We start from the raw sequence: 144,179 nt of genomic DNA, 5'->3' as shown, positions 1-144,179 counted from the left end.
CTTTTTCATATGTTTAAGAATGATTTGAAATTGCGTTGTGATTCTGAACCTGTTGTTATCTTATTTCAGATTTTTTTGAGGAGTTTTCACCTAAAATTACAAATTTATAATGTAAAATCACACATTTGCATCATAAATTAGATTACGTTGAATGTTCTCATAAAAAGCAGTTAATGTAAATAATAATTTATACCCCAATGTGGTTATATTTCAGGAAAAACTACACATTTAACAACTGATTTGCGTTTATGAATATCGCCGTAATTTAATTTATTGACATTTTAAATATAAGTAGTTAGCGTTGATAAATAATGAATTGAACAATGTACATATGTTACACTTATGTCGAAACTTAAAAGTGTGTATAAATTATGGAATAGATTTACTTTGACCTTTTTAACTGAAAACTGTCATATCTGTAAAATGAATCGTTACTCAATTCGCAAACCGCTTTCATTTGTATAATGATCAATTTTTAATTTGAATAAATGAAATATGAGAAAAAAAACTAAATATTTTATAAATTTTCAATTCAAAAAATCAATTCTGTAAACACTTTTGAACTGGCAACGCTGAGGTTTGATGGGAAAAATAATCAAGTTAAATCAAGATGGCAGAAGGGAACAGTCGCGCGCTTCCTGCATAGACGAATTAAATAGGTGAATTAATTGAATTATGAGCTATAAAATGATTTCAGTTTTGTTAACATAATTTTCATTACTTTATTTCTAGGGATTCGGTGCCGAAATTTTAATTCCAGCAGGATTATTGCAGCCAAACATACAAATGGGAAGGAGTCCGACTGGAAAAACGGCGGTAGAAGAGGCGACGCGTCCTGTTTGGCCATCGTTCGTTTCCCAACACCCGTGGCCGCTGGCATACAGATTAATGGCGAAGACATGCAAGGTTCCGGTAATCTTCGTGCTCTGAGGAACCAGTAAGTGGATAAGTGACCCCTGGCTCGAACACTTATGAAATGTCCTCGACTCGAAAAAGAAGGAGATTTTGTTTTCGAATCATGCTGGGTGTAGAAGTGAAAAAGTTTAGTGATTGAGTTGAAAAATAATTGAATAGAAATAAAAAGATGTGTGTTGAGCGTGTAATAACTGCGCGACTCGGCATCCCTGTCGGAAAAGGAGAACCGGAGTTCTGTCGACGTAAACGGTAACAACAAAAGTAAAAAGAGAAGAAGAAAAAGCTTATCTTTAAAGTGCGGTGTACGAGTGAAGATATTATTACATGCGGCTACATAAAATTATAAAGAGTTCTACATAGTTGAGCTTAGTTTGTGATCAAATTCGGAAAATTATTTGGATTCTAACAATACAGACATCACAACACTTGTATAACCTACAAAATCGGTTCGAGCTACACAGTCGTCTCAAAATTATCGATGAGGCTATCGACAAAAGATTTGTTTATCGTTTAAAAGGAATCGCATTGTAGATATTCTTCGAACATCTAAATTGAACTCACCGCAAACCGTAAGTGTAAATCTAACATTACTTAGTGAATATAATATACTATCAGGAAATATGTTCATAAAACAGGCTAGCAGAAGGAAGGTAAACTGACCGCAAATCCTAATCTTAGGGCTGTCCCAACGGTAGATGCAAAACACGGTTTTCGACCACGCTAAAACATTTCGGCTGGCACCGGTGGCGTAAATTGCTGTTTTAGCACAGTTATCGATTTCAAAATTCCCAACAGTTATACGCCTTTGTTCCAAATTCATGCAAATTTGGAACAGGATTTCAAAATATACGACAGACCGATTTAGTTCACGGTGAGAAAATTTTAGCCAACAATGATTTCTTTCACACATGTTTGGGTAACATTGGGTGTGATAATATAGTTTCTTTTTGAGATATCATTTGAATGTTTTTTTTCGCTTCAACCAGCCTATACGTAACATAAATTGAGAATAGATGTTAATAAAAACCATACCAAGTATAAATAATAGATGTCACATTATTCTCGATTTAATATAATTAAATAAAAAGCTTTTCATTTGGGCTCGACGAATTAGTGAATCCAGTCAGCGTTCTAAAATTTGAAAAAAAAACGAAAAGAAAATTTCAATACTTTTTCGATGAGGTAAATTAAATATTTAATTGTTTATGTTTATTGTTTGTTCTATAATTTTTGTTTTATTTGAGTTATTGAGAGATTTTTAGTTTCGTATAGATTGCTCGGAGTTTTCGTCAATAGCAGCATATTTTTCTGTATCCATACATAAATTTACAAAGTGAAACAAGTTTTTGTCAAACAAAAATGTCGACAAATCAAAGGAAAATTTCCTTTGACTTTGGGATAAACATTTCTCATTTCCTTTATCAATGTCAGCAATAACTTGAAAAAAAAATTGCTTTTTCATTTCATTTTAACAAAACCTTATTTCATTGATTCAAAGCAATTCGATTGAATTAATTGAAGAATTGTTTCAATTGAGCTTTTTTCCTCGTTGTGTAGTCATTTTTGCTTTTGAATTAATGTAATCCTGGTAGAATAGTTGAAATCATTGTTCTGTCAAAAAGAATATTCGTAGAATTTTTTTTTTGTCTTTATTTAAGAGGTTTTCAGCCGCAGGCTGGTTCGCCTCTGTATTTGTAGAATTAATTTTAAGACAATTAACCGTGAAACTCAAAACTTATGCAATTTTTCTAATAAAATGGGTTTTTTCTTCTCAATTATTGAGTGTCTGCAATGAAAGTGTTTCCGTTTTAAATTTGCTCCTACACCGGTGGGGAGTGGGTGTTTTAGCCGATTCTAAAATTTCAAATTGTGCTTAAACTGGTATACTTAAAACCAATATTTACGCCTGAACCGTTGGGAGGGCCCTTAAACAGCAAATACTTCGATAGTCCGAGGAAAACCAAATGTAAGAATTTATAAAATATAATGAAAACAAAGTTTATAAATAAATTGTATTCCGTTTTAGCTTTAAGCTGCTACTACAAAGGCTGCTGTAAAGATTCATTTTTTATCCGGACATTCTTAAAGATTTGTATTTCTCAGTGGACATAACAATCGCGATGTCGGATAGTGCAAATGAAACGCTGAAGAACGTAGGTGAAGCGGCGGAAAAGCGTAACTGCGTTTACTGTGAAGATTCAGATGGCGCGGACGACATGGTCTAGTGCGATATATGCGATGCTTGGAGCCACTATCGATGCGCCGGTGTCACAGAGGAGGTTAAGAATGTACCCTGGCACTGCAATAAATGCAGTAACCTGCTGAACATCCCGAAGATCAGGAAGCCTGTTAAACGAAACGTTTCCAAACGAACGGGCAGCGCAAAAGGCGATGTCGCATCGGATTCCGGAAAATTGCCTGAAGGTCGACTATCCCTGCAAGAGTCGATAAATCTTCTGGAGCATGAATCGGCTGTGATCGAGCAGCAATTATTGGAGGAGAAGATACTACATGATAAACGCTTAGAGCTAGAACGTGCCATCAACGAAAAAAGGCGCGCTCTGCAGCAGAAGCAACAGGAAGATAAACTTCACCAGGAGAAACAACAGCTGGAACAACAATTAGCTGACCACAAAGAGTTTTTGATCCGCCAGAAAGAAATGCGGGATCAATTTCGAAAAATGAAAGCAGATTTAAACCAGGAGTTCGAAGAGGAAAGTGAAGAGGACTCGTTTGGTCCAGAAGCTGGATCCGACAAAACAAAGCGTTGGGTGGAGATGCAAGAAGATCTCCGCGGCGCTTATCCCAAGAAAACCACAGGAACGGATAGCTTATCCACCTCTGTGCGTAAGTTGTGCAACGAACCGAATCGGGTCAAAGAACTAGAACCGGAGAAGCACGTAAGTTTAACACAACAACAAAAATTAGAAGTGTTAGGAGAAGCGATGAAAAGCGATGCCCGAGGAAATTGGGAACCGCAGGAAAAGGTTGAATCGGAGTGTCGTGTAAAGCGTCTTTTGGAACAGTGTTTAGAAGAAACAGGAAGCCAAGGAGCTAACGAACCGACAGAAGAATCGGATTTGAACAATTTGGAGCAAGCATTGATGCGGAGTTTATTGGAGCGTAGGCAACGGAAAGAGCTGGAGACACAAACTCGCAGTTTTAATACTGGACCTACGAAAGAGCAGTTAGCGGCCCGCCAAGCTGGTTCAAAACATCTCCCTACATTTCGAGGGGAGCCAGAAATCTGGCCCCAATTTATCAGCTGCTTTGAATATACTACAGCGGCTTGTGGGTTTACAAATGTGGACAACTTGAAGAGACTCCAAGATAGTCTGCAAGGTTTGGCGAAAGAAGCAGTTCAGAGCAGGTTGCTCATGCCTGCGTCGGTACCGGAAGTGATTGAGGATCTGCGACAACTCTTTGGGAATCCGGAAAAGCTGTTAAAGTCGCTTGTGACCAAGGTGCGGAAGGTGCCAGCACCTCGAGTAGACAAACTGGAAAGTTTTCTATATTTTGGAATTACTGTCAAACAGTTGTGTGACCATTTGGTGGCGGCCAAGCTGCAGGACCATCTAAGCAATCCCATGCTTGTATCGGAACTAGTAAACAAGCTGCCGTCCGAGTATCAGCTAGAATGGATTCGCTTCAAGAGAGGAAAAAATGGTCTTCCTCTTTGTATGTTTGCGGATTTCATGAATGGAATCGTGTCGGAGGTTGCTGAGTTAGCTGACTTCAAAGGAGAGCAGAAGAATGTTCTGGATGAAGGAAGAAACAAGTACCGAAGGAAAGAGCGTGTGAATACACACGATACAAGAGTATTTCCGGCTACCCAGAATACGATGCCTGCGAGATCCAGAAGACCCTGCCCGATGTGCAATCGTACAGACCACAAATTGAGGTTCTGTGACGATTTCGCATCAATCTCGTTGGTCGATCGCCGAAAATTGGTGGACAGGCTTAAGTTGTGCAACCTTTGCTTAAGTGACCATGGGAAAATTAAGTGTACCTTCAAGGTCCGGTGCGAGATTCGAAGCTGCAGAGGAGCTCACCACACCCTGTTGCATTGCAATGAAGAAGCCGTCAACATCACCGTAGCTGAGTGCAATCCACACCATCAGAGAGATCGGCAAGTAATCTTTCGAATGATACCGATTACTTTGTACCATGGAGGAAATACTGTCGAAACGTTGGCGTTCTTGGACGAGGGAGCTTCAACAACACTTGTTGAGAGCTCGTTAGCTGATTCGTTGGGCGTCAAGGGAATCCCAGAGCCCCTTGTAATCGTGTGGACAGGAAATGTCAAGCGAAACGAAGATACTTCACGGAAAATCGACCTACTGATATCTTCGATAGATTCTCGACGCAAGTTCATGCTGTCATCTGCCCATACCGTGGGAGAATTGAAGCTGCCGCTGCAGAAGACGTGTTACGGAAACATCGTCAAAAAGTATCGACACTTGAGTGGAGTTCCTTTGTCGAGCACCAAGATGGAGGTTCCCAGAGTTCTCATCGGACTTGACAACCTACACTTATTCGCCCCTCTGGAGTCCATAGTTGGTGCCCCGGGAGAACCAATCGCCGTGCGCTCAACGCTGGGATGGGCTATTTACGGTCCCGATTTGAGATCGGAACAATCACATCGCTACGTAAATCATCACATGGTTCAAAGTTTAAATAATCGGGAACTTCACGATCTGATGACGGCGCAGTACGCTCAGGAAGATTTGCCTTCAGCACATGTACAGTCTATCGAATCGGATGAAATTCGCAGAGCCCGGAACATCCTGGAATCGACAACCATCCGGGTAGGCGACCGCTTCGAAACGGGGCTTATCTGGAAACAGGAACCCGCGTTTCCTGATAGTTATCCGATGGCGTTAAATAGGCTGAGAAGCCTTGATCGAAGACTCAACCGAGAGCCACACCTGCAACAAAATGTCAACCAACAAATTGAATATTACCTGACCAAAGGCTACTGCCATAAGGCCACGAAAGAAGAACTTTTGAACACCAATCCGTCTTCAGTATGGTATCTTCCGCTAAATGTAGTACTGAATCCGAAGAAACCACATAAAGTGCGCCTGGTGTGGGATGCGGCAGCTAAAGCACATGGTGTTTCCCTTAATTCCTTTCTCCTTAAAGGCCCCGATCTACTGGCATCACTTCCGGCAGTCATCAGCAAGTTTCGAGAGCGACGAGTAGCCGTGGGAGGTGACATCAAAGAGATGTACCATCAGCTCAGGATCAGAGATGCAGACCAGCAGGCGCAACCCAAGTAACAATTTTAGCTTTATTATGGTCAGCAAAATATCGTTTGGACTATCGCATTAATCTTCATAAAAAGCTAAAGCGCATTCTATAACATCACCTAGACTCTAATAAAGCCAAAATCAGGCTATTTGGCCCTACCCTAGAAACGTCATCAAGACATATAATTGTTGGTCATCAATGTTGGTCACCAAAGCTTTTAAAAAGCTATTATAAAACATGTTAGAATTTTTTGTTTTTTTTCGGTTCTGTCAGTTCTCGGAGTTTTTTTTTTATTTTTTCCAGCAACCATAATGGTTGATGAATGATGATTGCATTATTCAGATATGATTTGGTAAAATTAATAGCTATAAATCCAATGTTTTAACCATATATTGAGCTTCTTTTCTACTGCCAGTCAAGATTTTAGGTAAAATGTATATGAAATAGTATCTTAAAATAAATGCGCCTCGTCAAATCTGATGGTCAATCATGATGGAATTCATGGAAAAAGGCCTGAAAAAATATTTTTCAATGCTTGCATTGTGAATCCATCAACATGGCGTCATTTTGTGCCCTTCGATTTTGCAACCAACATGGCGTGAGTCAATTCATAGTTTTATTATGGTTTAATGATGACCCCAAAAAAAGCTACGATTTGACGTTTCTCTCGCAAGCCAACCAATTACACGCTTAGGATGAGTTCCTCATTTCTGAGTTGTTAATCATTAGTACAGTAAATGAGGACAGACTTTTTTAATAAAGAGGGATTGGTTGTGAATGACCCGTGGAATAAATCATGAGTTGAAGTCAAATTTCGTTGTCTGACGCCATCTTGAAATCCAAGATGGCGGCTTCTGCTGAACTTTAAAATGTTGTAAATGACTTTAAATCGCATGAAACCCCAACAATATGGGTATTGAGTGAAAGGGCTCAACGAGTAGAAGTCGAATTTCGCTTTGAAACGCCATCTTGAAATTCAAGATGGCGGCATCCGCTCATCTTTTAATGCTGTAAATGACAAAAAGTCGCATTAAACCACCTCTATACGGGTATTAGGTGAACGGGCTAAACTAGAAGAAGTCGATTTTTTTTCTTTCCGACGCCATCTTGAAATCCAAGATGGTGGGTTCCGATAAACTTTGAAATGCTGGTAATCACTAGAAATCGCATGAAAGACCCACCATATTGGTATTTGGAGAAAGGGCTAAACTAGAAGTCGTATTTTGCTATCGGACGTCATCTTGAAATCCAAGATGGCGGCTTCCACTGAACTTTAAAATGCTGTTAATCACTGAAAATCACATGAAACTCCCACACTATGGATATAAATTGAAAAGGATCAACGAGTAGAATACAAATTTCGATATCAGGCGTCATCTTGAAATCCAAGATGGCGGCTTCCACTGAACATTAAAATGATTGAAATCACTGAAAGTCACTTGAAATTCCCACAATATGGCCATTGGCTAAAATGGATTAACCAGTTTAAGAGGAATTTCTCTATCAGACGCCATCTTGAAATCCAAGATGGTGACTTTCGCTGAACCTTAAAATGCAGGATTAACTAAAAATTGCATGAAACTCCCACAATATGGGTATTGGCTAAAGGGCTTAACTAGAAAAGTAAAATTTCGCAATCAAGTGCATCTCGAAATCCAAGATGGCGGCTTCCACTGAATTTGAAAATGTTGTTAATTACTAAAAATAGCATGAAGCTCCTACAATATGGGTATTGGGTTAAAGGGCCAAACGAGTAGAAGTCGAAGTTTGCTATCAAACGCCATCTTGAATTGGGGTATTGGGTGAAAGGGCAACACTTAAAGCATTTCAGAGAAACGCGAAATAAGATATTCGACTTCTATCGTTTAGCCTTATTATCGAATACAATATATTTTGGGGGTTTCATACCTTTTTCATTCATTTACAGTATTTTTGAGTTCTGCTGAAGCCACCATCTTGGATTTCAATATAGCGCCAAAAAGCAAAAATTAACTTCTTATAGCTTATCCCAATTCAAAAATATCCATATTTTGAAGGTTTCATGCGATATTCAATGATTTATAGCATTTTAAAAGTTTATCGTAAGCCGCCATCTTGGATTTCAAGATGGCGTCAGATAGCGAAATTCGACTTCTACTCGTATAGCCCTTTTACCCAATACCAATATTGTTTGGGTTTCATATCATTTTTAGTCATTTTCTACATTTCAAAGTGCAGTGGAAGCCGCCATCTTGGATTTTAAGATGGCGTCAGACAACGAAATTTGACTTCTACCGGTTGGTCTCTTTCAACTTATACCCATATTGTAAGGGTTTTATGCAATTTCCAGTCATATACAGCATTTTCAAGTTGAGTGGTAGCCGCCATCTTGGAATTTAAGATGGCGACGGACAACGAAATTCGACTTCTACTCGTTTATTACTTTCTCCGAATAACAATATTAAAAAGGTTTCATGATATTTTTAGTTATTTACAACTTGAAAATAAAAGCGGAAGCCGCCATCTTGTATTAATGATGGCGTCAAGCAACAAATTTTGTTCCTCCTATTTGAACCCTTTCACTCAATACTCATATTGTAGAGTTTCATTCCACTTCCGGTAATTCGAAGTTTTCATAGATATTTATAATTTTTTATTATTTCAACTCAAAATCAACACACAGAACTTATCAAAAATGTGTAAAAATGGGAATTCCTATTCAAATATGTGCTATCCAATCTGAGCGTGTCCTGTTTTGACGTCTTGATCAAGAACTGTCACTAAGTTTTATGGCGGTTTAATAATCAGGCACTGAGTGCTATTATAGAACATGCAAAAAAAAGCTTGGAGCAAACTTCTATGTTTGTGTTTTATTATAGTTTAAACGTAGCATTCCTAACTCTTTCTAAATAACTAAAACAGTATGTTTAATGGAAGATTTATGAGAGTTTTCAAAACTATCTGAAAACAGATGATCGATTCAAGAATATAAGCATTTTGCATGACCATAATAAAACCGTCATAAAACGAGCTGCACAAAAAAAGCCATAATAAAACCATAATAAAACATCGAAATGCTAGTTGGCTGAATCTGTGTTACTTGGGAAAGGTTTCTCTTTCGGTTCCCGCAAGACGATCGTCCTACCGTTTTCGTGATGGACGTAGCCACCTTCGGCGCTGCCAGTTCTCCATGCTCGGCACAATACGTGAAGAACCTGAATGCCCAGCAGTTTTCCACTCGGTATCCGGCAGCAGCACAAGCCATCGTTCACCGCCATTATGTCGATGACTACTACGACAGCTTCGACACCGAAGAGGAAGCTATCGAGCGCACCAGAGAGGTACGTTGGATCCACTCGAAAGGTGGATTCGAGATCACCAACTGGACATCTAATTCTACAGCTGTTCTTCGAAGTTTGGGAGTGGTTGGTGGCTCCAGAGAGTCAATCCATTTGAATCAAGACAAGGTGACGGAGTACGAACGAGTTCTCGGTATCATGTGGGACACACAGAACGACGTGTTTTCATTTGCGGTACCTACAAAAGCTGCGGCTTCTCAGACGGCACCACCGAAGAAGCGTGAAGTCCTAAGCACGATCATGTCTTTGTTTGATCCGATAGGGCTGTTGGCTCCTTTTACGGTGCTAGGAAAAATGCTTATGCAGGATCTGTGGCGAGCAGGTTGCGAATGGGACCAGCAAATTAGTGGAGAATGTTTAGAAAAGTGGCGACAGTGGGTCGCAATGTTTTCTCTGGTCGAGGGTGTTCGCATTCCTAGATGCAACTTTGGGTCGACATCTTCTGATCGATTTGGCCAAATTCAGCTGCATATCTTTACAGACGCCGGGGAAAATGCTTTTGGATGCGTTGCGTACCTGAGGATTTGCGTTGATGACACTGTTAAATGTTCGTTGGTGCTGGCTCGATCGAAAGTGGCACCGATTAAACAACTTTCCATACCACGGCTCGAATTGAAGGCAGCAGTTTTGGGTGCGAACCTAAGTCACGCGGTCAGGAATAACCATTCCCTTCCTATAGGCCGAACATACTTCTGGTGCGATTCTCAAACCGTTCTTTCCTGGATCCAAACCGATCAACGTCGTTATCAACCCTTCGTCGGCTTTAGAATCGGAGAAATTCTAAGTCTCTCTAAGTTGACGGACTGGCGCTACGTCCCGACCAAGTTGAATGTAGCAGATTCGCTCACCAAGTGGGGTCGTCTTCCAAGTCTTTCAGGTGAGGGTTCTTGGTTTCGTGGCCCGGAGTTTCTGTACCAGCATCCGTCGAAATGGCCCCAACAAAATCTTCCCGAAGCAAATACAAAAACGGAAATCAAAGCAATACACCTTTTCCACAGTGTTGAGCTTCCGAGTTCCCTAATCGACGTGACTAGATTTTCGAAATGGAATGTTGCAGTTCGCACAATGGCGTGCGTCTTCCGGTTTATATCCAACTGTCGGCGTAAGATTGCTGGCAAACCCATCGAAACTGTCCTGTCGACTCCAAAGTTTAAACGGTTCATCAAGATCGAAATTCCATTTGTAGTGGTTCCGTTGCGGCAAGATGAGCATCGACGTGCTGAAAATGTTCTCTTCAGGTTGGCTCAAAGCGAGACCTACAGTGACGAGATCAGAATACTGAAGCGCAACTCAGAGTTACATTTCCAAAAATGGTTGCCTTTGGAGAAATCAAGTCCTCTCTTCAAGCTAGTTCCTTTGATCGACGCAGATGGTGTGTTGAGAATGGAAGGGCGTTCCGAAAAAGCGGAGTTCCTCCCCTTTGACCTTCGATTCCCGATAATTTTACCAAGAACTCACTGTGTCACAAAACTTTTGGTTCAACAATACCACGAGAGGTTTGGACACGGATATCGAGAAACGGTGAAGAACGAAATTAAGCAACGTTTCGTGGTAAGCGGTCTCAGCAATTTGATAAGACGAACCGAAGGAAGCTGCGTATGGTGTAAGGTCCGAAAATGTCTGCCGAAGAATCCCAAAATGGCTGCACTGTCCGTGCAAAGATTAACCCCTTTCAAACGGCCATTTACGTTCGTTGGGCTTGACTATATGGGTCCAGTTGAAGTCGTCGTTGGTCGCCGCAAGGAAAAACGCTGGATCGTGGTATTCACGTGTATGGTTGTAAGGGCGGTGCATTTAGAAGTTGCCCACAGTCTTACCGCGCAATCATGCATAATGGCGATCCGCCGTTTCATCAGTCGCCGAGGTCCAGCTTCTGAATACTTCTCGGATAACGGGACGAACTTGCGAGGGGCGAGTAAGGAGATAATCAAACAAGTACGGGAAATCGATAATGTTTGCGCCGACGAATTCACGACTGCTATCACGAGTTGGCACTTCATCCCACCTGGAACACCCCACATGGGAGGAGCGTGGGAGAGGATGGTGCGCTCGGTGAAGCAGGTCATGACAGCCTTAGACGACGGGCGTCGATTGAACGATGAAATCCTCCTGACTACGCTAGCTGAAACTGAGGACATGATCAACAGCCGGCCACTTACTCTTGTATCTTCGGATCCAGTGGTAAATGCACTTTGTCCCAATGTCTTTCTGCGTGGTTCAGATCCCAACGAGCCACATGAAGTCATCAAACCTACCAACCCTGCAGAGGCACTTCGGGATGCTTACAAGAGATCCCAGCAGCTGGCCGACGACTTATGGAAGCGGTGGATAAAAGAGTACGTGCCGACAGTCAACCAGCGATCCAAGTGGTTCTCCGAGGCAGATCCTCTTAAGAAAGGAGATCTCGTGTACGTTGTAGACGGAAATCGACGCAAGGCCTGGGTTCGAGGAATTATCGAAGAACCGATCTTCTCTAGTGACGGACGGGTACGCCAAGCTTTAGTGCGTACAACTAGGGGTGTTTTTCGACGTGGGACGGCTAATCTGGCTGTGCTGGAGATTACTGGAGCTGCTGACGAAGTCCAAATGGTGGGTCCAGAGAGTGTCGCTCATCATACAACGTTTTAACATCGATGGTAACGCTGATCCGGTGGCTCCAGAGAGTGGATCCGGACCAGGTTTACGGGTGGGGGACTGTTGAGCGTGTAATAACTGCGCGACTCGGCATCCCTGTCGGAAAAGGAGAACCGGAGTTCTGTCGACGTAAACGGTAACAACAAAAGTAAAAAGAGAAGAAGAAAAAGCTTATCTTTAAAGTGCGGTGTACGAGTGAAGATATTATTACATGCGGCTACATAAAATTATAAAGAGTTCTACATAGTTGAGCTTAGTTTGTGATCAAATTCGGAAAATTATTTGGATTCTAACAATACAGACATCACAACACTTGTATAACCTACAAAATCGGTTCGAGCTACACAGTCGTCTCAAAATTATCGATGAGGCTATCGACAAAAGATTTGTTTATCGTTTAAAAGGAATCGCATTGTAGATATTCTTCGAACATCTAAATTGAACTCACCGCAAACCGTAAGTGTAAATCTAACATTACTTAGTGAATATAATATACTATCAGGAAATATGTTCATAAAACAGGCTAGCAGAAGGAAGGTAAACTGACCGCAAATCCTAATCTTAAACAGCAAATACTTCGATAGTCCGAGGAAAACCAAATGTAAGAATTTATAAAATATAATGAAAACAAAGTTTATAAATAAATTGTATTCCGTTTTAGCTTTAAGCTGCTACTACAAACCCGCATACTAAAAAACTGAATCTCAAACAGTCTCTACGATTCGTCTACTGCTGTATAAATAGTGATTGTCACTGTAAACGTAGCTATTATATTGAACTTTACTTCGACAACGATAAGAATCTTTTATGAACATTAATGTGAAAATGTGATGGTTTCTGAAAAGGTGAAACATATCATTCAACGATTTAATTCAGTTTTATCAATAATCGTACAAAAGATCTCGAACCGTTATCTGTAGCGTTCATGCCTTCTGTCAAATGTTACAGACCTGTTCTATGTACATTCAAATTTGATCTAGAAAAAAAACGGTAACATAAATCGTTTAGTTTCCATTATTAATAATTAAACATTTATTGTAATTCATCATTGAACAGAGCTAAGCAAATATTGACAGCTGCTAGCACATGGTCAAGTCAGCCATTTTTGTTAAAAAAAATTCTTATTGCGGCGAAAATCAATTGGGCTCTTTTTAAAAGATGCAATTTACTGGAAAACAGCTAATGAAGGTAAGCTTTAAACATAATGTCGTGTGTTGATAAATTTTTAATAATCGATTTGTATTTTTCAGCATCCTGGGAGTGCTCCTGAGGCACTTATTCACATTCAGAGGAAAGGCCGATCGCGACATGGAATTGAACAGGAGGGACATGAAACCCGATATATTTCTTTATTTCGAAGGTGGGTTACAGTGCAAGTGCCACATGAGAGTGCAAGTGTTAAAATGTGAAATAAATAAATACAATGAATAAAGAAATTATCAAAAATATTTGTATCGTTTTATTTCATTGAAACCGTACTGACTAGCGTTTTTTATTCTTAAACTGACTGTAAGTATTACAGTATTTTTGTAAAGTTTCTTATCAGTTTAATGATATAATCTAAAAGTTTTTTCAATGGTTACGTTATATGAGGTACCATCAAAAAAACAGTAATCTTAGTACAAACGGTTCGTACAATGATCATTTCGATTTCCGTAACAGTTCGATTGACGGTTTGACAAATCGTTAAAAATATGCCTACACATGTTCATTCTAGAAACAGTTCAATGCCCTGAATACGTTATCCATAAGCGTTTTATAAACCATTCCCTAACTGTTGCTAAAACAGTGTCTCCATATAGAAGTTTTAACAGTTTTAAACAGTAACATAACTTAACGCCATATTCAACAGACCGTCGTTTTGGAATTCAAGATAAGTGCAATGTTTTTTATGGTTTCAGATATAATTTGATAAACGTTTTTTTACACTGTTTCTAATCGTTTTATTACTACTACAGGAACTGTTATGTTACAATATTTTCGTATTCGGGAAGGCTGCTGTAAAGATTCATTTTTTATCCGGACAATGTGCTTAAAAATTATGTAGTTTCAATAGTTTGAGAAATTTCCTCTTTTTCTTCTACTTTTTTTTACATTTCAGCATGCCCGGAAATTTGCATAGGTAGTAGTGCATTCAGGTTTCGCTTCCACACACATACATAAATACAGGATCGGTGTCATTTTAACTGCCAATTGAACCGGGAAATTCATTCCAAGTAGAATCGGGTGGGCCATTTTCTACTTGACCGCCTATAAAATTCTACTAGAATTCTACTAGAACTGCAACTAGAATTCTAGTAGCCCTAGTAGAATAATTATTAAGCGGGTGGACTTGGGCAGAACAATAGAAAAAAAGGGTGTTTCGGATTTGCGTGCAAAATAGGGTTAGGTTTACATTTTACATTGTATTAGGACGGTTTTTATGAGATTTGGACAGGACTAGCATTATGAGATCCGAATTGTTAGGCTTGTGGATGTGACGAGGACAACGAGCGTCTCATACCTGGTACCAGCGGTAAACTCCGGAAGTGGTTGTGCACGTGGTTCCTGCGGCGACCTTCGACACGGTAATTGGCGTTCCGTGTGGCGGAAGATCCCGATTGCTGTCGAGAGTGATGACGTAGACAGCAACCCCTTGACTTGCCTGGCAGGATGGACAGCTTCGGAAGGGCCGGAAATAGCGTGTGTGGACTCCTTCCAGACGGTGCGTGACTTGCCTCGAAGATACCCGGTCACGATTTGCAAGATCCGGATTAATCGGGAACCTCGAGCTCCGACGAATCCTGTGCAGCCCCGGTGACGATACCTCACGACCGAATTTATTCGGGACAACGGCGGATTGCTGGAGACTACACCGGAAGTGATAACACGTGGTGTGTTGTGGTATCACAATTACGGGAAGCTGTTCCTAATTTTTTGCGACCGTTCACTCGGACGGTCCGATACTCAATGTCCGTCCTCTCGTTGATTGTCAGTTTTCCCTCCTCCGCCTACAGTGATGCCGGTTTTGCTTTTCGACATCATGTTCTCGAAAGACCCATGCAGCATAATGGAAGGAATGAGGGATAGGACAATGGAAAGGGAGATTGGATATACACTGAGGAAAAACTTAACAAAACACGCAAACCTATCTGCCGTTTGTTACTTTGTTCGGTAACAGATGATAGTGGTAATAAATTCTTATTCGAAAAGGGACTTTTTGTCAGTCAGCTTACTTGTTTTTTTTTGCTATCGTCGGAAGTCGACCAGTAGACCACACTTGTCATCCTGCGGGGCCCTAGCACAAGCAATGCAAATCCGAGCGTCAGCAGCGTGGAGGTAAGTGTATATGGATTTTCCGGTCGGAAATTAATTCATTCTAAGCTGAGATTTGTGTTTGTTTCCAGCTTCGGAGAAAGCTTCTGGAAGCTCCGCCGAGTAGAAAAGGAAGGACCGTGAGAAGGAGCCGTCGGCACCGAGGAGACGATTCCAGTCAAGAAGGTGTTGGAGGTATATTTCAAGTGGCAATGGAATGGCGCACAAAGGTACATTATTCACATGGTTGAAATAAATTATGTTTGCGATAAAATAAAATTTATTTTTATTTTATATTACCGAAAGCAGAGACGAAAAAATATTAATAGAAAAGATTCAAACATCATTTCAATACTAAACACATTTCACGTAGCTTCCATCATCACATCGCGTTGAACTCACTTGAAATTCACTTAAGTTGTACGCGATATTCACCAAGCAAAAATTCCTATTGGGGGAGCGTTTACTTATTTTTTTCGTACAATTTACGTGAAAATCAATTGGATAAAAATTATGTAGTTTTTCACGTAGCCACGACGTGCGGATTATTTTGGGTGTAATTGTTCTTTCAAACAAAGCAGACACGATCGTGCTGAATTTAGTTCTCGCCCAGCAGCAAACCCAATGCAATGTGCAACAACAAACAGTATGATTGGAAGATGTTTTAATTGCCGTTCCCCCGGTCATATTTGGAAAGCTTGTCCGAGTCCGAAGACTGTTTTTTGCCATCGCTGCGGATTACATGGTGCGACTGTACAAACTTGTTCGAATTGTCGGGGAAACAGACAGTCGGAGCTAAGACAGTGAGGGAAAGTGTTAGTTCCGCGATACAAATTTTAACAAATTCGTCTAAAGTTTTTGAAATTGTTTATCTCCCTCAAGATAACAGACCTTATGCTGAAATTGAAATTAGTGGAAAGAAAATTATCGGTTTGCTAGATTCAGGTGCTTCGATCTCTATCCTCGGAGCAGGCTGCTACGATCTGGCTAAGCAATTAGAAATCACCTTAATTAACATAAATTCTTCTATTTCTACCGCCGACGGCACTGATCATCAGATCACCCATTGTGCATACATTCCGTACACTTTTGATGGAAAAACTAAAATTATTTTGACAGTTTTATCTGAAAATGTTTCGAATCCACTCATACTTGGGATTGATTTTTGGCACTGCTTTTCGATTTCGCCAAAAACAGTTAACAGCATAGCTTTATAAAATTTTGAAAAATCAACCATCGATTCGAAGAAGATGGATGCGGAAGCTGATCCTTGTACCGAACATAAGCGATCTTTAATTAACATTGCCATTTCAGAATTTTTACCTTACGTGGAAGGAAAACTTACAAGAACAAGTGTTTGTGAACATGTTATTGATACCGGTAATAGTGCACCAATTAAACAAAGATTTCATCCAGTTTCGCCTTATGTGCAAAAGGAAATTGACAAAGAGTTAGACCGAATGTTGAGCTTGGATGTGATCCAACCATCGGTCAGTCCTTGGTCCAATCCGTTAGTTGCCGTTAAAAAGCCTGATGGCAGAACTCGTTTGTGTCTTGACTCGAGAAAATTAAATCAAGTTACTAAAAAGGATGCTTATCCATTACCTCACATTTCGGGTATTCTGGGTCGATTTAAAGGAACAAACTTCATTTCAAAAATTGATCTTAAAGATGCCTTTTGGCAAATTCCGTTAGACATCTCGAAAGAAAACTGCTTTTACTGTACCTGGCAGAGGATTGTACGAATTCGTTGTAATGCCTTTTGGTTTGCATAATGCAAGTCAAACGTTGTCTAGATGCATGCAACTAGTGTTGGGGGTGGATCTCGAGCCGTATGCATTTGTTTACTTGGATGATGTCGTTACGACAGACACTTTCGAACATCATCTTGAAATTCTTCGAGAAATAGTAAATCGACTCAAGAAAGCAAATTTATCAATTAACATTAATACATCTGAATTTTGTGCTCCTTCCGTGAAATATTTGGGATACGTGATTGATAAAGGCGGCATTAGAACTGATCCTGAAAAAATCAAAGCGATTGTTGATTTCCCGCCCCCTTCCAGTGTCAAAGAAGTCCGTCGGTTGATTGGGCTGGTAAATTGGTACCGCCGATTTATTCAGGACTTTTCGACAATTATCTCTCCTATTACCGAGTTACTCAAACAGCCTGCACGAAAGTTTCAATGGACTGATTCGGCCAATTTGGCATTTTTAAATTTGAAAAACGCACTTTGTTCAAAACCTTTGTTATCGTGTCCTAATTATGATTTACCCTTTTATGTTCAATGCGATGCCTCTGACGTTGGAATTGGTGCCGTTCTTTGGCAAAAACATGAAGAGGGCGAAAAGGTCATCGCATATATGAGCCAAAAGTTGACGTCAGTAGAAAGAAAGTACAGTAGCACGGAGCGCGAATGTTTTGCTGTTTTGGTGGCAATTCAGAAGTTTCGACTTTATATTGATGGAGTTCGTTTCACTGTTATAACTGATCATGAATCGTTAAAGTGGTTAATGAATTTGCGGGATAATTCTGGGCGTTTAGGAAGATGGTCTTTGAAATTGCAGGGTTCTGACTTCGATATTGTTCATCGGAAAGGCATCCATAATATTGTTCCAGATGCTCTTTCCAGGGCAATAAATTGCGTTATGGCTGTTACGGTAAAAGATAAATACGAAACTTGGTACAATGAACTTTTCAAACTGATTCAAGAAGATCCTACTCAGTCACGAGAATATAATAGCGCCAGCACTAAATTTTACTTCGGAAGTCCGGACTTCCGACTTCCGACAAAGAAGAGTGAAGTACCTACTAGATTGTCGAAAGTCTGTGTTTTGTTGCCAGTCCACCAGCGACGTTTCTAAAATTTTTATTTAAATTCACAATATCAGATACGAGATGGTCAACTTTTTCGTTATGAAAAATGTAATCGTGGTCTTCTGCATAATTGGAAATTAGTGGTTCCTCCTGAGGAAAAAATGGAAATTTTGAGGCAGAACCATGATGAAGCTGCTCATTTGGGCGTTACCAAAACTGTTAATCGGATAGTTGAGAATTACTTCTGGAAAAATATGCGACAAGAAATTAAAGAATATGTGAATGATTGTGATGTTTGTAAAGCAAGTAAACCCGTGAGTTCTAATACCAGGGCGAAGATGGGTGCTGCTAAGATAGCAAATTTTCCATTTCAAATAATTTCGATGGATTTCATTGGGGTTTTGCCTCGATCGAAGTCTGGTAATACAGTTTTATTTGTGGTATCTGATTGGTATTCAAAATTTGTCTTTCTATTGCCTATGAGGAGTGCCGACACTATTAAGATGTGTCAATTTTTGTAAAAAGATATTTTTCTTAAATTTGGGGTTCCTCAGACTGTCATCTCAGACAACGGAAGTCAATTTACGAGTAATCATTTCAGAAAATTTCTTGAGGACTTTGGAATAAACCATTTTCGAAATTCAGCTTACCACCCACAAAACAACCCTGCTGAACGGGTCAATAAAGTTATTATGTCATCCATTCGTTCTTATTTAGGGGAAGATGCATCCCACAAAGATTGGGATAAAGATATTGCTAAAATTGAGTACGCTATTAACACTAGTGTTCACGAATCAACTAAGCTTTCGCCCTATTTTGTCGTCTTCGGTAGAAACCACGTCCGATGTGGCAAATTGTATCAACGCGCGGAAATCGACGAAAATCTGCTAGAAAAGTCGGAATTAGAGGAAAGATTCCAAACGTTTGAGAAAATCAAATCAATAGTTTCCGGAGAGAAGAAAGCATACGAACGTCAATCTCATTATTATAATACGAGAAGCAAAAATTTGTCAAATTTTCAAGTTGGAGACATAGTTTGGAAAAGAAACTTTGTCTTGTCGAAAGCTGCGGACAATTTTTGTGCTAAGCTTGCTCCTTTATTCGTTCAATGTTGCGTAATCCGTAAAACCGGTAGTAACACTTATGACCTTGCTGACATGCAAGGCAAATTTTTTGGGAATTTTTCCGTTCAAGATATTAGGCCTTTATGAAAAAAGTCTTTGCTTTAAAGTGGAGCGCCGTTCATATTTAAAAGTCTTTTTTATTGGAAAAAAAGCAAATTGAATTAATCAATCGCGATCGGGTCGGGATTAAATTTTAGTAATGCGCTGAATAAAGCGGTTCATTACAACAGTTGGTTCCCTAGCAAAAGTCTCTGATCAGTGTAATTGGAGCACATATTTTGGTTTGTAAATTCAAGTCTCCCGGCGGAGCATCCCGATCAGGAGGGAAAAACTAAATTATATCAAGATGAGATATTTTGATACTAATATTTTTCCTATCTATATGAGTTATTATTCGGTACTCGTAGGATGTTAAAATATCTCAAATTATATTAAAAAATCTATGCGATCATAGCTAAATTATATCAATTTTAGATATGCTCCTTAAAAGATTATATCTCGTTCAGATAGCATAGTTTGATATTGGGCAGAACAAATCCTATCACAATTATAACTTATCAAGATATGAGTGCTTTGAGAAGATTTTCTAGTGGAATGTCAATAAATCACATTATTTGCTAAAACCATGCCCCATTTTTGGTTTCCCAAAACTTGGATTCAATTTTATGAATCTTTTGAGCGAAACTCATAAACGTACGGTTTGGGCCGTTGACTTCGATGTCCGTGTTTCAGAAAAAGTTGTACATATATCAAAATAAGATATAATCATTTTATTTTAAGACTATCCGAAAAAAAAATTTGATAATTGAAAATGAGCTCAACCCCATTCAAGTCTGTCAATCAGAATAAGATATAATTCAGATAGGAGAAACTTAAAATCGAAAATTTAGAGTACTTAATTATAACTGAATCAGATGTAAATATCTTGATGAGATACGCTTGAGTTATTATTTTGATATGCTCTCCTGATCGGGATTCCATTAATTATAGTTAATAGTTGTAAAGTTAAAAAAAAAAATTCTTAAGCTTTAGAGTCAATCATTCAATTTTTTTTAGTTGGGAAAGACGGTAGTGTAGCATTTCAATCAATGGTTCAGGTGGGATTGCGCACTCTTGCTTTTCGAAGTAACAAAACTTAAAATTAACCCCGAGCGCACGCCTTGTGAGGTACGGAACGACAAAGCAGAACACCGAAAACACGGACCGACGGCAGAGGAAAACTTTTCGCACGCCAACAGATGCGAATCAATATAAGGCGCACCACCGACGGCGGCCGACTCACTTAGTTGTTGGGCGTTATCCCGTTCGGTCAGCTGCGAGTGCTGCAGTGGCGTAAAAGTCAAGTGCCAAGTGACCAGTTGTGATACATTTTTTTTGCTGTGCGGTTCCTGGTAATCGTCTTGGACGCTTTCGGAGGCCGACTGTCAACCTGGACGCTGGGACGCACGGAACACGGGACGGACCGTGAGAGCGATCGGGGCCTGCTGGTTCCGCTAGAAACCGCATTGCGCGGAATCGGTTGTTTTCCTGACCATAAATAAAGTCTTGAAAGAGTACCTGAAAGAAGATCGCTCTCACACGCCTGAGTACGCGCAAGCAGAAAGGCCGAGTAAATTATTAACCAAAATCGAAACCTACAAGTGAAAAGTTCCTAAATACCGTTGGTTTTCGCCAGAATCACCATCGGCCTTTCTTTTGACCTCTGGTTTTTCGTCGGAAGTATCCGGATTCAGCCGAGGGAAGCTGCCCTGCTGGTCCGTGAGAGCTCTCACGTTTGCGAAGAATTGTTTTATTGGCCAATTAGTGTTGTTAGCTTTTCTTTGAATTCAAAATTGTTAACAAAAGAGTGTTAAAATCTTTTTTGAACCATTTTCCTCACAACAAGCTGCGGATCCACGACTTCCCGCTAGCCGCCGGGCAAAGTAACGAATTGCTGGCAAATTCCTTCGGGAATTTGGCGCGTAAGCCAGTAGTTTTATTTCGGATTTTGTTGTTCAACACAGTAAACGAAAACTACCGAGTTCGGTAATTTTTTTTACAGAACCTGATCTGTAATTCGAAAATTTTCGGTAATTGATGGATCTGACGTCTTGTTTTTACCGAGTTCGGTAGATCGATTCTTTATTTAACGAGGCTCGTTTAATTTTATGTAAACAAATCGCTTTGCCGTACATTTTCGGTGAAAAAACACCGAAAACTGTAAATTAGTGTTGCTGTCAACACAAACGTCAAATTTCGAGCGCACATTTTTTGCAGCTTTGAGCGCAATCGTCTCTTTTTGATAACCGCGATGTGTTAGTGGCGTCCCGCAAAACGCCAACCGTCTCGGGTTTGTTTGCGAGCGGGATGTTTTTCATCGAGAAGCCATGTTGAGCAGTTGTGAGTAAAAGTGCATTTTTTCGCCAACGGTAACCTAGACACATACAATATGAAAAAAATAATTCCAAATTCGGAAAGTCAATCTTTTTGGAATGGTTCCGCTGTTGCCGGCTACGATGGAAAACTCTGAGCTGGTACGATTGGCCCCGGTAAAAGTAAGTACTCATTCATTTTCCCTTTGCAAGAAATTGGTGGTGGTGTCCCTCTTGTTGATTTTTTTTTCTTTGACCCTAACTATGATTTTATATCGATGGGCTGTTTAATCAAAGAAGAACCATTAAGTACTAATTTCAATTCTATTCAATCGAATTCAATTCCGATAGTAATTTGTTTTATTTTCCGTTTGTCTAGAAAAACTAGCTTTCAAGTGTCCGGAAGTACTGGAGAACCTGACTGTGGAATAGCTGGAGGTGGAGGTGACGAATCAGACTCAAACAGAGGTTTTCCGTCGTTTTTTTAAATATAATGTAGTAATTGAATTGACGTTTGTATTCAACAAAATGTCTTAAATAAATGCAAGTGTCTATTCATATCACTAGTTCAGTTGTTTCACATTAACCCACAATTATCTTCATTTTAGGCCTATAATTGCAAATTTGATATTATAATGCCGTTGCTGACGGCGCTTCAGGCAACAAATGTTAACTTGACATATACTCTCTAAAAGTCAACTGTGCTCTTAAGAATCGTCTTCTGGAAATGCTGGTAGTTATCGAAAACTGTGAATTTTCGGTTCTTTATTTACCGAAAACTGTAAAATGTTCGATAATTTAAGCTTATGGCGCACAGCGTTTTGCGCGAAATGATTTGAGCCTCGAACCATCTCGCATAATACGTTGGGCATCATTAGCTTGAATTACCGAACGTTTCACCATTTCCGGTAAACGTGAACCAAAAAATTAACAGTTTTCGGTAAATTTTACCGGCATTTCGGCATTACAGATACTTCAGTTAAAATACATATTTTCGGTAAAAATAACTAGAGTTTCGGTAATGATTACAGATATTTCGGTAGAAACCACCGGTTATTCGGTAAATGTTACCGAACTTTTTCAAATTTCTTGGAAAGTCTTACCGGTGTTTCGGTGAGTTTTACCGGAAATTCGGAATTTTTTTCGGTATTTTGGTTATAACTACAGGTATTTCTGTATTATCTACCGGCATTTCGGTAATTATTACAAGTATTTCGGCAATTTCTACCGGTGGTTCGGTAAATATTACCGAACTTTTGAAGCTTTTCGGTAAAAAAATTACAAAATTTCGGTAATATTTATAAATATTTTGGTATTAATTACAGGTATTTCGGTAATAATTTTAGGTATTTCGGTAAACATTACCGTCTTTCGGTAATAAGTACAGGCAGTTCGGTGGCAATCTACCGATTGTTCGGTAATATAACGTTAACAACTGTCAAAATTTTGACAGATGAAAAGATTTGATTAGCCGAGTTTCGGTTATTTTTACAGAAATAGGTCCGTAATATTTGACAGCTGTCACTTCTCGGCCATGAAAAAATTACCGAACAGTTTAACGAACTCCACATGTTAGGATTTCGGTAAAAAAATTACCGAACTCGGTAATTTTCGTTTACTGTGAAGATTTTCACTTTTTTCAATAGCCACAAAACGTTACAAATGTTACCGCTGCATTGATTTGATATGTACTTAACGATTGAATTGGGAAAACACTGGAAAAGTGATTGGCAAAGAGGTTACATTTCTCGGCAGAAGATTCGGCGGTTCTGTCGTTCAAATGAAGCACCGCAGGTAGACCAGACTCCTTCCTTTTGGCAGGGCTGGTAGCGAGTCACTTTTTAGTGACTTGGTCACTTTTTTTGGGTCAGTCACTAAAAAGTCACTTTTTCATCATTTGGTCACTAAAGTCACTATTTTTCGAAAAATGGTCACTTTTATCACCAAAAGTCACTTTTTTCACCGAAAATATACCAATGAAAGAGTAATTTGAATTGCGCGTGTTAATATTGACGGTAGTAACGGTAAATTACTTGATCAGTCATTTAGAATTTGTTTTTCGCCTCCGGCGGAATTTCGGCATACATCACCCTTGGCTTGAGACATTTCAATCTACGACATTATTTGACGTTCATGAATTGAAACTAACTTTGATTGTAGATTTTAATTTTTAGTTCAATCAATTTTTTGTATTGGAACTCAAAACTTGATATACAAAAACCCTATCTCGTCTTTAGAATAGGTTTTTATTAAGAAGTATAACTAAGATTGAGATTGAAACGAACCATTTTTTTTATTAAAAAAATCTTTTAATGTCATAACAAATGTTATGTTGATATGAAATATTCTTTAAAAAAACAATTTCATACTCAATTTTATTTCGTGTTTTTTGTTCTTCTAAATACTTAAAAAAAGGGTTTTAAAAATTTACACAAGGCCACAAAATTTACATTTTTCTTAGGTGCAATGAATTTAAACGGTAATATCAACTAATTTGGGTTCCCCGAATCTAAATATGTATGCAATATTTCTATCAGCTTTTGTTATTGAAATGACTTTTGAAAATAATTATTCAAACGCCACAAAAAAAGACTTTTGAAAATAATTAAAAATCTTTAGAGAAGTTTCTGCACTTTTTTTTAACAAAAACTCAAATCAAAATCATTGAATCAATTGATGAGTTTTAAATAGAATCAGGTTTTTTTACACTTTCTGCTGTGATGTCAAAAATACTTGTAATGACATTTTTCCATAATCAGTTATCTATCAATGTTTGATTTTACTAGTAATAAATTCTTTATCACCAAAACTAAATGTGTACGGCCGAATTTGACAAAATTTCTAGTTTAGGACACTATTTACCAAATCAATAATTTAAAAAATAAGCACCAAAATGGTTATAGTGAAACATGTTTATTGAAAAAACTCTTCCTGAAATGTTTTTAAAAACTAATCTTTTTTATTTCCATATTGTTTTTTCAATCTTCAAATAAATTTACCGAATTTTACTGTACAGTTTTTTTTAATTTTCTAATCTTCTTTTTTAATTTTCTAATCTCTAATAAAACATAATTTCAACCTGTGTGGACCACGAATGTATGGGTGACCTCAAGTACTCTCTTGCTCTCCCAAGACTCGCCTTCAGCGGTCGGCAGTCAGCCAGCACTCAGCAGTCAGTCAGCACGCGGCAGTCAGACAAGCAGAGTCAGGACCGGTCCAGCAAGCGTACCCATGTGTAGCCGCGGGTGGTTCCTTGTTCAAGGCCATTTCTGCACATTGGCGACCTACAGGACCAGGTTTTTTTTTCCAGAATCTTGGTTTAGTTTCAGTTTTGGTGTTTCTTCAAAGTGATATAACTGCGAAAGAATCTGCAAGAGAAATCACCCGCCCGAAAGAAAAGTGAAAAAACAGAGTCTTGCGAAGAAAGCGAAGTGACCAGTGTTGCTAAGTTTCCAGTTTTTTTTATTCAATTGTGCGTTATAATAAGAGTTCGGAAAAATGTGAAGATAAGGAGTGGCAGAGGCAAGTCAAACATTTTGCGAGTTAAGAGGACCGCATATTTGGTAGAACAGCGCTTTGAGAGGACAGCTGGAATTGCGTTAAGTGTGTTGGGAGGACCACTTAGTTTACACAAGAATAGCGAGTCGGGAGGAAAGCAAATGATTTGCGAGTTGGGAGGACCGCATTTGAGAAAGTACAGCGAGTCGGGAGGACAGCTGGAATAAGTCAATAAAAGCTTATTTATTAAAGTGAGTTAGGAGGACCACTTTGATTTAGCACATAACAAAAGCGAGTCGGGAGGACAGCTAATGATTTGCGAGTTGGTAGGAATAAAAAAATATAAGTCACATAATAGTTTTAATTGGCAATCATATTAGGGAGATTCTTATCATCCTAAGGATGAGGAACTAGAAATGGACAATGATGTTTATTGATAGTTTTGAACATTTTTAAACAGAAAGTTCTTTTACATTTGCTAAGACATTATTCACGTTTTAATCGTTTCTGAAAAGGTATGGATGAGAAACTGTAGATCACAAAAAACCGGCATTAATTATTGTAAAGGGAACATTACTGGTATCGACACTGGATAATGTAAAAATGTTCAATTTTCTCATAACTGAAGAAACTACCAATAATTCATAAATACAATCCTTTGGCAACACGGTATTTTATGAAACAGAGGAGCTTGAAACTGAACGCATACTTAGATAAGGTTCGGCTGGTTTAGTAAGTGACAGAGCTGAACGAGTAGAACTGATGCTATTCGAATTCTGCGGGAAATGTGTGTGTAGGGAGAAAGAGAAGCAATCGAATGGATAAAACGGTTAGGCTGATGTCATGCTGAAGCAACTAGCAACGCGACCTACAACGCAACGTTCACACGACTAACCAGCTCTCATTTGATCTCCATGGAAATCGCGCAGACCTGTCATACTGGTTGCTTTGAGTAGCGCGACCAATCTGATGCCAATGTGTTTAGTAGCGCGTTAGTTTTTGGCGCAACGCAGACATCTAAATACGAGTTTAAAACGAGCAGCAGAATACATTTCTCAGAGAGCGTATCAGAATGTGGCAGAGATTGAGAATCAGTTGGCGCAAGAGAGGTAAATTCATAAGATAGGATTGTAGGAGAAAGTGTTCGTGTAGCAGGCTGATTATAAGCTGGAGTTGTTTCGCATGGCAGCGAGTTCACCCATTGCACCGTGCGAAATGCGAGATTGTATGCGTCAAGGATTGCTCCCAACCCAACGACTTGACGTTGACAATGGAAAGTTCAGAGCGAAGCTAGCTTCGGAATATGTTGCCATATGTTTGATTTTTAAACATTAGGCAAGGTTGACAAAGATTGTGAAGTTCTTCTTTCGTTAATTTTTTACCACAATTTAAAACATGAGCTTGTAGAAAGATTCAGCGGAACAGTCTTGGCCGTCCGGCCATATTGTATGCCTAACATGTATGTGGGGAGAATCATGTGAAGTCTCCAATATTTTAAAATAGATTTTGATAAACAAAGGAATGTTTTTCGCAACTAATGCTCCCAGCAGCAACGAACGATTCCTAACAGTCGACGCCGCTGCCCGGCAACGACGCCATGGGCATCCATGAGAAAGGAGCGCCGAATCGTACGATCGTTTGGCGCGAAAAGAGCAAAAGGTTGTTCTCTCAACAACGACGGCATCCATCGAGATGTTTCTAGGCGTAAAAGGAACATCTAGGCGTTTCCATTCTGGTAGAAGCACATTGGTTCTTTTCAGAGCCACTAATAAAGAGTTGCTTGGATCCTTTTCTGCGCCCACCATACACCAGGCAACCGTGCCAACCAAAGAGATGTTTCACTTCTGGTATGCGTTCCGCTGCTTGCTGTGCACTTTTCCGGCGCTTCGCTTGCCAGTTCGGTCACCCCATAGTTCTTTTGCAGAATCAACCCGTGTGAATCCACCTGTTAAAAAAGACAAACTTCAATACGTAAGTACGAAAACGAAGCCATTCTGTCTGGACAAAGTTTGGAGTGCATAATTTGTGGAGAAAACATCTAAAATACATATTAAGGATATTTCGAGATTTTTTTTTTATCAATTAAACTGAGTACGGTTTCAAATTTATTTAATTTTTTGTTTTCATTTTGAGTAGAAGGGACATGTGTGGAGCACGAATGTATGGGTGACCTCAAGTACTCTCTTGCTCTCCCAAGACTCGCCTTCAGCGGTCGGCAGTCTGACAGCACTCAGCAATCAGTCAGCACGCGGCAGTCAGACAAGCAGAGTCAGGACCGGTCCAGCAAGCGTACCCATGTGTAGCCGCGGGTGGTTCCTTGTTCAAGGCCATTTCTGCACACAACCTTCTGTTCTTTCAGGACCCAATATTTTAATCAAAAGAGACAAAATACTCAGAGCTTGTAATTTAAAGCTTAAAAACCTGCGATTGAAAATTTAAAAACTTTTTATTAATATTTTTTATATGAAATCATGTTTTTTGGATCGATCATGATTTTTTAAGTTATTCTAAAAAGTTTGAAAAATTGTTCTAAGTAGCAACTTTAAAAACAAATTTTAATACGCAATGTTAACTAAATTTGTACTTGATTTTTGCTTTCAATATTAATAACAAAAGTTTTGAACTCATTATTTTGAATTTTTCATCAGTTTTAATCATTCACGTAATTACTCATTTTCTAACATTTCTGTGTCAGTGTAGTTGAACATGAAGTTATTATTTAAGCTTCAAAAATGACATTTTGATAACTGGAGGATTTTTCTTCATTAAAGGTTTTATGTCTGGCTTATATAACTGGCACTTTTAAAATAATCATAAATATATTCTTCTTTTTATCAAATTAAATTAAACCATCGAACATTGAATAAATTCTGTTCAAAATTCATTTCTTATTCAGTAATCGGTAATTCACATTTTAAATCGTGATTAAATATTTTTTGTTCAAATTAAAAAATTACAGCGGAATTTCTCACTAAACTTCCAGTTGAAAATGAGGAAAAGAATTCCAAATTTAGATGAATAAAAATTAACAATTATTATCATTTTCCTAACATCTATTCATGGTAAGTTTTGTACAAGATTGGACATTTATGTTAGAATTCAGATTTTTTTAATTTTAAATTTGCTAAGAAATTCTTTTGAAACTAATTTATTTCTTACTTTCTTGACTTATCGAAAATTTGAAACATTTATTGTAATATGTTTCCAAAATTTAGTTTATCAGTCCCCCCTGGACGGGTCCTTCGCACGGGCCTGTTTTGGTCACATTTTTTGTACTTCAAAGTTACTTTTTTCGTTCTACATGGTCACTATTTGGTCACTTTTTTCGGTCCTCAAAGTCACTATTTGGTCACTTTTTTTCAAATTTTGTTCACTAAAGTCCCTACTTTTTCATTGTCAAACCGCTACCAGCCCTGTTTTGGTGTTTACGAACTTCCAGAACGTTTTTGGATTACGGCGAAGGTCAGATTGTGTGCGATCTAAATAGCGACGATAGCAGAGGCGATTGTAGATCCGATATCTTCTGGTGGCATCATTCAATTTTGTTTTAAAAAACGGGCAGCGGGAGCTACTAAACAGTCGTAGCCATTTCTATCGAATCTGTTTTAGCTATTTTAGGCGACTATTTGTCCAAGGAGGTCGGAGAGGAGGTCTTACCAGTGGTACAGAATTATCGAAAACTTCACTCAAAATGGAGCAGAATGTACTCACAGTCATATGGGGATGTATAACCGATATAACCAAGTACAATCATTTCAGAAAAGAAATTTATCCAGACAATCTAGTTTTATAAATTGATTTTTATAAATCAAATAGGAGTTATTGATAAGTCGCCATTTTTTAAGGAACTTACAAAGTTTAATGTAGATTTAAGGCGAGGTTTTATAGATCTCTTGTAGGTTCTTTTAAAACTAAAGTTGTTAATTGGGTAAGTGTTATCACAAAATGTCATCAAAAAAAAAAATCCAATAATTTTATGTTTTTGAACGATGTAATTCGTCAGTTAGTATCAAAATACTATAACTAGTTCTTGTTGTAAAAATTAGTCTTTTTTAAATTTCGTTTCTGGATAGTTATTCCGCCAGTCTTACTGGCGACTAAGCTTTTTCATTGGCTCCCATTTGAGCAGTTCTTATAAATGCGTGATACAGCGTCATGGAATAGGATATTGAAAACGTTGGTGAAAATGCTTTCCTATCTGATTTAAGCATACGAAAAAATATGAGTGCAACACGAAAACCATTTCACAATACGATACATAGTAAGTAATACTGAATTTTTCAGCTTTGATTTTTTTATATCCATCCTGAAACAAATTGAATGCACAAGTATAAAACAAACCGAAATTCTCTAGCATATTTGCGTCAAATTATGTAAAAGAAATTGATTGACATAACAGATATCAAATGAGTTACTGGTAACTTCAAATTGAGTTATTTTAAATTGAAAGTCATCGAAGACATCTACCAGAGAATAAACACTTATTATAGTGTTACAAATTTAACTGCCCAAATAAAAATTGTATTCATTTGAAATCGTCGGAATGTTCCAAGATGGATGCTATCCTAAACATAAAATTATTACATTTTTGCGATTGAGACTTATATCGTATGATTACTTAGATTTTAACTGAAATGGACTCGTTGATATCACTCGTTATACGTTAAAATTAAGCTTTCTTCTCCTCCTCGATAATTTCTTTGGTCGGCAATGGATTTTTTTCACATGTTTCGGTATGCTTAAGTTTTGATGTATCAAATGACTCTATGGAGGAAACCAAATTTTGCTGGCCCTTTTCTTGCTGTATAGCTGCAAAGATAAAATTCGAATTATTCATTAAGAAGTTCTAGGCATTTTACACCTTCATTGAACTTACCTTCCTTATCCGGAAGTGGATTCTTTTCGCATGTTTCAGCGTGTCGTAATTTAGATGAATCAAACGCTTCAATTCCAGCGAACAAATTCTTCTGAGATTTTTCAGTTTGCACGTCTGTAAAGAAAGTTGCACAATAAATTTTGTGAATGTACGTCAAAAACATAAATAGGTATTACCTTCTGCTGTTGGAAGGATAATTTTCTCTTGGGTATCGGCCTTTGACAAATTTTGAGTGTTGAAGCTTTCCAATTGAGTCTTCAGATCGGTGTCAACTTTCTTGTAGTCTTTAACGGAAGTGACTGTAGTGGCGTCCATTTTTCGATGATTTGGAGCTGAAAACAGACGGTTATACAGATTGTAACAGTTAATATATTTGTTGTATTTCATTTGATTTAATTTCAAGTTAAATTGAAAATTTAGGCAACAGAAGTTGTCAAAAAATCATCAAAAGACGCTAAAAAAAATATATATATATATATTTTATTCTTACTCTACACTGAACCCAAATTCACTCTTAAAATACACATGATTTTTCACTTAAAAACAAGGATCCAGTGATTGGCAGTCACTTAAATTTCAAGTGAATTCATCCATATTCACTTCAGTCGTCACTTGAATTTGAAGTGAGAAAAAATATTCACTTCCCCATCACTTGAATTTCAAGTTAATGTCAGGTTGCAATTGTGTTTATTTTCAGAGTTCAAAATGGCAAATTCTAAAGAGCAGCGTTTAAAGCTTATGCTGGATTTGGATTTTCCCAATTCTTTAATAGACGATTTTGGCGGTAGTTTGTGTTAAACGTGATGTAAGAAAAAGTTATTTAAAGGTGTTATCATGTTTCAGCTTGTGGGTTGGACTGGACAAATTTTCTGGTTTGCAGCAGGGAAGATTTAGAAGTCGCACTATCCGCAGTAACCGATCTGCCTTGGGATTACGATGGAATTTTCCTTTTGCCATATATTTATGGCGAAAGCGTAATGTAAGTATTTGAAATCGTAGTGCTGTTCTACACACTAAGATTGCTTTTATCCCGCTCGGGACCATGATTTTCCGTATCACAGGAAAGCTGCTCAATTCAAACGAAATTCGAAGGAGAAATCATCCGAATCTCGGGACGCTTCATCTCTTCTGAAATCCGAGACTACAACTTGCTACGAGAGCACAGGAGCTTAAAGTGTCCTGGTGAGTTCAGGACAGTGTTCGCCTGGATCACGGGAGACCCTATTCTTGTCAAATTTTCTCGCGCTTGCTCTTCTGTATAGAAAAAACAACAGTTTTTTCTCTCTTTTTCACTTAAGCACAAAATTTATAACCGCCAAACGAAACAATTTGGCGTCATTTTTTTCAATCAAAGTGTTAAGTGTTGGGACAAGGAAGCAAATCAACGATTTTCACCTCCAAAGCCGCAGATCGTCGAAAAGCATTTGGGAAAAATGCTAAACGCCCCTCCATTCTTCCGTTGCTTGAAACTCTCCAGGCCGGCAAAATTGATACCGGTACGTTTGGTTGACGGAGCTATCTCATTTCAAATACATAAGATGTATTATCCATACGGAAAACGGTAAACGTAATTAATTTCAACACCGCTCCTTCATGCAAGTGCCCTTTATTCCGCAGCGGCATCTTCAACGGATCAACAATGCCCGCACACAGCCGGTCGGCCCGGAAGCAAGAAAAAAACGAGTGTAGTGTTTTTAAAATAATATAGTGTTGTGTGTCAAAATATTCACATGTATGTAAATTTGAAATAAATCAATTGGTTTATGTTTAAAGACAATGTATGTTATTTCATTTTAAAAGAAAGTCTTGAAAATTGATATGTAAGCAGAAAAAGGAAACCACTACAGATCTCCTGCAAATCTCGTAATAAGCTTGTCATGAGCTCACAGGAGAATTACAAAACTCCCTGCAATTCACAGGAGAAAATCGTTTCGACGAAACAGGTTAATTTGACAGATAATTTCCTGAGCTGTTTTTCTGTCCTGAGATTGTCCTGTAATTTCAGCTGTTGAAAATACAGGACAAAATCGTCCCGACCACAGGAGAAAAGATTAAGTGTGTATAAATGTTCTTTTATTTAAAAACGCGGGAGATAATTAACTAGAAACTTACTTAGAAACTCAGATAAATTTCACTCGAACGTCCTAGTGTAATTCACTTGACCGGTCACTTAAGTGAATTCACTTGACCCATCACTTAAAATTCAAATGAAATTACGTATGGCGAGAATTTACTACAGATGTCACTTATTTTTTAAGTGAAAATTATTTTGGGTGTACTGTTATAAATAAACAAACAAACAAACAAATAGTCCTATTTGCCGCTGGTAGTGTTCGTGAAATTATGCTGTTTGTTTCACCAACACTTTTCAGTTTTGGGACAATTAACCTAAAAAACGACCATGTGCGTCGACTGGCTGCCCGTTTTTTGTATCGAGAGTTTTTGAGGTTAATTGTCCCGTCTAATCTGTACACGCTCAACAAGTGTGCGTAAGAAACGTCAAAAACAACTCTATACTGTTAGAGTTTTCGCCGAGACATTGTAAAGTCAATGGTTTCGCAGTGTTGATTGTAAGAGGCCATCATGCGATTTATTGGCCCGTTTTTCGCGTAGTTTGTGCGATAGTGATTAATGAAAAATAAATTTCGATTTCGGAGTTGCCGAGAGGGTGCATAAAAGTTTAATTCTGATAGAATTTCTTTTGAGTCTATACGCTGCGAAACGATATCGTTTACAAATGAAACCATTGCATATTCGCGACGTTCTTTTAGTGTTTGTATATCAATGAGCATGCAGCGCGCTTCATATGATGGAAGTGGAAATGATGTCCAACCTAATTTACGAAGGGCATATAGTAGAAATTGCTTTTTAACTGATTCTATTCTTTCTTCGTGTGAAATTGAATATGGGGACCAAACAACGCTGCAATATTTCAGTAAAGACCTTACACAGGCAATATATAGTGTTTTTATTGTGTATGGGTCTTGAAAATTAAAGCAAAAGCAGTTAATGAAGCCCAGCATGTTGTTTGCCCTATGAATGATAGTATTGTAATGGTCTGTGAAAGTAAGTTTGGAGTCTAAGATAATTTCTAAATACCTGACTCGTTCACATTTTTCTACATTCTGATCTCCTAATGTAATTGTTATGTTTGGTGTTGTTCTTTTTCTGCTAAATGATATTAAGTTGCATTTTTTTACATTGAGCTTCAGAACGCCTTTTTTGCACCACAGGTAGAAAATGTGAATTTCATTTTGGAATATGCTGATGTCTTCTTCATTTCTTATTTCCAAATAGAGCTTCATGTCATCGGTATAAATGAGTATTTTGAGATTTTTGAGAAAAAAGGAAATGTCATTTACATATAGTATGAAAAGTAGGGGTCCTAAATGAGATCCTTGCGGAACTCCTGAAGTGACTTTAATAGGGAGCGATTTCTTTCCTTTGAAATTTATTATTTGTTGGCAATTCCTTAGGTATGATTCAAGCCATTTCAAGAGTTGAGATTTTATGCCAATTTTTTGTAATTTGAAAAGAAGCATTGGTATGTCTATGCGATCAAATGCCTTACTAAAGTCTGTATAAAGAGCTTCCACATGGTTGCCATTATCCATACACCCATAGAAGAGGTTGCAAAAATCCAATGCCTATTTAGCAAATCTCTGTGCCGATAATGCCATGAAACGTGCACTGTGCCGATGACGGTATGTTTGAAAACCCGTAACTGGCATAAGGACTCGGCTCCCAACCAAAATGATGCATGACCACTACATTCAAGCGAAACAAGAACAAAATTTTATGGCATTCCCTTCCTATTGGATAATTCATCCCAGAAACAAGAAAATAAAAAATAAAAAACAGGGCACCGAAGGGAGAGTCGAACTCAAATCACACTTAATATCGTCTTGCCAGTCCGACATCTTAACCAGTGTACTATTTGAGCTTCATGCATGACGAGGGATATTTGTCATAGGCTTTCTGCCACCGATCAAGCAAAAAAAAAAAGGCACAACGGTAGCTTCCCGGTTATTGACCGATCGAACAGATCAGCTCAAACGATGGACTGAGCACTTCGAACAACTCTTCCGAGTCACGAATAGCGATGGCCAACAGAATCTGCAGCTCGAAGCGCCAACAGTAAGTCGCATAAATGGCGTCAACTCGGAAGCGCCTTCGCTGGCTGAAATAGAAGCGGCAATCAAAAACATGAAATCCAACAAAGCACCTGGGATCGATTGCATCCCTGCTGAAATGCTGAAAGCCGACCCTGCCCTATCAGCACAAATGTTGCACCGTCTTTTCGCTGACATCTGGGATACTGCAACATTCCCGGCCGACTGGATGCAGGGTATCCTCGTAAAGGTCCCGAAGAAAGGAGACCTGACAGAGTGCGGTAACTGGCGAGGCATAACGTTGATCTGTACAACCCTCAAAGTACTCTGCAAAGTGATTCTGAACAGGATCCAGGAGAAAATAGACGCTACACTCCGACGGCAACAAGCTGGATTCCGATCTCGACGATCATGTGTGGACCACATCACAACGCTACGAATCATACTGGAACAAATCAACGAATTCCAGGACTCTCTTCTGCTGGTGTTCGTTGATTTCGAAAAAGCATTCGACCGACTTAACCATGAAAACATCTGGGCGGCTTTAAGGCGACGAGGGGTCCCAGAGAAACTAGTCCATCTCATCGAAGCACAGTATGAGGCATTTTCGTGCAAGGTCTTGCACGACGGTGTCTTGTCCGAACCAATCCCGGTAACTGCTGGAGTGAGACAAGGATGTATTCTATCACCGCTACTTTTTTTAATCGTAATGGATGAGATTCTGATTGGATCGATTGACTGTGCACCGAACCGAGGATTGCCGTGGAATCCTTCAACAATGGAGCAACTGAACGACCTTGACCTGGCTGACGATATTGTTTTGCTCGCCCAAACACAACCAGATATGCAGAGCAAACTCGACGACCTCACCGAAAGTTCCAAGGCAGCAGGTCTCAAAGTCAATGTCGGAAAGACCAAGTCGATGGAGATCAACACAGGAAATCCCTCCAGTTTCATGGTAGCTGGGCAACAAGTTGAGAAAGTGGAGTGCCTCCAGTATCTTGGTAGCCAGATTACGCCTGATGGTGGTACCAGAAAAGACATCGAAACACGGATCAGAAAGGCCCGATTTGCGTTTGCGAGTCTCCGAAACATCTGGCGGTCACGCCAGATCTCTCTACGAACAAAAATCCGAATCTTCAACTCAAACGTCAAATCCGTATTGCTGTACGGGTGCGAAACTTGGTGCACATATGCGGTAACGACGCGAAAACTGCAAGTATTTGTAAACCGCTGCCTGCGGAATATCATCCGCGCTTGGTGGCCTGGCAACTGGATCTCGAATGAGGAACTACATCGCCGGTGTCATCAAAAGGCGCTAGAAATCGAGATTCGGGAACGTAAGTGGAGATGGATTGGGCACACGCTGCGAAGAGATGAAAACGAGATTTGCAGAGAGGCGCTAGATTGGAATCCAGAAGGTCATCGAAGAAGAGGCAGACCCAGAAATTCGTGGCGGCGAAGCCTAGCCGCTGAAATCCGAACTGTCGACGAGAATCTTGACTGGGACCAGGTGAAGACGCTGGCTCCGGATCGTCAACAGTGGAGGTCTTTTACCACGGCCCTATGCACCGTAGGATCGGCGCGGGATCATTAAGTAAGTAAGTAAGTAGCTTCCCGGCGTTTGGTCTCCTTCCAAGGCATTCCTTTGTCTTGCGATGGAAACGGGAAAGGGTACGGGAGTGAAGGAATGGGAAACCCATTTAATGAGAGCTGTGCTTTGCTTACTGCCTGCTATTACATACACACGCTACATATACACAGCTGCCAAAGCCGGGCAGCTTTGCCGGTGGTTGTTTGCCGATGGAAGAAATTTTTTTTTTGTTGCTTTTGCTACACACGCACAGCTTAGCCGGTGGGTTGAATTGAAGCAATGTTTTTTTGTTGCTTTTACTACATACACACGCACAGCTTGGCCGTGGTTGTTTGCCGGCGAATTGAATTGAAGGGATATTGTTGTTGTTGCTTTTGCTACACACGCACAGTGCTCGGTTCGCTGGCTGTCTGGTGTTGCCCGGTATTTATTTCTATCCTTCTTCGTCTTGTGATGCGATAAGGAGGGACGTGAAATCGTTTTCATTTTGTTTCTTTCAGACATACGCAATTCGGTTAACTTGGGAGGTTAATGCCGGTGGGAGCAAATGGAATCAGCACCGGTCGCGTTATCTTCTTGTACCAATGATGCCTTGTATCAATGATGCCGCCATTGGCACAGAGGCTGAATTGTGGGTGTAGCATTCAATGAAAAGTCTATAAATCCAATTAAATTAGTTGAGGTTGAACGGCCTTTGAAAAAGCCATGTTGCCTGTCAGTTATTCGGTTCTTAATTTGGGCAAATAATTTTTCGTTTATAATAGCTTCAAAAAGCTTTGGAATGCAAGAGATAATGGCTATTCCGCGATAATTTCGAATGTCAGACTTTCGACCAGATTTGAATATAGGCACTAAAAATGAACTTTTCCAAATTTTAGGAAAATTTCCTGATTCCAATTTTGAAAAGCCAAAACAATGGAGCTGTCAGTTCCATTGCCAAACTTCCCGTTTTTCAACTTTGTTTTCACGTAGTTGAAAAAATTCTTTGGACAATTCTTTATTTCAAGTTCAGTTTTAGCATTGTATTTTTCAAGTGCATTGCTGATGGCCAAGTTCAGTTGATCACATAGGTTCAAATACGATGCTAAATTTTCATCAGTATTGTGCTTTTTGTAAAATTTATGTGCTTTCTGTTTCCGATTCTTTAAGTTCATGATTTTTCTGTTGAACCAGACCGGGTACTTAGAGTTTCGGTGGTTCTTCTTCATAAATGTTTGTTAGTAAAAGGTCCAAATAACAATTTTGCTGGTTTTTTTTATGTGATTTATTTGATTCAATCCCAAATTAGCAATTTTGTCAAAAATGAACTGCACAGTTTCATTATCCCCAACGACTGGGAGTAATATGCTTTCATTTTCAGAGTCCTCGATGAAGTCAGCGTGGCGTTTATTGGAATCCCCATAGATATGAATTTTGACCTCAGGAGATAGATGGGATATTACCTCTTCTGCAGTGATGAGGAATTTTTCATAAGTGTTTTTATGAGCAAACACTGAGGCAAACACGTGTGTTTCACCTGCTATGTGTGCCTTCACCCAAACCTGCTCAAATTCATTGAATTTTTGGGTTGGAATTATTTCAGAAATAAAGCTATTAGAAATGGCTATAAGAACTCCGCCACCTGACTTCTTCTGTGACATTTGAAAATATCTGTCTTCTCTGAATACGTTATATGCACTTCCAAAAACTTCTTCACCGCGAACCAGGAAGATGGCATCCCTATCCTTTGTCATTGAATTTGACAACCATCAAAATTACGGGCCCACGATTTTGTGGGCCCATAACAAACCTGACATTTTGCTGTCAAGGACCCGAACTAAATGTCAAATGCTAGAGAAGTATGGTTGATAGCACACTAACACATCAATCATTCTGATGATTCCTCATTGGTTGAAATTTTGACTTTTGAGACATCGTACTGCTTTGAGAGGAAAACACCACCCGAATAGCAAAGACCGTGGTATTAATTATAACCGAACAATGATATTCAATATAACAATATAATTCATCGTTATTTCTCAATATTTATCAACCGCTTTTTATTTTGAAATCACCATAATATTTAAAGTCACCGTGAAGTTTATCGTTAATTTAAAATATTTCATAGTTGTCGAAAATACCAGAAGCACGGTATCACAATAATTTTCCTGTGATTCTTTATTGTTACTTTGTACTTGAGAGCACCTGCAACGGTTCAGGCGTAAATATTGGTTTTAAGTATACCAGTTTTAGCACAATTTGAAATTTTAGGATCGGCTAAAACACCCACTCCCCACCGGTGTAGGAGCAAATTTAAAACGGAAACACTTTCATTGCAGACACTCAATAATTGAGAAGAAAAAACCCATTTTATTAGAAAAATTGCATAAGTTTAGAGTTTCACGGTTAATTGTCTTAAAATTAATTCTACGAATATTCTTTTTGACAGAACAATGATTTCAACTATTCTACCAGGATTTCATTAATTTAAAAGCAAAAATGACTACACAACGAGGAAAAAAGGTCAATTGTAACAATTCTTTAATTAATTCATTCAAATTGCTTTGAATCAATGGAATAAGGCTTTGTTAAAATGAAATGAAAAGCAATATTTTTTCAAGTTATTGCTGACATTGATAAAGGAAATGAGAAATGTTTATCCCAAAATCAAAGGAAATTTTCCTTTGATTTGTCGACATTTTTGTTTGACAAAAACTTGATTCACTTTGGGGCCGTTCACATACCACGTGGACAACTTAGGGGGAGGAGGGGGGGGGGGGGTATGGAAATGTCCACGCTTGTCTACGGAGAGGGGGGTAGGGGTTTGGGTCATGTCCACGTGGACAAATTTACTTTCAAAATATTTTCTAAAGGTGAATTAATATTCAAATGTTTAAATCAAAATCTTAAAATGGCATACCTTTCCAGTTTAAGTTTAAACAAAAAGTAGCTACTTAAAAGCAAGTGATAAATATGATAACTAACAAGTTTAAATTTTTTTTATATCAGTAAATTCTTTTTCGGTTTTACAAAATCAGCCATTTTTATAACAAAAAAGGTAAAAAGTGGTGTTTTCTAACTGTCAAATTATAGGTATCTAAAATAAAAACTTTTCCAAATCTGTCCACGTGGACATCCGGGGAGAAGGGTAGGGGTGTGCCAAATGTCCACGCTTGTCCACGGAGGGGGAGAAGGGGGTCAAAAATCTAATTTTTCTGTCCACGTGGTATCTGAACGGCCCCTTTGTAAATTTATGTATGGATACAGAAAAATATGCTGATATTGACGAAAACTCCGAGCAATCCATACGAAACTAAAAATCTCTCAATATCTCAAATAAAACAAAAATTATAGAACAAACAATAAACATTTATTTTACCTAATCGAAAAAGTATTAAAATTTTCTTTTCGTTTATTTTTTTTTCAAATTTTAGAACGCTGACTGGATTCACTAATACGTCGAACCCAAATGAAAAGCTTTTTATTCAATTATATTAAATCGAGAATAATGTGACATCTATTATTTATACTTGATATGGTTTTTATTAACATCTATTCTCAATTTATGTTACGTATAGGGTGATTGAATCGAAAAAAAACATTCAAATAATATCTCAAAAAGAAACTATTATCACACCCAATGCTACCCAAACATGTGTGAAAGAAATCATTGTTGGCTAAAATTTTCTCACCGTGAACTAAATCGGTCTGTCGTATATTTTGAAATCCTGTTCCAAATTTGCATGAATTTGGAACAAAGGCGTATAACTGTTGGGAATTCTGAAATCGATAACTGTGCTAAAACAGCAATATACGCCACCGGTGCCAGCCGAAATGTTTTAGCGTGGTCGAAAACCGTGTTTTGCATCTACCGTTGGGACAGCCCTGAGAGCACCTGCAACGGTTCAGGTCTAAATATTGGTTTTAGGTATACCAGTTTTAGCAAAATTTTAAATTTTGGAATCGGCTAAAACACGCGCTCCCCACCGGTGTGATGGCAAATTTAAAACGGGTACACTTTTATTGCAGACACTCAATAATTGAAAAGAAAAAACTCATTTTAAGTGAAAAATTGCTAAGTTTTGAGTTTTACACCGTCTTAATTGTACCAGGATTTCATTAACTTAAAGTCTTTTTAATAAAGTTTGTTCGAAACAAGTAGAAATGGATTGACGATTGAATACCTTTCTTTTTCCAATTGACTTCGACCGATTTCTTCCAGGCCGTAACGAACCCCCATGTCGAGCTTTGTCTATTTTGACTATTTTGACTAGTTTCAGCTTGCTTCATTGACAACGACCTGACTAGTTTCGACCAAAACTTTGGCTCATTGAACAACTACCAGTTGGCAGAAACCAGTTGAAACCGATTTTTATCTATGATTGAACGAAGCTTAAAAAGCCAAAATGCCTATACGCAGCGAGAAAAAAAGCTTAATTGAAACAAAAAAAAAAACCTTTTTCTTTTAAAAATTGACTCATTTTGGGGTGTTGATTCCAAATATTAATTTAGTTTACCAGTTCTTGTTTATAGGTAAAAATTCATTAAACATATTTGTGCTTTTGGCTGGGCAAACTAAACAGATTGACAAACATGCTCCTTTTATGTATTCTTAAGTAGAATTTTCATGATTATCACTAATTATCAGTAGTTTGTAATGTAGCAGACGGCTTTTAGCCAGAAATTGAAAGGAATTTTTTCTAAGAATCATGTCAGTTTAGTCAATGTTATCGAACAATATATCATATTTCATGGTTTTTATATTAAAATTGTGAAATATGATGGATTATAAATATTGTTAACAACTTTGTACAAAAACCGGTCATTACACGGATATTCAAATTTTTTAATTTTTTTTTAAAGTTTATTGTTGTTTTGCATTAATTTCATTAGAATGTTTCTGTTATTGAAAATGAAAGTTCATATAACGTTTGAACTCGAGAAACGCTGACTGGGCTCACTAATTCGTTGAGGCCAAAAGCTATTTATTGAAATATGAAGTCAAGAATAGTTTGACATAAATTATTTATAAATGATACATGGTTTTTGTTAACATGTTTTCTCAATTTGTGTTACGTATTGACCGGTTTTGGCGAGAAAAAACATTCAAATAACTTCTCAAAAAGAAACAATTATTACACCCAATGCTACCCAAACATGTGTGAAAATAATCATCATTGGCTAAAATTTTCTCAGCGTGAGCCCCAAACGTCTAAATCGGTCTGTCGTATATTTTGAAATCCTGTTCCAAATTTGCTTGAATTTGGAACAAAGGCGTATAACTGTTGGGAATTTTGAAATCGATAACTGTGCTAAAACAGCAATTTACGCCACCGGTGCCAGCCGAAATGTTTTAGCGTGGTCGAAAACCGTGTTTTGCACCTACCGTTGGGACAGCCCTGATGGTAAAATTAAGATCCAAACCAAAACGAACGTTGGTAAACTTTTGCTTTTTCTACCTATTCTCAGTTTTTCGTGTAGATTTTGTTTTTAATTCGCTTCATTTTTGAATTTTGCAGTCGATTTTCTCTGCAGGCGAGAGGGCATTATCTGGGATGGTAGGTAATCAAAATAATTATGTTCTTTTCGAAACTGTATTTGGTAGATACGTATATATTAGATTTGTTTTTATAGGTGCTCTTCCACGGTTCCGGCTGCAAGTAAGCTATTGATAAAGCTTAAGATTCCCCCGATCGCGGAGACGGCAGTGGAAAAAAAGCCGTCGGAAATTTGCAGCCGATTGGATAAAATTGGAATTTGGCCGATCTGATAAAATTGCTACAACAGGCGCAGACCGGATTCCAATCGAGAAGTAAAGCTTTCCTTAAATTTAAAAAATAGTGAAATTGTAAAGATTGTGATAATAAAAGTGCTTAAAAACATCAATAAAATGTATTATTTTGAATAGTTTCTTTTCCATTTTTAAACAAGTGACTCGCAATCAAAATTAATCAGTTTGTTAAAGTTATTCTTTGTTTTAAGGATTACTATTCTAGCGGTTCATCATGCCTTGTCAAGTTTATGAAGAGCACGACTAAACATGAATAATATTCCTTAGAACAATGAATAACAATGAATAAAAAAAAAATCTCATTGCATAAAGAAAACAAAAATTCCCCTCTCATTCCAATCAAGCCGCCATCATGTACACTCAGAAAAATACTATTATGTATGCCATAAGATTCTCTTATGAAGTGGCGCCATAAGAAAAATTAATGAAATTCATAAGATTGTCTTATGACGCGAATGAATTCTGAAGATGAACGCCTACTGCAATGAGAGGTTGTTGCTTTTCATAAAAGATTCTTATGGAAACAGTAAATCACTTTCTAATAAGAATTATTCTAGATATTTCATGCTGAAAACATTCACTTTATTGTTTGCCAAATTTGTTTAAAATTTAATCATTCATGGTCACCATCAGCAGCGCATCAACAGACGGCTCCATCAATGTTTTTTTGCTGCATCTTGATCTTCGACCTTGCGTTTTTCGCCGACCAGCTTGCTGAAAAGTAAACAAATATTTTTTTTAGTTTACTAATATATATCAAACGTTCACACCAAAAACACCAAATCGAACTTACCATTCCGGAGATAACAATTACATTTAACATAGAAGCGAAACTATAATCACTATGAACTGGCGATTGCTTTGTACTGTTAGATGATGAAAAAAACTGATGCAATGAATGAATGTGTTCATTATTTTTTCAAAATGCCGTTTCTTCTATTTTTCATAAGAACATCGTATGACAATTGAAAGAATTTCATAAGACTCTTATGAAACATTATTTTACACTCTAAAAAGTGGTTCATATGATGCATCTTATGAAAATTATAATAAGAATTTGCCTGAGTGTAGGGCAATTTTACCACAATTCACAGTCTGTCAAATTCCAATGGTAGCGAATGGTTGAACAAAGGCTGAAATAGTGTTATGGAAGCAATTCTTCAACTCCTCCTATTGGCTGCACTGAGACTTCTTTAAACGCTGAAATATGGTTATAGTTTGTCTTTATTCAACCATTAAGCTGAAGCAGCAATTAAGCTTTAGCTCAGCTTTTGTTCAGCGAATTGCCTTTCTTAAGAGCAAGTCCAATGGTGTTGGGAAAAAGTGGTAGGAATTTTGACGTCTGTAGCACAGATGGGAATTTTTCTATCGTGAAATATAGACCAAAAAAGTTGGCCGTCCACCGGTGTGATAGAATACGAAGGTATAAAATTGAAAGCAACCAGCGATGCCAAGAGAATTAGCTTTTCAGTTATTTTACTGACGTTTTGTATTTTGAATTCACCGTTTGAAATTTGAAATCAAATTCATTTTACTTGATCATTAACTTGAAATAGTAGCCCGCATAAATGAGGATTGTAACCAAACGATTTCTTAAATAGTCAAACGACGATTTGATAAAGCGTAAAAAAACTTTTAGTAAACGATTATTTTAACCGTGAAATAAATTGGCTGAATCGTGAATTCCAAATTCACAGTATTTCTAATATGTCGTTAGGTTATGTAATTGTTAAAAACCGTTAAAACATTTGTATGGGAGAACTTTTCTACAAACCGTTTGGTAAAAGTTGAAGAACCGATTGTGCGTAGCATATTTAGAACATCGAACTGTAACTGTTGAAGTTATTTTACAGAGCCTTCATACCTAACACGTTTACGTTAATAGTTCTGTTACGGTTTGACTTTTACTTTAATCAAACGTTATGCCAACAGTTTTAGGAACCGTTCGTGAAAAGAGCACGCACACAAACGCAAATATTTTTCGTAATATATATTAAGAGATTTTCGGATAAGAATTTGAAATTTTGAATTTGATTATTTTATTGATAATTTATTAACATAACCAATTCACTTGCTTCACCTGGCCATTTTTGTTCTTCCTCCTGTTGACGTTTCAACTACCACACCCTGTAGTAAGTTACGGCACTGGTTCCGGTATCAGCGCCATTCCCGTGCGTAGGTGATCGGTACAGATTTTCGTCTGCATCGATGGAGTTGCCGGAATGAACAGCAAACTATAGTTTCCACCATGTAGAAAGGGTCCGAAAAAGTCTGATATGTAGCTGAAGTAATCCATAGGTTTTCGTAGTACGGAGTATTGGGGGGTTCCAGTAGCATAACCTGAAACATAAGTATCCGGATAATCGGATGTTTTTTTCAACGAATTTCAATTTAACATACCTGCAATTTGAATGCCCTGGCGTGCTAATTTCACCTGCTCCAGCATATTCAGTTCAGAATATCTGCGACGCGACAATCGATACAAATTAAATATTTAGCAAAAAAAAACATCAGCCCACACGCGCAGCAAAACAACCACTTGCGTCAGTGGTGCCAGGTTCAGTGTTTTATCAATATTTGTACAGATATAAATTAGAATGCAAAATAAAAATGTATTTTTTTTTTTGGTGAGCAGGATTATGGGATTATTTTATATTTGTAAGTAATAATTCATAATGCTATGGACATATAATAAGCTATAAATTCAATTATGAATGAATCAATTCAAATCAAAATTGAGAAACGATCGATTCTCGAGAATCGTTTATACGCAGTGCAAACGCAAATTCAATGTGTCTATGTCGCCTGCATCTATGCTAAACGACATAGGATACAAAGTTCTCGTAAATATCTTTTAAAAACGCTTGCTGTCGAAAACAGCAATCAGAATAACAAACAACATTTATATTCCGAGCTGTACCCTCAACTGGAGAGAAAAATCAGATTTTATGTAATGACTGGAATTGGCAACTAGACTATTAAAATGCTTGCTCAAATCATTTTCATGATTAATGTTTGATTCTTTTTGACTCGTTGGTTTGTACTAATTAAATAAAATGTTGAATAACGCGCATTTTCTAGGAAGGATATTTTCATAAATGTGTACGGATTTTGTGCAAAATCATCTGGCATCTCTGATCGGTGTTTCGTTCATTTTTGACGTAAATATGGCAGAAGAAATGGACGATATGGGCAACGATTAGAGATCATTTTGACGATTATAGAAATATTGAAGGAAATCGTTCTTACCATTCTTTCACCTTTCTCGATACCATCACTTTTTCACGTGAACGTTCATGTTTCGTTTTTATCGTTCTCGAGGTAAAGTTTTATAAACCTTTACGTTTACAGATATAATCACTATTTCTAAAGCCGTGGATGTATCGTAAGGACCGTTTGAGATATAGTTTTTTAGTATGCGGGAGTGCCAATATGAAAATTTTATAATTTAGATGTATGAATAAGTATTGTTTAAGTTATAATGCATCCCAATATTAAACTGTATTCTGCAGAATTAGGAGTTTTGTATTGGAAGGCATTTGATTACACGAGTTGATAAAGTTTTTGAACTCTTTCTAAAACTTTCATTTTCAAACACGCAGAAAAAGAACGGGGAGTCGTTTCAACAAAACGTTTTGTTAATTTATTTTATATTCTAAATGCAGATTTCTTCATAGCTATCACAAAATAATGGAATAGAAATAATGATAAAAAATAGTTATTTGCACACACATATTTTTTATTACCTTGAATTGAAATTTGAGTTATTTTTAAGCGAAACAGGCTTTATTACAATAATCGTGTGAATTGAAAACGATCAGTTGAAAAAAGAAAAAAAAAATATCCGAAAATTGGTCCGTCGGCTCATGGAACCGATTCCTTTTTAAAGTTTTCCAGTTAAAGTAAGGTTTAATGGTAAACTGTATTATTGATTTTTTTTAATTACGTCTTTGTTTTCAGGAATATTAATGGTTTGCGGATTCGAAGGCCGAAATGAAGTCTGGAAGTTATCATCACTGCTGCAGAGATGGATGAAATGTCAAAAACATCCAAGTCCGTTTCCCGTAGACCCCGGTGACGGCAAGAATGTTCAACAGCAGTCGGCTTAATTTGCAGCTGATGTCCGGTACGCTAAACTGGCCCGGGCCATAGGTAAATATAGCTACTGATTTAGATTTGAAAATGCCTCCTAATTGCTTTTTTTTAGCTGGTTTGTGAATGTCCTGAACTTATGCCGGCCGGCTATTCGGATTTCGGCAAATGGGCGCTTTGCCCCGACCTTCGGCCGACATCAGCACCTTCTTGCTCTCCCGAAGGTAGCCGGTTATGAAGGTGGAACTGCCGCCTGCCGCTGCTGCAAGATGGGCAGCATTATCGGGAATCAGCACTGGTGGACAACAAAACGCATATGCAGCTTTAGTGATAGTATCATGTTTTAATTTCATTAAACGTATTTGAAAAATTGAAATAAATTTTTGTTCAATTATTTATCATTCATCGAAATCCAATAAATAACATGCATCCAAATAGAAACCAATCAAATTTCTGCTTTCATATCGAATAACAATTTTGTTTTGTCTCGATTCGAATTTGTTTTAATTTCGTACCAAAGTTTTATTATTTTGATAGAAATTATGTATCACTTTTAAAAAGGGTGTATTTTATTTTCAATCAAACGATAAGTTTAAATCAAATCGATATTTTTATTCAGTGTGGCCAAAAATATATTTGTGCCTTTTCCCAACCAAAAATTTTATTATTTTTGGCCGAAATCTTATTATTTTTAAAATATATTTTTCTGCGTGAAGTGATAATTAAGTAAGTGACAAATAAAAAGTATAGATATTTCAGACACAAGCTGAATTTTACTCCCGATACGACGCCCTACGCTTGATATGATTGACACTTGTCGAATTCTTCTCCGTTTTCTAAAGATGATGGATCCATTAAAGACGGCGTTCCGAACTTGTTACCGGACATTCCGACGGAATATCTTTTTCAAATAAAAAAGCGAAACAATTTCCTACTCCCGAAAACCGTTCAAATAAAACATACAAACAGAATTTATTTATTCACCCAGCTATCTGGCATCTTTGCGCCTCAAAATGTATTCGATTGGCAAGGGCATGAAAAAAATTGGCTGTAAGTTTTAAAGAGTTGATTAACTTCATTGCAATTCGTATCAGTTTAAGTGATGAATGCATTGTTTAAAAGTAAAACAATATTTTCTATTAAAATCCTTAGATTGCTTAATTTCCTCTTTTTTCCCTTAACCGAGGTTTCAAACATAAGAAAGATGGCAGCACCGAAGCGTTTTACGCACAAATACTAATTGCAACGCCGGCTCTATCACTCGGTTCGGTGTTGTAAATTATCGTGTTTTTCTATCACCCTCAGCCAAAAAGTGTTATACGATGCAAATTTTGCAGCACGAAACTGTTCGAATATCAGATTTTCCCAACACCGGTGGACGGCAAATGTGTTGTGATGTGATGTAAACCTTCAAAATTTCCAACTCCATCTCAACCAGTGAACTTGCTCTAAGAGCAAGTCAGTTTTTTTTATTTTTCTAATTATTGATCTGTTGAATGTTCCGATATCAACATATTTCCCGTTTGTATTTGAACCGAGGCCTCAGATCAGTTGAATCAGCGGAATCCACCCGAGGGACAAATGATGTTTTCCAGGCGCAAGGAGCTTGCTGAAGATTGACCGGAGAAGTTCGTTTATAGACCCAGCTCCCAGCACAAATTTTGGGGGTTTGCCTCCATGGCCTGAATTATGCTCGAAAATTATCAGCATTCAATAAGCATTATGCGAGTTCCGGCAACACAATCTGAAATTTGCAAATAGGGCTTTTTGATTTTCAAAATAATTTACTAATATTATTGACAAAATTACATAAACTGGCTTTTAAAGAATTTTTACTTTCACCTACCTGATACAAATATCTCATATCAGCCCGACAATTCCTCCTCGGAATATGATGCACTGTCCGGGTATTGCCTGGGGACCGGCAATTTGAATAGAAGCTGAATTTGCCTCTCGATGCGATGGCTGCGTTTGTGGCACTTGTCGAATCAACAGCGGGGCTCCGCATACTTACAATGATGGAGCAATTAACAACGGCGATCTGAAGTCATTAAATACCGTACCGGATATTTCGACGGATTTTTTCAACTAATGAAAAACCCAAATCACTTTTACTTTCGAAAACCGAGCCAAAATAAACAAACTGATTATATTTACTTCTGGCACCTCTGCGGCCTAGGTTGTCAACGCGAAAACGATGCCGAAAGCAATTCGGAATGTCGTAAGAAAATTTGGTCGTAAGTGTGGAATGCTGATAAACCGTTCTGTTAGAATCTATGTTAAAAACAAGCATTTGCCGAAAGCACCCTCTGATAGCCCCTCGGCCGTCGATAAATCGTGAATGTCTCTTTCCATTGATGATGACAGGATATAGCTCTTCAATCATCTCTTTAAGAAGAATTCAATGATGATCTGTCATTATGTATGTAAAGCATCTTGAAGCATTACATGCATCCCACTCACGCGCATGAAAGGCCCATATACTCAATCCATGCCTGACGTCATCAAGTGCCTCGTCGTTGTATTCATACGCGCATTCGACCTCACTTGCTCAGTCAACTTTCAGCAACTGAACGCGCATCGTGATGTCGCGCCCGTCGGCGGGTAGAACGCAGAAAGGAAACGTGAATCCTAGCCGTGAAAGTGAGCTTATGCTATGTGCGCCCTAGAGCATATTCTCTAGAGCATTCCTTGAGGCGACCAGAACCCACAATTGGCGATCCTGCCAGGTTGTTCCTTTTATTTGGAACAATAATGTAAGTATGAACCAAAGTCTTTTATTCAATTAAGATTGTCGCCATTTTGATGACGCTAAGTGAATACTTTAATTTGCTTCCTGTCAAAAAGATATTTTAGTTGATCGAATTTTAATTAGCAAAGGTTGAAACAGGAGCTTCTATTAATTGAAAAAATTATAACTTTGTGGACAGAGTAGTCGAACCTTATGTAAGCCTCCGGCAAAATGTTTAAATTTTTAGCAGCAGCCATTTTTTTTTAAAGAGGTTGATTGGTGAATCGATGTTGCGGCGCGGATTTCCGCTGAATGAAACACTTTTATCTGTTCTGAGTTTTTATCCTCCCTGATGATTATAATTAGTATTCTGGCGCGATGGGGACTTTCTTCAGTGAGAATTCGTGATTGATAAGCAGCAATTAGGCGCCGAACAGACTTCCGCCTAGCATGATAAGAATGATCTGAGGCGATGCAGACTTTCGTCAGTGAAAGTTCTTCTTTGGCGCGATGCAGACTTCCGCCTAGTTTAATTGCAAAGGTTTTTGTTTAATAACCAGTGATTTGGCGCGATGCAGACTTCCGCCTGTCTTAATCCGAATGTTGATTAAAATTTCTGACGCGATGCAGACTTCCGTCAGTAAAAGTTCCCGTTTGGCGCGATGCAGACTTCCGCCTAGCCTGATTTGAGTATTGACTCGAATTTCTGACGCGATGCAGACTTCCGTCACTGAATGTCGATGAACAGTAACTTAGCGAGATGCAGACTTCCGCCTAGCATGATTGAATGTAGCTTCAAATCTCTGACGCGATGCAGACTTCCGTCAGTTGAAGTTTTTCTTTGGCGCGATGCAGACTTCCGCCTAGCATGATTTGAATGTAGCCTGAAATCTCTGACGCGATGCAGACTTCCGTCAGTAAATGTTCTCTTTCGGCGCGATGCCAAAGGTTCTAGTTGGATAACTAGTTGTTTGGCGCGATGAAGACTTCCGCCTAGCTTGATTTGAGTGTTGTCTCAAATCTTTGACGAGATGCAGACTTCCGTCACTAAAAGTTTTTGGATTATGAACAGTGATCTGGCGCGATGCAGACTTCCGCCTGTCTTGATCTGAATGTTGCTTAAAATATCTGACGCGATGCAGACTTCCGTCAGTAAGAAAAGAGCTCTTGGTTGGTTGCCTGATACTTGGTACGATACGTGCTTCCGTTCGAGAATGGTCTGAACAATATCTGACGCAATGCTGAGTGATTCCACTTATTGTTTTATTCGCTTATGATTATTTTTCATGTAAATTTCGCCAGCAACCACTGGTTGATTGCTGTATATCTTGCCTGAATAAAGTTGGATCCTGCTTTCGTGTTACATTTTATATTGGTTCAAAATCTGAAAGTTACATTTGTTCCGGAAAAAGTAAATTATCGAATCAACTCAAAATGTAGAAAATAAAAAATAAATGAATTTGTGTCGACTCCAGCAATAGGGAACAGCTCATCAAACAATATCAAATTTTGCTTACACGTGCTAACATTAACTTTGGTTGAAAGCAAATGGGTTCCTTCAAGAAGCGGTTCCTATGTATAAGGCAGTTGCCATGGGACTGAAATGTACATCTATGGATGTGGGTTTTATGAAAGCGATTTCATTCATGAGGTGTTGTGGTAATCGTAATTGCATTCACATTTGCCTTTAGTATGATCAAGCCTGAGTAGAGTACTTTGATATGATAAACATAACATGCACTATAGGAGAGAAAATTCGTTAGACGTTAGCTAGATTTATGAGGCATCTGAATCATGACAGCGAATGACTTGCTTCTGGTCTGAGAAGTACCTCATGAGAGCATGGCCTAATTTGCATCTTTCAAGGAGACCTCCATAGACGGGAATCTGAATTGGTCACGTTTTTTGTGAAAAATATACATTTGCACACTGCATTATGTCAAACAAAAAAAGTTAAATCAACGATAATTGCGCTCAGCGGATATTTGAAATATGTTTGACGATTCAGAGATTTATTTAGTCAAAAAGTTAAATAAGCAGTACTGGCCGCTAAGCGACACAAACACATTCTAAGTAAGAGAATCTAAATGCATGGTTAAAACACAGGTTAACTTTTCTACCTAACAACCCATATGAATAATCCTTCGAAAACTGATGAGTGTTCCGAATATAATATCTAGTCTTCACGCAATGAGCTACTTGTCAAACCTTAGAAAATTATTACATCATAGTAATGTGATGATGAACGTTTACGGTTGGTTTGGTGGGAACTTTGAAGGTTTAACTTGTTATATTTGAAGCTGTTTTCCTTCGCATATTGTTTAAGATGGTTTGATTTAGCTGATAATCTTCTCAAACGCCCAAGGAGCAGGTCAACAGTAGAAACTCTTTGATAACCTGGGAAAAAAACCGTTAATCGAGGGTGTGCAGCCTCATGTCCCCAGCTTTTAAGTCACACACGTGTCCTAGTAGATAGACCAGTAGGTTACTAACTAATTGTTGCTGCTGCTAAGTTGTCTCGCGCGATTCACTACCGTGGACTTTGTCACTTGTTTGGAGCTCAGCGCGACGTAGCGCGCCAAGTAGACCAGCTAAGCCGCCGCAGTGCCGGCTAATAACAGCTGTATTTAGAAGACTTCGCTGACTGACTGCTGATTCTAGTAACAGATCCTTTGCTGAATAAAGTGATGAGCTCTGGCCCGGCAGCATAGGCGCCTATATAGAGATCCCAGTACAAACAAGTAAACAATTTAATGAAGGGAAATCTTCCAATTCAAAAATTCGTAAAAATATACTCGTCACCAACACAGATTTTCGCTAAACGCCTAAATTTAGTGCTACTGTAATTAGTGTTTAGAAATGTCTCGATTCCTTCAAAAAGGGAGTGCCTCAAGCTTTCGTCAGCACTGCCGTCAGCTGATTATCAATAAGAACAATGTGATTTCTCTATTCCTAAAGGTATACCATGGGGTAAAGCGATATTTTTCTGTTGGGTTTTTAATGACAGACACGCTGCCGTTTAATTCCTCGTTACTGCCCTCAGTTCCCTGCTAACAGAACTATTGAGACCATAATCTTCTGTAATTCCAAATCCAAGCAGGAAGATTCCATTCGTCATACTTGTATTTTTTTTTGCAGTTCACTCAGCTCTCAATTGATCATGTGCCTATCGATTTTGTTGTGTCAGCAAATCACTTCACGTAGTTACTAATTTTCGAGGCAAGAATCCAAAATATTAAAAAAAATGGCACATCCTAGGCGAGAGCCACAGGAGTCTTTAAATGAGTCTAAATTGTGGTGCAGAAATCACTCTTTGGTATCCAGAATGTGACATGGTTCCCTTTCACGTTTGACCTCAATGCTGTGACCGGGGAACGCAAATTTATGTTTCTGTGTAACGAAGGGATGCCCACTGGTCCTTTTCGTTTTTATTTGTAGACCGGCAAGATAAATGATGTTTCGGGTAGATTTGTGTAGGTCGCTTTGGGACAGGAGTTGCTTTACCGGCCTGAAGAGGTTTCCGCATCATGGTACTTGGCCACGTGCCTTGGCCTCCGTGTTAAAAAAAAAACTTAGTACTGGGACGATGGTGGGCTGTAACCTGACGGGAAGTCTTCAATTTCGACACGTTCGTATTGTTAGGCGACGTACTTAACTTCGGTGTGCGTATCAATTTTACAACAAACCGCTCCACTCGATTGTATTTTTGGATGGAGAATGAATCATTTAACACAATCGTTAGAGACCGCAGTTTGTTTGCTTTATTCGGGAGTACAGCTGCGGCGCACCGTGTTGAAGGACAAACGGCGAACGGTCCCTGAAGAACGGCCCGCTTGTGCATTCTGTAAAAGAGTCGGTTTTAGCGACAAAAGTTTTGTATAGAAGGATCATAATCATTTACCTGGTTGACTTTCTACGGTTTGTTAAATGAAGGCGATCATCGGCCACGAAGTGGAACGCTTAGTAATGGAATTCGAGTTTATTTTTTCCGGTTGATTTTTTTTTTAATATCAATGCCGATTGCTAAACTTTGTTGTTTACATTTGTACCATTTTCCTGCACGCTTAAAGCTATTCAATCAGGTAAAGATAATTATAACGCATAAAGTCAAAAAGTGTCAACGGGGCTGAATCAGCATAGACATTAAAATGAAGACTCATATTTGAAAGCGTTATACAATCAATATTAAATTTTATATGATGTTTAAAACATTTGTTTGCCGTCACGTTTTTTATTATGATCTATGCTTTTGATTGAACAGAACAAGAACGCAAAAATCATCTTGAAGGATAAATAACTCAAAATTTTCACTAGGAAATCTGTTATTATGAATGTGACTTCGATGCATGAATGTTCTTTTGAAGGGGGAGAATCATAAGGAACACCGAACAAATTTCCATTTTTGTTTTTTTTTTTAGAGTAGAAGGAGGATGTGGAATGCTGATAAACCGTTCTGTTAGAATCTATGTTAAAAACAAGCATTTGCCGAAAGCACCCTCTGATAGCCCCTCGGCCGTCGATAAATCGTGAATGTCTCTTTCCATTGATGATGACAGGATATAGCTCTTCAATCATCTCTTTAAGAAGAATTCAATGATGATCTGTCATTATGTATGTAAAGCATCTTGAAGCATTACATGCATCCCACTCACGCGCATGAAAGGCCCATATACTCAATCCATGCCTGACGTCATCAAGTGCCTCGTCGTTGTATTCATACGCGCATTCGACCTCACTTGCTCAGTCAACTTTCAGCAACTGAACGCGCATCGTGATGTCGCGCCCGTCGGCGGGTAGAACGCAGAAAGGAAACGTGAATCCTAGCCGTGAAAGTGAGCTTATGCTATGTGCGCCCTAGAGCATATTCTCTAGAGCATTCCTTGAGGCGACCAGAACCCACAGTAAGTTTAGAGAAGTTTTTTTGGTTTTTTAAATACCATATCAAATTAACCAATATAGTTAATTTTTTAAGCAAGACAATAACATATTGTGTAAAAGTTCCAAATTTAATAATATTTTAATTTTTTGCACTATCGAGGTTTTGAACATATGGAAGGTGGCAGCACTATACCGCTTTATTCCCGAATATTGCTTTGCAACGCCGCTTCCATCACTTTGCTCGGTGATGTAAAATATCATGATTTTCTATCACCATCAGCCAAAAAGTGTTATACGATATAAATTTTGCAGCGCGAAACTGTTCGAATATCAGATTTTCCCAACACCGGTGGACGGCAAATGTGTTGTGATATGATGTAAACCATCGAAATTTCCAACTCCATCTCAACCAGTGAACTTGCTCTAAGCAGTCAAAATGTTTATTGGGTATTGCACCGCCAATTTCGTTACTATTCGGCCATTGAACATGCGTAGTGTTGTTGTTATTTTTACCCTACCACCAGCTGCCGAAAATTGTAAACATGAGAAATCAGCTGGTCGTTTGACAAGTGGGGAAATGCCTTAAGCCTAGTCCACACCTGGGGGAGGAAGACTGAAATTCGCTGTATCGTTTTCTGTATCGTTTTTTTACTGTTCGGCAAAAAACCAGCAATTGTTGAAAAGATTTGTAATCGTTCAAATTTTAACTTTAGATGATCAGTTTTGTGTAGCGAGTCATGTAACTCAGTTATTTAGGTGCCACATTTAAGTCTTCTGAGTTAATTGCTGAAGATTCAAAAGTAAACATCGAAATCGAATACACCAGCTAGATTATCCAATACCAGTCTGTCAACTTAGTCGTAAATATAAACTTTGAACTATACAAAAATGTTGTTCGGTCCATGGGAACTACCCAAAATCTAAACTGTTATTTAAGCTATTTTTAAGAACAACCATTGATCAAACAATTTTTATTTATCAGCTTCAAAAACTTCCACGAAATTTTAGCAACTTAATACACCTGAAAATGCAAGAATTTGCCAGAGTGAAACAAAACCTAATTAAATAATTGTTTAATGCAAAAAAAGTGCTTTTCAGCATCAAATAAGTATAATTGAAAATCTTTAAATAAGAAAGTAAAATTTTGAACCTTCGCACTGGTCGGTAGATTGATGAGAGAAATTTGACGTTTGAAAGATTTTTTTCTTTTTTTATTCAGTCTTCCTCCCCCAGGTCCACACTAGGAGACGGTTCGTCTCGAGACTGTCTCAGCGTCTCCCATTTTCTTCGGGAGACACTGAGACCGTCTCAGGTTTCCAACAACAACAACAACAGACAACAAAGTTCGTCTCATAACAAAAATCGCAGTTCATGTTGCCTAGTGTGGACTAGGCTTTATACTTCGCTAGGCACCCAGCAGTGGTGTCAATTGAATTTCTCGTTTATCAATGCCAAAAGACATACAACTGTTAAAAAGCTAATAACTTTTTTGTCTAAAAAGATACGAAGTTATGATATTCGACAAAGTTATTCAACGGAAAATTTCCTGTAAGAAATTTATAAATTGGCACAAAAACCATTAGCGGGCTCGGTTCCACAAAAGAAACACAAATGATGTTGATTTTTCAGTACAAAATATTCAATTTTCCCATACAAACCTAAAAGTTCAAATTTACTCATGTAAACGTTACTTAAAAATTCTGTAAAAAATCATTGATGAATTTTGGACCAAAACGAAGCTTTTAAGACCCCAGGGTTTGAGAAATTCAAAAATTACCTTAAATTGACTCAGTCTAGTGAGCATACTGTTTTGACATTCTACATTCGGAATTTTGCACGGAAGGACTGGTGTTTTGTGACGAGATTGAGAATGGCTTGCGGAATCGTCGATCTGGCAGAAAAGATGGTGATCTTGACAAACTGGCGGTCCGGCGGAAGTATGTTTACCACACAGAGAACCAGAAAAAACTGGCACACGCGATTTGTATGGGAAACGTTAAGTTGCCAGGGGGTTGGAAATAGCCAAATCCGCCATATTAGCGATGAGCAGATGAGAAATCTTAGATAGCCAAAACAACTTTACAGCAACGCTGGTTTCTTCGTAGATATGGATGTTGATCAAGTAAAACGGTACGTTGAATTGAAAATCATTGGCATGGAAGAGGCAACCTTACGAATTTGTATAACAACTAGTAGACTTTTTTATCCGTGTATGATCCTTAATTACCCAAGTAACCATTAAGCCGTAAAAAATGGCACTTATTCGGCCCTATAGTCGGCTATAGAAAATACCTTACAGAGCCTAATAGTCGTGTGTTGTACTCAAGGGCCATTCAAATGCCACTTTTGGCCTGCAAATCGGCCGATATAAAGCCTGCCCCCACTTTTCGAACCACGCCCATGAGAAGATGTCAAAAAAATGACAGGTCAAAAAATTGAAAAAAAAATATTGTCTCGCTTTTTTTTGTCCTTTTCCTCCAGAAGGAATTTTTGTTTTCTATCTTTCTTAAACCCCTTATTTTCACGCTATTGAGATGATAGTGGAATTGAACTCAGAACCCTCAGAACCTGTTGGACCACTAGGAATTTACGAGCATTTGACGGCGCCTTTCACCCATGACCTATCGACTTATTGCTTCAATGTTGGAAAATGTGGCATTCTTAAAAGAAAAACTTTGTTGTAGTTCAAAGTGAGAGAAAGACATTGAAATGATGAAACTTGTAAAATTTCAATCAACACTTTATTTATTGGTCTAGTAAAAAAAAGGATTCAGGCAAAATATAGAAATTTTGTTCTTCAGCGATAAAATTTTTAAACCTTCGGTATACACTCTATCGACATTTCACTGCTTGTAGAACTGCATCCGGATGACTCCTCGACGAACCACCAGCAAGCTGAAATAAAGGCTCCTCCATCCTCTCGCCGAGTTCGATTTCTAGGACCAATTTTGATTGTTTTTTGAATCCACACAATCGTAGCATTTACCTCCCCTACCGGCTGCCGATAAAACACACAGGGTTTTGAAATTTCATTGATTGATCCAGCTGATACACCGGAATCCGCTGCTCCTGTATCACCTGCGCCTCGCTATCCGGAAACTTTCTTCCGAAGAAAATCTAGCGACACTCAAATATACAATTAAAATTTCAATCCGATCCCGGAATCTTATGTTTGTTTATCAAATTGTTCTTTTATTCCTCATTTTCTTTTTTTTTTTTTCATCGCTTTCAACTTGACATTTTGAAAGCCGCAAGGAGGCTTTGACATTTCCTTAGAATATCAACAGGGCTTCAAAGCCATAAAGCAGCAGAAGAAACTTATATACGGCTAATTTCACTGCTTTATTCTCACAATGCTAACTAGCATTTAAAAACATACTTTACGGCTATTAGACACTCAAGTGCTGCTATATATCCATATTTCGGCTTATAAAAGTGCTTAATGGTTTGTTGGGTAGTATAAACAACAAAAATGTTTACCATGTTGATGTAGATGTTGATGTTTTGTTGATAGGAATTGGTGCCACAATGTTTTAATAACTATGCAGACGGTAGATGTAATAGAAATTATGATGATATTATCATGACCACAAACATAGAGAGTTATCGAAAATTATCAGGTTCATAGTAAATGCAATAATGTTTTTTTTACCAAATCGATGTTATACTTTACGTGGTTTAAAATACTATAACGCAGAAATGGTAATATTATCATGACAACGTCTTTGGAACAGTCACACATTTTTTCCGTGTACTAAATTACCGTAACGATGGTCGGAAAAAAATAATGTTTAAAATTAAGTGTAGGGTTTTCTTTATCCTTTAAATTGTTCATTGAAAGTAGAACTGAATTTAAATATATTCATGCAGCGAAAAAGATTTTTAGGACAAAGGAATTTTCCTTTGTTTAGTGGCCAAACAAAGGAAAATTACTTTGATTCTGGGACAAATAAAGAAATCCTTTATTTCTAATCTGTTTTCCTTAATTTCAAATAATTTTTCATTATTTTTACAAAGTATTTTTTAATTCAAAGAATAAATCCTTTGTTTCAAAAACTTTTCGTTAGAATCAAACTCATAATACATTGTATCAAAAAAATTGTTTCAATGGAATATTTTTTTGAATTAAAATCAATTTTTTTTGGTTCAAACATCAAGACTTCTCAGAGTGTTGTAAAAGAAAGTTTATTAAAATCTTTCAACGTTTTTTTAAAGTTTATGTTGAAAGTAAAATTAAAACCTACGTTAGGTTAAACACGTAGATAATGAACAACTTAACTTTTTTATCAGCAGATGTGTAGTTTTCTTTCCTTGTTTTTTTATTTATTTATTTATTTGATCATTGGGATTTTAGCATCTAGGGGTCATTCATCCCTCGGTTTTCTTCCCTAGCTCAGGTGACCTTTTACAATATACCTACCTGTACGGTTCTACATTAGAATCATATCTCGTACTACATAATTTATCATATCGAATGAAACTGACTTACCTGTTTATTTTACAGACCTTGCGCATTGTGGTAGGAAAAGGAAAAGGGAACTGGCAACACGGGAGATGGATCGAGGGAGAGAAAGGGAGAAGAACGGGATTCGGAAAAGTGTCTGTGCGTGTTCGGAACGGCCGGAACATCTTCGAGCGGAAATCGGATTCAAACGGGAAAGCAGGACCTTACAACTGGCGACGAGGTGAAAAGGAACCACAGGAATCCAAGGTAAGCTAGTTTTCTAGCCCACAGGAGATTAATTGGGATAATTGAAAGATAGTTTTTGGTGAGAAGCTAGTTCTCTAAAGAAAAACAAAATGGCGATCTCTGGCTATGAAATTGTAGTTTTTAACTTGGCAAAGGAAAAATTGAAAAGGAATGGATCAGTTTGAGAACACCAGTGAGTAGAAATGATTGAATTTTAGAATTACGTAGGAATTTAATAGCTAGAGAAAGGTTCTGTCATTGTATATTCGGGTGAAAAATCGGTGTTTATTTGCTTGGCCACCGAAAGACTCGTTCATGTGTGCAATGTATCAGAGCCGGTTCAAGGGATGATGTGTAAATAAAGTGCAGTAAATGAGAACAGTGTTTAATAATGTGAACGGGGAGGATCGCGAAAAGTTTTTTCTGTTTCTGGATTTAAATAACGACTGGCTAAGAGTGGTGTAAAGCCTAGTCCACACTAGGAGACGGTTCGTCTCGAGACGGTCTCAGCGTCTTCCATTTTCTTCGGGAGACACTGAGACCGTCTCAGGTTTCCAACAACAACAACAGACAACAAAGTTCGTCTCATAACAAAAATCGCAGTTCATGTTGCCTAGTGTGGACTAGGCTTAATTTGCTTAATCGGGGGAAAAGTTACACTGTTGATTCATTTTTGATTGTACAGTATTGTGATGTTCAACTATTTGAAATTTCATGGAGTTCAATAAAATTCGGTAAGTAAAAAAAAAAAAAAGATATTAAGTGAACTTAATTGGCATGATGGATTGAGCAGTGGACGATGTTTTCTGTGAAATAAAAAGTAACCGAAATTTTTTTTCTTTTTAGGTGAGATGACAATCAAAATTCACGTCCTGTTCTATTTCATTTATAAGCGGAATATCAGAATTAATTATCGATTGCAGGAAAGTTAGTCGTATACCCATTACGTGATGATTATTTACATTGTGACTTACTTGTTATTATTTTTGAATCAAACATCCGTTCTTGATTGAAGTTCATACAGATGGAAGAATGACTTCAAATTTGAGGTTAGGTGTAATGTTCAAATTCTGAAATCAAATGTATCCATAGAAAAGAGCAAACCACTACTTCAACAAAAAGTATCTTGGTCAACGTCACATCACATTGGAACAATCTTCACTTCAATCCAGATCGGCGGTTCACCGGCTGTGACCCACCACAGTTTTTCTTGCACCGGGGGTGTGACGGAACCATCTCAGCTAAAAGGGGGATGAGTGTTGTTATTCGTTTTTAATGGGCTCAAACAAATAGAAAAAACCTTTTATTTTCACGAAATATTTTGAAGTGCAAACATTGACTCGTATTAAGAAAGAAAATTCTCGGAAACTTATAAGGAAATCAAATGTAGTGAAAACTTATGAAATATAAAGGATAACAGTTTAAGGGAAAAGTTTCCTTTTTATTTTTTTATATTACCGATGAATTCTCAAGTTGTAAAGCTCTCCTCGACATTTTCTAGGCGCATTAGGAAATGTATTATCGAATGGTGTTTCTATTGGGGAAAGCAAACGTATTAATCATTGTTCAGTAAGAGCTACTATGTTTAGTGAGAATAATCGCATGAGTTCTCCTCACTTGATGAGTGGATCAAAACATATCAGATGTTCAAAATATGAACTTTAACAGTACAACACTGAGCTCGTTTCACAAATATTGGTTATTGAGGAGCAAAATGAGTGATATATTCATTTCGCGTGATACGCAGAGTTGAAGATGATAAGAAAAGCAGCCACAATCACTATTTGCCAACAAATCAGACGTGTTTTCTGTTTGAGAGCACACCTCAAAAAATGAAATTTTGTTGAATTCAGTGTAAGGACACTTGCAGAGTTTCTGAATGAGTTTATTCCTTTTAGTAAGAGTACAGGAAGTACCAAGGTTTGTATATATATAGAAGGTGTAACAATATGAGAAACTCCCGATTTAGCCATTTTGATTTGGCTACTATGGATTTCGTGGAGTTTGTTTACTAACAAAGCCCTCAGCTCGAACAAATTCCCCAAATGTTTACGGTTCAGATGGACGAAAGTCGACCATTACCTATGTTCAGATGTGAACAAATCGAGAACAGCAAATTGGCGAAGGAATGGCGTGAGTGGAAGGATTCGCTGGAGTTTTATTTTGACTCGTACCAAATAACTGACCAGAAAATCAAACGTTCTAAAATGTTGCACTTTGGTGGCCCTCAATTGCAGAAGGTTTACAAAAGTTTGGAAGGCACCGAGGATTTCCCTTTTGTCATGTTGGAAAAACCTTGGTATGATACAGCAATCAGTCGTTTGGATGCTTATTTCAAACCGCGCCGCCAAGATGTGCTGGAGAGGCACAAGTTGAGAACAATAGGTGGTATGAAAAACCCCTAGCAATTGCTTTTGCTAAACTAAATCGAGCATTCGAGCAGTCGCAGAAAGCAATTGCTTCGGTTGATATGAATAAAGTTTTTTCTGACAGCTGTTTTCTCAGTCAGGAGCTTTTACTTTTAGAACAAGCTAGTTCGGTATGAATAAAGCCCAAATCTGAAGCAATCGCTCGAGAAATCTCCTAGCAATTACTTTATTTTCTAAGCATGCTTGGTAGCAGACTTTTCCAATAAACAAATTCTTCAACAACGTCATGAATTTATAAAATTAGCAATATTACACTTCAATACAATTTAAAAAGGCATTTTCAACATAGATAAAGAACAGTCGAAGTGATAACCCAACTTTTTTCATATTCCTGTTGTTGTATGAAATGATTCGTCTAAGATGCAACAAAACAAATCAATTAGTAAATATTTCAAATTAAAAAAAATCCGGCTACAGTGGAAGAAGTCCCAATCGGCTTGAAGTTGGAAGAAAGTTGTAATAATTTTAAACATAATTCAGATCTCCCAAATTTATTTGATTTTTGTATAATTCAATGATTTAAAAAAAAACATCTAAGTTAAGATGCGCGCCTATTGCCTATTTTTTTTATATATCGGATTATCCCGATCCGAAAACGTGTGTGAGAGCTTATGATAAATGTTAAAAAGTTAGGCCAATTTTTGTTTGACAATATTCAATTTTCTTTAAACATCAACATGCGAGCATGTATTGACTTAAATTTTTCCGATCGTGCTTACACCCACCACCCGCACCGTCGATTTCATGGCTATTTTAGCCGTACTTTTCAATTTTTTGATCGTCTTCTTTCATTTTACTTTAGAAAATTTCAGATTCTGCTGGTTGGATAGTTTTTTTTTTTCGAAGCAAAAGCTATGTTCTAAGACTTTAGTACACATCTGCTAAGCAAACGTTTATTCATACCAAACTAAGCAAATGCTTTGGGCTTTTGCTTTGCTTGATTTCGAGCAAAGTAAAAGCTACCGAAGCAATTGCCAAACCTTATTCATACCACTAAATGAGACAAGGTGACAATGAGAGCTTTGCTCATTACGTTTTGCGTGCCAACAACTGATGGACTGTGGGTTCGAAAAATATTCGAAGGAGGTTCGCATTGTATTGGAGGAGATAATGCTCATCGATGTAATTGTAGGAGGATGCAACTTACCGGAGCTCCGAAGAAAGATTCTCGAGAAGGATCAGTCGTTGACAGATATTGAGGCCATGGGAACATCGTTGGAGAGCGTTCGACATCAAGAAAAGGAGTTCAAAGTCGGAACCAACAATGGTGAAATTGGACAGCCATCGGTCTGTAAAGTTGGAACATGGAATCCAAAAGTGGAACGCCAGCAAGGGCGGATTATGAAAAAAATTGCTCTTGGCACTCGTAGAGCTACCGGAAATGAACCCGAAGTTATCTGTTATAGCTGTGGACGCCATGGGCATATTTCAACAGCACCATCCTGCCCTGCAAGAGATCAACCTTGTCGAAGATGTCAGAAAGTTGGTCATTTTGAGAAGGTCTGCCGAAAACGTGTTTTTAATTCTCGAAAACCTGACTTTCCAAAGAAAGTTGACGCAATAGCGGTGGATGAAAACATGTCGAGATATTGAACCATTCAAAACATCATCGGAATCTGAAAAAAGGGTGTGTTATACGTTTTACACGGGAAGTGATACTAACGTATTTCAGTGCAAAATTGGAGGTGTTGCCACGGAAGTGTTCATTGATTCCGGTTCAGAGGTAAACCTGTTAACGTCCGAGACATGGGAAAAGCTGAAAGCTCAACAAGTTAACGTAGTGAAATGTGAAAAAGGTAGCGATAAAATCCTCAAGGCCTACGCTAACAATGAACCACTCCATATCCTGGGAACGTTCGAAGCCGTCATTGAAATACGGGAAGCGCTCAAATCAATGCAAATTCTTTGTTGTCGCAGGTGGACAACGAAATCTGTTGGGGGACGAGACCTCAAAGAACTAAGGGATATTGAGAATCGGCTTGGAAGTAAACCAGGTAACCGACGGATCGGATTTTAAGAGTTCCCCGTTTCCTAAGATATCGGGTGTTCAAGTTCGTGTTCTTATGGATCCCAAGGTGATTCCAATCTTTCAACCGTTGAGGCGAGTGCCTATTCACCTTGAAGCAGCAGTGACAGAGAAGCTAGACGAGCTTCTTAGACAAGACATAATCGAAACCAAGAAAGGACCGGCGACATGGGTTTCGCAGCTTGTAGTCGCGAATAAGGCGAACGGATCGATAAGGTAGTTGGGGTTATTTTCGGCTATTGTGGCTTATTAAAATAAAATCATCTGACAAAGATGTCTAAAGATTAACTTTTTACTAGGTTGTGCGTGGATCTACGTCGTGTCAACCAGGCGGTCATCCGTGATCGGCATCCGATGCCTGTTATTGAAGACGTTTTAGCCAGGATTGGAAGAGGAAAGATTTGGAGTGTGTTGGATGTTATGGATGCGTTTTTTCTGTTAGAGCTGGACGAAGAAACAAGAAATGTTATGACGTTTATCACTCATCGTGGACTTTACCGCTTCAAACGTCTTCCTTTCGGTCTTGTGTCTGCTCCGGAGATTTTTCAACGGACTATGGACGAAATATTAGCGGACTGTGAGGGCGCCTATTGCTACCTTGACGATGTAGGTGTCGAAGGAAGTACGGTTGAAGAACACGATATTCGTTTGAATAAGGTAGGCTGCTAATGTTGAACCATTGTTCAGAAATCCTAAATAAAAATAAATAAATAAACAGATTTATTATAAAAAAAACTTTTTTCTTTTGTGTTTGTTGTGACCTTGTTTATTAATTCCATCTACTTGATCACTATGTTTTCAGGTACTTCGAAAATTCAAAGAAAGGGGAGTTGTTCTCAATTGGGAAAAATGCAAAATAAGGGTGAGAGAGTTCGAGTTTCTGGGGTACAAAATTAATTCTCAAGGCATAATGCCATCAGATGCTAAACGAGATGCTGTTATGGATTTCCGTCGTCCTATCAGTGAGAGCGAGGTCAGGAGTTTTTTAGGACTAGCTAACTATATGGGAAAATTCATTCCGAAACTATCGGAAATGGATGAACCACTCAGACGACTCATACAGAAAGGACACCAGTTTAGATGGAGCGACGCAGAAGAGAAGGCATTCGATGACATTAAAAGGACATTATCGAAGGCCTTGCTTAGGATTTTTTAGAACAGATGATCAAACTTCGTTGTTTGCGGATGCCAGTCCTGTTGCTTTGGGCGCAGTTCTGATTCAAACTACTAAGAAAGGAGAGTCAAGGGTTGTTTGTTACGCTTCTAAATCTCTAACTGACACAGAGGGAAGATATTGTCAAACCGAAAAAGAAGCTTTATCCTTAGTATGGAGCGTAGAAAAATTTCAAGTCTACCTGATTGGTAGGGAGTTCAACCTACTCACCGATTGCAAAGCTCTTACTTTCCTGTTCGCTCCAGCATCTCGTCCCTGTGCCCGAATTGAGAGATGGGTGTTGCGGCTTCAAAGCTTTACATACAATATAACCCATATTCCGGGTCAGTGTAATATCGCCGATGTGATGTCACGACTGTCCACTGCATCTCCGATGCCCTTTGACAAAGCAGAAGAGTTTGTGGTTCGAGAGATTGTTTCAGCTGCTGCTCAAACAATCGCCCTGACATGGCAAGAAATCGAAATAGCTAGTAAGGAAGATGATGAGATTCAACAAGTTATCGAAGCACTTATTTCGGAAACCACAGATGATTTGCCGTTAAGTTATAAGACGATATTCACAGAGCTGTGTAGCGTGAATAATGTGTTGGTAAGGGGAGATCGGATTGTTATTCCACAAAGGCTTCAACAACGCGTCTTGCACCTGGCTCACGAAGGTCATCCGGGCATGCGCATGATGAAGGGACATTTACGCGCTAACGTGTGGTGGCCAAAAATGGATCAACATATTGAACAATTTGTCAAAGCCTGTCGAGGATGCACGTTGGTTTCCGCTCCTGGTCCACCAGAACCAATGGTCCGAAAGGAACTCCCGTCGTGACCCTGGGAGCAAATCGTTGTTGACTTCCTTGGACCGTTGCCGGACGGAGAGAATTTATTTGTATGTGTTGATTACTACAGTAGATACCTCGAAGTAGTAGAGATGCAAGAAATCACCACAGCATCTACAATTGAACAATTACTAATAATATTTTCTCGATATGGACTACCAGTTTCGGTAAGGGCTGATAATGGGCCTCAGTTTTCATCCGAGGAATTTCGTTTGTTTTGTGAGGAACAGGGAATTCGTCTGGACAGTACTATTCCTTACTGGCCCCAAATGAATGGGGAGGTAGAGCGTCAGAACCGCTCTATTCTCAAACGATTGCGTATTGCACAAGAGCTTGGGAAGAATTGGCGGAAGGAGCTTCGTCACTACTTACTTACGTACCACTCCGCAATACATCCGACAACAGGAAAGTCTCCATCGGAACTGTTGTTCGGACGACGTTTACGTACGAAGCTACCCTGTATTCCTGTTGAAAGAACCGTAGACGAAGACGTTCGAGATCATGACAGAATTCAGAAAGAAAAGGGTAGGGTGTATGCTGATCGTTGTAGAAAGGCAAGATCCAGTAGCATTGATATTGGTGACCTAGTTCTGGCGAAGCGTTCAAAGAAGGACAATAAGCTTAGTTCTGATTTTTCCCCTGAAGAGTTTACCGTTACAAAAAAGCAGGGTACGGATTTTACGATTAGATCGACCTCTTCTGGTAAAGAGTTCAGAAGGAGCGTAGCGCATCTTAAACGTATAGAGCATCAATCTGAAAACAGCGACGTCTCCACTGAAATCATGCCAGCAATCCAGGATGACCCAGATCCCATAAGTGCGGCAGACTCAGAAGAAACTCCTGCGAACGAACGATCCAGAAGGACGAAAATCGAATCAAGCCGATTGAAGGATTTCGTGACATACTGACACCTCTAATTCGATTTTAATTTCTTTTTAATGAAAGGTAGGGATGTACGGTTCTACATTAGAATCATATCTCGTACTACATAATTTATCATATCGAATGAAACTGACTTACCTGTTTATTTTACAGACCTTGCGCATTGTGGTAGGAAAAGGAAAAGGGAACTGGCAACACGGGAGATGGATCGAGGGAGAGAAAGGGAGAAGAACGGGATTCGGAAAAGTCTCTGTGCGTGTTCGGAACGGCCGGAACATCTTCGAGCGGAAATCGGATTCAAACGGGAAAGCAGGACCTTACACTACCTACCTTTTTAGAAAAAATAAAGAATAAAACTAATCCTGACAGACTTTATAAAACTTAGCCGATACTTGACCAACTGTAGTAAAAATTGGGGTTTCTATCACCGAAAGTTGGATAAATACATCGTTATGTATATTTATGAAAAACCCCAAAACGTGCTTGCACGTGTTCAAACACCGTCGTTCATCAATCATCAGCAGAGCATGAGTTATATTGGCCACTAGGTTATAACACAGCTCTGATACTCAGCAGCAAAAATCAAACCTCGTCGCATTGAAACTGCAAAAAAAAAAAAATTTAAACTATAAGGAGAATTCGTCAAGTACCTATATACTTTATCCGATTGTCTCTCCTTCATTTTGCTGTTTATTTCATGACCCCAATACCGAGTACGACTTTCTGATTCTGCAGCGCTCAGTTCATCAAGCGCGCTATTAAAGTGCTTGATTTCCACAAGGCAATGGCGGAAACTGCTACAAGTCCACCCAGTTCGTTGTAGTCGTCGATTACTTCTCAGCGCATGTGAGGTTGAACGAAACATGCCCATATAAGTATGAAGAAGCTATATTTGGGAATAGCATTCAACTGGCACTGGCACTGAAACTGCTCGATCAGCGAAGGAGACTTTTTTTTTCATCGATCGTATAAGGTGTTGAATTTATAAGTTACCTTGCAATCACGTTCCAATATTCAAAAACGTGAGTTTATGATTCGTATTTTTGTTAGAAAAGAAATATTTGAAAACTTCTTCAATTTAAAAAAAAAACCTACCAATTAAAAACTGACAAAAACATGTAGGTAATAAATAGAATTTGGTCCAGGTGAACAAGTTTAACTTAGAAACATTCGCGTTAATATCGTTGAATTATGTGATTGTATGAGTTAAGAACTTTAGAATGAATTTTATGAGTTCAAGACTTTTTTTGTAATTTCTTTATTTGAATCGAGAGTTGAAGACTTTTTAGGCAACTTTTTTACTTTCTCCTGTAAATACTTATTACATATTTAGTTCCACCATCTCAATGATGCAATAAGTAAGCAATGTAAAATTTTTATGTTTTTTTTTCTTTTATTGAATCGAATGGAATTTAATTTATTTTAAATTTACTTTTCATTAATCACTATCGCACAAACTACGCGAAAAACGTGCCAATAAATCACATGATGGCCTCTTAGGACGATGACATAGTGAGTGCGATGCGAATTGACGGAAAATTTACGGACGCAGCCTATGCGAACTCGAGCGGCGGAACAAATTGACATCTCCTTCGTCGCGTTGAGTATATCAGGTTTAAGCGATTCACATACATTTTCATCAAATGTGGTTCGCCGCATTGAATCGCATTCGCCGGTTCGCATCGCATCGCACTCACTATGTCATCGGCCTAAGGCCGATGACATAGTGAATACGATGCGATGCGATGACATAATCAACGCGGCGAAGCAGATGTCAATTTGTTCCGCCGCTCGAGTTCGCATTGACCGCGTTCGCATTGACCGCGTTCGCCAATTCGCATCGCATCGCTCTCACTATGTCATCGGCCTTACAATCAACACTGCGAAACCATTGACTTTACAATGTCTCGGCAAAAACTCAAACAATATTTTCATCGAAGAAATCTAAACTCTTAAGAAAAATTGTAAAGCATACACTGCTTAAACCTATTCTTAAGGGGGGGGGGGGGGTGGTGTAGGGTCTAACACTTTCAAGAAATCGATTTTTTTATTTTCTTATTGTAAAACATTTCAAGAATGTTGTGTCAAATTTTCAAGTCAATTGAAGCAAAACTGTAGAAATTATAGGCTTTTATCTCCTCCTATCTAATATTGCAAGAAAGCAAGAGCAGAAACTTCAAACGCGTTTTTCTCGAAAGCACATTTTTAAAGTACGTGGACATCGTCATTTGAAAACTACTAATCCGATTCTTTTCAAATTTGGAACATATTTTCTACATACAAAATACCAGACCCCAACGTTTTTTTTTTACTTTGGGGAGATTTTACAGATAAAAAATGACGGATTTTTTTCGTAAAAAATCGTAGTTTTTACTTCAAACAGCCACAAATATTTCATAGAAAAATTTTAGGTTAAATAAAAACGTTGGGGTCCAGAAAAACATCTATTAAAAATATTTTGCTCTGATTTTTTTTACTACAGATGATTCTGTGCTGAGATACAGTGTCCACCGCAAATCCTGTTTTCTAAAAGGCATCCTTGAAAGTGCTCCGTCACCGGCTCATTTTTTAATATTTTTCTACAAAAAAAATACTAAATATTCTTTTAACAATGCTTTGTATAATGCAAAAAATTTGAATACATTTGTTTGAACGATAGCTCTAGAAAAAAATCGTGAAAATGGTGTTTTTTTTCCCCCGTTAGACCCCCTCTCCCCCACCCCCCTTAAGGAAATACACATGTATCAAACTAGTCTACGTTACGGTTGACGAAACAAATAAATAAATCAAGATGGAACATTAGACTGAGTCGATTTGGGGTCATTTTTTAATTTCTCATACCCTGGGGCCTAAAAAGCTTCGTTTTGGTTCAAAATTCATCCATGATTTTTTACGGAATTTTTAAGTAACGTTAACATGAGTGAATTTTAACTTTTAGGTTTGTAAGGGAAAATTGAATATTTTGTACTGAAAAATCAAGATCATTTTTGTTTTTTCCTGTGGAACCGATAAAATTATCATACCACCTTTATGTTTTTGAGTCAAATATGTTTTGTTCTCAAAAGTACCATGTGCGTAGTATTTTGTTGATATGAATTGGTGCCACAATGTCTAAATTACTATGCGGATGCTAGTAGTAATAGAAATTATGATGAAATTATCATGACCATAGTATTTTCGACAACAAACATTGAGAGTTATCGAATATTATTAGGTGACTTAAGTGACCGATCAAGTGAATTACACTATGACGTTCGAGTTTTTTGTTATTAAATAAAAGAACATTTAAAGAACACCACTTCAATTTCAAATACTTACATTACGCTTTTGCCATAAATTTATTGATTGGAAAATTCCATCGTAATTCCAAGGCAGATCGGTTACTTCTAAATCTTCCCTGCTGTAAACCAGAAAATCTGTCCAGTCCAACCCACAAGCTGAAGCATGATAACACCTTTAAATAACTTTTTCTTACATCACGTTTAACACAAACTATCGCCAAAATCGCCTAGTAAAGAATTGGAAAAATCCAAATCCAGCATAAGCTTTAAACTCTGCTCTTTAGAATTTGCCATTTTGAACTCTGAAAATAAACACAATTACAACCCGACATTCACCTGAAATTCAAGTGATGGGGAAGTGAATATTTTTTCTCACTTCAAATTCAAGTTACGACTGCGGAGTGAATGTGGATGAATTCACTTGAAATTTAAGTGACTGCCGAGTGAAATGTATATGTCGCACTTGGATGGAAGAAAATCACTGGGTCCTTCTTTTTAAGTGAAAAATCAAGAGTGAATTTGGGTTCAGTGTGCAATATCTCGCTACACGGAAAAAAAATGTGTGGCCATTTCAAAGACGTTGTCATGATAATTTTACCATTTCTGCGTTATAGTATTTTCAACCACGCAAAATATAACATCAATTTTGTAAAAGTGCATTTACTATTTACTTGGTAATTTTCGATTACTCTCAATGTTTGTTGTCGAAAATACTATGGTCATGATAATTTCATCATAATTTCTATTACTACTAGTGTCCGCAATTCATATCAACAAAATACTACGCACTTGGTACTTTTAAGAACAAAACATCAGTGCGTATGATAATTTTGCCATGGTAAACATTCTTGTTGTTTATACTTATTAATGATCATTAATTATCAAAGCCGTGAGTAAACAAACAAATTTTGAGCTACTGTCAAGTTTCATAAATTTGTTACAATTGATTATTCCTTATATTTTGACTATACGATAAGAGCGCATTTTGCAAACGATTTGGAGAGTTCCATTCGGACTATCATTGAGTGCGATCGTGAATTTGCATATTTGCTTGCGCATGCTAAGCTTTCCATTGTGATAATTGTACATGAGTTTGAAGAAAAACGAAAAGGAACTTCTAGTCAGTGTTCCGAATATCACTCATTTTCAATGAATGTTTCTTTTTTTTTTTTTTTTTTTGCAAGGATTTTCATCCGTTTGGATGATTCATCCCGACAATGAATGTTTCTGATTGCACTTCGCACCTGAACGTACAACGGTCAGGTTTCGTTATTGATTGCTACTGGACCTACCCGATCATCGATCGTTCAATTCATCGCTAAAATACAGATCACCTCGTACGATGCTTGCTGTCAAAACAGTGCAGCACCATCATCAAATTGGAATCTCACCAATGCGCAATGCATATGGCGAATCTTGTTGGTCTTCGATCAGGAGTGCATGGATCAGGCAGTGAGTGAGTGATACATGAAGCCGATCATTAGCGTATTTTGTTTGATTTGATATATAGCAAATTAATAAATTTATTTGTTGTTATAACGTTTTTTAACATCAGTATGATCAAAATCAAATTGAAGTTGTGTTTGTGAGGGAAAGATGTTCACTTTCAGGTTTTTCAAATTTTACAAGTTCTCTTATTAAACTGTCGTCCGTCACGTTAAAACTACTGAGAATTTATGGTGTCCCGCACAACTGTTTGATTTTTCTCGTCCTGCAAAAAATAATTTTGAATTTCATATAATTCAGGCAGATACTGAGTGAGCTACATTCAGAATGGATCAGTTTGTATCTCACTCATCTCCGATATGCGATGTTTGCTAAACCGATTATTCTGAATGATGCGACTCGGTTTGCATAGCTGATAGGAGCGCTGATCGAGATTGCATACCAGCCAGGCGAAGCAGTTGCGAGAGGCGCTATCCCATTATACAATCTGAATGTTTCCAACAGGAAACGCATCCTGAGTGTTTGTTTTGATTGATTTTCGGAAGACTGCTTCTAGTTAATGTGAAAGTGTACTGACCAGATTCGATTTCAGTGGTTTGTGGCTTTTAAAATATCAGATTTTCATTCCATCAAGCGAAGGACGCCAATCCTTGGACGAAGGAGCAAACCGGTGAGCGCGTTCCTTTTCTCATATCATAGCCTTTTCAATTCCTTTGATCTGTACACAAAGGGGCCGTTCACTAATTACGTAAACACGATTTTGGAAATTTTCAACCCTCCCCCCCCCCCCCTGGTAAGACAAAGTAAAATTTTTCAAAACCCCCCCCTCCCCCTATAGTATAAGATCTTACGTTTTTTATACTTTGAGAAATTGACACGTTTTTTCAAGAATAGCTTGAAAATATTGAAAATGTGACATACATGCTTCAAAGCCAAGCACTTTTTAACCTTCCAAAGCCGTTCGCAAAATTTCCGTACAAATCTTTTTTAGATAAATTTGACCTGTAGTTTACGTACGTTCTCCTGGCCGCAAATATTGATCGATTTCGATGAATTTTAATTCATTGTACAGATAATTTATTCTAGTTTCTCAATATTGAAAAAATAAGTCGAAATATTTTAAGAGATCACCAGTAGCTGATTCCGAATGGAAAAAGTCCCGAAAAAGAGCTCTTTTTAGAATGCTTATAACTTGTGACAGATTTCAAATATTTCGCTGATTTTATAATATTTGGAATTGTCAAGAATAAATCTATCCATGGATGTATAAGTTTTTGGTGGTCCAATGGAAGTTTTGGCCACTATCCCGGAACTTCCGGTAGAAAAAATTCTTACTTCAAAAAAGTCACCCAATTTTGGCTTTGCATTGCTGTATCTCGCTTACCAATGGAGCGATTCTCTGAATTCAAATTTTAGTTTTTTTTCGTTAACTTTATTATTATTTTCGTAGAACATCTCCGTTCTCAAAAATCTCCGTTGTTGAGTATATTGTAATGAAAATCACATCTTTTTTGTCATTTTTCAAACTCCCCCTCATGTCGGTGGGTTTACGGGATTTTGTTAGCGTGATTTCTCTAAAATTTGAACTCAAATTGGTCACTTTTTATATACCTAGAGATTCATTAGAATCTCCTCTTTCGATTGACATACTTTTTGTGTGGTGTTTTGAAAATTTGTAGCAACGCTTTTCGAATTTACTGGAAGCTGTCAGTTTCAACCAGTTTGGCCCACATTTTCAGCAGGTTGGTGTACAAATCTCGCACCCCTCACATAGCCGCGGGAGAAACAAATCCTTAAGCTCTCTTTTTGTCGCTCACCAGATGCAAATCTACCACCCAACCCAGCAGCAGGAGGAACTGCCGTCTCGTCGCGTGTTTTTTTCTTCGGGTTTTGATGGCTAGGCAGATTTGCCCAACTCGTCAGCCGCGTGGTTTTTTGATTGATTGTGCTCATGCTGATATTTCTTTGCGTAGTAGGGTCAAGTGGGGTAATTATGAACACGGGGTAATTCCGAACAAGTGCCATACGCGCTGCTGTGGGGGATGAATTAACTCAAAAAGTTCCAAAAGTGGTAGTTTAACATCCGATTGATAGCTGTAAGGTGTTTCCGATCTGTTTTCAAATCATAATGATATCATTTCAGATGTTTTAAAAAATCATTACCTCGTGAAACGGAAATCGTTTCGGACAGTGTTCAATGTTTTGAATATCAGATCATAGGAAATCCTGCTAGAATATTGTTATCAACTGTTTTACATGCAGTTTATGATGCTTTGTCTGGATTTTGAAGAAATTTTGAAAAATTTTATTCGCACTGATTCACAGATGAGTGTTCATATTTACCCCATAGTTTCCGTCCTATGGAGTAATTATGAACACATCTTCTTATGCATTTCCTGACATTTCTAATGCTTTTTAATGGTCAAATGATTTATTCATCAACTTAGGGAGCCATTCACTAATTACCCAAGCATTTCCAGACCCCTTTCCCCCTCCTCCCCTTGTAAGTAATATCTTAAAAAACTACTCCCCCCCCCTCTTTTCTATAACATCTTAACACATTAACGACCGTGAACAAATCTTAGCCGGGAAACATCAACACTCGGCATTTATATCCCAGAATCCACTGGACCAAATTCAATAAATTTCATAATTAAATTATGTCTACAATGTGTTAAGTTTTGAATTTTTGAGAAATTGATTTTTTTTCCCAAAATTGAGATTCGGATTTGGAAAAAAGCTCTACCAGTTCTTTTCAGTCTTTGCAAAAAACTTTGGAACCCCATTTTTTTTAAACTGAAAATAAAATTTCAAAAGTGGAAAAAAGTGAATAAAACAGAAATTTTGAAAAAAGTTCAATTTGTAACCAAATTTAAACAATTCTTAATTTTGTTTAAATAAATAGTGATAAAAGCTTGATTTTCGTTGATAAAAAAAGGCAGTCAAAAGTTTTACCGGTAATACCAAATCCGAAAACCTGTATCCCAGGAATAGTTCTCTAATACCGAGTACAGGTTTTACGTGCTTCCAAAACCAGGTTATTTGGTAATTGATAAACGATAAGGTTATAAACCAGACTTGAAGAAATGTTTAATTTGACTAAAAATTAAATTCCCCTTTGTTTACAAAAGGTTTGCTGATCGAGCTTTTATTCATAACTGTGTGAAATTTAACATTATTATGAACCTTAAATCTCTGTGGTCAACAGTAAAATATATGAAAAACTTTGATAAATTCAATTGGTGAAAAAGTCCACAAAGCAAAGATCAATTTTCCTGAATGCTTGGACAACGTGCTGCAATTCAGAACATTAGAATTACAGCAAATAATAATTGTTTAGGTGTTAAAACCGGATCCAAAATCTATTTTCTTACAGTCTAATTTTTTACTTAGATACTTTTTTCAATATTAATTTAAGCCTACCCCTTTTTTGATACCTGATAGATACTTTTTTCAATGTTAATTTGTTCGAATTTTTTTTAAAATTTGGTGCAAAATGAACATCTTTTGGTTGAAGATTTTCTCTTTCAGTTTGTTGAGGAAAACTTCGGTAGTACTTCAATTTTTTTTGCAAGAATATAACTACTTATGTGAACTTTCAGACAGGTGATAAAAAAATTTATAAGTGTAAATATTTTTCAAAACTGTCGATCATATAGAACTGACAAGAATTGTAAAAATGACTGTTAACTGATCCAAGAAGATTTTAATGAGTGTTTTTGTGAAACAACCCTTTTAAAATATTTTCGAATTTCCTGTATAGACCCCGTTCGATTTTGGCAACATGCCCGTACATTTTGTGTTACCAAAATCGAACGGTTTTTTTTTCTCATCTTGTTTTTTAGTTATTTTTATAAAATAACAATGGCTATTATCAAAAACGTTGTTTTAGTAAATTTTCGACCTTTTGTAGTATTTTTTTTATTTTTTCATCATGTTTTTGATGCATTTTGCACTTTTCTTGTTTTGTTTATAATATTTGTTTTCTTCTATCATACTTGGTGTTTTTGTCATTTTTCATTTGTTTTTTGTCATATTCAGTCTTTTATTTGAATTTGTTTTTTAACTTTTTGAATTTTTCATCTTTTTGTCATTTTTGAGTACTTCATAAAAATTTTAAAAATATTTGGTTTGTATTGTTGCATTTTATAACCATTTCAGAGCATAAAAACGTATCTATGATGTTTGCCTGAATTAAATTGGTCCTGTTATAACGAAAACTAAAAGGTAATGTTGTTTCTAAAAACCGTTCGATTTTGGCACATGTGCCAAAATCGGATGTTGCCAAAATTGAATGTTGCCAAAATCGAATATTGCCAAAAAAGAACGGGGTCTGTATATGTATAGAATTCAATTTCATGATACCGCGCACGTACGTGAAAAGCCTATCCCACGACATTTTGGTGAAGATTTGATGTTTGCTGCGCAGGACATTTTAAACGATTGTAAAAACTATCGAGTAGCCTAACTCGTCTAAAATTTCACACGTATGGAGAGGTCCTATCAAGTAAAAATGTTCTGTAAAGACGTAAAGAAACGGAAAAAAGAAACCAACCAAAACGTAAAAGATGTAACAAAGAAATTAAACTCTCGAAACAAAAGATAGAAAAATATCAATTAAAATGAACACTAAATAGCTATTTTTCTATTGTTTTACATCTTAATTTTGATTACATTTGTTTATTTTGCAAGTTTTATACATGAATTCGATTGAGTTTTTATGAAACAACCCATTTTCTTGTTTCTGCTAATTATTTTCATTACTTGGTGTTGAATTGAGATTTTCTGACACCATATAACTCATATTGGACAAGTCTCGGGGTAAATATGAACAGAGTTTGGGGTAATTATGAACATAATTTTTTAAGTAAAAAATCACCATACACTGCTTACTATGAATAAATGTAACGTATAACTACTGTTACTTTTCAAAAATTTTATACCAAGTTTGTAATCCGTGTTCATAATTACCCCCTAGAGAGAGGGGTAAATATGAACAGACGGGGTAATTATGAACAGACGTCCCAAGGACAGAGGTTGCGACCAAAAAACAAAAGTTGTTCTACAGAATGATAACGAGCACGGAAACATTCATTGATGATAGCTTTTCAAAGTTTGTGATAAGAAATTAACATATGGTGGCTGTAAGTGTGCCAAATGAAGAAATTTTGTTCATAATTACCCCACCTAGCCCTAAATGTTATGATTTTAAATAAGAGAAAGATTGTTTCTCCAAATTGAAATAAGCCTCTTGAATCTTTTTAGATATTTTATCATTAGAATTCTTCAGTGATACCTACATTTGTTTTGAATGTTATCATGGTTCTTTTCTTTTATTTCAAGCAGTGTCTACTGCAAGAGAAACAAAATCTATGATTTAAGTAACAAATATTCTGAAATTTTATTCAGAAACTTTAATAAGAAATAAAAATCTGAAATCTGAAATCTGAAATCTGAATTTGAATCTGAATCTGAAATCTGAAATCTGAAATCTGAAATCTGAAATCAGAATCTGAATCTGAAATCTGAATCTGAAATCTGAATCTGAAATCTGAATCTGAAATCTGAATCTGAAATCTGAATATGAAATCTGAAATCTGAATCTGAAATCTGAATCTGAAATCTGAATCTGAAATCTGAATCTGAAATCTGAATCTGAAATCTGAATCTGAAATCTGAATTTGAAATCTGAATCTGAAATCTGAATCTGAAATCTGAAATCTGAATCTGAAATCTGAATCTGAAATCTGAATCTGAAATCTGAATCTGAAATCTGAAATCTGAATCTGAAATCTGAATCTGAAATCTGAATCTGAAATCTGAATCTGAAATCTGAATCTGAAATCTGAAATCTGAAATCTGAATCTGAAATCTGAATCTGAAGTCTGATTCTGAAATCTGAATCTGAAATCTGAATCTGAAATCTGAATCTGAAATCTAAATCTGATATCTGAATCTGAAATCTGAATCTGAATCTGAAATCTGAATCTGAAATCTGAATCTGAAATCTGAATCTGAAATCTGAATCTGAAATCTGAATCTGAATCTGAAATCTGAATCTGAAATCTGAATCTGAAATCTGAATCTGAAATCTGAATCTGAAATCTGAATCTGAAATCTGAATCTGAAATCTGAATCTGAAATCTGAATCTGAAATCTGAAATCTGAATCTGAAATCTGAATCTGATATCTGAATCTGAAATCTGAATATGAACTCTGAAATCTGAATCTGAAATCTGAATGCTGAATCTGAATTCTGAATCTGAAATCTGAATCTGAAATCTGAATCTGAAATCTGAATCTGAATCTGAATCTGAAATCTGGATCTAGAAACTGAAATCTAAAATCTTAAATCTGAAATCTGAAATCTGAAATCTGAAATCTGAAATCTGAATCTGAAATCTGAAATCTGAAATCTGAAATTCGAAATCTGAATCTGAATCTGGAATCATGGACGTGAACTTAAGAAATGTTGCCCATTCATTAAAATATTTATTATATAAAATATCAAAAAAGATTCAAGCAAAAGGTACCTACATAAAAAAACATTCATTTCGTTATCAGCATCAGCACAATCAATCAACAAACCACGCGACGAGACGGCAGTTCCTCCTGCTGCTGGGTTGGGTGGTAGATTTGCATCTGGTGAGCGACAAAAAGAGAGCTTAAGGATTTGTTTCTCCCGCGGCTATGTGAGGGGTGCGAGATTTGTACACCAACCTGCTGAAAATGTGGGCCAAACTGGTTGAAATCTGACAGCTTCCAGTAAATTCGAAAAACGTTGCTACAAATTTTCAAAACACCACACAAAAAGTATGTCAATCGAAAGAGGAGATTCTAATGAATCTCTAGGTATATAAAAAGTGACCAATTTGAGTTCAAATTTTAGAGAAATCACGCTAACAAAATCCCGTAAACCCACCGACATGAGGGGGAGTTTGAAAAATGACAAAAAAGATGTGATTTTCATTACAATATACTCAACAACGGAGATTTTTGAGGAACCAACTATGTTCTACGAAAATAATAATAAAGTTAACGAAAAAAAACTAAAATTTGAATTCAGAGAATCGCTCCATTGGTAAGCGAGATACAGCAATGCAAAGCCAAAATTGGGTGACTTTTTTGAAGTAAGAATTTTTTCTACCGGAAGTTCCGGGATAGTGGCCAAAACTTCCATTGGACCACCAAAAACTTATACATCCATGGATAGATTTATTCTTGACAATTCCAAATATTATAAAATCAGCGAAATATTTGAAATCTGTCTCAAGTTATAAGCATTCTAAAAAGAGCTCTTTTTCGGGACTTTTTCCATTCGGAATCAGCTACTGGTGATCTCTTAAAATATTTCGACTTATTTTTTCAATATTGAGAAACTAGAATAAATTATCTATACAATGAATTAAAATTCATCGAAATCGATCAATATTTGCGGCCAGGGGAACTTACGCAAACTCTCGGGTCATATAGACCCGAACAGCCTAATTACGGATTTTTTTGAGCGAGCACTTCCGGTGGTCACAGGAAGTTGCCTGGTACTACAGATTGTGTATTTCGTGATTCCCCAGGGAGGTTTTTAAAATCAAATTTTTGCGATTTTTTCTCGAAGAGTTATGATGATTTCAATGTGCGCTTCGGGTCATATTGACCCGAACGACTTTAAATTAAATTAAAATAAAATTAAAAACCTGTATTTGAAAAGCACAATTCATACAAAACAACCGATGAAATATTCCAAGCAACCAAAAGTCTCGTTAAAAAGGTCGAACACAGCTTAATCAGCATAATCAATGTGCTGAAGTACGTTATATTCAGCCCAAAATTTAAGTTCTTATTGAAACTTTGAAGTTCCATTACAGATTTGAACGGCCTTCTATTCAGGCCACAAGTAAACGTTTAATCAGCGAAAACAAAAAAAAAGAATTCTCTTCTCCTCTCTTGCTTTGGTCACCACCAGCCCATGTGGTGCTGCCGGTTTCTCGGCATCCATCTTTATTTCTCCCATCACCTCCCTCAATTGTTCTCACTTAATTGCTTTGTTTTTAACATTGTTCGACACATGCCAGCACGCATGCAAATTCTGCTACACAATTATTTGATTCGCTTACTCAAGCAATCAAACAACCTAATGGAAAAAAATTAGTCCTGGTACCAGATTTGAACCCGATCCTCCGAGATGATAGCCAAACACGCTGCCACGACGCCACGCCTAGATGTTGCCTTACCGGCAGCTAAAATTCGAAGTGGTTATAAGCTTCCTAGAATACCCGCAAGGGCAGTCAGCAGCAAAGACGCATGTTGATTATGCACACTAAGATTGCATTTATCCCGCTCGGGACTATGATTTTCCGTATCACAGGAAAACTGCTCAATTCAAACGAAGTTGGAATGGGAACTCGCCCGAATCTCGGGACGCTTCATCTCTCCTGAAATCTAAGACAAACTTGCTACGAGAGCACAGGAACTCAAAGTATCCCCGTGAATTCAGGACATCTTTCTCCGAAATCATGGGAGACCCAATTCTTGTCAAATTTTCTTTCTCTTGCTCTCCTGTATAAAAAAAAACAACATGTTTGTTTTCTCTCGCTTTAACCAGTGCATGGAAAAGAAAACCGAGGAACAATTCGACTCGTCATTTTTTGCAGTTTTTGTTTGTTGGTCTTTCGGTACTCGTTTCTTTGGTTAGAAAATATTATTTACAGTATCGTTTTCTCTCGATGATTATCTGTCGTATAAGAAAAAGGTAGTGCTGGATTAGCGGTTTGTATACGCAAGCTTCGATGCCGGGTTCAGCGTCGAAGCTGTTGATGTCGATGAACCAGCTACTGGCTGCTGAAGCTAAAAAAAATGCCACACTTTGGAGCCTGACGGAAACGAACGGACGGATAGAACCACTGGAAACAGCAGCGTAATTGTTTTTGGAAGCAGGTAAATGTTTTAAATCAATTTATTACTGACGGAAGAACTGATATGTGACCGTTTGTTTTTTGTTTCAGGTCAAAATATGTGCAAAATTACCAGATATAACCAGGATAAGCAGTGATGAACGAATTAAGTGCAATTTTATGTGAAGTTAAAAGAAAAATTATTTGTTGAAAATATAAAAGTGTTTGGAAAAATGATTGTTTTATTTCTGATTATGACTAAGAAACATTACGAAAAGGCGTATAAATCAATCATCCGTTAAAATAATATCGGTTTTTAAAAAAAATGGAAATCCATGTTTATAACTGTTAAGCTAAAAATTATACAAATTCTTGAGTTTAGCTTGATTAATTAATGAATTGCTTCAACTGCCTTTCAATGTGTGATAAATTTGTGGTAAATAAATACAGTTGGACAAAATTTTATAAAGTCAACATATTAACTCTTATCAAAAACAATCATTTGCGAGTTACCTTTAAGTTGTTCTGAGTTGAAGTTTCAATATAAATTATTCATTTTAACAATTTCCAAGCTCCAAAAAATGATTTATTTATTATATGCCCTTTTGTGATGTTCGTTCACATTTCATATTCATGAAATGGCGGACATGTCTCAAAAAGGCTGTTTGAGGAACTTTTTGGAACTTCAAGTCCATAGAAGGCTATTTGAGACCCAATTTGTAACTTTTATTCTGATTAATGCGATTGACATGTCACAAAAAAGGCTATTTGAGGAACTTCTTGGAACTTGAAGTTCACAGAAGGCTATTTGAGGATCTTCTTGGAACTTGAAGTTCACAGAATGCTATTTGAGACCTAATTTGTAACTTTTATACTGTGTGGGTGCGATTGACATGTCACAAAAAGGTTATTTGAGAAACTTCTTGGAACCTGAAGTCTACAGAAGGCTAATGAGACCTCATTAGTAACTTTTATACTGTGTGGATACGATTGACATGTCACATAAAAAGCTATTTGCGGAACCTTTTTGGAACTTCAAGTCTATTAGAGGCTTTTTGAGGAACCTTTTGTAACTTTTGTGCTCACATTCGAGAAAACTCGGCACCAAATCCCTTTGGAACCTTTGTTCAGCGAAATTCGAACTTTGGAGGCAAGAGTTTAAGTAGCTATGAGACTTTTGGTTGCTTGGGATGTCATAAACAATCAAAGAAAACATTATTCAAGACGTAGCATGTTTGGGATAACAATAATTATCAATAAATTTCCACAATCGAATAAACAATATAAAATATAAATTCCGATTTAAAAAAGAGAGATCAGGTTAGCACAAGGTACCATAAAAAATTGTAATGTTTTTTACCTAAAAATCATAAAAATCTTAAAAAAAATATCATTCTATACACGCAGAAAAAGAAAGGGGGTTGGTTTCAACAAAACGTTTTGTTATTTTATTTTACAATATCGATGCAAATTTTTCGATACGTTTCACTAAAAAATCGATCGGAATAACAATAAAATTTTGTAATTTTTACACACTAATTTTTTATTACTTACTTATAAAATTTGATTTAATTCGAAATATAAAATCGGTTCATTTCAATAAACGTGTAGTTGGCCGAAAAATTAAAAACAAAAGAAAAAAAGAAAATCAGCGGAAAAAATGGACAAATTTTCCCATCCGAACGGCTTATTCGTCGGTGCGGCTGGACCCCTCCGGATTTGTTCCACAACTCACAGGTTTGTATCATAAATTCAAGAATGGGTGAGGTACTTATTTTTATTTTTTTATGTTTAGGGACTGATCGAAGTCGAACCAATATTCGAATCTGGTTCAGGAAGGAAATGGGACCCTGCATTGAGCGAAGTAAGGCTTTCCATTATTTTCATCAGCAGCTACAACCTACAACGGGTTAATTATCCCCCAAGGCAAGCTATTAGTGGGAATATAGATTGACCATGATGTGCAATAAGGGAAACGAAGACTTTCCCAATGATGCCCAATCAAGCATTTTGTATATCAAATAAATGAGGCATAAAACAATTAATTGTAACCGAATTCAATTAATCCGAAAATTAATAACAATTTTGCTTTCTTTTGAATTTAAACAAAAATGAATTCAAATCATAAAATATGATTAAATTTTAAACCCACTTATTTTTTAATGTTAAGCTAAAAAGTTTTTGTGTGTTTTACCCAAAATTTTTTTATTATTTTCCCAAGTATGATGGATTATTTTCAAAGAGGGGGTATTTCGTTTTCAATTAAACGATAAGTTTAAATCAAATCGATACTTTTATTCAATGTGGCCAAAAATATATTTGTGCTTTTTCCCAACCAAAAATTTTATTATTTTCGTTCGAAATCTTTTTTTTTGTAATTTCTTTATTTGAAACGGCTCATACCTTTAGGCTTTAATGAGCCAAACTCGTTTTGTTTGATAACAATTGTGTGCTTATATCTAGTTCACTTTTTGAAGAAAAGATAGAAGATAGATAGGGAAATGTGAAAATAAAAAGAATTATAGACGAAGATCAATAGCTTTTAGGAAAAGATATATTTCGAACATGTAGTCCATCACAGCCAGCACATCTCTCACTGGAACATAGGGTGGTTTCCCTCGGGCCCTAAGGGAGTCTATAAAATTCGTTCTGGCGACAAGATGGACCTCGCACGACCAAACAATATGCTCGATGTCATGGTAACCTTGGCCACAACCACATAGATTGCTGCCAGCAATATCAAAACGATAGAGTACCGCGTCTAAGGAACAATGATTGGACATGAGACGGAAAAATATACGAATAAAATCCCGACTCAAGTTCAATCTATTAAACCATGGTTTAAGGCTTACCTTTGGGATAATCGAGTGGAACCACCGACCCTGCTCATCCTCGTCCCATTTGCGCTGCCAGTTGACAAGAGAGTTTCTTCGAGCCAAATAGTAAAATTCATTGAAGACGATTTCAACGTTCGAAATCTTATTGTTTCTAAAATAAATTTTTCTGCGTGTACTACTAGAATTGGGGCAAAAATGTTTAACGACAATCACGTTGTCAACTAACCTAAAAGCTCAGACCCATTCAGCGGTAAGCGATAAAGTTTTAGGATTTTTGTGGTAAATCGTTTGTAAAATTTAGAGTTGGTAGCGTCTATCACTGAAAAAACTGTCCAGAAATTCATTATTTAAAGCGCCTTATATTGATTTTTAAAGATTTTTTCTGGATTAAGTCATTTTCGGTACAGTCCCCCCACAATCATGGGTCACACACAATTATTAGTCACCAAACATTTTAACTGCTGATATCTACTGAACTGAATGAAATGTAATCATTTTATTATTTTTAGATTATCGATAACTGCATCAAAATGCATCGAAAATATTATGTGTGCGCTTGGTAACAGTAAAACTGCTATTTGAATTGTTTTTATCATACGTTAACTATTATGAGTTGAACTATCGCATAAAATTTCAATGTTATAAGGTTGACATCTTAAACCGTTAAGCCCTTTGTTACAATTTAAATTTCATTAGATGTTTCTAGTCCTAAATAATATGATACGATAATTTGGCAACTAAAAAACCCATCCTCATGTTGATAATTCATAGCGTGTCGTTAAAATTTACCCAAACACACGACAAAATACACGAGTATTTCACGTTTAGCGTGAGGTGGAAAACCCGAGAAACGTCTTTCGCATTTCCGGGTGGAAAGAAAAAACAAAAAGTTCGCCAAGAGGATAAGTGCCAGTGAGTAAGTGCGCCGGACGGGAAAGAAACCGGAGAAAACCGGGAAGGAAAAAAAACGGGGTTCCTCAGCACGCAAAAATTAACAAAAGGTATGTGGAATTACTCCGCGGTGCCGGCTGGGGTGCGAGTAACCTAAGCTGAGATCGGGTACCCAACCCCGGTGGATGCTTTGGTCGCATGCAGACTGAGAAGGTGGCCGCACGCGTCTGTTCCCCAGGTCAGGGGCGGCGTGCAACAACAACCGAGCGTCTGTTCTCCAGGTCAGGGGCGGCTCAAACAGCGTCTGTCTTGCAGCAAGCGGCTGCACTTATGAAATGCGGCTCCCGCCAGCTAAGTCCGAGATGGCAGCCCCATCGCGGGATAGGGACTTTAGGCTAACAACCTACTGCTCCGATTCATAAACTTGTTACGGAATCCGAAAGAAATGATCGATCTGGAACTTTGGCGACGACTTTTAGCATGAAAACACGGACACGAATTGGAACTTGGAATGTTTTAACCCTTGCTCAACAAGGCAAGCTGGCTCAACTTGCTAGAGAAGCTAGCCGCCTCAAGCTTGAAATTCTGGGACTGAGCGAAGTCCGTTGGCCTAACACTGGAGAACACAAGACACAGTCCGGGCAAGTCCTGCTCTACTCTGGCATACGAGGAGAACATGCTACTCGGGAACGAGAAGTTGGTTTCCTGTTAAGCCCGCAGGCCTACGCGGCCCCCATAAGATGGGAACCGATAAACGAAAGAATAATCGTAGCCATAGAAGCATCATATATGACGGAATTTTGAGTGCTAGTTGGAAATTACACGCCAGTAAAATTTTGCAACGTGTAAAATAAAAGTGATGTAAAATTTTGCAACGTGTAAAATCAAAATGATGTAAATTATAAAATCACTGAATACTGGAATAAAAACTTTCCAATTGGAATTTGTTTTATTTAATTTATCGTTAATATGATTCAATAATGGCATTTTCTCATTTCCTAATAAAAAATAAAATCTTTCTATAATTAACATAATTCATTTTATTAAACGGCAAAATTTTTTATCTCACAAACATTGTTTGTCTTTAGGAGTTACATCCATACTTTTCTTTTCTTCCCCGAAGTACCGGATCCTAAATTTAATAACGTGGAGCCACTTCCAGATCCGCATCAAAGATTTCCAGCAACCAGCAAGATCGATAAACTCACTCGCGGGAAAACTGCTTCAATAAAATATTATATATGGTGCACGACTTGACTTAACACTTTGTTGACATTTGTGTGTGCCTGTTTTTGACAGTCTGTATTTTTACATGACATTAACGCGTTCAGTGTTTTAAAATATTCATTGAATATTAATTCAATGTCCTATAACATTCCATGTCGTGTAATTTTAAGAAATTTCTATCTCAGTGCTGTTAAGAATTCTGTGAGACCAGAAAAAAGTTGTAAAATTACATCACATATGATGTAAATAAAAAAAAACATCACATATGACGGAATTTTCAGTGCGAGTTGAATATTACACGCCTGTAAACATCTACAGGCGTGTGGAATTTGAAAGACATGTAAAATATCAAAGACGTGTAATATTCAATTCGCACTGAAAATTCCATCATATGTGATGCTTCTTTTTATTTACATCATATGTGATGTAAATTTCAATCAAATAATCGCGTTCCGTGTCAAGTAATATTTATGCCATTAGAATTCAGTACTGTTAAGGAATCAATCTAGATTGAGTCTGTAAATTTACATTAATAAATCGCGTTCTATGTAATGTAACATTAAAGATTTCCAATTTCAGTGTTGTTAAGGATTCAGATTTTTTTTTCTGTGTAGTACTAGAAGAGGTGTCCCATGTTTAATCGTCGGAGATATCAACATCCCAGCCAACAAAACTCATATCGACTCTACTAGAGACTATTGCTCCATGTTAGACAGTTACAATTTCGCTATAACCAATACGTTTGTAACAAGACCAATAAGTGGTAATATATTGGACCATGTCGTATGCTCGTAAGCCATTAATTTCTCAAAAAGAAACAATTATTACACCCAATGCTACCCAAACATGTGTGAAAATAATCATCATTTGCTAAAATTTTCTCACCGTGAACCCCAAACGTCTAAATCGGTTTGTCGTATATTTTGAAATTCTGTTCCAAATTTGCATGAATTTGAAACAAAGGCGTATAACTGTTGGGAATTTTGAAATCAATAACTGTGCTAAAACAGCAATTTACGTCACCGGTGCCGGACGGACTGTTTTAGCGTGGTCGAAAACCGTGTTTTGCATACACCGTTGGGACAGCCCTAACGAATTATTTTTGAAAGATTCAATAAATGGTCTAAAGAACAAATTGAGTATTTTTGCAACACGCCATCAATTTTGCTGCTGTCATGTCAAAACACGTGTCTGAGTTTGCCTGGGTTGTGAAAAAAGCTTCCGGCTTAATTCGGGACAATTTTCAAGGAGTCGGAACGTTCAGAGATGGCAGCTACTCTGATGGTAATGGTGACTCAACATTGGTGAGTACCTTACTTGAAGTAATTTTAACCGAAAAACGATGCCTATTTAAAAAAATATTTTTCCTTTCAGGAGCTGTAAGGCAATTTAGGCAGCTTCAGACGAGGGCGCAAAATCGCAAACGAATCCGACGGGAGCGCAGAAGCGTAATGAGATGGAAACGGTTTCAATATTGTGGTCACTACACCCGATCAGGAGGGAAAAACAAAATTATATCAAGATGAGATATTTTGATACTAATTTTTTTTCTATCTAAATGAGTTATAGTTCAGTACACGTAGGATGTTAAAACATCTCAAATTATATCAACAAATCTATACGATCATAGCTAAATTATATCAGTTTTTGATATGCTCCTATCGAGATTATATCTGGTTCAGATAGCATAGTTTGATATTAGGCAGAACAAATCCTATCAAAATTATAACTTATCAAGATATGAATGCTTCGGAAGAATTTTCTAGTGGAATGCCAGTTACCCACACTATTTGCTAAAATCATGCTCCATTTTAGGTATCCCAAAAATTTGATTCAATTTTATGAATCTGCTGAGCGAAACTTATTAAAGTACGGTTTGGGCCGTTGACTTCGATGTCCGTGTTTCATGGAAAGTTATATGCATATCAAAATAAGATACGGTTATAATATAGGGGAGAGTGGGGTAACGTGAGCCATGGGGAAACGTGGGCCACTTTTAATATCTCAGATGTGTGTTGAGATAAAAATCTCAAACCAACTGTCATCGTCGTCGCTTTGTGTGAGCATATATTCCTATATGTTGTTTACTGAAATACGTATTATATGCTTCTTTAATTTATCAAGCTAAAAAAAGTTAGAAAAATTGACTTACATAATTAAAAAAACACCCGCTTATTTCATTGATGGGGAACCTAAAGTGCATAACAAAAATATGCTCATACGCTTATGATTTTAGTTTTGTCATGATCTTTCACGTGAAAAAGGAATTTTTGATGAAACATCAATAAGTCACACAAACGCAACCAATTTGTAAATCATAGCTTGTGGGGAATCGTGGGCCACACATCTTGAACCACCTATATTTTTATGTTTTTATACACATTCAGAACTTAAAATACGTTTTTCCTATCTGTAAAGTTTTCTTATGCCAAATGAAGAGTTATGAAAAATATTTTGTCCATTCTACATAAGAAATTTTGCCAAAACGTTAGCGAGCCAGGTTTTGGAATCTATGCGCTCTCTTGTTTATTTCATCATCTGAAATTGCTTTAAAATAACAAAATTAATTAGGAAATCCCAGTTTTGGGTCAACTCATAAACTTTGCATATTATTTGGTCAATTTGGATTTGGTGACCTACGATTCCCCACCATTTTTCAAAATCCAAAAAAATATTGCTTTTTTTAAAAACAGTCAGAATTTGGAGAAAATAACTTATTAAAAATTAAAAAAAAATACCGTATGATACCTTGAAAATGTAGAAAACCATACCATTTTTTATTTTTATTTTATCTTTCATAGTAAAGAAGTTATGGAACAACGAAAAAAAGTGGCCCATGATTTCCCACTCTCCCATATTATAATAATTTGAAACAAATTCATTATCCTTGAAAGTGAGTTCAATCCTATTCAAGAATGCCAATCAAAATAAGATATAACCAAGATTCAAGAAACTAAAGTCGAAAATTATGAGAACAATATTCAAACTGAAAAAGATATAAATATCTCGTTGAGATATGTTTAAGTTCTTATTTTGATATGCTCTCCTGATCGGGCAGGTAACACCAACCCTCCCGGTCTACATCCTCGGCACCATCTCAGCATCTCGGGAATATACTGCCTCAATGGAACCGTCTATGAAGTGTTCGTTTTTGGTGTAGTGTGATTGTGTATAAGTTCATTAATCTTATGTGTTTGAAAGAATTTTTTTTAAATGTGTTGTAATTAAATTTTGAATTAACAAACTTTAGTAACTCTAACCGGACGACTGTCCTGCAAAACAGGTGTTCGCTACGAATCCGGTAGGAACAAGACGAGCGGGGGCGCAACGAGCGAGGTGGTTAGACCAAGTGGAGCGTGATCTGGCGAACGTGGGGTGCCCGAGAAATTGGAGAACGGTTGCTATGAACCGAGTGATTTTTAGGAATTATGTTCGTCAAGTTATGTCGTAAGACGGAATACTATGTAAATAAATAAAATAGTAACTCTAACTTATATTTAATTTTTATTAATCTTTTTATTAATAATTGAAGATACATCGTATCATCCTCATTTTATGGGTAGATCATTAAAAAAAGATAACATGTATGATCCAACCGGTTCGCTGCATTTGAATCATTGTTGAATCGTAACTCTATAACAACCCGTTCACTGTATCGTAAAGTGTGTCCAAACGATACCCAAAACGATTCATATAATCTTCCTTGAATAATCTGATGACTATTAGGGTAATCTTTGGGTAATCTAAAAAAACCTTATCAGGTTACAAGGTTACAGTACATGAAAAATAACAGGTAGGCCATTGCGCTTAACCTCACTTGAAAGTTATGAAAATTTGACAGTTTTATATAGAATGACATTCAAAAATATTAATTTCTCCATCGATAGCCATTCGATTCTTTTGAAAAGGGCTTCAGAATGAAGATTGATTCGTCAGGCTCATCGGAAACTATTTGTTGCATTGAATTTTTGGATCTGAACTATAAATAATGAGCATTCAAAAGAAACTTTCATCGTCATCCCTCTTTTTTAGAAGTAGGCAATGTAATATTTTCTTCTGTCTATGTTAAACATCTGGTAGATGATCTAAAATACTTAATATTTCTGAGATAAAAGTCAACTTGTTTGGATTTTTATTCAAATCACGCAAGAAAAAGGCAAACATATCACCAAATTTTAGTTTTAAATCGACAAAAAGCTTATTGCATGTTACTTTTAGAGGTGTTGAAAAGCCAAATATTCATCGTTGCATAAGAATGCATCAGTGCATATTTTTCTTATAATTTTATCGCTTGTCAATTTTAAGAAAAATGTGTTTTTTTGATAAATTCCATACGTTTGCCGGTTTTTTCCATAACTATTTTTCGGGGCCTCTTACCAATACGTGTCAAAACGTCGAAAGAGAGCGGAATGGCCTACCTTGTTTATTTCAAAGTTCTATGATCCGCGATGCCAGGTAAATTTTTGACGTTTTGTAGTTAGGAAAAAAGGTAAACAAAAGGATGTAAAGCCTAGTCCACACTAGGCAACATGAACTGCGATTTTTGGTATGAGACGAACTTTGTTGTCTGTTGTTGTTGTTGGAAACCTGAGACGGTCTCAGTGTCTCCCGAAGAAAATGGGAGACGCTGAGACCGTCTCGAGACGAACCGTCTCCTAGTGTGGACTAGGCTTAAATTTTCGATGAATTTACAACTCTACGGCTTTTTAGTTCAGAGATCTCTTAAAAAGTAAGTAGAATCAATTTTTAGGTCTTCTTCTAGTGTTTTAAATATTTTTCGAAAAAATATTAATAGCTACTAAGCGATAAATTAAGTTTCAAAAACTGATGTTTTTCTTGCGGTTGAAAACACACATAAATATTTTAAAAGTTTTTGAATGAAAAAGTGATATTTTCACAGAAACATTTAATCAAAAAAATTGTTGAAGATATTTGTAAGCTAAATTTACGAAAGTTGTGTTTTGGAAAGCATTATAACAAGGAAAAAACCTGGTTGAAAAAACTGGAATTTTATCCTGTTTTCTGTTTAACCAAAGTAAAAAATTTGATGGTTTTTTCTGGAATCAATGGAGTGTTTGAGTTGTTTTTTTGTGCTGGAAGAAGATATTGTAAGCGCCAGATGACACTTCCAATGAGGTTTCATAGATTGTTCGCGTTAAATGTAAATTTTGTTTATTTGTAGTATATCGCAGTGAGTGTCATTTGTATGTAAAGTTTTCTCTCCCAAAAGCAGTCCCCAGATGATTAAGCCCCCTGCTGTCAGACACATACACCGACCAAGCTTAGGAACTTGACCACCAGATGGCCGTCAGCTGAACCCGTTGGTAGCAGATAGCTAACGATGGTAACGATGTCGACAAAACTCTACTCGAAAAGCAAGAGCGCCGAGGCGAGGGCAACGACCTGAATGATAGGTGAAGGTCGGTCAAAGAACACTGGCTGATCCTCGTGCACTCTTCCAAAACCCACCAAAGCGCGAACATTACCTTGTGACTAAAAACCAAGAAAAAAGTCAACCATAGTCGAAACTGTGAGAAGAGTATTGGAAAAGGTGTGAGTAAGGACATCAGGTAAGCCAGTGGACCGCCAAAGACCCTTGCCGAAATACCCGCTCATCCTTGTTTGTCCTCACATTAGGACCCCTTTGGTTTAGGCTAAAAGCCTTTGTTTCCGGCGTCGTCGTTAGACCAGCCATTGTTTTTGGTACCCATCGCTAGGCCGCATTGGTGCACCGACGGAAGCCATCTTGTTCCGAGGAGAAGGTAGCCTGGAACGTCCTGTCGGGGTTCCCACGACGGAAGCCCCCTTGTGCTGGAACGCAACCCCTCCAGGAACAACTATCGAGGTCGCCATCAGTCCTCGAGGTTTCGTCAGCAGCAGTAAGGGCAAGGTCCCTAACAGGTTAGCTTTAGTTAAGGAAGTGGGGGGCAAGCAGTGTAAAGTCTGACAATATACGTGTACACCTAGAGAAGCATAAATTTTGGGAGTTTTCTTTCATTCGACTGATATTCCCTGCGATTTGTTTTTGTGGATAAGCGTGCCGCCCTGAGGCCCAAAAAATAGGAGTCTTTGAGACGCCGGCGGAAGTGGTAAGACGGTTCTTACATATTTGGCGCCCAACGTTCTTTAGTCTTACCGTAACATATTGCAGAGGGTAACTAGCATCTTGCGTACGTCTCTGGGAAAACATCCAAGCCTTCTCAAGTTAATTTTTGCTATTATTTCTGGCAATTTACCTCATACTTACACTGCTTTTGAAATATTCATTTTTCGATAGAGGGGTTCTGGTGTCTGAAGAAGTTTGGAGCACAAGATTGCTTGAAAGTATTTGACATCCATAAACACATTCTCTCATCTCAAAATCGGTCATTCCTAAAATCTTATTTGTTTTGTGTGAAGTTGTGAAATTTTAAATCAAAAGGCCCGCCAAAATAACCTGATATTTATTAGTGCTGTTCTCATTACTTAATCATTCTAAATGCTTATTTATTAACTTTGATTCATGTGTTGATTGGAGAAATTTTCTTGTGCGATTTTATTACCAGCTGTACACCAAAAAAAAAAACAATTCTCAGTTATTTTTATCGTGTTTATATAATATTAATTTGTATCGTTATATTCAGCGTTGATTAGCTACACATTTTCATTTGGCCTTGTTAGTTTAGTTATTTAGTATTTATTTAAAAAACAGTTTTTTTTCCTAGTGTACTTAGAGCGTTGCTGGCGAGTTTTTTTTTTAATCAAATAAGTTTAATATTTTGCAAACTATATTTAGAATTATTAGTTGCTATTTTCTTTTCTAGTTCGCGTTTATATTCGGTAAATATTAAAAAAAAAAATGGATTTACCTCAATTAAAAAGATTATATTCTTGCATAAACACCGGTCATCTAACGGATGAAGAACTGCATCATGAGTTGCATGTTAGAAATGCGTTCATACCTAATGAATCGCGTTCTAGGCGGGAACGATTTTTGCGAGGGCTACTCAAATCTGAAATGGAAAAAAATGAAACACATTATTCGCCATGTTGGGAATCAGAAACTGATGAACTTAATTGGTGTAATGATAATTTAAAACAAATAAAAGATTTTCTGGAAGGGACTAAAGCAAAAAAAGTCCCAGACCAAATTTTTAAAACACGTCTGATACATATTTTTTTCCGTATGGAACGCCTGAAACCTCACATTAGAAGCGGCGAAAACTTGAATCTGCTGACGATGATCGCAGTTGAGTGCATGAGGCTGCTAGTGAAATTTTACTCAATTGTTTCACCAATCGCAGAAATCCGGCAAACTGAACTTAGTCTAGTAAATGAAAGTTTTCAGAAGGAGTTAGAAAAAGAAATTGATAGAGAAATTGAAAATATACCAGATGTACAAAATTACCAGGAAACGGAACAAAATGATAAGGGCGGAGAAAATGAAGGAGAGGAGATTGAACACGAATTAGAAGATGAGCTAGAACAGAATGAATACTTCACTACGAATGAACCAAGGGATGAAACAATGATTCGGTTGGCATCTGAAAACGAAAGGCTTAAAGTAGTGGTTAGCCAACTGTTACAGCGGATAGAAGCGTTAGAAATGTCGAACGCACCTAGACCCATCGAGAAAAATTTACATATCAAAGAAACGAACAGTACGCGAGTTAATACAAAGGAAACGCCAAACATAAAATTGCAACCGGTAAAAAGTCCGATAAATCAAGATTTTTGCGATTGGCTCAAAGAAAGGTGCAGTTCTTTGGAGAGCTTTGAGAATAACTTCAGACCGAAATCCACCCACGTAGACGCAGTGCATGCGGGGGAGGAAGTTGACGTTCACGTAAAACGTGAAAGTCATCTACCTATCCACAAGTGGACTTTGCGCTACGACGGGATGGATAACGGTCGGAAATTAAACGAATTCCTTAAGGAAGTAGAATTCAACGCAAGATCTGAAGGCTATTCCAAAGCCGAACTTTTTGCCTCCGCGCACTATTTATTCACACGAAAAGCACGCTCGTGGTTTATGGAGGTCAACGAAAACAACGAGTTGCGAACGTGGGAAAATCTTGTGCGTGAACTTAAGAATGAATTTTTGCCCGTTGACATAGATTTTCAATATGAAAGAATGTTGCATGCACGGAGACAAGGTACTCGCGAAACTTTTCAAGATTATTACCTGGATATGGTGCGAATTTTCCGGAGCATGTCGTATCAGTGGGATGACGGCCGGAAATTTGACGCTCTCTTCCGTAACACCCGAGATGATTGTAAGATCGCCATGTTAGCTGCCAATATAGACACCATACCTAAAATGAGAGAGTTTGGTAAGAAATTTGACGCCATCAATGGACAGGGTTACGTTCAAAAGAATGATCGATTTCAAGGAAGACCTCCGGCTCGTGTCGAAGAACTCCAAGAAAACGACCGATGGCGGGATAACCGTCAACAGAATCGTCAGAAGGAATATCAAAACCGCTCGTTCAAGCCAAAGTATAAAAACGAACAAAATAATAGATCATCGGATCAAAAGAATGATTCACAAAGAGTAGGAGGTGGTAATAATTATTACCAGAAACCACAACAGCAGGTCTTTACGAATCTTTGTAACAGAAATGAAGATACCAATCCCAAACCTGGTCCTTCGGGGACAAGCGCGTTACAGAGAATTGTAAGGGCATACATCCCTATAAAACCGGGGGTTTGCTTCAATTGCCATGAACATGGGCACAATTTCCACAACTGTCTCAAGGATAGGAATTTTTTCTGCTGGTCTTGTGGCTTCCCAGGGTTTGCTACCTCTGAATGTCCTTTCTGCGAGTCAAAAAACTTACAGAAGACTACCCAGTGAGGCAGGGTAGTCCGCTGAAGAATCTCGAAAGGCCTCAGGCTCATTCGGTTTCTGGTCTAACTGCAGTTTTACATCAGTTGGGTTACTCTCAAATGGAGGCTGCTACGGAAGTTGACGAGATTTCACCTTTGCTTGTTCAGCTTAGTGGAGATGCCAGACCATTTGTGAAAATCCAGCTGATGGGGATTGAGTTGATCGGATTATTGGACAGCGGAGCAGCCAGAACTGTGTTGGGATTTGGTGCGAAAAAATTAATAAAATCTTTGGATCTCAATTTGTTACCGACGTCTGTTAATTTGCAGACGGCATCTGGTGATAGTTTGGAAGTAGTTGGATGTGCTGATGTACCTATTACATTTAACGGCTCTACTAGAATTTTATCTGTTTTATTTGCACCAAAACTGCAACGTAGGTGTGTGCTGGGGTATGACTTTTGGTTGAAATTCGGAATAAGTCCAAATATTCCGAACCAACCATTGGACATACTTGATGACGAGATTCCCAGTGAAACGGACCAGGAGGAGAAGTTGACCTCGGAGCAAATACAGCAGCTTGAAGAGGTCAAGAAACTCTTCATAGTTGCGGCGCCTGGGAAGCTTACAAAAACCCACGTCATTGAACATGTCATTGATCTAAAAGATGAATGCAAAAATCTAGACCCAGTTAGAAAAAATCCTTACCCCTGGAGCCCACATATCCACGCAAAGGTTCAGCGAGCTCTAGACAACTTGATTCGAGATGATATTGTGGAACCATCGGAATCCGATTGGGCATTGCCTATCATTCCGGTGGCGAAACGAGATACATCTGAAGTCCGGTTGTGCCTAGATGCTCGCAAATTGAACGAACGTTCCAAACGTGATGCGTATCCTTTACCACACCAAGACCGGATCTTAAGTCATCTGGGACCGGTGAGGTTTCTAACCACCATCGATCTATCACAAGCGTTTCTGCAAATTCCCTTGAATCCTAAGTCACGGAAGTATACTGCATTCTCGGTTCCCGGCCGGGGGTTATTTCAATACAAATCCTGTCCTATGGGGCTGGTTGGGAGTCCGGCTACGCTTAGCAAATGTATGGACCGTGTGCTAGGTCATGGTGCGTTAGAACCAGCAATATTTGTCTACTTAGACGATATTGTCGTAGCCACACTGACGTTCGAGGATCACATCGCGAAACTGAAGGAATTGGCGAAGCGTTTGGGGGAAGCCAACCTTTCAATTAACCTTCAAAAGTCGAAATTCTGCTGCCAAGAGTTACCGTATCTCGGATACATTCTTTCAAAGGACGGTTTGAGACCTAATCCTGATCGCATTCAGGCGATCATCGGATATCAGGTACCCAAATCAGTCAGACAGCTAAGACGATTCCTCGGTATGGTGAATTACTACCGTAGGTTCATCGAAAACTTTAGCAGTATAGTTGCACCCCTCACTGACTTGCTCAAAAACAAGCCAAAGAGGGTGCAGTGGAACCAGGCAGCAGAATTATCCTTCCAAGCCATAAAGGAACGGCTTATTTCGGCTCCGGTTATGGCTAACCCCAACTTCGCCTTTCCTTTTGTGATCCAAACGGACGCCAGTGATAACGCGATAGCCGGTGTCCTCACTCAAACGCATGATGGAGAGGAGAAGGTCATAGCGTTCTTCTCTGAGAAGTTGAAAGGGGCTGAATTGCGATACCACGCTGCTGAGAAGGAAGGTTTGGCTGCACTTCGCAGCATAGAAAAGTTTAGGGGATACGTAGAGGGATCTAAATTCACCTTAGTGACTGATTCGGCTGCTCTAACTTTTATTATGCGAGCAAAGTGGCGATCATCCTCCCGTCTTAGTAGATGGAGCATCACTTTACAGCAATTCGACATGGACATCCGGCATCGGAAGGGGAAAGACAATATAGTACCCGATGCGTTATCCCGTTCAATCGAGACTCTGGACGCTAAGTCTGAGGACGGGTGGTTCAGTAAACTCTTATCGGCCGTTAAGGCCGATCCGGAGAAGTATGTGGACTTCAGAATCGTGGATGGGAATTTGTTCAAATTTGTGGCATCTAAGGCGGACACAATGGACTACAGGTTCGAATGGAAACATTGTGTTCCGGCTTCCGCGCGAAGTGAAATCTTACATCAAGAACACAATCAGAATTTACACATCGGGTTCGACAAGTGCATTGAAAAAATAAAACGGCGATATTACTGGCCTCGCATGAGTAGCGATATAAAAAAATATATCGCGAAGTGCGAAATTTGTAAGGAAATTAAGCACTCCACTATCTCGAGCGTACCTGAAATGGGGAAGCAAAGAATTGCTACCCGACCCTTTCAGTTGATTTGCATGGACTATATTCAATCCCTGCCACGGAGCAAGCATGGCAATGCTCATTTGTTAGTTATCATGGATATCTTTTCAAAGTATTGCCTGCTTGTTCCTGTGAGAAAGATTTCGAGTACGAGTTTATGTAAAACTCTGGAAGAGTTGTGGTTTAGACGCTTCGCGACTCCCCAAATCATTATCTCGGATAATGCGAGTTCTTTTCTTTCCAAAGAATTCCAAGCCTTGTTGACCCGATACGAAGTTCAGCATTGGGCGAACTCGCGACACCGGAGTCAGGCTAATCCTGCAGAAAGGCTAAACCGTACGATCAATAGTATGATACGATCGTACGTTAGACAGGACCAAAAACTGTGGGATTCCAAAATATCGGAGATGGAATTCGTGTTAAACAATACGATCCATGCTTCAACTAAATTCACTCCACACTCTGTTATTTTTGGCCACAACATAGTATCGAAAGGCTCGGATCATAAATTAGAACCCAATGTGGACGAATCAGAAGCAGAACGAATGGAAAGGTGGAGAGGTGTAAGCAAAAAGATAGGGGAGATAGTATGCGAGCATCTTAAAAAGTCTTATGACGATAATAAAAAACGCTACGATCTCCGCCACAAAAGGTATTCACCTTCCTTCAATATCGGTCAGCGAGTATATAAAAAAAATTTCCGATTATCATCGGCCGGTAATAATTTTAACGCCAAAATAGGCCCACAATATGTCCCCTGTGTCATCATTGGGAAAAAGGGCACTAGTTCCTATGAAGTTGCGGATCTAAGAGGAAAATCGCTTGGCATATTTTCAGCCGCCGACCTCAAAGCATAGAAAGAACAAAAGAAAACTAAAAAAAAAAAACATTAAATTTGGCTTAACGCAACCACGTAAAGCACCGAGATCAATTTCTGGCTTGGCCGGTATCGTAAAAAAAAAAGAATAATAAAAAAAAATTCATTTAATAAGAATTTAAAAAAAGTTGTATTGCAGCGATTAATTGCAGGGATGACAAGGTAGTAAAATTTTCATGTGCTTCTTTTAACTTGTAAACATATCAGGCCTATTAAATTGCCTGAAACAGCAAAGCAACGGAAAAGCAGAAGGTCAAGAATAAATCGAAGTATTAACTCAAATTTCAACAAATACATTTAAATAAAACCAACTGAGCAAATCTAGGTCAGGTCCGTAAGGACAAATTATATATAAAACAATTTGCATTACCTTTTAGTCAGGGAAGCATTCCAGCTCGTGGGTGAAAAGGGCCACGACAAATAAGGCAGGATTCCAGATTAGCTTAGCTTGAAATCCTTTTTGCAATTGAGCTCAGTTATCCAACTACAGTTACTACTGGTCCTCCTTAGAGTTGTTAGTAGTGTTTGGCATGGAAACTGGGATCCAAAGCCGACGGGACAGCATCTGGCCGACAAACATGCATCAAGCTTCATCATCCAAGTCAATTCAGGGTACTGCATCATAAACATACTATCATTAGCCGTTCCTTTCATAATTGTCCGTTGTTCTGTAATAAAAATAGTTAAGTTAAGTAGAATGTAGGTAGAAACAAATCAATTTTAATTTTAATTTGTTATATAATAGTTTGCAAATAGATCAATAAGTAGATAAGTCATAAACATTCAGGCAAGAAAGAAAAATTAAGTCCAAAACTTGCATGCAATTAAAAAAAAAAGCTCTAGGTCAAGGTCAAATGGAAATTATGGTAGGTCAGGAAAGAAAATTTCATCATCAAAATATCTCTGGAATTGGAAGAAATTCTACAGTCCAAATTGGCAAATACCTCCATAGACACTTCTAAGCCTCAGATCACAACTCAATTCAATTCCTGGTTCCTTAAATCCGTTCCGTTCCTTTAAACTAAACCACGTTGCACATTAAAACTCGGATGGAAAAGGAGGAAATTAGAAAGTGTACAAAAACGGAAAATTATCACCCATGCAAAAAAAGGAATTTATAGGCCAATAGACTCCTCAGAACTACGATTCGCGATTTTCTATAGCCGGCGCACTTAATAATTTTCAAAAACTTACCTCCGAACCAGTCCGCCACATGTAGCCTGTTCTCCATTGATACTTTTTCTCGTTTAGCACTGGTCTGAATTTTCTTTCCAACACGCACACAAACAAAAACTGACAGCTCACAATTTCGCCCGGGTTCGCCCGCATGTTCGAAAATCCTACTTGAAATATTTCACGAGCACTGTTCAATGATTACTCCCGACCGTACTTAAATGTAAATAGTTTTGCAATTTTTTCTGATACAGTTAAAAAAAAAAAGTTCTTTAGAATTTGGAATGTTATTTATTTATTTTAAATACGTTTAAAAGGCGAAATTGTTCAAAATTTTGTAAAAAAAAAATAAAAACTTGGAATGTGTATTTTTTTTTAGTTAGTTTAAGTTTATACGCCTTTGCACTTTTAAAGCTTTTCTAGTGGGTATAGCGGTATTGTGGGAGGTTTCCCTTTGTGGAATTTAATCGCTGGAGGCCGGAGTTCGAGTAACGTTGATGGCCAGTAAAACCTAGTTTTAAACAGAGCGGAGTCGTTTTACGACGCTGAAGCCTTATGACCCCGATACTCCAAAATCAATATTAAGCGTATTCACGCGGGCTTCACTCCTATTCAGACACCTTAACCTAGTACATCGTTAGTGAATGTTCCAAGAGCTACCGTAAATATGTCGTAAATTGACCGAGCGGATTTTAAATGGGGAAGGAAAGGTTCAGCATGGTATTCGTTGTTAGCGTATTCTCAGACGTAATATGTTGCGGTTTGCGAAAAAAAATATTTTCTTCGTAGTTATTCGTAGTTACTTAGCAAATATTTTTTTTCCCCTAGCCGGGGGAGAGTGTAAGCGCCAGATGACACTTCCAATGAGGTTTCATAGATTGTTCGCGTTAAATGTAAATTTTGTTTATTTGTAGTATATCGCAGTGAGTGTCATTTGTATGTAAAGTTTTCTCTCCCAAAAGCAGTCCCCAGATGATTAAGCCCCCTGCTGTCAGACACATACACCGACCAAGCTTAGGAACTTGACCACCAGATGGCCGTCAGCTGAACCCGTTGGTAGCAGATAGCTAACGATGGTAACGATGTCGACAAAACTCTACTCGAAAAGCAAGAGCGCCGAGGCGAGGGCAACGACCTGAATGATAGGTGAAGGTCGGTCAAAGAACACTGGCTGATCCTCGTGCACTCTTCCAAAACCCACCAAAGCGCGAACATTACCTTGTGACTAAAAACCAAGAAAAAAGTCAACCATAGTCGAAACTGTGAGAAGAGTATTGGAAAAGGTGTGAGTAAGGACATCAGGTAAGCCAGTGGACCGCCAAAGACCCTTGCCGAAATACCCGCTCATCCTTGTTTGTCCTCACATTAGGACCCCTTTGGTTTAGGCTAAAAGCCTTTGTTTCCGGCGTCGTCGTTAGACCAGCCATTGTTTTTGGTACCCATCGCTAGGCCGCATTGGTGCACCGACGGAAGCCATCTTGTTCCGAGGAGAAGGTAGCCTGGAACGTCCTGTCGGGGTTCCCACGACGGAAGCCCCCTTGTGCTGGAACGCAACCCCTCCAGGAACAACTATCGAGGTCGCCATCAGTCCTCGAGGTTTCGTCAGCAGCAGTAAGGGCAAGGTCCCTAACAGGTTAGCTTTAGTTAAGGAAGTGGGGGGCAAGCAGTGTAAAGTCTGACAATATACGTGTACACCTAGAGAAGCATAAATTTTGGGAGTTTTCTTTCATTCGACTGATATTCCCTGCGATTTGTTTTTGTGGATAAGCGTGCCGCCCTGAGGCCCAAAAAATAGGAGTCTTTGAGACGCCGGCGGAAGTGGTAAGACGGTTCTTACAATATAAAATGATTTAGGTTTTTTAAAGATCTATTCAAGAGTGGTATTTCATTTATGAAAAATGCACTTCTGGAATGTTTGCTCTTATGTGAGAGCTGTTTGCACATTTTATGAAAACTTTTGTTAAAAAAAATCGAATGTATTTCTGTCGGCGTGTCTTGTAAGTACCTTTCCATGACAAAATTTTGCCCAATAATTTAAAAAAAAATAGCATTAGGAGCTAATTTCCTTTTAATTATATGCCTGTTCCTAAACACTTCCCAAATTCTCTAAACTCTTGTATGGAGCACTTTGTAGCACTACTGTTTGGTTAATATCTCGGATCAGGTTTGAAGTATAGAGGTGAAGTTTTTGGGCAATTTTCACACCCTAAGTCCATTTGCGAATGATTGGGTTAATAAAAAAATCTTATAAAAGATGGTGTGATTTTTCTTTCGCTGTGAATTTTCAGCATACCAATAGGATTGGAGCTTAATCGCTTTATTTTTTGTTTATTTTTTTTTCTTTGTCTTAAACAAAATTGTTCTTTTACATTCTCATATGAGTTGTGAGCCTTCTTGGTTGAAAAATTCTACCAATCCCAGCAATCGAAAGATTCTCTTTAATTCAATTTTTTTTACGAAACAAGTTTGTTAGCACTAACCCGATTTTTGTACTTGTCTGATAAAAACGCATAATTTTTCATGGAAATATGTCGATTTATCAAAACAATGCAAACATAGTTTACTAAACTTTCTTGGAAAAAAAATCCAAATCAATAAGCTTAAAATTTGATTCACACGTGAATCCCTGGTCCCTGTTTTATTTTGCAGCGCTCCCACCTTTCACGGGTGACGCTTGAGAAGCTTTACCTTCTTAAGAGTACAGATATATTTACAGGAATAAGAAAACACGTGTGTGTTCAGTGAATCGTGTTCAGAGTGTTTGCCCATGCCAGAGTTAACTATATTTTTCCTAACCTTTTCATACAATTGCATTAGTATGCTCGGGCTCCTGTAGGCTTTGGTTGGAAAAGCTGCATTAATTAAGTATAAATTATTATTTCTTATTGCTTCTTCCGGTTCGTTCAGCCTGAATGCAATTGAAACACTTGCCATATGATAAGTGCTGACGTGCCGAAAGAAATTACTATCCACTAGTATGCCGAAATTGATATTAATAATTCCGGTGGTCATGGGTGTTGGCATCGCATATAATGTAACTTTTGAGGTCATCGAAGACCCGCATGGGTGCACTTTATGGTTTCAGGTACATAAACTTTACTTCATTTATCTACACTGAAGCTGTTTTCTTTAAATCATAATGAATTTGTTCCGTTACCTATTGCTTATCGATTGAACGAATGCCCTCTCGAATAAAAAAAGATGTAAAGAATTCAAAACATTGAAGGATCAATAGAGGAATATAAGCTTTTTGAAAAAAAAACTTTGAAAGCCACCCGTCGTTCAGGTGACGTGTAGAATAGTGACTAATTAACCATTTATTTCAACCATTATTTCAGTCACAAATGAAAGACATTTTTTTTTCTTTTCTATTCATTCTTTTGAAATTTGTTAGTTGTTCTTAAACTGACATTACCAGTAAAGATCGTACCAGTAAAAAAATCATAAGTTCATTTTTAAACCGGGTATTACAAACATGAAAGGGTGCCATTTTCCCTCACTCGCTGACGCTTTTATGGAAGTTCGTGCTTTTTAATTTGAAAATTCCTTTTTTGTACATAAGCTTTAAGTAGAGCGGAACACAGTATTCATTGTTCCAGAAATCTAAGTTAAAATCTTTATTTAATTAAATTATTGTACTTGTAAGCGTTCATGAATACAATTACATTACTCATGTCGAACCGTGATACAAACACTGCCTTGCACTGTGCTGGGCTTAAGGTGTGGCTCTGGCTTCCAACTTTCATTTCCGATCATTCACCCTCTATTAAAAAAAACACACACAAAAATTTGAAACATAAGCTTATAAAAAATCCTTTTAATGTGCATACTCTACGAAAAGTTTTAACGACCGGGATCAACTACGTTTTTAAAGATTTTAAACATTTATTGGTTTTATTGGTATCTTTATGACTCATTCCAAGCTTTCTGTCATTGGATTGTCCAGCAGACAAAGAAAATTGTCTGAAAATTTTGAACAAACTGTACACCAATGATTTGTTTGCTGGAAAAGTACCTACTTTGCTGTACAATTTCGAGCAAGCAGATTGCTCAATTTATGCGGCTAATGTTAGTTATTTTTAAACAGGATGGTACTTACAATTTCAGTACAACTCTTGGAGTTTTATTAGCAGCAGTCAAGCACTACACTCTGTTCTATGACTTTCACTCACGGCGTTTCAAAAGCAACTAACTTATGATGGATCTTCACCGCCATAGAGTTGAATCGGGTCTGGCTGGAATTATTAATCTACCGTCTACCCGTCTGCAGTCATGACACCAATACTAATAAGGAACCACCAGAGTTGCCGGTACTCCATTATTTGCGCCATTCACAGAGTGCTTACCACCTATGTCAGGCAAATAGAAATTCGCTGCAGCGTTGTAATCGTTCATGATAAAAACTCGTGACGGAACCAATCAAAATCAACAGAACTTTTGAGATGAGACATACTCGTTTAAATGAAACTTGTTAACCTGTCCAATGCAAAACTCTCTCGAAGGCTTAAAAAACATTCAATAATGTTCATGATCAAACATTCTAATTAAACAAAATTTGATACCTGCTTACTCGACAATGGTTAAACCAAACCAATTGAACGCTTTTTTATTTTTTCTGTTTTCCAGCCCTGGCTTACCACCTCTGTTTATTTATGTTTTGTAGCTGAAAGAATGAAAACATTGCTCCTGAATTGTTCTGATTGGTGAACATCGAGCATGGGTTTTTTTTTCAAAATTCACAAAAATCAGCAAATGTCGGTTAGCCCTCAACTCAAAGCTTTTTATCAATAATTGAAAATCAACTTCCCGAATAGAAAAACATTATGAAAAGACCATAAATTTCATTTTCACGCAACCATGGATTTTATGGTTTATACTATGCGAATCATGGTTTATGAAACCTTGAATATACTGTGAAATTCATATTTTTGGACAGTGAAATTTATGGTTTTGCCAAAATTTACCATGAAAAAAGGGGGTTGTTAAGCAACTTAACAATGAAAAAATAAACTTTTTTCCATACATTTTAGAACACAAAAATATGAAGTTCATGGTTATTACATCTTCCAGTTCTTTTCGAGGAAACTGTAACATTCATCTTTTTTCATAGAATTTTTATGGTTTTAACGATGATGAAGCACAATGAACTTCGATGTTTATTCATAATATGTAAAAAGCTCTCGTGACCGTGAAATTTCATGGTTCGAATTAGATTTTTTAGATTTCTTTCCCAAAATATTTAAAAAAAGAAATTTTTGTATTCGATTTCAACATTTTTATTTAAAAAAAAAAGTTTCTTAGTTCACTATGATGTACACTCACTTAAACACTTTATTTGTTTTTAATTTTGTACGGCATACTGGCGGGGCTCCTTCTGCGCAACCACGACTCCGGCACATCTCCATCTGGTCCATCTTCTCCAGCCCCGGGATGGTTTCGTCCAGAAACAGTCGCGGAGAACCACCTGGTTGCAGACCTTGCTCAAAACTAGTCCCCATTTGCCGGAAGCGCACGTAATCGGGGCCGTTGTTGTTCTTCGTGAAGCCTTTGCCGTTCTTTCTTTCCTTTGCCGTTCTCTTGCATCTGCCTCTGGAAAAAAAAAAATCAAATTAATTTCTTATCATTAAAGTCGTATACTCAAAATAACCATACTCACCGTTACCACAGGAATTTCGGTCACCTTAATTTTATAAGTCTGCTGCAAGTAACGCGAAATCATATGACAAAATGGCGCGCGGTTATGAAAATTTTTCTCTACACAGAAAATTATGAAAGTGTGAAAAGAGCTAAAGTTTACCATCATCCGGATCTTCATTTTACCATGAAAAATACTGTAACATTAAAATTCACAAGAATAATACTGTCATACAGTGATACCACTTTATTTGGATACGATAAAATATCATGAACTAACTTTATATTTCACGGTTACCTTAAAGACTATAGTGATTTCAATGTATTAAGTGCTCGACTTGGATTTTGAAATAAGGATGATGTTAATCGTTAAGTTGAAAATCATTGTTCGTTTATATTAATACCATGGTCTTGGCTATTCGGGTTGAAATTGCAGTGAAAGTTCTATAATCACTCTTTTGCTGACCACGCGGTATGCCAATTAGTTTGAAAAATGTATATATCTCTAAGGACCTATACCTTATTTTAGTGAAGAAATTGGGTCAGCCTCGCATGCTTTGTACGAAGGCACTTATTATTCGATTCTTATGTACACTGTATCAAAAAATTGTCCGTACAGCACGTACCTTGAAATCCAAACAATAAAAAAGTGCACTTTTTCGGTCAATAAAAATACTACAATTACATCATTCGCTGCAGAAACTAGTCCTTTTTGTAGATCAGTATTAAAAATGTTTATGAATTAAACCTTAAAAATAATCCAATCCATTTAGTGTAGAAAGTCCCAAAAACTACGTCAAAAAATTGTCCGTACACTAAGGCCTTTGTCAAATATTAGTCAAGTAAACATTTATGTGTCAGTCTGTCAAACGCAGAAACGTGGATTGAATCTCAGCAAAGACAATTTCCAGTGGTCTGAGCGATAAATACGGTAAATAAACTTTATTTCGCATAAATCAGCAGATTTCAACAATTTGTGGATTAAATTAACAGGAAAATGTCTGCTCCTCACAAAAAAAAAAATACCCGTTGACATCCGGAAACTGATTGTTGACCTTATGACGGTTAAAGCTTGTCAGAAATTTATTTATTTACTTGTCTTCGAATAACGCATAGAAAAGTAAAACGGCCATGATCATCGGTTCAGTATGTCCTTCAGAACTTTAAGAAGACTAACTCCCTGGAGACTAATCGTATAAGCTGATGGTTGGTTTGATCGTATTTTCGGGTCAGAACCAAACAATCATATTTATATTCTTGTAGACGCGACTGATAAATCTATTTATTTTTCTCCGTGAATGAATGTCAAGTTTCCGGTGCCATTTGCGCTGAAAGCATACCACACCATTACATGGCCACCACCGTGCTTAACTGTCGGTCACAAATTCTTCGGATCCAATTCAGTATTTGGATTACGCCATACTCTTACATGTCCGTCAGGCCCAAAAATATTAAATTAGCTTGCTTCAGTGAATATGACGATCTGCAAGAACTCTTCCGGTTCCAGGACATACTTTTGAGCGTATTCCAGCCGCTTTTTCTTATTTTTAGCAGATATAAACTGCTTCTTCGGGCAACACGACCTCGGTATTTTTTCTTATGAAGTATGTTCCGTACCGTTTGAGGATTAACCTGTATGTTTTCAAAATTCTTCAGGCTGTCTGCTAGTTTCGGGGCACTGATTTTAGGATTCTGACTGATTTCAGGGCTGGTAGCGAGTCACTTTTTAGTGACTTGGTCACTTTTTTTGGGTCAGTCACTAAAAAGTCACTTTTTTCATCATTTGGTCACTAAAGTCACTATTTTCCGAAAAATGGTCACTTTTATCACCAAAAGTCACTTTTTTCACCGAAAATAAACCAATGAAAGAGTAATTTGAATTGCGCGTGTTAAAATTGACGGTAGTAACGGTAAATTACTTGATCAGTCAGTGAGAATTTTTTTTCGCCTCCGGCGGAATTTTGGCATGAATCACCCTTGGCTTGAGACATTTCGATCTACGAGATTATTTGACGTTCGTGAATTGAAACTAACTTTGATTGTAGATTCTAGTTTTTAGTTCAATCAACCTTTTGTATTGGAACTCAAAACTTGATATACAAAAACCCTATCTCGTCTTTAGTTAGAATGGGTTTTTATTAAGAAGTGTAATTAAGATTGAGATTGAAACGAACCATTTTTTTTATGAAAAAAAATCTTTTATGTCATAACAAATGTTATGATGATATGAAATATTCTTTAAAAAACAATTTCAGACTCAATTTTATTTCGTGTTTTTGTTATTCTAAATACTTAAAAAAAGGGTTGTTAAAATTTACACAAGGCCACAAAAATTACATTTTTTTTAGGTGCAACGAATTTAAACGGTAATTTCAACTAATTTGGGTTCCCCGAATCTAAATATGTATGCAATATTTCTATCAGCTTTTATATTTATTATTATTTATTTCGTCTTTGGTTTAATTACCGTACAGACTGATGACTTAAAAACTAGGAAATTCTTCTTAAGCCTATTTTAAAACGACGTTTGCACATATTAAAATTAAACAAATTATACACTAAATTAAAAAGTTCACAACACTTGTCAATAGGGTGGTTTTGGCCATAGGCAGTACGGTGGTGAGGAATTGAAAGAAACTGACGTTGTCGAAGTGTTCTCGTTGGTACATAAATGTTAACACGTTGTAGAATGTAAGCACAGTCAATACGGTTGGTCAATGTGTCGAAATTAAAACCTTGCTGCAGTTCGACGCGCCGCTTTTCGAGTGAGGTTAGACATATCAGAGCACACCTTTCCTCGTACGGTGGGTTTGTTATTGAAATGAAAATAATTTAAAATCTTTAGAGAAGTTTCTGCACTTTCTTTTTACAAAAACTCAAATCAAAAACATATTATTTAGAAATAAAAGTTTTATATGAATTAATGAGCTTTAAATAGAATCAAGTTTTTTTTACACTTTCTGCTGTGATGACAAAAATACTTGTAATGACATTTTTCCATAATCAGTTATCTATCAATTTTACTAGTAATAAACTCTTTATTACCAAAACTAAATGGCCGAATTTGACAAAATTTCTAGTTGAGGACACTATTTACCAAATCAATAATTGAAAAAATAAGCACCAAAATGGTTATGATGAAACATGTTTATTGAAAAAACTCTTCCTGAAATGTTTTTAAAAACTAATCTTTTTTATTTCCATACTGTTTTTTCAATTTTTTAAATAAATCTACCGAATTTTATTGTACAGTTTTTTTTTTCAATTTTATAATCAACTTGCCGGTTTTTTTTAATAAACTTTTTAAATTTTTAAGACATATTTTTAACAATTGTTTCCTTGTTTTTAAATTCTAAATTTTCGTGTTCTTCAACTATAAGCCTTGAACTCCAAATTTTAAATAAAAAAAAATCATAATTTCAACCTTCTGTTCTTTCAGGACCCAATATTTTAATCAAAAGAGACAAAATACTCAGAGCTTGTAATTCAAAGCTTAAAAACTTGCGATTGAAAATTTAAAAACTTTTTATTAATATTTTTTATATGAAATCATTTTTTTGGATCTATCATGATTTTTAAATTAATCTAAAAAGTTTGAAAAATTGTTCTAAGTAGCAACTTTCAAAATAAATTTTAATACGCAGTGTTAATAACAAAAGTTTGGAACTCATTATTTTTAATTTTTTATCAGTTTTTATCATTCACATAATTACTCATTTTCTAACATTTCTTTGTCAGTGTAGTTGAACATGGAGGATTTTACTTTACTAAAGGTTTTATGTCTGGCTTCTATAACTGGCACTTTTAAAATTATTATAAATGAGTGACAAATGGTGTAAGAAAACCCTTTCCTTTTCAAGTGTTTAATTTTGGTATTGTTATTAATTTTATCTAAATTTGAATTTTGAAAACCCCCCCGGAAGGGTCCATCGCACGGGAGCGACTGGTCACATTTTTCGTACTTCAAAGTTATTTTTTCGTTCTACATAGTCACTATTTGGTCACTTTTTTCGGTCCTCAAAGTCACTATTTGGTCACTTTTTTTCAAATTTTGGTCACTAAAGTCCCTACTATTTCATTGTCAAACCGCTACCAGCCCTGTGATTTCCCTGACAATGATGCAATGGTGACGATCCGTAAGCTTCAGTTTGCGGCCTCTTCCTGGAGTGATCTCCAGGGAGTTAGTCTTCTTAAAGTTCTGAAGGACATACTGAACCGACGGTCGTGGCCGTTTTACTATACCTGCAATTTCGGACAAGCTTTTACCGTCATTCTTCAGGTCAGCAATCAGTTTCCGGATGTCAACGGGTATTTTTTTGTGAGGAGCAGACATTTTTTTGTTAATTTTTGTAGATTTAATAAACAGGAAAATGTCTGCTTCTCACAAAAAAATACCCGTTGACATCCGGAAACACGAAAATCTATTGATTTATGCTAGATAAAGTTCATTTCACCGTATTTATCGCTCAGACCACTGGAAATTGTCTTTGCTGAGATTCAACTCACGTTTCTGCGTTTGACAGACTGACATATAACTGTTTACTTGACTAATATTTGACAAAGGCCTCAGTGTACGGACAATTTTTTGAGGTCGTTTTTGGGACTTTCTATACAAAATGAATTAAATTATTTTTAAGGTTTAATTCATAAACATTTTTAATACTTATCCACAAAAAGGACTAGTTTCTGCAGCGAATGATGTAATTATAGTATTTTTATTGACTGAAAAAGTGCACTTTTAGATTGTTTGGATTTCAAGGTACGTGCTATACGGACAATTTTTTGATACACTGTACCTCGGAAATCTCTTCGGATGATATTAGTGTAGGTCAAAACCATAAATTTAACGAAGGTTTGAAAATATTCTGTATTGGGTTTCGTGAGTTTGAGTATTTTTTTTTTGTTTAACCCTCATCCGCATCAGGTTTCGTTACCCTACACTCAGAAAAATCCCATTATTATGCCATAAGATTCTCTTATGAAGTGGCGCCATAAGAAAAAATATTGAAATTCATAAGATTGTCTTATGATGGAAATGAACTCAAAGGATGAACACCGGTTTCAATGAGGGATTGTTGTTTTTCATAAGATATTCTTATGGGAAAAGAAAATTTCGCGTACAATAAAAATAATTCAAGATTGTTTTCCAAATCATTTTATTTTTGATAACATTGGTTTGAAATAACATCATGGCGACAATCAGCAGGCCCTCAACACCCAGTTTTATTGCCGCCTCGGCCCTTTGACTTCGCGCTTTTTGTCGGTAGCCAATCTGAAAAGTAAATAAAAATTAAAATATATCTTTTGAGCTTACAAGTATTCTCAACCTTCATTAAAATGAAATGTCAACGAAAATTTACCATTTAGAATATCAGAATCAACTGACATTGAAGAAACTTTACAATTGGTTAGTGCTTCTGACGACGATGAAAAAGATGACTGGTGGAATGAATGTGTCATTATTTTTTCACAATGCCGTTTCTTCTATTTTTCATAAGAACATTGTATAAAAATTGAAAGAATTTCATAAGGCCATCCGCAGCAAACGCGAGTATACCCAAGTAACCATAAGCACTAAAGCTTTGCATTTTTATAGCTTTACACCAGCATTCAAAGGCTAAATTACACTATATCAGCACATCAAGTGCAATTTTGCATTACAACAGCCCTTCGAGTGCTATGCTGCATCATGTTAGAATTATACCACTCTTTTAAAATGCAACTTGCATTCTATCAGCTTTGCACAATGCTTTTGAAATGCAACATTGCTCTAAATCAGAATAACAAATGCTATATTTTCTAAGTATTAAATTGGCATCACACAAGCTTGCTTTAATGCTTTTAAGCACTATGTAAGCACTACAGTGGCATTAGGCCAAAGCACATAAGCATTGATTGATGCTGATTCAATGCAAATTCAGGGCACCGGTTGCTAGAAATTTGATTCAAATAGGTCTTTTTTTTCAAAGATTTAACGCGGACCTGATAGGTTCACAGGCAGAGTCAATGTCAAATGTCAGAGCCACATATGTCATGAGTTCGATTCCAGGTCATTTTCAGCTGAAAAATAAAAAAAAAATCATGTAGAAAATTCAATCCGAGAGATCTCCTCAATATGCATAAGCGAATATAAAAATAATTACAAATTTAGTATCATGGCCGAAAAATGAACCGAACAAAAATCCAAAATAATTTTTTTTTCGCATGGTCGAACCTCATTCGATCGCCATTTGCATTTTCCCAGCATTTTGCCCGCCAACCTTGTAGCATCAACCAATGCTATAAAAGTGCTTTTATAGGGTTATACCAGTTTCTGCACTAATGCAGCAGTTAATTTCGCCAAACCTGGCTCACAGAGCTAAAATGATGCACAGAATGAAGCACTATAGCTGACGCTAGAGCAGAGTTGATGCTAGATTTTAGTGCTTATGGTTACTTGGGTAGTGAAAATGCTCTCACGCCACCATCACTCTGATACCGCACCGGGGGTTATTATATGGGTGAGCAAAATAGGGCAGTTGCCGTCGGGACCGACAAAGTCACCAAATTTGCTCACAAGAAAGGAGCGAGAGCAAGCATGCACTGAAAAAAATCTACACCCAAAATAATCTGCACGTCGTGGCTACGTGAAAAACTACATAATTTTTATCCAAATGATTTTCACGTAGCTTCTACGAATAAAACATGAGAACGCACCCTTAGAGCACCTGCAACGGTTCAGGCGTAAATATTGGTTTTAAGTATACCAGTTTTAGCAAAATTTAAAATTTTAGAATCGGCTAAAACACCCACTCCCCACCGGTGTAGGAGCAAATTTAAAACGGAAACACTTTCATTGCAGACACTCAATAATTGAGAAGAAAAACCCCATTTTATTAGAAAAATTGCATAAGTTTTGAGTTTCACGGTTAATTGCAGTGTTCGGCATCGCTAATTGAAAAATTATTGTGCGTTTAGATAAAATTTTTATAAACGTCTTTGGTGAACTGGCATCATGGCTGACTTCCGACCAAAACATATTGAGTCATTTTATTTAAGCGTGCGCCAAATTCACATAAAATCAACGTTGCCACAAATTCATTTGAATCGTTTGTGTATCTCATTCTTGCCCGGAAGAGCATATTTCACGCGAACACAAACGATTGCTGGCGAAAACAGTAACAGCAACAACAAAAAAAAAAACATTTCCACCCCGGCAGAGGGTGGTTTATACAAAATATTTCGATCCCGACCGATTTTACTCAAACCGTTCGGGCGATCATACAAGCAGTGCCATACACGATGCAAATCGTGTTCACAGCGACAAAATTTCATCGCATTTGTACCAATGTTGTGTAGTCTGTGGCCCGCTTAAAGTATGTAGAGATACTCTGGTGGATACAAATTTATGTGTGGCAACGTTGCATATAATACACTGTTATTTTTTAAACACAACTGTCAAAAGTTCGGAAGTAAGTTCGGGATCGGAAGTCCGGACTTCCGAAGTAAAATTTAGTGCTGGCGCTATAATCCGCCTTGCCAGGTAAATTTTTTGACGTTTCGGAGTTAGGACAAATGTATGGCCGTTTTCAAAAGCTTTCCAAAAGCTCCCTAACTAATCGAAACTTTTCTATGGAGGACATGGTGTCGCTAGTGTTTGCTTAATAACTCCCATAGCGGCGCTAATTAAATCGCTAATTCATTCAAATTTAGCGATCGCTAATTAAAATAGCTAAATGAGCGGAAGAAGTTATCGCTTCAAGCTTAAAGCGCTAATCGCTAATCTCTAACTGTTGATAAACAATAACGTAAACAGGATGGCAACAGCATGGATTATGATTGCATCTCAATTCGTTTGCTCAAATACTTTACAAACATAGTGCAGATTGTTTATTGTGCCCAGTCTGTTGAAAAATCTTTAATCAGGTTTCACTTTTTTTCAAACTTTCAAAATAGTAATGCAAAATTCGCATGATAGGAGCATTGCCAAACGTGTAACTAAAAAACTAAATTAAATAAAAATGCAAATTCATTCTATGGTAATACTATCCACATTTACTTTACCTGATTTGAAATACTTGTAAAAACTGCTTTGTGAAAAGTAAATATCTCATCCAGTTAAAACAAGTTGAAAAAAGGGGATTTTTCCAACATTTATTATTCGAGACTTGCCGTGTGAGATAGTAACGTGAGATCTTAAAAAAACTTAGAAATTTGGAAAAGCTTTTGAAAATCCATCGTTTAACCTAGAAAGCACATTTCAACAAATCACCGCTTGTTAAAAGACCATGCTAAAGTCATATAAAATATTGATCAAGTAGGCCGTTAACTGTACTTTTGCAAGCAAAAACAGTATCTAAAAATTGACCTTCTAGCTTTGAATTAAATAAATGATGTTTAAAATAATAATACTGTTTAATACTTTTTAACAATATTTATTGAATTGTTTGTCTGACAATGTTGAGAAAAGAAGTACTTAAAGAGAAAATAAAGTTAATCTGCGTGAGGCACTTCTGCCCTGAGACCATTCGAAGTGACCAAGTGGCGAAGTGACGAAGTGGAGCGCATATTGGTGTAAAAATGATGCCCGATGTCTCCTTTACTTGTCAAATGACAAAAGTCTACTTCTATCTGTAATAATTTGTGAATTTGAAACAAGTAAATGGAAGTTAGCGTTCTTTATTTAGCGGAACCAAACATAGCGGAACTTTTTGATTCGCTAGCTCATTAAAAATTTAGCGGCAAAATTAAACCGCTAACAAAAAGTTATCGGACTAACTAGCGATTAGCGGATTAGCGTTTTTGTGCCGAACACTGGTTAATTGTCTTAAAATTAATTCTACGAATATTCTTTTTGACAGAACAATGATTTCAACTATTCTACCAGGATGTCATTAATTTAAAAGCAAAAATAACTACACAACGAGGAAAAAAGGTCAATTGAAACAATTCTTCAATTAATTCAATCAAATTGCTTTGAATCAATGGAATAAGGTTTTTTTTAAAAAATGAAATGAAAAAGCAATTTTTTTCAAGTTAGGCTGGAACAAATATCAATTTCTTCTTTTGTCATCCACCCCTTCGAAATTTCCAAAATCCCGAAGGGGGGAATAAATAAAGTTTGAAGTATTTTAAGTAAATTTCTAATAAAAATTCCAATATCCGAAAGATTACAAGACCAAGAACCAAATTTTCGCAGATGGAAGTTAATTCACATTATGTATTCTTGATTTTAATGAATTTTTCGATAAAAAAAAACTTGATTCATAGGTTTTATGCAATAATATAGTATACAATTTGGTTGCGTACAAGCTTTCGTGCAATTTATTCCAATTTATTTGTTTTTCGCATTATTTTTTATTGTCCCCCCCCCCCTCGCAATGTTCCAACTCCGAGTGACAAAAGAAGGATTTGAAATTTGTTCCGGCCTTATTGCTGACATTGATAAAGGAAATGAGAAATGTTTATCCCAACGTCAAAGGAAATTTTCCTTTGATTTGTCGACATTTTTGTTTGACAAAAACTTCTTTCACTTTGTAAATTTATGTATGGATACAGAAAAATATGCTGATATTGACGAAAACTTCGTGCACTCTTCACGCCCGGTGCGCGCAAGAGTGTGTATACCAAAACCGGTCCGCTGAAATGAGCAAAACCGGGCCGCGTATACTCCCCGTATTGGTGCGTTTGCTCTAACCCAGACTCTGCCATAAACTGTAGAACGAATTATTCACAGCGTATTGCATAACAACTTTACAATTAAGGTATAATTGGATGAGCATGAAGAATTTTTTGGCGCCAAATCAATGCGTACCGCATATTAGCATAAATTTTATAGTTAATGCCTGTATTATACAAAACAAGATGAATCGCCCCTATGTACAACCAGGGCGTTTAAATTAGGGTGGTGTAAAATGCCAAATAGCCCAATCAGCCATGCTGTGACATTGTTTACAAAACAAGAAGGGATCAAAGTGCGTCGAGCGCACAGGTATCACGTAATAATTGAATTTGCGGCGAGTAAGATTTTAAAACTTACCATTATAGCTTATTTTCATTCAACGATTACTAATCTAGTTTATCATTTCCAGGTTTATTCAGCCTTTGATTTTCAGTGCAGACAAATCAGCTGACTGTATTTGGACTTTTTTTTACATTTGTTGAATCGTGTTTGTTTTGGTGCGAATAATCCGGAGAAGGAAATATCAGTTCGTCTGTGATAAATATTAGATTGACGACAAAGTGAATTCAATCGTTGGAATTCCGATGCATTTTAATCACCGGATTTCGAACTATCGGGATGTATTGCGAATATTAGTCGCAATTCTATTGTCCCGATTTGATCACCGTTTGCGCAGGCTCAGTAAAGTAAACATCAAAGCATCTTTTTCAGCAGGTATGTTTAAAACGTTTGAATCGATTTACTGATTGGCCCGATTCTAAAATAATCGTATTTTTCAGGACCACCTGTGAATCAAAAAACTGATAGTGCTTTGCCAGGGATAGATCCATAAATCAAGCGTCATGAGGAGCAACACAACACAAAAAATTGCTAGCGGCGCGGCGGTGTATAACAATTTTTATGCCTGAAATCCGAAATGATGCCCTACCAAATCGACCATCCGAACAATCCGATTGGCAGCTTCATAACCGGTCTGGAACACTCCCGGAAATGCGTGAATAAGTGGTCAATGCAAAGAAGCCAGAAAATTGGGTGAGATACATTTTAAAAGTTTTTTTTCGTCATTTTTTTTTGTTTTTCAGTCCACAACTCAATCTGCTGATGATCATTATAAAAACCGAAACTTAAGGCACATTCATCAAATCAAAATAACTTTCCATTCCACATCAAGCCGTGCTCCGAAACATGATACCAACGCTGAAGAAATCTCTGAATTTGATTTCGACGATTCATCAGAATTGAGCAAGAATGTGGAAGAAACGTGACCGAAATATGAACGGAAAGAAGAGGTGGATAGACAACATTCTGACCAATTTCAGTTCGGACTGCCGAGATTACAAGGCACATAGTTTGGAACATAGTGAACAAATTGTAAGATAGTTAAGGTTTCGATTTTTTTGAAAAGATGATTTAATTAAGGTCTTTCATTTCAACAAATTTTCTGTGCCTGACATTAGGCATGAAAAGTATGTTAGTTAGGGAGAAGAGATAGCTGAAATTATCTCGCAGGTTTCGGTTTAAAAAAAAATGAAATTTATACCCTTTTATTTCGTCAGTCAAGAAAAAACTTTTAAAAATAAAATTTACATGCAAAAACTATGTCAAAGGTTACTTTTCAAACAAAGAAATACCATTTATTGTAATATCACTAGCTCTCAAAATATTACTATCTCATATTACTATGCAGTGGTAGTGCGGATGTTCCGGATCTTTTCCTAGAAAAACCAGCGTTGTGAGTAAATTATTAAAATTAATTGTTCGGGAGCTGATCAAGAAGCCCGCACAACATGAATTTTTTGGTTCTAGCAAATGAAGAATGGAGCTGCCGAGAAACAACCGCCATCAAAACCGGATCCGGAAGTCGTGTTCGAGGTTAGTAATTTTGTAAGTTAGCGGAATGTCTAACAAAAAAAAGTTATTTTCAAATTACTTTTTCCAATTCCAGATTGAGAGAAGATCGAGAAAATCGTACGCAATCACCGAACGGACAAACGAAAAGCTCTCGGTGAGGGGGTCTCCGTCGATGAATGAGCATTAAACTTGGTGAAATGCAATCAAATTGATATAAATAAAAAATCGACAAAACGACAGATTGCAAGATCCCTCTGTTGTGGATTAGCTGGCTAGGATAGGTTGAAGGATGGCATCGCCACTGGAACATTATGTGAACCATGTCCGGACCATGAGCAGTGCCGGTTAGTTGAGGATTGGTTTTGCGGGATCGAGAAAAGACTTTGATTTGCTTTTAAATTTCAACAGGAAACTTCCGGGAACTGGTGGAATACCTGCTGGAATCAACCGACCTGCTGGCCAAAAATGGGAACATCCTGGATAACGTGCTGGAAACGTTGGACATCCAACAGCACTCGCTTGGGGTTCTTTTCGTGCTGGTGATCAAATTTAGGTAACCGATTGTAGGCATCCTGCACTTTTGGATTAGTAATGGCTTTGTTTTAACAATAATGATATTTTTCAACCTGCAGCATCACGACGATACCGAGAATGTGTTGCGGATCGTGAGGGAATTCATCACACTTAGCAATGGCGAACAGGTTCGATTCGCAACGCAACCATGTAAGTAATACGATTCTACTTTTCTGTCCCAATTTCGAAATCAAAAGCCGGATTTTGCTAGATTTGATGATAAAATAGCCCGGATTTGCCAAAAGGCAAAGTTCACCAAGATATTCTTCGTTTTTATTTCAGATTTCGAACTCTGCCACCAGTTTGCCTCGTCGCTCGTGAAGAACAATCAGTACACAATCCAGGGTATCCAGGTGCTCTCACTGGCGGTGGAAAAGATTCGCCTCTTCGACACCCAGCTCACGCCCGTCCCGTAGGGCACAAGTCGGTATTTGTGCCAACTGTGTTTGGCCGCGAAAATCTTCAGCCCGGCTCTCCGCTTCCTGGACGTGGATGTGACAGCAATCGCAAACACCGTCGACAGCAACTACGATACCAAGTACTCAATGCTGTACTTCTACTATCGTTGTGCTCTGATTATTTGAGTCAAGTTGATTTTTAGTGACGTCATATAACCACTACAAAAGCACGACTGTCTCGGCATTACCTTTTATTCAAATTCTTCGAAACGAAACGTAAACAATGTCATAGCCTGTCAAAATTTCGGCTTTCGTGCCCACTTCTCCACCGCGCCTTCTTTGTGTCAAAGTTGTTCCACCCCTAGATTTAATAGCCCTGGTCAAATCCGAAGCATCTATGATGGGCAGTTCTTTTAAATTTTCATCTGGTGAACCCGCTACTGAATCAACTTTCTTGACGTCCCGAACGTTGCGCTCATATTCAACCCCATTGGAGCTTATTACCACAACTTTAGCTCCGTGGCGTGCAACCACTTGAAACTTTTCCGACGAGAAGGTAGGATCGATTTTTGATTTTTTTTCTTTAGCAAGGTACACTTTGTCCCACACCTGGATAGTTGATTCTTTTGCTCCTCTAATCGAGTTAGCGTATTGTTTACTCGTCAGTTTAGCATAAGCATCTTTCTCTCTGATATCAGTTCTGTCCAAAATTTTTCGATTGTAGTCGCTCCAAAGACTTGGAAAAATACCGCGAAACTTTCTTCCTACCATCAGCTCAAAAGGTGTGACATTAAGTCGTGAATGTGGAATTAAAGTGTTATGGTGGTGAACGTATTTGTTTAGCGCCGCCCTCCAGTTTACGTTGTCGAGCTTTGAAGCGGCTACTGCTTTGATTACTGCTTGGTTGTGTCGTTCCACCATTCCATTCGACTGGGGGCTGAGAGGAATAGATTTATTGATTTTAACTCCTTTTGTTTCCCAAAAACTTATGAATGAAGCACTCTGAAACGGGGGTCCATTGTCGCTCTGAATAACGCGTGGAAAACCCCATGTTTTGAACACTTCACAAAGAGCTACGTTTGTGGAATCTGCATCTTTGCTTCGCATTTCTACTATGCTTAAATATCTAGAGTATGTATCTACCGCGATTAAAAATTCTCCTGACCCGAAACCTGGCAGACTCAAGAAATCGATTTGAATCATTTCCCAGGGCTCCATAGGTAACTCTCGACTGGACAGTGGTACTGGGGGGCACTTTTTAGACAGCAAAGAACATGTGTTGCAATCTTTTATAAATTTTTCGACTTCAGCTGCCATTCCGGGCCACCAGAAAAATTCGCGCATAATGCGCTTCATCGCGACTGCGCCCACGTGACCGCAATGGGCAGATTCCATAGCTTTCTTACGTAGAGTAGTTGGAAGTACGATACGATCGTTTTTGAAGATCAACGTACCCAAGTGATGGAGGTTTTTCTTGTGCGCTTGATACTTTTTTAAAGTTGTATGCCAATTTCCCGAATCAAGAGCCTCACACAAAGCCAATAATTCCTTATCGTTATCTGCTTCTGCTTCAACCTCCCCTAGCGTTATATCCATATTACCTGCATCCAGCGTAAATAATATATGGTGTTCGTTGTCGTCGTCAAAGGGCACGTCTTTTTGAGTCTGTTGTATCAGACGTGACAAAGCATCGGCTACATTGTCTTTTCCTGTAATTATATTCGCATTGAACAGAAGTTAAATAACTGAAACGTATGCTTACCTGCAACTCTCCGGATTTCAAAATCGAATGGTTGAAGCCTAAGAGCCCAAGCCTCAGTTCTTGAAATAGCTCGCTTCCCGATACGATGCTGACCATTAAATATAAACTGATTTGCTTCGGCATCCGTAAGCACAGTGAATGAACGATTCATCAAATAAAAAGCGAAACGTTCAACGCCCCAGACAACAGCAAGCGCCTCTTTGTGTGTCTGAGGATATTTCTGTTCAACCGATGATAGTGCTTTGGATGCACATGCGATTATCCTTGGAGTGTCTGTTATGTCGTATTGAACGAGTACAGCTCCTAGTCCAATTGGAGAAGCATCCACTATCAATTCAGTTCTGTCCGTAGGACAGTAATACCCTAATCTCTTGATCTTCTTTAGAGCTTCGTTCTTAAAGTCTTGAAACTCTTTTTCTTCTTCAGCTGTCCAGTAGAACATTTTCGAATTTGCAAGGGTTCGTAACTTATTCGTTTTTGTTGCTCGGTGTAAGATGAATTTATCTGTGTAGGTTACTAATCCTAGAAAACTTTTTACTTCTCCGCAGGTCTGGGGAGTTCTAAACTGCTTCACAGCCTTCAGCTTCTCTTCTTGAATCATCCAACCGGACGCAGTCAAGGTAAAACCTAAAAACTTCACGCTTTGGCTTCCATAAACGCACTTGCTGTGATTGATCCGAACATTATGTGCAGCAAGATGTTCAAGTACGGTGGCTAAGTTAGCATCATGTTCCTGTTTGGTTTTCCCATACACTAGGATATCATCCAGGTAATTTTTAACCCCCTTGCAACCTGCTAAGATAACGCGCTGCATTGTTTCCTGAAAGATGTCAGGTGCATTGGTGAGACCAAAGCAAAGCCTTTTACACCTGAACATACCGAACTCTGTAAAAAAGTTCGTAAGGTGTCTCGACCCTTCGTCTAGTTCTACATGAAAGTACGCGTTGGATAAATCTATCGTCGAAAACCATGTGGCGCCGTCCAGGTCAGCGAGAATCGTTTCTAGCGTAGGCATACTAAAAGGAGTTCGGCGAATATATTTATTTGGTCCCCTGAGATCTATCACCAGACGAATATCGTCTTTTCCTTTAGGGACGATAATCAGGGAGGAACAAAACGATATATCCATATCGTTGGTAACAACTTCTATTATGTCCGCTAGTAACAGCTGGTTCAAGCGTTTTTCGACCAATGGCTTCAATGCCATTGGAATATTCATGAATATATTTCTGCATGGCTGGACTGACTTGTCGTAATCAATTTTCACAGGTGCAATGTTAAACTTTGGGAATGGTTGTGAACAATCCAAAACAGAAATTTCTCCCGCTTCGAGTTTAAAGCATTCTTTGGGGTAATCTTTGGTTATTGGAACATTTATGCCCAGCATCAAAATACTGTACCGCAAGGCTGTAGGTCTACTCAGCAACGATCGACATGCATTAACTACATAAAATTTCTCAACCAATACTGGCCGATTGGTGGAGACAAACATGGGAGCCTCGAATGTTCCTACAACGTCTATTGTCTTTGAGGTAGCATATGCCTTTAGTGGTATGTCCGATGCGCTAGATAAATTGTACAATTGTACCTTAGATTGTTCGATCTCTAATAGTTTTTTAAACACGTCTGTTGTTACCGTATTAACTTGGGCTCCCGAATCGATCATGAAACTACATTTCAGTCCAGCTAGAATAACCGTAATCATTCCATCCTCACCAGATTGATCAATAATTGACTCAAAAGCAATATTTGAAATTGAAGCTTGTTAATTTTGACACAACGAAATCTATCAAGAAAAAAATTTGTTTTAGTTTATCCCAAGTACTTTTCTCTTATTCATATAAAAAAATATCCTTCAATAAAAATGCAAACAATAAAATGAAATGTAATCAAGTGATACAATAATGAATTCAATAGGTATGAAAAAAAATTTATTTTTAAATAGTATAAAGAGTTAATCAATATTTACACGTACATTGCCCTCGGCGGCTGGGGTCTCATCTTCGATTTTCTCCACTAAGGCAATGCTTTTTATCTCTGTAGGTTGTTCCGACGATACTAGTTGACGTTTTTCTCCAGTTCGAAGAGGCGACGGCAAAGCTTTCTGATGTATTCCCGGAAACGCGCGTTGGGTATGTCCAAGTTCCCCACATTTGAAACACTGCTTGCTAGCAGCGTCACACTGAGGTGTCGAGTGGTGCATGCTATTGCACCGAGTGCAACGATCCTGATTAAATTGTTGCTGTTGAAAATAAGGAGCAGCTTTCCATCGTGGATTCCAACCGGTCATATTACGATATCCCATGAACCGTCCTCGTCCTCGTCCTCGGCCGCGCTGGTTCAAATTTGATTGCCGTGATCCGATTGTTCTAGAGCTGGTTGCATCGGAGCCAGAGATATGCGCAACCATGGCTGACGTATTCTTACCGTGCTTCATTTCGAAGTACTGCTCGTTCAACCTAATTGTCTCAATTTTTCTTACTTTGTCTACCAGGTCGGTAAACTTTCCATCACCACCCAACATTTCAAGTGCTGTTACCCGAACTTCTCTATTCCGTGCGTGGGCTGCTACTGTGCTAACAATCTCGGAAAATTCTTTTCCCTCTCCAAAGTCGCACATTCTTGCGGTTGTTCCGACGCGATGAATGAAGTTTAAATCGAATTCTCCAGGTTCCTGTTCCATCATCGTCATTCTTCTTCTTTGGAGCATAATGTCCGAATCGGAATTGAAATATGCGTTAAGTCGGCTTAAAGCATTTGAAAATGGCCGGACATCCAAACTTGGATCGTCCTTCGATGTTCTCGTGTTACGGAATATCTCTAGCAGACGGCTTCCCGCTTTCAACTTGAAAATTGTAAACTGTGTACTTTCATCTACAATGCCTGCCAGTTTAAGAGCGTCCTGAAGAAGTTCTTTCCACTGTTCGAAATTATGTCGGGTTATTTCCTCATTATCTTTAGCCGGCTTACATTCTGGAATGCTTATGGACGCTATGGACATCTGATTCATAGACGCCAAGAATCGTGATTCCTCCATGGATGTTCCAATATTAGATCGCTGAGTTGGTTCTGAGTTAAGTTCTGTATCCGTTGGTCTCCGCGTACTTGATGGACCGAACTCATGGTTAAAATCTTCACTACCGATATCCGATGGAGTTTGTGAGGGCTTCGTCAAACGAGTTTGTAAAGACCTAATAGTCTCCCGAGCTTTTCTCAGTTCGTCCCTCAGTGTATCATTTGTAGCTTTCTCAACATCTAATTGTTTTGTCATTTGTTGAAGTTTTGATGTTTTCTTTTTCGGAATACTGTAACAAAAACATTTATCGTTTTAACATACTTTCGTTCATTTTATCAATTTTTTTTTTAATCAACGCTGTATTAATTTATTTCAGGTGCAAACAATAAAGAGCTTATTTAATTTACTGTTAATCACACGCCATACAATCTCAGGATTCAAACCGAGCTTTTTTTTTATAAACGTTCCACAATCTCAGGATTTAAACCGAGAAAATGGAGAATTTTGAAACTTAGATTTTGGTTAACTAGTGAACAATGTCCCTTAAGGAGTCTCTCGCTCCTACGTATTGCATTGTTTGCATTAAGAGTCTCTCGCTCTAGATTCTTCACTTCTTTTTTTTTTTTTATTTTCATCAACACATTTTCTTTCACCAGAGTTCTCTCGCTCTGAATTACTTTTCTCTTTTATTTTATTGAGTCAGAGTTCTCTCGCTCCGCCTTTTCGTTCAAACTGTTCGCCATTTTTTTTTTGCACGTGGCCAAGCAACATTTTCACTAGTTCTCCAAAACCTATTAGTTTCACGATTGATTTATTATTATTTTTAACATTTAGTTAGATACCTACCGAGCGGTTTCGGTACCGGCTGCGCCATTGTCGTAACCTAAGCCGACTTCATCCTCCGGAACAGCGCTCGTGCTCCTTTTCGTCCTTCGAAGAGCATCCATTGTTCCAATTTAAAGTTGAACTACACTTCTCAACTATCACCAACAGAATGACCAGTTTGCGTACCTGTCCCGGAACAGCGTTTTTCTATTTCCCGATGTTTTCTCTTTTACTCCTGCGGCGCGGTGTGTGTGCGAAGAGGCCTAATCGTTTTTCTTTTGCGTTTCAAGACACTCTATAGTGCTTTTCAGTTCCATATAGTCTATTTCAATCTTGATTAATTCTGCGTTTTGATACACCCAGAAAACAGTAAACTTGTTTTTCATTTTTTTAGATACTGTTTTTATTTGGCTTTAATATTCATCCTTTATTTGCCTTATTCACTACAACCCACAGCACTTGACTTGCTTTGAGATGATTTTGGAAAAGATAATCGGCTCATTTTTCCCAAACAACAAGGCCCACACAACTCATCGACGGTGCACTGTTTAATTTTCAAACCGAAACCCAACTCATCATTTGCGATCTTCTTGAAGGCTTCAAAATCGCGATGCCCAAGTCTTCGGTGCCACAGATGCACACATTGACCCGAGTGCTCTTCTTTCGACACTAATGCCCGATCCGTGTACCTCTTCAGACGGTACAAACCACCACTTCTTTCCCCAACTAAAACAACTTCTTCTTCCCGCAGAACTTTGCATCCAAATTTTTCGAATACTACCTTGTAGCCCAAATCACAAATTCTGCTCACTGAAAGCAAGTTTTCCGACAGAGAAGGAACGTGGTACACATCACTTATGTTGACAGTCACCCGCACTCCGCTGCTATTAGTCGACACCAATTTTCCAGTGCCGATACCAGCCGACTTGATAATAGTGCCATCTGCCAAACTGATCTCCGATTTCATGGACCGATCCAGATTCCGAAGTAGCTTCACTTTGCTGGTCATGTGAGACGTGGCACCGGAATCAAAATACCAGTAACCTGCCTCACTCGAGTTTGCTGCCATCAAACATACTTCCAATCCATCCGGAACATCCTTCGCCAGTTTTGCCTTGGATGGGCCTGCATATCTGTCCGTTCTCTTTGTCAGCAATGGACAATTCCGACGAATATGACCTGGCTCACCACACTCATGGCACTTCAAAATTTCTTTCTTTTTCTTATTTCTCTTCTTTTCGACTTGAAAAACTTTTTCTTTTCCAGAATGTTCACCATCACACTCCAACCGACGTCGCCACTCATCACGTAATTTGCTTTGCACAAATTGCACTGTGATTTCCTCATCCGACCGGTTCTCGATCACATTAATCAAACTACCGTAGGATGGGGGCAAACTCGACAGCATGAGAGCAATGAACACCCGATCTTTCAGCCCTTCACCCATCACATCGAGCCGGTTGTGCAACGCCGTCATCTCGTTCAGATGGTCCGTCCTCCGACAGTCGAAGAGAACACAACTTTCGCAAAACATGAAGTGTACTCGAGAGTGACGACTCCTGATGAATCTGCTTCAAGGCGTCCCACATCTCACTTGCCGTTTTCATCCGGATTATGTGGACCAACTGGTTGTCCTCCACGGCCAGACCAATGAGAGCGCGAGCCTTGCCATCTTTTAGACGTCCATCAGATCCTCCTTCAGCAGCAGATGTTCCATTTTAAACTTCCACACGGCATAATTGTTCTCGTTGAGCTTCTCCATTGAAACTTTTGGATCCGCCATTTTGTTTGCACACGCGGTTTCAATTTTCGGGAGGAATACAAAACGAGATCACTTCACTTTCACGAACGAAAAGTCTTTTAATGATTGTTTATTTCCGCGTCACACTGGGCCCATAACCTCTTGGCGGACAGTGAAATTGAAATAAACGATTTTAATTATTTAAGGTGCATTTACAGTTCTTTCGAACGTGAAAATGAAAAAACTTATATTCTTCAAAAACTCGACTATGCTGCATTTCATGGCTGCGAAACTAGGTGGAATAGATGCGGAATGGTTGAACGATTATTTTTGAACTGATTTCCTTGTTCAAAGCCCTTTAATCTTAATTGTATTTCAATTCCCCCGATTTTCACTGCGGAATATTTTTTCCGCGTTCACTGACATTCCGCTCGAAGTGAAAGCGCACTGAGCGAACGTGAAAACGGAAAACGAACAAGAGTGGTGAATATAAATTCCGCGTTCATTTTCACGTCCGAATGGCAATGTGCATTCTGAAAAAAATTTCACCGATGACGGAAAATTTTTTGCTTCATAAAAAAATTTTAATTTGTAAGCACATTTGAAGGCAATTAAAGGCTTAAAATACTACGAGTTTGAAATGAAACGCATACGATTTTTTTTTTAACTTTTAAACCCGCTTGGGCATCATTTAATTGCACCTGTTGGAAGAGTTTCTCGACGAATAAATGTACCTGTTGGAAGAGCTTCTCAACGAATAAATGTAAATGAAGATCATCGAATGGCCAGATTCCATTGAAATAAAAAAAATAGATTCCGTTTTGTTCAAATGTGTGTTTCAGAAAAGGTATGGAAATAATTATGAAAATTTATGAAATCATTCAAAAATAATGTGTTTTAAGGAGAACTGAAAAGCAGAAAAATTAACAAACAAAAGAGTACTGATGCATTTTAATTAAATAAAAACCTTTTCAATTGTTTCACCAATTAAATGTAATTTTGGAATTTTTGTTTGTCAATTTTTAATCAAGAACAAAAAATGGCTATCTTGTAGAAGTTATATTCATAACGTCCTTTCAATAAGTTTTTCAAAAGAAACGAATCGCTAAAGCTCGTTACTCCTTGATCGATAAATACTTTTTAGGAGTACTTTAAATTCATAAAATTTAATTTAAATTCATTGTATTCAAAGATAAGAACTTTGGGATTATTTGATTAAATCAATCGTTTTCAAAGCTGAATATGTTTTGAAGAAGAACAATATGTTTTTTTGAGAAATTTGAATTTAAATTTGAGCATTGGTTCGACAAGTATCGATCAAAACATTGGTTGAATGATCAGTCATTTTCCGATCGAAACCAATTTCTACCCGCAGTTGAACAAATCTCTTACTAATTTTGAAGATTTGACCGATTTGACATTTCACTGCGGAATATTTTTTCACTGTGGTGAGTTCACGTTCACGTTCGAGTTCGAGTTCACAAGAACTGTAAACCGGGCTTTACAGAGAAAACTTTATTTAACGATGTTAACGCAGCAAATGCTCAAGAAAGAATGATCGAGAAAAACTATATACATCAAAGTAGGTACGTGTGCGTGAATGCGTTCACGATCTGTACCTACACAGTAAACGAAAACTACCGAGTTCGGTAATTTTTTTTACAGAACCTGTTCTGTAATTCGAAAATTTTCGGTAATTGATCGATCTGACTTCTTGTTTTTACCGAGCTCGGTAGATCGATTCTTTATTTACCGAGGCTCGTTTATTTTTATGTAAACAAATCGCTTTGTCGTAAATTTTCGGTGAAAAAAAAACCGAAAACTGTAAATTAGTGTTGCTGTCAATACACAAACGTCAAATTTCGAGCGCACATTTTTTGCAGCTTTGAGCGCAACCGTCTCCTTTTGATAACCGCGATGTGTTAGGCCGCAGACACCAGATACCCAGACTGACCACTGAAGGCTGATTTTGGCGCTTGTTCCGCAGCGCTATCTACGGGTTATCGTGAAACTAACGGCCGCATACACAAATGGCCGCATACACAAACGGAAAAATCTTACACAAACATAACTTATTTTGTGTGCATATTGAAACGCCCTTGATATATCACACACACATTTGCATTGTGCTGTTTGTTTGCTTTACATCTAGCGATGAACACGCACAGAAAAAAATAATGACAATTACGTGTACTGGAAAATTGATACCTTTAAAAAATAGCAACCAGTATTTGTGAAATCATGTATTTTTGAGGTGATGTGTTCAAAAATAAATGAATAGTTCTTTAAAATTACAGCGAATGTTATGTAACAAAAAGGAGCATGACATCTAACGTGATTTTACAGTTCGAAATAAAATTACGTGTCACTCAATCACGCGTTGTCGTATAATTTTCAAATGCACAACATGAAAATGTGTTTGGCATCCCTGTGAGATATAGACACTATTGGCGTATTTTTTTTTGATTCCGGATTTGGCTCTGGAACCGTCAGAATAAAAAAGCAAGTTTCGGATTTCGAGTTATTCCATACGTAGGTGTGCGTGAGAACGAGCGCAATGTTTACATGCAGCTGTCATTTTGTTCTCCCTTCTGGATTTCTTCATTCGGTTCTTCACATCCGGATTGCCGTTTTTCGTGTCCGGATTGCACTGGACTGCAGATGGTACGATTTTGCTTGGCTGAGAGGTTCAAAATCGCGGCAATAATCATTTGCCCGTTCATTATTTCAACTGTTTTGTTTTCAGCCAAAAGCAGCTGTTTAATGTTTTGACAACAACGTTGAGAGTATTGGTGAACTTCTCGCAAAACTGACTTTTTTCTCAGGGCGACTCCGTCCCTTTTTCGAGCGAACCTAGGTTGCCTCTCGAGCAATAAATGAGCACGATGACAGCAGTTAGAGCGAACCTAGGTTGCCTCTAGTTTGCCTCCAGGTGAAAAAAAATACGGTATATAATTTCATATAGTCTGGCAAAGAGAATGACGGGAGCCAATCGAACTGTCATTCGCGCGGAGCCAATCGAGCAAACTTTCTAAATATTGGAAAATCATGGTTGGAGTATTGAGATTTACAAAGCTTTTCTGGCGTTTTTCTAACATTTACTTAAGTTATTTAACATAATTTTTACTATTTTTTGTTCACCTATAGATTTTGATGATTGAAATATTTTTCAAAAGCGATTTCGAGTTGATGTGACAAAAATGCATGTAATTTACGAATCTGAGAAACTATTTTTTATTTTGCTACTGAAGAGAGTTATGAAGAGCTTGAACATTATCATAGAATGCTCGATTGGCTCCACGCGAATGACAGTTCGATTGGCTCCCGTCATTCTCTTTGCCAGACTATATGAAATTATAGTGCACAGCAAAAATTATTTTCTGTAAAATTACAGCAAATGTCCTGTAACAAAAAGGAGCAGGACATTTACCGTAATTTCACAGGTCGAGGACATGGCAATTCACAGGATAGTTTAAAATTACAGGCCTGTAATATCAAGCGACCTGTAATTGCAAGCGATCTGTAATTGCAAGCGAACTGTAATTTTAAGCGACCAGTTATGAAATCTGCACGTTATTTAATTATTTTGATTTATTATAATAGAATTAAATTTCATTAATGAACAAACCAAATTGTATTCGTACACTATTTATTTATTACAATAACCTCAATACATCAATAAACAATTTTCGATTTAATGGCTTTTTTACTTTACCAATAAAGGGCGCCGACGCAGGTGGTTCGGTGCGTTTTCTGCGACCCAAAATTGGCTGCTATGGTGTTGGTTCTCACTCGGGCCTCCGGAATGTTGTGACTGGTGGTGTGGTCGCAATCGTGATTGAGGATCTGGACGGGTGATGATGTTGTTTTTTCGCCAAAGTAAAATCTTCTACCGCTGCTGTTGATGATGCATGGTCGTTTCTGCCCAGTTTTCACCTCGTTTGGCGCTGGAACTGTTCCGGTGTTTGTTCGGCCGGATGGTGAAGTTCGTTTTTCGCATCTACTGCGAGCTGTACGGGGGGTAAAAAATAATAAATTATCGCTAAACAAAACCATTTTAAAACTTACTTTCATCGTTAGCGATGTTTTCGGCCTTGGTGCGCTAAGTTTTCAGTACTTTTATTGTCTTTTAACGGTTTTTTTTCTGGCCAAATTTAAGGAGTTCTCTGAAATTTTAACGGCCTGCGGTGTTTTTTTTTCTTGACGTGACTGGCAGCAACAGCGAAGACACACTACATTCATATGCTCTCACTTAAAAATAATGCTTCGACCTGTAAAAGTACAATACATGTCCTGCTCCTTTTTGTTACAGGACATTTGCTGTAATATCAAATGATTTAACATTTACTTTTCAACCAATCAATTGAAAATTATGTGATTTCTGAATTACAGGTTGAATTATTTTAAAGGTAACCATTTTCAATGACACGTAATAGTCCAAATTTTTTTCTGTGTGTCTATACTGTGAGACATCAAAAAGAAACGTCAAACGTACGGCCTTCGTTGTTTTGTTTTTGCGCTGTTCTTTGTTCGGCAGTTGCGGTTTCAAAACCGCATTCAAAACGTTGCAATTTGAATCGCAACCTATTGCTGCGCTGGGTAAGTAGTTTCGTCTTGAACATTTAAATTAGATTAAATAAGTATTCAAAAACCTATAATCGGGTTTGTTTTCGCTTACAACCAAAAATAACAATTGAAATAATTATTCATTCATGGCATATTGCCATCGATGTCATCCTGTTCAAATAAGCTTACAAAACTGAATTATTTTTCTACGCACTAATCAATAACCTACCTATTTATTTTTTTATTCAAAACTTCAATACAAATCAAATTTCTGTTTAGAATGATCTCTACCTTCAGTGAAATTATTAAGTTAATTCAATTAAAAAAATCAGCTTTAAAATTTACTCAATATAAAATCCTAACATGTTGTTCCACTATGTTATTCAAAGTATTTGACACCAATTAACCTAAACCCTCTACAAATCCACATCTTTTTGTATTCTAGTACATACTGCATTATTGACAACTGTCCATCTGGAAACATTTTCGCTAACGATGATCGAAGTGCTAGCGTATGTGTACACCACACCTCAGTGATTGTCGGTCGCCTCAGTTCGAACATAAACGACAATGTCGTCTGTTAAGCTAAATAGAATGATAATTTCAATGGAAGCTGTTAGTCCTAAATTCAAATCAGCACGTGTGTTGATTGAAACATAATGGAGACGATCGCCAAATCTGATATCGATTTCAAATCCTTGCTCCAGCTTTGAAATTTTATTTATTGTCGCTAACACATCTCACCCGCAAACGACGATCAAAATCATCAAAAACGTTGAAATGCAGTGGTGTTCAGAGCAGAATTGCCGCTAGTAATAATTACTGCAAGCATGGATGATCACAGAACAAACATTTAGGGTAAAACTCATCAGATTCATTAGAACAGGGAATCATATAAGTTTAATTTGAACGTTTTCATTTTGATAGTCCATTCGATCCAAGTAAAATTTTCGTTAAAAGCTTTAATTCCGAAGAAGGCCTAAGTCAAAAGATATTTATTCTTGGTTATTTCCTTTTTGGAAAAGATTAAAAAATCCATGTTTCTCTAACCCCGAGTTCGAGAAATAATCCTCCAAAACTTATTATTTCATAATCTTAGACTTTAAAATTACAGATCACATTTCTTTTCCAGAAATCAGGCATCTCATCATAAAATATCTCAACCTACAAAAAGCAAACCCTACCAAGTACAGCTTGATCTGAATCAGATGGGTTCGTGTGAGATTTGGATTAAGTCGGGCAATCGGAAAAAAGATGCAAAAGATCGACGACAGTACCGGCACCGATCAGAATGATCCAATTGGCAACGACGACGATGATAATGATGAAGTAGTTTCGATCCGTTTTGTGGTAGAATTTAACATTCCTTTCGCGAAGTTAGCCCACAAAATCTGCGCAGGGGCACAGCTGGTTGTCTGCATAAGAAATAGAGTTTGCCAGATAGCCGATCCTACGGGGAAAATGTCGGGAAAAGAACGCACTGGTCAATCAGTGTCGATCATGCTCTGCCTGCGTGACGTTGGGAATTTCTAAACTGTTAATTGAGTTTTGTTGTCATTTCTGATTTCAGGCATCAGTTCCTCACGACAAGCTGATTTGTTCGATTGAACGTTCTGAGCTTAAGTAAAAAACCCGATTTAATACACTTTACAGTGGATTGTAGCCTTTCTTACAGCCTGTAAATTATATTTGGGTACATATAAAACAAAATGAACTATGAATAATGATTAATGAATTTCATACGCAATAAATCCAAAATGAATTTAGGAAATCAAGATTCAAAGTTTTTATAAGGATAAAACTTTTTTTATATATTCATAATTTTCATATAAATTAACCTTTTTGAATGACTAGATTCTGGAATATCATGTATGATTCCGTTTCTATGACATTATAATCTAACTCAACTTACTCCTTTTGGAGTTACAGCATATGATATCTTCAAAATGGAAGGGGTATAAAAATTAAGAATACAATTTGAAAAAAGATGCCTGACCATGCATTTCAAATAATTCAACCTCTCAAGTATAGGAAACAAATACATAGATAAAATTATTGGATAAAATTTCAAATGCTAGAGTAAAATACGATACCAAAATGTATAAAATCGGTACAATAAATTTTGAAAATTAAAAATATTGAAAATTTTGAAAGCGTAGTACTTTTAATTTTGTTATTTTGAGATTTTTATTCTGTTTTGTTGATTTTGTCTATTTAGTTAATTTTGGTAATTTGATCATTTTTTAAATTTTGTCAATACTGTCAATTTTATCAATTTTCATGATTTTGTCAGCATTGATAGTTCAGTAAATTTTGTCAATTTAACAAATTTTCTAGATTTTGTTAATTTGTCGATTCTAACAATTTTCATGATTTTGTCAATTTTTTCAAATTTGTAAATTCTGGCAATTTTGTCAATTTTGTCAATTTGGTCAGTTTTGTTAATTTTGTCAATTTTGTAAGTTTTATCAAATTAGTCAATTTTGTCAATCTTGTCAATGTTGTCAATTTTGACAGCTTTGCCAATTTTGTCAATTAAGTGCATTTCGTCGATTTTGTCATTGTCAATCTGGCCAATTTTTTCAATTTTCTTCGATTCTGTCAAGTTTGTCAATTTTGTCAATTTGTCAATCTTGTAAATTTGGTCAAAATTTAGTCAATTGGGTCAATTTTGTAAATTTCGCCAGTCAATTTTGTCAATCTTTTCAATTTTGTCAATTTTGTAAATATAGTGAATTTTGTCGATTTTGTCTTTATCAATTTTGTGAATTTTGACAATTTGGTCATTTTGGTCTGTTTTGTATTGTATAATTGATTGCCATAATGTCCGCGCCACCCTAGCTATGCTATTGAAAATAAGGTCGCTCTCTCTAGAACTCACTCTCACTGGCACGATCGACTACCGATCGTGCTGACAGCATAGAAAATAAACAGAGGCAATAAAATCAGTTCGATCCAACCACCGTACACGGCACATCGCCTCCTTATTTAAACCCCCCGTCGGTCGCTATCAATTTAAGGGAATAAAGTTAAATTCCCCCTGGTAGTTAATCGTGTGTTATTTTTATGTGGAAGAAAGAATTCCGGAAGTGGTGATATCACCGAAGTTTGGCCAGTCCCTCCAAGTGAAACGGGACAGATCGGGAAGATAAAATACCCCGATTAGTGATTGTTGGAGGCCTTAATTGCCCCAGAGAGTGGACAAGATTTTGTGTGCTGTTCAGATCGTCCAGTAATCATACAGTCCACTATTAGTGTATGACGATCTTGAACATTTGGTCCTTCGAACCGGATAAGGACATTGCGTATCGTGATCGACGGGTGGTTGATGTGTTTGTGTTGAGGAACTTATCGGCCAGATTCCTCTGACTCTTGGATCCAAGCGATCAAGCGCCATCGCTGTTTCGCGGGTATCAAGCCGCTGCGCCGTCGCCATCGCGCATTCGTGCGCCATTTCGCAGCACCTCATCGAGACCCACAAAAGGTTGGACGGCGAACGAACGAAACTGATGTTGGTTTTTTGTCGGAATATCCTGGGTATCTTTCGGATAGCTTGGAAAAGAAAGGAAAGTACAAGTGTGCATGTAATTTGTGGTGTTGATTGTGGGACAAATAAATTTCGGATTTTGGAATCGATTGAATTATTTCTGGGTAGTATTTGGGGTGACTTGATAAATGCAATCCTTGATTAGATTAAGATCTATTTTCTGCTGTGGTTCTGGTTCACCTTGGCAGTCAGCTTTTGTTGAATCCCCCAGTCAATCGGGCGCGCTTAGTTTGTGGAACGTTGAGTTGAGTCGAGTTATTCAATCATCCGGATTGAATAAAGCCAATTGATTAGAGATAAAAGTTCATTTGATTCAGTTTGTGTCTAAGGTTTGGTCTGGTTTCGTCAGTGATCGGAGCGATCAACAATTGATAATAAATTAGCACCTAGAAGTGCAAAGCAAGTGCTAGTGCGTGTCGAAGTGGTGAATTAATTCCTTTAATTAATTTACCTGGTGTTTGAATTTTGTAAAGTGTTTGAGTTTGGTAGTAAGAAAGGGCATCGCCAATAATTAGGCCGTGTTGACGTGAACATTTATTTTGAAAGTTTCACAGTTTTTTTTTTGTCAGACCTTTGTCAGTTGTGATTTGTGTCAGGTTTTGTCGCATTTGTCAGCGAGCGCGAAATAAGCTATGACCACAATGGAAGACGTTGATTTCAGCGAATTGAAGGAGCAGGACAGGCAATTGAAGAGGACGATTAAATCAATTGCTACATTTGTCAGCGAGTTCCAACGAGGGCAACATGAAATCGAGATTGAAGTGCGGTTGGAAACGTTGGAGAATGCCATGCGCAAGTTTTATGAGGTGCAGAGGAGGATGAAAGTGATTCTCGATGATGAAGAAATGGAAAGACAATCAGACACCAAAGAAACCGAAACTGAACGCAAACGTCGCATCAAAACTCATGCTTCTCGTCGTGAAGCTGAATTCGACGAAACGGCTAACGAAATTGAAAAACTGTACTATCCTACGAAGGCTGCGCTACTGAATCTTCGACCGAACGGAAAAAACGCGATAGAACCAAAAGAGGGATCAGACACGACTATGTCTAGGGTCAAACTTCCTGACATTCAGTTACCGAGCTTTGGAGGAAAGTTACGAGAATGGGTGACGTTCCGAGACATGTTTGTTAGCCTTATCAACAATAACAGCCAACTTTCTCCGATCGACAAGTTCTCGTATTTGCGATCGTCGGTGACAGATGAGGCCCTTCAGGAAATCAATTCGATTGAGATGACAGCTGCCAATTACCAAGTAGCATGGAGCGCTCTCGAGAAACGGTATGAAAACAAGAAACTGATTGTGAAGGCCCATTTAGATGCACTATTCGCAATTGAGCCGATGCGAAGAGAAAACTGCGAGTCACTCAATCGTTTAATCAGTGATTTTGATAAGAATTTGCAGATGTTGAGTAAAATTGGAGAGCAAACAGAGAATTGGTCAACCTTGCTTGCTCACATGGTATGTATGCGTCTGGATGCAGTGACTCTTCGCCAATGGGAGACGCACCACAACTCAAAAGAGGTTCCCACGTACGAGAAAGTTATGGATTTCCTGCGTGATCAATGTCTGGTCCTCCAATCTCTCCTTTCCAACAATATGTCTGAACTAGAGTTCCGTCGATCCAGAATTACAACGACGCATCTGTCGTCGCAACCTCGGGAAGGTTGTTTATTTTGTGGAGAGCCTTTCCACAAGGTATATCAGTGTCGAAGATTTCAAAACTGGTCAGTGAGTGAGCGTTTGTCCGAAGTGAGAAGGCATCGCCTGTGTATTAACTGCTTTTCAACTGAACATTTTGCTGAGTCTTGTTCGAAAGATTCATGTCAACTCTGTCGGGTTAAACACCATATTCTTTTGCACGTCGACAGGCCTAACAGTTTTGCACGATCGTACTCCTCCTCCGTTCCACAAAGACGTCGTAGACCAAGTTATACCAATCAATCACGGGTGAATCAGAGTAGAACGAACACGCAATACCAACCACAGCACACACATAATCAAGCACCTCCCCCATCTTCCACTTCCTACCCAGTTATCCAATCATCCAACCCACAATCCAACCCAGAAGTCACCACCGATAATCCGGTTTCGCACACTTTCGGAACCACTCAAAGGAGTGAGAGCTTTCCCATTCAGGTTCTATTGTCAACAGCAGTTGTTCGTGTAGTTGATCGGTTCGGAAACCACACTTTTGCCAGAACACTTCTTGATTCGTGTTCAGAGTTCTGCTATGTCACTAATAGTTTTGCTAAGAAACTTAATCTCCACGAATTTACAGAAACGTTGAAGGTTCAGGGAATCGGTAATGCCTCGGTCACCTCCACAAAAGCTGTAGAAGCCGTTATTGAGCCACGTTTACCTACACTTTCTAGTTATCGCGAAAATATGCGTTTCCATATTTTGCCCAATATCACTCGCACCTTGCCCGTAAAACTCGTGCCAATTCACCTACAAAATTCGTTGCCTGATGTTGTTTTAGCGGATCCAGAGTTTTGGAAACCAGGTCCTATCGATATGATTATTGGGGCAGAATATTTTTATGAATTGTTGTGTGATGAAAGTCAGAGAATCGCTGATGCTGGTCCAGTTTTACAAAATTCAGTATTCGGTTGGATAGTGTCTGGGAAAGTGTCAGAAATACAGTCAGATTTATATGTCAGTTTAGAGGGGCCTGATCAGTGTGGATCAGGTGCGCCTCGAATGTGTCAGAGTAGTACAGCTACATTTGTTAGTTCTACGGCCCAACTTGAGGAATTAGTAGCCAGATTTTGGGAGCTTGAATCTTGCCATTCTAAAAGCACATTTTCCGTAGAAGAGACGACCTGTGAAGAGTACTTCAAGCGCACCACAACCCGAGATTCAGAAGGAAGATTCATTGTCAGTTTGCCCAAAAAACCTTCCATCATAAGGCAACTAGGAGAATCTCGAAAAACAGCTTTAAGAAGATACATAAGTCTAGAAAAACGGTTGATTGCGAATCCCGAACTTAAGTCGATGTACACCGAATTCATACATGAGTATCTTTTGATGGGTCACATGAGAGAGGTGCCTGACAGTCAGATTTCACGTCAGAGTTTAGGTCTGAGCCCAGTTCAGGGCACCAGTAAGAATCCAAAAGGTCAGAATCATGAAAGCGTTGTTTACTATATGCCGCATCACGCAGTGCTGAAACCGGACAGCACCACTACGAAACTACGAGTAGTTTTCGATACTGCGAGCTGTACGGGGGGTAAAAAATAATAAATTATCGCTAAACAAAACCATTTTAAAACTTACTTTCATCGTTAGCGATGTTTTCGGCCTTGGTGCGCTAAGTTTTCAGTACTTTTATTGTCTTTTAACGGTTTTTTTTCTGGCCAAATTTAAGGAGTTCTCTGAAATTTTAACGGCCTGCGGTGTTTTTTTTTCTTGACGTGACTGGCAGCAACAGCGAAGACACACTACATTCATATGCTCTCACTTAAAAATAATGCTTCGACCTGTAAAAGTACAATACATGTCCTGCTCCTTTTTGTTACAGGACATTTGCTGTAATATCAAATGATTTAACATTTACTTTTCAACCAATCAATTGAAAATTATGTGATTTCTGAATTACAGGTTGAATTATTTTAAAGGTAACCATTTTCAATGACACGTAATAGTCCAAATTTTTTTCTGTGTGTCTATACTGTGAGACATCAAAAAGAAACGTCAAACGTACGGCCTTCGTTGTTTTGTTTTTGCGCTGTTCTTTGTTCGGCAGTTGCGGTTTCAAAACCGCATTCAAAACGTTGCAATTTGAATCGCAACCTATTGCTGCGCTGGGTAAGTAGTTTCGTCTTGAACATTTAAATTAGATTAAATAAGTATTCAAAAACCTATAATCGGGTTTGTTTTCGCTTACAACCAAAAATAACAATTGAAATAATTATTCATTCATGGCATATTGCCATCGATGTCATCCTGTTCAAATAAGCTTACAAAACTGAATTATTTTTCTACGCACTAATCAATAACCTACCTATTTATTTTTTTATTCAAAACTTCAATACAAATCAAATTTCTGTTTAGAATGATCTCTACCTTCAGTGAAATTATTAAGTTAATTCAATTAAAAAAATCAGCTTTAAAATTTACTCAATATAAAATCCTAACATGTTGTTCCACTATGTTATTCAAAGTATTTGACACCAATTAACCTAAACCCTCTACAAATCCACATCTTTTTGTATTCTAGTACATACTGCATTATTGACAACTGTCCATCTGGAAACATTTTCGCTAACGATGATCGAAGTGCTAGCGTATGTGTACACCACACCTCAGTGATTGTCGGTCGCCTCAGTTCGAACATAAACGACAATGTCGTCTGTTAAGCTAAATAGAATGATAATTTCAATGGAAGCTGTTAGTCCTAAATTCAAATCAGCACGTGTGTTGATTGAAACATAATGGAGACGATCGCCAAATCTGATATCGATTTCAAATCCTTGCTCCAGCTTTGAAATTTTATTTATTGTCGCTAACACATCTCACCCGCAAACGACGATCAAAATCATCAAAAACGTTGAAATGCAGTGGTGTTCAGAGCAGAATTGCCGCTAGTAATAATTACTGCAAGCATGGATGATCACAGAACAAACATTTAGGGTAAAACTCATCAGATTCATTAGAACAGGGAATCATATAAGTTTAATTTGAACGTTTTCATTTTGATAGTCCATTCGATCCAAGTAAAATTTTCGTTAAAAGCTTTAATTCCGAAGAAGGCCTAAGTCAAAAGATATTTATTCTTGGTTATTTCCTTTTTGGAAAAGATTAAAAAATCCATGTTTCTCTAACCCCGAGTTCGAGAAATAATCCTCCAAAACTTATTATTTCATAATCTTAGACTTTAAAATTACAGATCACATTTCTTTTCCAGAAATCAGGCATCTCATCATAAAATATCTCAACCTACAAAAAGCAAACCCTACCAAGTACAGCTTGATCTGAATCAGATGGGTTCGTGTGAGATTTGGATTAAGTCGGGCAATCGGAAAAAAGATGCAAAAGATCGACGACAGTACCGGCACCGATCAGAATGATCCAATTGGCAACGACGACGATGATAATGATGAAGTAGTTTCGATCCGTTTTGTGGTAGAATTTAACATTCCTTTCGCGAAGTTAGCCCACAAAATCTGCGCAGGGGCACAGCTGGTTGTCTGCATAAGAAATAGAGTTTGCCAGATAGCCGATCCTACGGGGAAAATGTCGGGAAAAGAACGCACTGGTCAATCAGTGTCGATCATGCTCTGCCTGCGTGACGTTGGGAATTTCTAAACTGTTAATTGAGTTTTGTTGTCATTTCTGATTTCAGGCATCAGTTCCTCACGACAAGCTGATTTGTTCGATTGAACGTTCTGAGCTTAAGTAAAAAACCCGATTTAATACACTTTACAGTGGATTGTAGCCTTTCTTACAGCCTGTAAATTATATTTGGGTACATATAAAACAAAATGAACTATGAATAATGATTAATGAATTTCATACGCAATAAATCCAAAATGAATTTAGGAAATCAAGATTCAAAGTTTTTATAAGGATAAAACTTTTTTTATATATTCATAATTTTCATATAAATTAACCTTTTTGAATGACTAGATTCTGGAATATCATGTATGATTCCGTTTCTATGACATTATAATCTAACTCAACTTACTCCTTTTGGAGTTACAGCATATGATATCTTCAAAATGGAAGGGGTATAAAAATTAAGAATACAATTTGAAAAAAGATGCCTGACCATGCATTTCAAATAATTCAACCTCTCAAGTATAGGAAACAAATACATAGATAACATTATTGGATAAACTTTCAAATGCTAGAGTAAAATACGATACCAAAATGTATAAAATCGGTACAATAAATTTTGAAAATTAAAAATATTGAAAATTTTGAAAGCGTAGTACTTTTAATTTTGTTATTTTGAGATTTTTATTCTGTTTTGTTGATTTTGTCTATTTAGTTAATTTTGGTAATTTGATCATTTTTTAAATTTTGTCAATACTGTCAATTTTATCAATTTTCATGATTTTGTCAGCATTGATAGTTCAGTAAATTTTGTCAATTTAACAAATTTTCTAGATTTTGTTAATTTGTCGATTCTAACAATTTTCATGATTTTGTCAATTTTTTCAAATTTGTAAATTCTGGCAATTTTGTCAATTTTGTCAATTTGGTCAGTTTTGTTAATTTTGTCAATTTTGTAAGTTTTATCAAATTAGTCAATTTTGTCAATCTTGTCAATGTTGTCAATTTTGACAGCTTTGCCAATTTTGTCAATTAAGTGCATTTCGTCGATTTTGTCATTGTCAATCTGGCCAATTTTTTCAATTTTCTTCGATTCTGTCAAGTTTGTCAATTTTGTCAATTTGTCAATCTTGTAAATTTGGTCAAAATTTAGTCAATTGGGTCAATTTTGTAAATTTCGCCAGTCAATTTTGTCAATCTTTTCAATTTTGTCAATTTTGTAAATATAGTGAATTTTGTCGATTTTGTCTTTATCAATTTTGTGAATTTTGACAATTTGGTCATTTTGGTCTGTTTTGTATTGTATAATTGATTGCCATAATGTCCGCGCCACCCTAGCTATGCTATTGAAAATAAGGTCGCTCTCTCTAGAACTCACTCTCACTGGCACGATCGACTACCGATCGTGCTGACAGCATAGAAAATAAACAGAGGCAATAAAATCAGTTCGATCCAACCACCGTACACGGCACATCGCCTCCTTATTTAAACCCCCCGTCGGTCGCTATCAATTTAAGGGAATAAAGTTAAATTCCCCCTGGTAGTTAATCGTGTGTTATTTTTATGTGGAAGAAAGAATTCCGGAAGTGGTGATATCACCGAAGTTTGGCCAGTCCCTCCAAGTGAAACGGGACAGATCGGGAAGATAAAATACCCCGATTAGTGATTGTTGGAGGCCTTAATTGCCCCAGAGAGTGGACAAGATTTTGTGTGCTGTTCAGATCGTCCAGTAATCATACAGTCCACTATTAGTGTATGACGATCTTGAACATTTGGTCCTTCGAACCGGATAAGGACATTGCGTATCGTGATCGACGGGTGGTTGATGTGTTTGTGTTGAGGAACTTATCGGCCAGATTCCTCTGACTCTTGGATCCAAGCGATCAAGCGCCATCGCTGTTTCGCGGGTATCAAGCCGCTGCGCCGTCGCCATCGCGCATTCGTGCGCCATTTCGCAGCACCTCATCGAGACCCACAAAAGGTTGGACGGCGAACGAACGAAACTGATGTTGGTTTTTTGTCGGAATATCCTGGGTATCTTTCGGATAGCTTGGAAAAGAAAGGAAAGTACAAGTGTGCATGTAATTTGTGGTGTTGATTGTGGGACAAATAAATTTCGGATTTTGGAATCGATTGAATTATTTCTGGGTAGTATTTGGGGTGACTTGATAAATGCAATCCTTGATTAGATTAAGATCTATTTTCTGCTGTGGTTCTGGTTCACCTTGGCAGTCAGCTTTTGTTGAATCCCCCAGTCAATCGGGCGCGCTTAGTTTGTGGAACGTTGAGTTGAGTCGAGTTATTCAATCATCCGGATTGAATAAAGCCAATTGATTAGAGATAAAAGTTCATTTGATTCAGTTTGTGTCTAAGGTTTGGTCTGGTTTCGTCAGTGATCGGAGCGATCAACAATTGATAATAAATTAGCACCTAGAAGTGCAAAGCAAGTGCTAGTGCGTGTCGAAGTGGTGAATTAATTCCTTTAATTAATTTACCTGGTGTTTGAATTTTGTAAAGTGTTTGAGTTTGGTAGTAAGAAAGGGCATCGCCAATAATTAGGCCGTGTTGACGTGAACATTTATTTTGAAAGTTTCACAGTTTTTTTTTTGTCAGACCTTTGTCAGTTGTGATTTGTGTCAGGTTTTGTCGCATTTGTCAGCGAGCGCGAAATAAGCTATGACCACAATGGAAGACGTTGATTTCAGCGAATTGAAGGAGCAGGACAGGCAATTGAAGAGGACGATTAAATCAATTGCTACATTTGTCAGCGAGTTCCAACGAGGGCAACATGAAATCGAGATTGAAGTGCGGTTGGAAACGTTGGAGAATGCCATGCGCAAGTTTTATGAGGTGCAGAGGAGGATGAAAGTGATTCTCGATGATGAAGAAATGGAAAGACAATCAGACACCAAAGAAACCGAAACTGAACGCAAACGTCGCATCAAAACTCATGCTTCTCGTCGTGAAGCTGAATTCGACGAAACGGCTAACGAAATTGAAAAACTGTACTATCCTACGAAGGCTGCGCTACTGAATCTTCGACCGAACGGAAAAAACGCGATAGAACCAAAAGAGGGATCAGACACGACTATGTCTAGGGTCAAACTTCCTGACATTCAGTTACCGAGCTTTGGAGGAAAGTTACGAGAATGGGTGACGTTCCGAGACATGTTTGTTAGCCTTATCAACAATAACAGCCAACTTTCTCCGATCGACAAGTTCTCGTATTTGCGATCGTCGGTGACAGATGAGGCCCTTCAGGAAATCAATTCGATTGAGATGACAGCTGCCAATTACCAAGTAGCATGGAGCGCTCTCGAGAAACGGTATGAAAACAAGAAACTGATTGTGAAGGCCCATTTAGATGCACTATTCGCAATTGAGCCGATGCGAAGAGAAAACTGCGAGTCACTCAATCGTTTAATCAGTGATTTTGATAAGAATTTGCAGATGTTGAGTAAAATTGGAGAGCAAACAGAGAATTGGTCAACCTTGCTTGCTCACATGGTATGTATGCGTCTGGATGCAGTGACTCTTCGCCAATGGGAGACGCACCACAACTCAAAAGAGGTTCCCACGTACGAGAAAGTTATGGATTTCCTGCGTGATCAATGTCTGGTCCTCCAATCTCTCCTTTCCAACAATATGTCTGAACTAGAGTTCCGTCGATCCAGAATTACAACGACGCATCTGTCGTCGCAACCTCGGGAAGGTTGTTTATTTTGTGGAGAGCCTTTCCACAAGGTATATCAGTGTCGAAGATTTCAAAACTGGTCAGTGAGTGAGCGTTTGTCCGAAGTGAGAAGGCATCGCCTGTGTATTAACTGCTTTTCAACTGAACATTTTGCTGAGTCTTGTTCGAAAGATTCATGTCAACTCTGTCGGGTTAAACACCATATTCTTTTGCACGTCGACAGGCCTAACAGTTTTGCACGATCGTACTCCTCCTCCGTTCCACAAAGACGTCGTAGACCAAGTTATACCAATCAATCACGGGTGAATCAGAGTAGAACGAACACGCAATACCAACCACAGCACACACATAATCAAGCACCTCCCCCATCTTCCACTTCCTACCCAGTTATCCAATCATCCAACCCACAATCCAACCCAGAAGTCACCACCGATAATCCGGTTTCGCACACTTTCGGAACCACTCAAAGGAGTGAGAGCTTTCCCATTCAGGTTCTATTGTCAACAGCAGTTGTTCGTGTAGTTGATCGGTTCGGAAACCACACTTTTGCCAGAACACTTCTTGATTCGTGTTCAGAGTTCTGCTATGTCACTAATAGTTTTGCTAAGAAACTTAATCTCCACGAATTTACAGAAACGTTGAAGGTTCAGGGAATCGGTAATGCCTCGGTCACCTCCACAAAAGCTGTAGAAGCCGTTATTGAGCCACGTTTACCTACACTTTCTAGTTATCGCGAAAATATGCGTTTCCATATTTTGCCCAATATCACTCGCACCTTGCCCGTAAAACTCGTGCCAATTCACCTACAAAATTCGTTGCCTGATGTTGTTTTAGCGGATCCAGAGTTTTGGAAACCAGGTCCTATCGATATGATTATTGGGGCAGAATATTTTTATGAATTGTTGTGTGATGAAAGTCAGAGAATCGCTGATGCTGGTCCAGTTTTACAAAATTCAGTATTCGGTTGGATAGTGTCTGGGAAAGTGTCAGAAATACAGTCAGATTTATATGTCAGTTTAGAGGGGCCTGATCAGTGTGGATCAGGTGCGCCTCGAATGTGTCAGAGTAGTACAGCTACATTTGTTAGTTCTACGGCCCAACTTGAGGAATTAGTAGCCAGATTTTGGGAGCTTGAATCTTGCCATTCTAAAAGCACATTTTCCGTAGAAGAGACGACCTGTGAAGAGTACTTCAAGCGCACCACAACCCGAGATTCAGAAGGAAGATTCATTGTCAGTTTGCCCAAAAAACCTTCCATCATAAGGCAACTAGGAGAATCTCGAAAAACAGCTTTAAGAAGATACATAAGTCTAGAAAAACGGTTGATTGCGAATCCCGAACTTAAGTCGATGTACACCGAATTCATACATGAGTATCTTTTGATGGGTCACATGAGAGAGGTGCCTGACAGTCAGATTTCACGTCAGAGTTTAGGTCTGAGCCCAGTTCAGGGCACCAGTAAGAATCCAAAAGGTCAGAATCATGAAAGCGTTGTTTACTATATGCCGCATCACGCAGTGCTGAAACCGGACAGCACCACTACGAAACTACGAGTAGTTTTCGATGCATCGTGCCGCACCTCAACCGGCGTTTCGCTTAACGATGGTTTGATGGTAGGCCCAGTTGTTCAAAATGATCTGATGAGTATCATTCTACGCTTCCGTCTGCATCGGTACGCTATCAGTGCAGACGTCGAGAAGATGTACCGGATGGTACGCGTACAGAGTCCGGATCAGCACCTACAACGCATTTTATGGAGAGATTCGCCAAATGATCCAATTAAAACCTACGAACTTACCACAGTTACCTATGGAACGGCAAGTGCTCCATATTTAGCCACAAGGTGTCTCAAAAAGCTCGGTGAAGACAATATTACAACTCATCCAATCGGTTCAAGAGTCATTATAGAAGATTTTTATGTTGACGACTGTCTTACAGGTGCTGACAGTGTCGAGGAAGCGAAGGCTCTTATCCAAGAAACAACGTCTCTCACCGATTCCGCAGGTTTTAATCTACGAAAATTTAATTCGAACTGCTCGGAAATTTTGAAGGGTCTTCCTCGGCATGTGGTTGATAATCAATCAGTATTCGAACTCGATAGCTCAAGTTCGACAGTAAAAACGCTCGGAATGAAATGGGACACAATTGCAGATGAATTCTGCTTCAGTTATCCTCAGTTGAGATTCGAAAAATGTGTGATAACTAAACGAGTTGTGCATTCCGATGTGGCGTGTTTGTTCGACCCACTAGGGTTAGTTGGACCAGTTGTTGTTCAGGCCAAAATATTCATCCAACACTTGTGGCGCTTAAAATTGGATTGGGATGATCTGTTGGATGAAAATTGTCAGCAATTCTGGAAAGAATATAGACAGAATTTGGTTGCGCTGGCTCAATTATCAATTCCTCGTTGGGTCGGATTTAGAAACAATCTTGTGTCAGTTCAGTTACACGGATTTTGCGATGCTTCAGAACGTGCATACGGAGCGTGCCTGTTCTTACGATGTGTAGATTCAAATGGATCCATTTTAGTACGATTGATCACGTCAAAATCACGAGTTGCACCACTCGAAAATCTAAAACGATCGAAACGTAAAACTTCAATTCCACGCTTGGAGCTATCATCTGCTCTAACGCTCAGCCATCTTTACGAAAAATTTACGCACGTGAATCCACACATCTCCGAGGCATACTTTTGGACAGATTCGATGATCGTCAAGCATTGGCTTGCGTCTCCACCGTCAAGATGGCAAATGTTTGTTGCAAACAGAGTGTCAGAAATCCAGCATATAACGAAGAATGGAAAGTGGAATCACGTAGCGGGAATTGAAAATCCAGCAGATCTCATTTCACGCGGTGAGTCACCGGACCAGTTAATACGTCAGAGTTTATGGTTTGAGGGTCCTAACTGGCTATCTCAAGAGCAGCATTCATGGCCCACGGAAAACGACCAAAGCTCAACAGAATTTGAACCGGCCTTATTGGAAGAGAAACCAAGTACTGCACTTGTCATTCACGAAGCTCCACGAAATGAAATTTTTGAATTACATGATTCCTTTGTCAGTCTCACAAGACTTGTTGCACTTTTTAAACGATTTCGGCACAATGCGCAGAAGGTGAACAGAGAAAACAAAATAGTCGGAAACCTCAGTCAGTCTGAATTAGCTGAAGCTAAACTCACGTTGGTTCGTTTATCGCAAACAGAAAGCTTCCCGTCAGAACTTCAAGACCTCACAAAACACGGAGAAGTGAAATCGACATCACGAATTGCTGGTTTAGGTCCGTTTTTAGATGAAGGTGCAATTCGAGCTCGAGGGCGATTAAGGAACGCAAACATTTCAACATCTCGCAAGCATCCGTGGATCCTCGATCACCGCCATCCACTAACCATATCTATTGTGCGAGATTACCATTTGCGACAGTTCCACGCTGGTCAGCAACTGCTTATTTCAAGCGTGAGGGAGCAGTTTTGGCCCACAAACATGGCGAGTGTTGCCCGATCCGTGATCCATTCATGCATTCCGTGCTTCAGACTGAAACCAAAGGTTGTTGAACAAGTTATGGGCGATCTCCCTGCCGAGCGAGTAACCGAATCGTCAGCGTTTTTGAGAGTTGGAGTGGATTATTGTGGTCCCTTCTTCGTCAGCTATCCAAATCGTCGAGCAAGTCCTGTCAAGTGCTATGTGGCCATTTTTGTTTGTTTGGTCACCAAAGCAGTCCACCTTGAGCTCGTCATGGACCTCACAACACAAGCGTTTATTGGAGCTCTACGAAGATTTGTTGGTCGTCGATCAAAACCACAACTTATCATGTGTGACAATTCCACCACCTTTGTCGGAGCGAGCCGGGAATTAAAAGATCTAGTGCGTCAATTCAGCTCAAGTCAGTTTCAAGAATCAGTTGTCAGAGATGCGTCAGATCAAGGGATCGAGTTTAAATTTATCCCGCCACGTACGCCAAATTTCGGAGGGCTCTGGGAGGCACAAGTCAAATCGTTCAAGAGCCATTTTAAAAAATCTGTAGGCTTGCGTACGTTGAGCGTCGATGAGATGATTACAGCATTAGCACAGATAGAGGCTGTACTTAATTCGAGACCCCTTACACAACTTACAAGTGATCCGTCAGATTTTGAAGCGTTAACCCCAGGGCATTTTCTTGTTCAACGTCCGATGACAGCAATTCCGGATAATGATGTTACAACAGTGCCGACGAATCGACTTACTATGTGGCAGAGAGCTCAACAACTTACACAGCAATTTTGGAAAAAGTGGAAAACGCAATATTTGTCAGATTTGCAAAATCGTTCGAAATGGAAAAAGCAAAGTCAGAATATTCAAGTCGGAATGTTAGTGATCATAAAAGATGATAATAGTCCTCCCCAGAAATGGCAGCTGGGTCGAGTTGAGAAAGTGTATCCAGGACAAGATGGTAATGTCCGCGTTGTAACAGTCCGTACGCAAAACGGGTCCTTTGACCGTGGCATAAGTAAAATATGTATTCTTCCCATTCGTGAAAATGAAGTCGACAACATAAGAGAACCTAATTCAGAACAGAATGAGTCAGTACAAA

General features: G+C 37.8%; 7 protein-coding genes across 7 annotated transcripts; 6 read left to right on the top strand and 1 right to left on the bottom strand.

The window, feature by feature from the left end:
* Positions 1-3,035: 3,035 nt before the first annotated feature.
* Positions 3,036-6,197, top strand: LOC129737695 (uncharacterized). Its single transcript, XM_055728856.1, has 2 exons — positions 3,036-3,068; positions 3,141-6,197. The coding sequence occupies exons 1-2, from the start codon at positions 3,036-3,038 to the stop codon at positions 6,195-6,197; spliced, it is 3,090 nt and encodes a 1,029-aa protein (XP_055584831.1).
* A 3,105-nt stretch (positions 6,198-9,302) lies between these two features.
* Positions 9,303-12,134, top strand: LOC129737694 (uncharacterized). Its single transcript, XM_055728855.1, has one exon. The coding sequence runs from the start codon at positions 9,303-9,305 to the stop codon at positions 12,132-12,134; it is 2,832 nt and encodes a 943-aa protein (XP_055584830.1).
* Positions 12,135-29,197: 17,063 nt separating this feature from the next.
* Positions 29,198-101,303, bottom strand: LOC129749063 (thymosin beta). Its single transcript, XM_055743906.1, has 4 exons — positions 101,163-101,303; positions 30,278-30,433; positions 30,102-30,215; positions 29,198-30,034 (listed from the first exon to the last, which is right to left on the bottom strand). Exons 2-4 carry the CDS (start codon positions 30,414-30,416, stop codon positions 29,895-29,897), a joined length of 393 nt encoding a protein of 130 aa, XP_055599881.1. The 5' UTR covers positions 30,417-30,433; positions 101,163-101,303; the 3' UTR covers positions 29,198-29,894.
* LOC129737693 (uncharacterized protein K02A2.6-like) lies at positions 62,382-64,417 on the top strand. Its single transcript, XM_055728853.1, has 3 exons — positions 62,382-62,639; positions 62,723-63,080; positions 63,926-64,417. The coding sequence occupies exons 1-3, from the start codon at positions 62,461-62,463 to the stop codon at positions 64,415-64,417; spliced, it is 1,029 nt and encodes a 342-aa protein (XP_055584828.1). The 5' UTR covers positions 62,382-62,460.
* Positions 64,520-65,335, top strand: LOC129737692 (uncharacterized). The gene has a single exon (XM_055728852.1). The coding sequence runs from the start codon at positions 64,520-64,522 to the stop codon at positions 65,333-65,335; it is 816 nt and encodes a 271-aa protein (XP_055584827.1).
* On the top strand, positions 91,045-98,742 carry LOC129737691 (uncharacterized). The gene is made up of 3 exons (XM_055728851.1): positions 91,045-92,503; positions 92,701-94,962; positions 98,513-98,742. Exons 1-3 carry the CDS (start codon positions 91,045-91,047, stop codon positions 98,740-98,742), a joined length of 3,951 nt encoding a protein of 1,316 aa, XP_055584826.1.
* Positions 101,304-112,575: 11,272 nt separating the features above from the next.
* LOC129737689 (COP9 signalosome complex subunit 3-like) lies at positions 112,576-115,366 on the top strand. Its single transcript, XM_055728850.1, has 7 exons — positions 112,576-113,072; positions 113,138-113,390; positions 113,441-114,553; positions 114,618-114,762; positions 114,898-114,932; positions 115,065-115,135; positions 115,199-115,366. The coding sequence occupies exons 3-7, from the start codon at positions 114,499-114,501 to the stop codon at positions 115,364-115,366; spliced, it is 474 nt and encodes a 157-aa protein (XP_055584825.1). The 5' UTR covers positions 112,576-113,072; positions 113,138-113,390; positions 113,441-114,498.
* Positions 115,367-144,179: the final 28,813 nt, after the last annotated feature.

The sequence above is a fragment of the Uranotaenia lowii genome, chromosome 1 (genome assembly GCF_029784155.1).
Source record: "Uranotaenia lowii strain MFRU-FL chromosome 1, ASM2978415v1, whole genome shotgun sequence".
NCBI classification, from domain to species: domain Eukaryota; kingdom Metazoa; phylum Arthropoda; class Insecta; order Diptera; family Culicidae; genus Uranotaenia; species Uranotaenia lowii.
The sequence above is the reverse complement of the archived record's forward strand: the minus strand, read 5'-3'. Positions and strand labels throughout refer to the sequence as shown.

What these genes read in the sequence shown, in the direction of transcription:
- LOC129737695 (XM_055728856.1), top strand. Translation starts at nt 3,036, where the DNA reads ATGTCGGATAGTGCAAATGAAACGCTGAAGAAC. An exon ending in CAAATGAAACGCTGAAGAAC is followed by an intron (nt 3,069 to 3,140) that starts GTAGGTGAAGCG and finishes GACATGGTCTAG; the next exon opens with TGCGATATATGCGATGCTTG.
- LOC129737694 (XM_055728855.1), top strand. Translation starts at nt 9,303, where the DNA reads ATGGACGTAGCCACCTTCGGCGCTGCCAGTTCTCCATGCTCGGCACAA.
- LOC129749063 (XM_055743906.1), bottom strand. Translation starts at nt 30,416, where the DNA reads ATGGACGCCACTACAGTCACTTCCGTTAAAGACTACAAGAAAGTTGAC. An exon ending in TATCCTTCCAACAGCAGAAG is followed by an intron (nt 30,216 to 30,277) that starts GTAATACCTATT and finishes CTTTCTTTACAG; the next exon opens with ACGTGCAAACTGAAAAATCT. An exon ending in TCCACTTCCGGATAAGGAAG is followed by an intron (nt 30,035 to 30,101) that starts GTAAGTTCAATG and finishes TTATCTTTGCAG; the next exon opens with CTATACAGCAAGAAAAGGGC.
- LOC129737693 (XM_055728853.1), top strand. Translation starts at nt 62,461, where the DNA reads ATGGATCCCAAGGTGATTCCAATCTTTCAACCGTTGAGGCGAGTGCCT. An exon ending in AAGGCGAACGGATCGATAAG is followed by an intron (nt 62,640 to 62,722) that starts GTAGTTGGGGTT and finishes ACTTTTTACTAG; the next exon opens with GTTGTGCGTGGATCTACGTC. An exon ending in ACGATATTCGTTTGAATAAG is followed by an intron (nt 63,081 to 63,925) that starts GTAGGCTGCTAA and finishes ATTCCGGGTCAG; the next exon opens with TGTAATATCGCCGATGTGAT.
- LOC129737692 (XM_055728852.1), top strand. Translation starts at nt 64,520, where the DNA reads ATGCAAGAAATCACCACAGCATCTACAATTGAACAATTACTAATAATA.
- LOC129737691 (XM_055728851.1), top strand. Translation starts at nt 91,045, where the DNA reads ATGGAACGCCTGAAACCTCACATTAGAAGCGGCGAAAACTTGAATCTG. An exon ending in AGATACCAATCCCAAACCTG is followed by an intron (nt 92,504 to 92,700) that starts GTCCTTCGGGGA and finishes AAAAACTTACAG; the next exon opens with AAGACTACCCAGTGAGGCAG. An exon ending in TATCGCGAAGTGCGAAATTT is followed by an intron (nt 94,963 to 98,512) that starts GTAAGGAAATTA and finishes ACCCATCGCTAG; the next exon opens with GCCGCATTGGTGCACCGACG.
- LOC129737689 (XM_055728850.1), top strand. Translation starts at nt 114,499, where the DNA reads ATGGCATCGCCACTGGAACATTATGTGAACCATGTCCGGACCATGAGC. An exon ending in CCGGACCATGAGCAGTGCCG is followed by an intron (nt 114,554 to 114,617) that starts GTTAGTTGAGGA and finishes AAATTTCAACAG; the next exon opens with GAAACTTCCGGGAACTGGTG. An exon ending in GTGCTGGTGATCAAATTTAG is followed by an intron (nt 114,763 to 114,897) that starts GTAACCGATTGT and finishes CATCACACTTAG; the next exon opens with CAATGGCGAACAGGTTCGAT.